General features: G+C 48.1%; 3 protein-coding genes and 1 non-coding gene across 4 annotated transcripts; 3 read left to right on the forward strand and 1 right to left on the reverse strand.

Annotated features, from left to right (window-relative positions):
- The first annotated feature begins 3,261 nt into the window (after positions 1-3,261).
- Positions 3,262-61,534, forward strand: FANCI (FA complementation group I). Its single transcript, XM_019726751.3, has 38 exons — positions 3,262-3,366; positions 4,995-5,097; positions 5,756-5,828; positions 9,874-10,004; positions 10,449-10,605; positions 10,687-10,744; positions 12,499-12,540; positions 12,882-13,005; positions 13,129-13,214; positions 14,790-14,916; positions 18,160-18,252; positions 18,875-19,011; positions 20,007-20,187; positions 21,857-21,944; positions 23,939-24,069; positions 24,543-24,613; positions 25,878-25,992; positions 28,010-28,132; positions 31,708-31,776; positions 36,702-36,803; positions 37,751-37,918; positions 37,995-38,116; positions 38,629-38,793; positions 39,792-39,971; positions 42,067-42,236; positions 42,578-42,654; positions 43,714-43,830; positions 51,663-51,714; positions 52,557-52,684; positions 52,782-52,850; positions 53,026-53,119; positions 53,424-53,611; positions 54,315-54,368; positions 54,454-54,513; positions 58,210-58,281; positions 59,565-59,660; positions 59,926-60,030; positions 60,887-61,534. Exons 1-38 carry the CDS (start codon positions 3,347-3,349, stop codon positions 60,950-60,952), a joined length of 4,014 nt encoding a protein of 1,337 aa, XP_019582310.3. The 5' UTR covers positions 3,262-3,346; the 3' UTR covers positions 60,953-61,534.
- POLG (DNA polymerase gamma, catalytic subunit) lies at positions 60,799-78,186 on the reverse strand. The gene is made up of 23 exons (XM_019726752.3): positions 78,037-78,186; positions 76,490-77,266; positions 73,576-73,771; positions 72,592-72,756; positions 72,333-72,479; positions 72,108-72,187; positions 70,709-70,891; positions 70,457-70,608; positions 70,194-70,320; positions 69,084-69,320; positions 68,048-68,165; positions 67,778-67,864; positions 67,360-67,467; positions 66,727-66,887; positions 65,947-66,000; positions 65,742-65,859; positions 65,190-65,325; positions 64,831-65,077; positions 63,455-63,577; positions 63,163-63,328; positions 62,831-63,039; positions 61,806-61,966; positions 60,799-61,284 (listed from the first exon to the last, which is right to left on the reverse strand). Exons 2-23 carry the CDS (start codon positions 77,104-77,106, stop codon positions 61,208-61,210), a joined length of 3,669 nt encoding a protein of 1,222 aa, XP_019582311.3. The 5' UTR covers positions 77,107-77,266; positions 78,037-78,186; the 3' UTR covers positions 60,799-61,207.
- On the forward strand, positions 77,105-120,393 carry LOC148756092 (uncharacterized). The gene is made up of 9 exons (XM_088789448.1): positions 77,105-77,111; positions 77,736-78,351; positions 82,699-82,766; positions 84,513-84,689; positions 85,202-85,512; positions 100,363-100,467; positions 100,732-101,236; positions 109,984-110,044; positions 119,678-120,393. The coding sequence occupies exons 1-9, from the start codon at positions 77,105-77,107 to the stop codon at positions 119,700-119,702; spliced, it is 1,875 nt and encodes a 624-aa protein (XP_088645574.1). The 3' UTR covers positions 119,703-120,393.
- TRNAR-UCG (transfer RNA arginine (anticodon UCG)) lies at positions 78,427-78,499 on the forward strand. Its single transcript has one exon. It is a non-coding gene; the product is annotated as a tRNA-Arg (tRNA).
- Positions 120,394-126,432: the final 6,039 nt, after the last annotated feature.

Raw genomic sequence — 126,432 nt, forward strand, 5'->3', positions numbered from 1 at the left:
CTGCACCTTAAAATTGCGCAGTGGTAAAGAGAATGCCCCCACTAGCATGGGCTGACCCTCAGGGCTGGAAGCCATCTCGCTCTAAAAAGCTCCAGTTCCTCCAGGAAGCATGCTCCTTCCACAAAGGAGGGTCTGCCCCGTGGCGGTGGGGGAGTTGGGGGTGCCAAAGAGTCAAGCAATGAGGAGTGGAACAATAAAATTGATGAGAATGCTTGTTCAGAGTATTTTAGAATTAAGTATGTTGAACAACATGAGGGAAAACAAACAGGTGCTTTCGATGGGAACTTGCCTTTACCTCCACACCACCAAAGAGAAAGATGGAAGTGTTTGCTCTGGACTGAATGTTTGTGTAGCCCCCTCTCCAAACTCATATGTTGAATCCCTAACCAACCGCAGGTGTGATGGTTAGGAGGTGGGGCTTAGGGAGGTAATTAGATTTAGATGAGTTCATGAGGGTGGGGCCCTTGGGATGGGATTAGGGCCCTTACAAGAAGAGGAAGAGACACCTGAGTTCTCTCTTTCCACCTGAAAACAGTGAGTGAGGCCTTGTGAGCACACAGTGAAGAGGCAGCCATCTGCAAGCCAGGAAGCGGGTCTTCACCAGAAGCCACCACGCTGGCCCGACCTCCTACTCCCAGCCTCTCAAACTCTGAGAAAATAAGTGTTTAAGCCACTTAGTCTGTTGGGTTCTGTTATGGTGTTTATAGGAGGGAAGGTGTAGACAGGGAGAGGTGAAAGACTAAGGTAAGAGAGGGGTAGGTGATGGTAAGGTCCTCACTGAGAACACCTTACTTGTGGTTGAACGCTGTCCCACTGCTACCGGGAGCTGAAGGAAAGCATCGGAGCTGATGGCTGTGAGTTTAAAGTTTTGGTGGGAAAGTTGAGGTCATCTGCTGAGAGTAAAGGAGGAGATAGAAAAACTTGAAATAACCCTCATGCAGAAAGGAAGGATAAACTTACTAGGGAAGCTTGTCTGGCAGTGTTGAATGCCCCCTTGAGATTGCTTATAATGACTTTTTCAGGGCACCCATGAACACAATCATGTGACTTCTCCAGCACCACCCAGTAGCCTAGGTATGGCTCCAACAAAGGAACATGGCCGGCTTCCTGCAGGATGGGTGGGATGTAAGGACGGACAGGGGGCAAGGGGAGAATATTGGTAGAAATGTGGTTGAAGTGTTAAAGCTTGGAATTAATGATGGAGGAGGAATGGGGGACAGTGAAGATTAGAGAGCACCAAGTAAGTGGGAGGCATTGAGCAGGCAAACTGGAGAAATGGGAAATTGATGTCTGAGTGGTGATACTGGAGGTGGCTCAGGTTGTGACCAGGAGAGTGAGTGGCTGAGGTGACATGGATGAGAAAGTCACCGAGATGCGGAGAGGAGCATCCAAGGGGCCCCACGTAAGATGAGCATTTCACCTCGGTTTTGCAACCATCTAGCGTATCAGCAGAAAAGGAGTGACGTGGAGAGATGGCCCTTCAGAGGCCCAGTTTGCTGATGGTTTATAAGCCAGAGCAGTTCAGTAGATTTACAACGGGGCCTTTTTCTCTTTTTAAAAAAATGTATTTAGTGTTAATATAAGATTTACAGAAGTTCCAAGATTAGTACAAAGAATTCCCATGTGCCCTTCACCTAGATGTTAACATTTTACCACTTTTGCTTTATCATTCTCTCTGAATATACACACGTGATTTTTTTCTAAACCATTTGAGTAAGTTGCAGACATAATCCCTCTGCAGCTAACTAAATACTTCAGGGTGTATTTCCTAAAAACAAGGACATGCTCTTAACCACAGCACAATGATCAAAATCAGAAAATGATCACTGATATAATACAATTGGATGATCTATAAACCTTAATTAAATATCGCCGAGTGTGAGGGGCCACTTTTTAAGGAAGCAGCCTGTGAGGGAGGTTTTGTGGGGGGAAGATGAGGTAACGTCATCTGTTTCCTTGGTAAGCTAAATGGTTCCTTTCAGGAATAATGTTCCAACTCAGCTGCTGTGTGTTAGCCACATGTCACAGCTCAATGTTGGGAAAGAAAGGTGGTGGAAGGAAAAAAATGCTTAAGAAATGTGCTAGGCGAGGGGCCACCCAACTAGGTGGGAGGCACCCTTTTTCTCCCACAGCCATGTTTCTTCCAGAACTCGCCAAGTAGACCCATCCCTTCCCTGGGGACTAGGAGTCAGACTCCAGACTGAATGCCCCCAATCTTAGCATTCCTTCACATGCCATCCCACGGGCACCTTACACTTGGCAAGTCCAAATCTGAAGGTCTCTTGTCACCCCCAAACCTGCACCTTTTCCTGTGCTCCTGTGTCAGACAACTGGCAGAATCACCCCTCACCACCACCACCCGAATCACTCAAGCTTGACTCTTCCTCAACTCCTGCCATATCTCCCCAAGCCAGGTTCACTCCATTTCCTAATCTCTCTCACATGTGGTCCACTCCTTTCCGCCTTTCCCCACCACCACCTTTTGGGCCGCCACCACCTGTCTCCAGAATAACTGATTGTCTCCTAAGGGATCCTGCCTTCAGTCCTCCTCACCCCCATCTTCTCTTTTGAAGAATCTCGGCAGTACTCCCCTGCCGGAGATATGGTTCTACAATGTAAGTACAATCATGTCCTTCCACTTTAGCTGTTCTCCACTGCCCGTGGTTGGACTTAAAAGCCCCTGCTTTCCCACCCCAAGCACCTTCACCTCCTGAACCAGCCAGGATTGCTCTTTGGTTGCTCCCAGGCCCTTTGCATAAGCTACTCCTTCCACCTAAAATCGACTATAGATGCTCTGGCCTTTCCTGCATTGCTCTTTGCTCTTTGTTGTTAATTTAACAAACATTTAATGAGCATTTACTGCTTTAGCAGGCTATGTGCAAATGCTGAGATTTCACACGGGGAACATAAAAACAAACAAACCCTGGGCCACTTGGGGGATACATCTGAGGGGTTACTGGCATCTCCACTGGCACAGGGAGTAGGATGCCTGCTTCTGCCTTCCCGATGCTCCCAACGCAAAAACCTGTGGGACCATCGCTTGATTCATTCCCCTCGCGCCTTGACACTTTCTCTAACAGGACACAAGAGCTTCACCAGTCGAGACATCGCTGCTAGTACAGCTAGGCCACCTTGCGCATGCTCACTCTGCGGTCCCGAATTCGAGTTCTCAGGCCGCGCCTCCCCCCGCCTGTGAGTGGGAACGTCCTAGGACTCCCGACGGTTCACCCCATGTGCTTTAATGGTACAGTCCATATCGGGCGGAAGTGAGCCGTGGGGGCGGGACCTGTTGTTCGTGGCGACGGAAGTGCGATGGCGTACGAGTGAGCGGGCTTTTTGGAAGTTTATGGTGGCGGTGAGTCTGAGGTAACCATGCAGAGGGGCTTTGCGCGCGGCCCGGGCGGTGGGACTCAGCCCCGGAGATGAGGCGATGAGGGAGCGGGTCTGTGAGGACAGGAGGGCCCCGTCCCGCGGTGCAGTTCTGGTGTTTTCCGTGGCCTGGACGGTCGATGTGCGCCGCTGTGTCCCGCTGCGTCCCTACCCCGTCCCTACCCCCGGGGGCGTGCGACACTTCAGCCCTCCTTCAAGGTGCAGCTCCTACGTCCGTCCGAGAAATGTACCTTCCCCCTAATACAGGCTTTGTCACAACCACCACACGTCACCTCCTCACCTCACTTTCTCCTTCCTTTATTCTGCACATCGATGCCAGATTCAGTTCCCTCACACGCTGTCTCAATCTTGTCAGATTTCTTTCGCTCCAACATTTTTATTTTTTGTATTTATTAGTTTCAGGGGCACAAGACAAAGCAATACTTAGACGTTTATCATTTATGTCCCTCACACTGTGTGATCCCCCCTCCCCCCATCCACTACCCCTCTGACATCGCACAGAGCCATTGCATTTCCACTGCCTCTATTCCTAATGCTGTGCTCCGCTTCCTGTAACCATATACATACACATATATACATATATATATGTAAAATTATAGTTGGCATTCATTATTGTTCAGCGTCAGGTGTACAGTGCAGAGATCAGGCATCTACATCACCCCTGAGGTGGTCTCCCTAATGAGACATGTGTCCATCGGGTACCCTACAAAATCGTTACATTATTGATTACATTTCCCAAATTGACTTTCGTATCCCTGTGGCCATCTTGTGGTTACCGACTATTTTCGCTCCAACATTTTCGTTCTTCATTAGTTGTAGAATAAGATCTAAATTCCTTAACCTGGCATTTAAAATCTTGCGCAGTTTATTCCCAGCCTTCTAGCCTTCCTGCTCACTCCTCCCCTTCTTGAAGTCTTTCCTTTAGGCAATCTACTCGTTTTCTCCCGGTACGTTTTTTCAAGTTCTCATATGAGTGCCTTTGTTTCTGATACTCTCCTTCCCCATGGGGTATAATGAACATCAGCTGGTTATGCTGACCATCTAAATTTAGTCTCTAAGTTCCAATTCAAGATTTCCTCTGCTGGGAACGCTTCTTAACATTTGAACACACATTTATTTCTTTAGCCTTGTTTACTTCTCATTTGTTTTTGTACTATTTAATTGGCACTTTGTCTTGACAGTGCCATTTTTGAATTCATTTATTTATCAACTATTACTTTATTATATGCTCACCAGAATACAAATTCTTGTGTAGATATTTATAATAATTTATGTATTTGATATACTGTTAAATGACAGTTTTGTTCTATGCAGCGTTACGGGTCGATGCTAAAAAATATGATACACTGTGGGCAAAATTATGAATCCACTTGATTAGAAGACAAGTTTCCAATAAGGAAATTGCAGGGAATTCTCAAGGTTTACTTTGTTAGGATTAGGATCGCCTCCTCCCACTAGTTAGTAGTCCTTAGCCTGTTGAGTACTCACCGTGTATGTTGTCTATAATATGTATGAAGTACTCAGTTAACAGGTCGGGAAGGCAAAAGAAATCAAACTTTTTTCTTTCTGGAAGTTTCATCAGCTCTGACATTTTTGCCTTACAGTTTTATGATACATGCAACAATGGACCAGAAAATTCTATCTCTGTCAACAGAAAAAACAGCAGACAGATTGCAGGAATTTCTTCAAACCTTGAAAGAAGATGAGGTGAGTACTAGGAAGCATGTTCTGGTAAAAGCATATGTCAAACATGATGACACATTCAAAGGACATGTTAGAAAAATTATTCTACCACTTCATCTACCCCCCCACTTTCCTTAGAAGACAAGGGTTTATTTGATAACTCACAGATGTAAAGAAATGGTGAGGAGGGAGAGAAATAGGCAATTTAAGGGCATTCGTGTACGTTATACAACTATATAACATTTAAATATTTATGTAACTATGTATATAAGCCAATTAGTATACTTTGTGATTCTTAGAACAATCCTATTTGAAAGTAATATCCAGACTATAGTTACTAATTGAGACATTGGATTTGCCTAGGGAAAAGAACATGCCTAAAAATATTTGTTGAATGAATGTATATCCCTAAGAACACAGCTCAGTACCTAAGACAGCTCAATACCTAGTGCTCAAGTACTCAGTAAATGTTTGTAGTATGAATACATTTCAGTCTTGACAGCCTAGCATCATGTTAAGGTCTACTCTGGTCTATCTAAATAAGTATGTTATTTGTTATCCCTGGAGTCTGTGGGAAGGATATGAACCTCACAGGTGACTATTTTTCATGTTGGGAGTTTAGGTCATGGGGGTGAAGAAATTGTTGTCAGAGACTTGTAGCATTTTCTTTCTTTGATTGCAGCTGGCTACTCTCCTTCAGCATCAGGCAGTAAAAGGAAAAACTGCTGGAGCATTCCTGAGAGCCATCTTCAAAGGTGATAATTAATGCTACTTCTGTTTCCCTTGGTTCATTGGTAGATTTGTTTACTTGTGGTCCATATTGCTATTTTTCTTACTGTTTGAAGCCCCACTGAGACTTTTCTGTGTTTTGGAGATTTTACAGATTCAGCTAAAGCAGTAATCTCTTGTCTTGACTTAATTTTACTGAAGGAGCTTGAAGTGGCCACCTGAGATTGTATTGTTAGTCTTGGGGCCTGTAAAGGATGCATTTGATAAAAATCGGCTTTGGTTTACTTGTGCTTTCAAAATTGTGAAGAACAGCAATATTTAGTACTTAATCTGTGCTTAACAAGCGACTAGGAATCTCTGGCGTTTAATGAAATGGGAATCTTGGGTGACTTAAATAGAGATTCTTAATTCCCAGTGGGCATATTTGTTGTTATATCTTGAACAAGGGCCAGTTTTACCTTGTTCTAGATGCAGTGGTAGAATTAAATGTGATAGAATAACATTCTACACGGCAAAAATTAACAGTGGTTTTACTCTCTTAATGGTTTATTTAACTTGGTTTACTTTTCTTCCCCCCTCAAATAAATTGGGTCTCCACTGCAAGGGTTTGAAAACACATCTTCCTATTCGTAAAAAACTTTCAAAATTGATTGAATGAGCCTTTATGGAAACTTGCTGAATGACTATTTTGTAGAAATATCAGAGAAAAGGAAATAATGAAAGACTAGAAGCAGCTGCGTAATGTACTAGTAAGTGAAAGATAGAAGAGTAATTTCTTTCTTGGACAGACAAACCTGGGAAACATTATCATGGCTTTCCCCTCTGCAACTAACCTTAAGTTCATCTTATATAGAAATACAGATTTGGAAAGCATAGTTTAAAAGTAGCATGAGTTATCAAGTACTTGTGGAAACTACTTTTTAATCATTTTAAGTCTGTTAAATTGATGATGTAAGGGACCAATAGTTAACTAAAGATGACATTTTTAAAAATTGAGATATATTCTACATACTAAAAAATTCAGCCTTGTAAAGTGTACAATTTTTTATTTTTTTGTTTTGTTCATTTATTTTTTTCTTTAGATTCCACACCATAAGTGAGATCACATGGTATTTGTTTTTCTCAGTCTGACTTATTTCACTTAGCATAATACCATCTAGGTCCATCCATGTTGTTGCAACACAGTTGTTTTTTTAAATTGAGATATAATTGACATAAAATTCACCCACTTAAAATATGCAGTTCAGTGGCTTTCAGTATATTCAGAGTTGCACAACCATCACCACAATCAATTTTAGAATATTTTTCTTACCCCTAAAAGAAACTTTGTATCCCTTAGCTGTCACCTCCCCAAAGCCCTGGTCTACTCTAGCCCTAAGAAACCACTCGTCTACTTTCTGTCTCTGTTGATTTGCCTATTCTGGATATTTCACATACATGGAATCATACAAGTCGTGGTTCTTTGTGACAGGCTTTAACTACCGTAAGTTACCAAGGTTCATCCATGTTCTAGGCTATATCAGATTTTCATCTCTTTTTATTGCCAAATAATATGCCATTGTATGCTTACATCACACTTTTCCATTCATGAGTTGATGGACATTCAGGTGGTTTCCAGTTTTTGGCAATTAGGAATAATGCTGCTATGAAATTTGTGTACCAGTTTTTGTACATTTTTGTTTCTCTTTGGTAAATATCTCAGAGTGGAATTGCTGTGTCATATGGTATCTCCATTGTTTAATTGTTTGAGGAACAGTTTTCACATTGCTACCAGCACCAAATGAGGATGCTGATTTCTCTACATCCTCAGCAATGCCTGTTACTGTCTTTTTCATTCCAGCCCTCTTAGTGGTGGGAAGTGATCTTTCTTTGTGGCTTTGATTGGCATTTCCCTGGTGGGTAATGGTGTTGAGCGTCCTTTCGTGTGCTTGCTGGCCATCTTTGGAGAAATGTCTATTCAGATCCTTTGCCCTTTTAAAAATTGGTGGTGTTTGTTATTGAGTTGCAGTAATTCTTCATATATTGTAGATACAAGTCCCTATTAGATACATGATTTGCAAAATTTTTCCCCCTATTCCGGGTTGCCTTTTCACTTTTTTGATGGTATCCTTTGAAGCACAAAGTTTTTAATTTTGATGTCCAGTTTATTTTTCTGTAGCTTGTGCTTTTGGTGTCATATCTAAGAAACCATCACTTAATCCAAAGACATGAAGATTTATACCTATATATGTTTTTCTTTTCTTTTAAGGAGGGCGCAGCTCACAGTGGCCCATGTGGGGATCGAACCGGCAACCTTGGTGTTAGTAGCACCACACTCTAACCAACTGAGCTAACTGGCCACCACATATATTATCTTTTCAAAGTTTTGTAGCCTTGGCTTTTACATTTAGATCTTTGATCCATTTTGAGTCAATTTCTGTATATGGTGTGACGCCGGAATCCAACTTTCTCCTTCCCCATTTTCAGTAGCACCCTATTGAAAATTAGCTGCCCATAATGTGAGGGTTTATTTCTTAACAGTTCTATTCCTTTGATCTGTATGTTTCTCCATTTGTCAGTACCACACCATCTTGATTAGTTTTCAGATCAGGACATGTGAGTTCTTTGTTTTTCTTTTTCTGAATTATTTTGGATATTCTGGGTTCCTTGTGTTTTCATATGATTTTTTAAATTGTCTTGTCAATTTCTGCAACAACGGAAGGTAGGGTTTTGGTAGGGATTGTATTGAATCTATATGAATTTGAAAAGTATTGCTGTCTTAATATAAATCTTCCATTACATGAACATGGTGTGTCTTTCCATTTATTTAGGTCCCTTTTCATTTCTTTCAATGACATTTTGTAGTTTTCAGAGTATAAGTTTTACACTTTTTCTATTAAATTTATTCCTAAGTGTTCTTTTTGATGCTATCGTAAATGGAATTTTTTCACTGATTGGGCAAAGCATTCCTTAAATGCCTGGAACCAGTGAGTTTCCCAGCCTTTGCTGAGGGTCCCTATGCATATCAGTGGCACCCCTTCAGTGCTCAGGCAGGTAGTTTATAACTCTTCCTTAGCCTTTCTGCTTGTGCAGAGCCTCAAGGTCAGACAGAGGTGAGAGCTTGGCGGCTTTTTAGGTCTTGCCTGGCCATACACAGAGCACAGCATTAAGTATCTGCGTGGCTCTCTAGATTCCCAGAAATGTGTCGAACGTTTCAAAACTCCCTGTGCATATATCCTCCAGGATTTTCTTTTAAGTTTTTTGGTCATCTTGTTGCTTGCCCGACTGTCAAGGCAGCTAAAATATTAATCAGTTGCAACTGATTTAGACAAATGCTCTGGGTAAACAGCTATTTGCACGATCTAAGTTAGGTCAAGTAAAGACAAGCCGTGCTAGTGAAAATGTTGAGGGAGCAGCCAAACAGGTCAAATAATGACAGTTATCTGGGAATTGCTCCATCCGTACTCTACCCTCCCCAGAGGCTGCCAGGCAGTTGGCTTTCACGATGACTGTGGGTCTGTTGGTTTTTAAAGACGACTGGGCTGGTGGAGGGCAGGGAGATGGGATGAGGGGATGTTGAAGTGCCACAAAGTTCACTGTGCTCACTGAGATTCAGCTGTTTTTCTTAAACACTCCCTGGATTGTTGGAAGCTTTTGGTTAATTTCCAGAGTTCTGAACAAGTTGGCTTTCACTGTTTTCATCAGTGTTCTTTTCGCTTTTCTGATGAAAGGCTTTTCCCAGGTCTTTATGACTCCACCATTCTTGCTGACATCTCCCAGTGATGACATTTTAAAGTGTGTTAAAGACATTTAATTTGGGTTACGGGACCCAAAAAAGGGTCCAGTAATTTTTAAATTATTGTAAAAATTAATGGCATAGGTGGTAGAAGAAAAGATGACGTTTTCAGTCACTGCCTAAATTAAATACTTTTTTAAGACTAAATATTTCTGTTTGAAACACAATTCGTCATCACTAGTTTGATTATTCCGTTTCTTTGTTAAACTACAAAGCTGTATGTTTTCCTATTTATTTGCCCTTCAGCCTTATAAGACTTTTTCCTTTTTTGTTTCTGTACACCTCTTTAAAACAAGGTTCCCCTTGCTCTGAGAATGCTGGAGCTCTTAGGAGACTTAAGACATACATTTGCTGTATTCAATTGGTGGAATCAGGGGATTTGCAGAAAGAAGTAGCATCTGAGATCATAGGATTACTGATGCTGGAGGTGAGATGGAAAACAAAAACTTTGGGGTTTGGATAGATTTGGGGGGGGGCTGTAATTTGTTGAGGGAGGGAAAACTTAAGTGTGCCAAACCTAGCATAGGTCTACTTATGAATAAAAACTACTATTAAAAGATAAAATAGTTGATGTATGGGCCATAAACCACCTCGATGCTTATAGTACATTTCTGGTATCATGGACATGTATCTCTTTGAAGAGCTAGCATATCTGAAAACGTTAGTGAACTAGTGGAGGATTCTGACCTTTGAAACCCTTTACAATTATAAGTTTGTGCCAGAGCAGAATGATTCCCCGAATCCCTTCTAGGACAAGTTCTGGGTTTCATTGCCAATTCTGTTAATTCAGCAGAAGAGTCCTATTTTTTGGAGAGAGATGTCAAATATTTAGATTTCTGCTTAATGTTTTCTTTATCCCATGAACTTTTAGGCCCACAATTTTCCAGGACCATTATTGGTTGAATTAGCCAATGAGTTTGTTGGTGCAATCAAGGAGGGCAACCTAATGAACGGAAAATCTTTAGAGTTATTACCCATTGTTCTCTCTGCCATTGTTACCGAAAAGGAGAATCTGGTTTATGGAAAAGGTAATTTTCTTCCAGTTTTAGTGGCTTTTTCTCTGTTCACTTAATCAAATTTATTTCTCAATGTGTACTTTGCATTTCCAGATGAACTGAGTGGGGAAGAATGTAAGAAGCAGTTGATTAAAACCCTGTGTTCTGTCAGGTGAGTCTTTCTCATTAATGTGTAGAACTTTCTCAGGACTACAAGTGTCAAAAGAAAGAATTCCCATTTGTTTCAGGAATTCAAGTCACTGAAGTTTAGTTCGTTTTCTTGTTTATAATGTACCACTTGTATAAAACCATTTAGTTTGCGATGAATTTTTGAGAGAATATTTACTCTATCTTTTGTTCTAGATTATACATATACTTTCTATTTACTTATTTGTTTGACTGCCCATCTTAACATAGAAATTTAGTTCACTAGCATTATTTAGAGTCCCAGGGTTCTTAAGGCTGGGAAATCACCCTGTTGCTATATCTTTTATGTTTTTATGAGGGAGTGGAATATGTAAGTGATGTTTGTATCTTTAAACCAGAAATATGAGAATTACCTTAAGGAAAACATCCAACGTACAAGAAAATTCTCATACATCAACATGTTCAACACAGAAATTTGTGACTAACTTAAGCATACAATAATAGAAACGTAAGCTATATAAGTTAAGGTAGAGGCACTGCATGAAATTTATACCCATTAAAAATAAAATGTATAAAGATATATATTGAGGGGGCCGGCCTGGTGGCTCAGATAGTTAGAGCTCCATGGTCCTAACTCCGAAGTTTGCCAGTTCTATTCCCACTTGGGCCAGTGGGCTCTCAACCACAAGGTTGCCGGTTCAACTCCTCGAGTCCCGCAAGGGATGGTGGGCTGAGCCCTTGGCAACTAACAACGGCAATTGGACCTGGAGCTGACCTGTGCCCTCCGCAGCTAAGATTGAAAGGACAACAGCTTGACTGGAAAAAAGTCTTGGAAGTACACACTGTTCCCCAATAAAGTCCTGTTCAAAAAAAAAAAAGAAAAAGACATATTGAAGATGGTATAGTCAATAAAATATAAAAGAGAATACTAAGTTATATGATACTATGCTTACACTTGAGTATATTAAAAAGAACCAGAGGGGAATACTCAAGATTATCTAAACCAGAGATGACCGCTTTTATAATTCCTTATATAAAGTCTTTTACATAAATAATTTTAAGCATGTACCAGCACATGTATATTTATTTATTCATTTTTAATTACACAGAAGTTTACTCAATACACATTGTAAAATACCTTGCATTTTTCATTTAACTCATGTCAACATATACAACTCTGCATCAGTTTTTTAATAGTTCCACAGTATTCTGTTATTTGGCTAATTTCCAATTATTAGATTTTTTTTTTTTTCCCAATAAATATTTGGTTATTTGTTTTTTTGCTATTATAAAAACTGTTGAGTGAAACACACACACACACACACACACACACACACACACACACACACCCAACTGGGTGACTTCTTATAAGCATATACATGGGCTATATTTCTAATAGTAAGTTGGGTGGGTCTGGGGTTATGTGCATTTTTAAAGTTGATAAGTATTGCCAACTTGTCTTCCCAGAAGGGTTATATCAATGCACTCTCCTTAAAACAGTGTGTGAAAAGTGTTTCCCAAATTCTCACCAGCATTGAATATCATCATACTTTGATTTTGCCAGTCTGACAGGTTACAAGCATTTATTTCATTGTTGTAAATGTCACTTCTTTGATCTTGTTTCCCTGTGGTACCTAATCAACTTGAAATGGCCCTATTTTTTTCCTCCTTACTAATTTTATAAAATAATATATAAATAAGCTAAAAGGAGATAAACTTACATATTCTTTGTCATCTTCTTTTTTTTTTTTTTTTTTTTTGGTCATTTTCTTTAACCAGATGGGATCGGCAATACGTAGTTCAATTCACCTCCATGTTCAAGTAAGCCTCATCGTTCCCTTTTCTCCTTATATTCTGCTGGGTGAAATTACCTGCTAGAAATGGAAATGTAGCAAGTTCAAACACTCTATCCCTAGTGAGCATATTGGTACCTTTGTTTTCTGTTCCAGGATTTCCTCCCAACCCCCCTTTGTTGCTTTAATTGCTTAAAGTATAATGTTATGATTTTTGTTCTGAAATGACTTTGTTTAGGTAAGGTTATTGGCCCCCTTTAAGGTTCTCTGTCCAAGAAAATTCAAAAGGGGCAGTTACAGTATTCTAATATCTCCCAAATTAGGCTCCGGCGTAGTTTGGCTCTGGCCTTTAGAATCTTTCATCCACAGGGATGTCCCTCTGACTGCAGAAGAGGCAGAATTTGTGGTGGAAAAAGTGCTGAAGATGTTCTCCAAGTTGAATCTTCAAGAAGTACCGCCTTTGGTCTATCAGCTTCTGGTTCTCGCCTCAAAGGTGTGAATAAAAAAATTTTTGAAATTTGTTTAAATTCATACTTGAGAAGCTTTTAAGCTGAAAAGATCAACTTCCTGGTCTTGCCATGTATGGGAAGAACTTACCTATTTTGTGTTTTTTCAGGGAAACAGAAAGAGGGTTTTGGAAGGAATCATTGCTTTCTTCAACAAGCTGGATAAGCAGCATAATGAGGAACAGAGTGGTAATGAGTGAGTAATGTAGTACAGGAATGAAATCATGTTTACAAATTCTTCTCATTGTGTGTTTTAGTTACTTCATTGTTATCTAACCTTTTAGTCCCTACCTTCACCTCAGCACAGAACTTCCCTAATCCTGTCCTAGCTGCTAGTAGTCAGGTTAACAGAATAGCACAAACTCAACTCTTTGATTTTCACCTTTCCAGGAAAATAGCAATAATTGTCCTGTAAGTTGCAAGTTTAAAAGCTATTGTCTATTTTGTGCCAGGGACTATTTGGCCCGGGGTCTACCAGGATGAACCAGTCAGTCAGACAAGGTCTCTGCTTTCTTAGAGCTCAAGTTTTAGTGAGAAGAAAACAGAAAATAAATACAAAAAATATTAGAGTGGAAGGTGCTATGCAGATAATTCAAATGGATGATGTGATAGTGACAGCATAACTACTTTAGATTGAGTGGCCCGGGGAGGCCTCTCAGAGAGCGTGCTATTTTAACTGGAGCCTGAGGGATACGAGCCACAACATGTAGATCAGGGGAAAGAGCATTCTAAGTTTGTACAAAGGCAGGAGATAACATGGCATGTCTGAAAGTGAGGATTTTTTTTTTTTTTTTAGGATTTTTGTTTTTAAAGCAAATATTTGTAGAATGCTTATCTGTGCCGGGTGCTATTCTACACACTCTAAATCTCACAACAACCTTGTGTTGCCTCTATTTTATGGATGCAGAAACCAAGGCTCAGAGAAATGAAAGTTGCCCACGGTTATATGGCAGTAACGTGATCGAGCTGGGATTTGAGCCCAGGCAGTTTGGCTGCAGAGTTCACGCGGTTAATCTGGTTGCAGCCTGCTGCTTCTGCTGTAGAATAACTTTTAGTTACTTGGCTTGAGCAGTTGATTAGAAGGTGGTCTTATATACGTAGGAAAACTGAAGAAAAACAGGTTTAAGGGGGAACATTTTGACCATGTTAAGTGTGAGATGTATGTTAGCATCTCATACGGAGGTGTTGAGCAGGACTGGAGATAAAGATGGGAAGGGATTAAATCCATGGGACTGGATGGGGCCCCCTGGGGAAGGCCTGAAGAGAAGAGAAAGAAACCCAAGACTGAGCTTAGAGGTCATCCCACCATTTAAAAGGATGAGGAACCAAAATAAACAAACAAAAAAGAAGAGGCCAGTGACAATGCCCCAGAAGCTAAGAGAGGAAAGTGTGTCAAGAAAGAAGTGGTTAAATCTGCTGAGGTGTTAATATGGGACTTGATTATTTTATTTTGGCAACATACTCGTAGAGGTCATGTATAATAACCCTTGCAGTAATAAATAGTCAAATGGCTTGGCGGGGAGGGAAAGGAGAGAAGAGAAGCCTAACTGAATTGGATTTAACTGGAAAGGGGTAAAGATGTGGAAATAATGACTATAGACAATTCTTTCGGGAAGTTTTATTGTAAAAAGGAGCAGAGAGTGAGGCGGTAGAATCTGTACTCACCGCCTTCCTCCAGCGATCGTAGGAGTTCAGCTTGAAATGGTCTCCTTGTTCATCTGAGCGTCTGCACTGTTGTCTCTTGCTCATACCTTTCTGTTGACTCTTTTAGGCTCTTGGATCTTGTTACCATGCCATCAGGTGAACTTCGTCATGTGGAAGGCACAGTTATTCTACACATTGTGTTTGCTATCAAATTGGACTGTGAACTAGGCAGAGAACTCCTGAAACATGTGAAGGTAGCTTCAAACTCTTAAGGCGATCCAGGTTTTCCTTATGAAGCAGGGATGTTTGAACTTGAGCTTCTTTTATTATGCCAGTTAATGAAAGGAAACAAATAGAAGTATTGCAGAATGACCCTAGGTCTAGAGGATCTCTTTTTTTACTTTGAAAGTGGAAAATAGTATGTCACCACATTCTTAAGCAAGTTCCATTTTAAAGCCATACCTTAAATGTTCTAGTGTTTAAAAAGAAAAAGCAAAAACAAAAGAAACTGAAAATTTAATCTTAACTCCATTATATTATGGGAGCTTAAACCTTGATCTCTGTTTCCCCATTTACAAATTGGAGATACTGCCTGTTTCTAGTATATTTTGGCATTTTGTGAAGCTAAGTCATTCATCATTAAATTTGTGAAGTAGTAAGATAGAAATCAGAAGTGTTTTGAACTCTTTTTAAAAAAAGTAGTATACAGATAAAGGACCTATTTTCCTTCAACATTTTATTTTGAAAATTTTAACCCACGGAAAAGTTAAAGTACTATAGCAGGATGGACACCTGTAACCCTTCACCTAGATTTACCAATTAATAAATACTTTGCCATGTTTACCGTATCTCACTTTCTCTCTCATGCACATTATTTTTTTTCTGAACCATTTAAGAGAAGTCACGCTCTTCAATCCCTAAATACTTCTGCATGTGTCTCCCAAGAGTAAGGATTAATATCTTTGGAATATTTGGAAGCATCCAGCCCAGTTGTCTTGTGTCTCACATTTTTGGATTTGTCTGTTTCCTCGTGATTAGATTCAAGTTAAACATGTTTGGCAAGAATACTTCAGAAGTAATGTTGTATGCTTGCCCTTGTAGGGGTCAGCAAACTTTCTGTAAAGGGCCAGATACTCTGTTAGGCTTTTCAGGCCTTAGGGTCTCTGTCACGGCCACTCAGCTCTACCATTGTAGCAAGAAGGCAGCTGGAGACAACTCATAAATAAATAAAGGAGAGTGGCTGTGTGCCGATGAAACTATATGGACACTGAAATTTGAGTTTTATTTAATTTTCATGTATCACAAAAATATTATTTTTGCCTTGGTATTTTCCTCCCAAGCAATTTAAAAATGTAAAAACCAGTCTTAGCTTATGAGCTGTACAAAAAACAGGCGGTGGGCTGGATTTGGCCCGCAGGCTGTAGTTTGCCAGCCACCGTTCTATGCCATTGCATCAGAAGGCTCCTAGCGGCAGGCAGTCTCGCTACTGGTAATGCTAAGTCCGTTGGTTAAAACAGTGACCATCAGTGTTCTTTTTTGCAAAGATACGTGTTTCCCTTTGTATTAGAAATCCATGGGATCATAATTTGAGATCATGAGAAAGTTCCTTTTCTCAGCAGTCTTTTCTTTCACACATGGTTTTTGTCTTCCCATCTACTGATGATTCTTGGCCTAAATCAGTAATTATACTGGGAATTGCAAAATGGTAAAATTAAAATTCTTAATTCTATCATTCCTTCTACCTATTGGTTGGCTTTCTTCGGTGAAAAGAGCCTTCCTCCTTTTTTTTTTTTTTTAAAAAAATGTCATTAGGCACCCATGAACTTTTTCTAATTCAGTGTACTCCTTATGCATTACTCAAAGTGACCCATATTTGGCCAGTTGGATCCGTGAAGTATACTCACGTGTCTTGCTGACATGACCCCTTTAGTCTTTGAACATTTTTGTGGCATAAACTATCCAAGACTCACCTTGTACTTTCCTTGCTCCATCCTGATACCAGCCATTCCCTAAGGACCCCTGGGTCCCTTTTGTAGGAAAGGATATTTAAAGACCATGATGTGGGAGCTAGACTTTAAAGCTCCTGTATCTGTTTATTCTTTTTTTATGTTTATAGTAACTGTATTGGTCTTTTCAAGGAACTAGCTTTGTTCGTTTTTTGTTGTTTTTTTATCTCTACACTGTTTTAATTTTATTGGTAGCTTTTCTGTTTTATTCATGTTTGATTTTATATTTATTCCTTTAATTTCTTGGGTATCATTTCTTTTAGGCCTCAAAGACCTGTTTTTTAAACTTTATTAAGGTACAATGTATATAACATAAAATTCACCTATTTTAAGTGTATAATTCAGTGATTTTTCCTAAGTTTATCTACTTGTACAGCCATCACCATGATCCAATTGTAAAACAGTTTGATTACTCTGTAAGGTTCTCCTGCCTGTTCAGAGTTAATCCACATTGCCAGCCACAGGCAAGCACTGATCTTCCTGTCCTATAGATTTACCTTTCCCGGACATTTCATATAAATGAAGCCAGACAGTATATAATCTTTTATGTCTGGCTTTCATTTAGCATATTGTTTTCAAGATCTATCCATGTTGTAGCATGTATCAGTATTTCATTACTTTTTAATTGTTGCATAGTTTTCCGTTGTATAGATAGAACAACTTTAGCTATTCACCAGTTGATGGACATTTGAGTTGTTTCAACTTTTTGGCTATTTTGAATAATGCTGTTTTGAACATTCACATGCAATTCTTCATGTGGGCATACATTGTCATTTCTCTTGGGTAGATCCCTACAAGTGGGCTTTCTGGGTTGTGTGATAAATTTATGTTTACATTTTCAAAAAATTACCAAACTGTTTTCCGAAGTGGCTATATCATTTTATATTCCCACCAGCATTGTGTAGCGGTTCCTGTTTGCTACATCTTAGCCAACATTTGTTATTGTCTGTCTTTTTTATTATACCTATTCTAATGGGTGGGCAACGGTATCTCATTGAGGTTTTACTTTGCAAGTCCTTAATGACTGATGATAATTGAGCATCTTTTTATGTACTCGTTAGTTGTAGTATCTTCTTTGGTGAAATGTCTGTTTTAATCTGTTGCCCATTTTTTGATTGTCTTACTGAGTTTTAAGAATTTTTTGTATATTCTGGGTCCAAGTCATTTATCATATATATAATTAGCAAATATTTTTTCCAGTCTGTGGCTTGTTTTTTCATTTTCTTAGAAGTGTCTTTGAAGTACAAAAGTTGCATTTTGATGATGTCCAATTTATTAATTTATTTTCTTAGATACAAGATCAAAAGCATAATGTATACAAGAAATCTCCTAATCCAAGGTTTTGAAGATTTTTCTGCTGTTTTCTTCTAACAGTTCTACAATTTTAACTCTGACATAGATTTCTGATCCATTTAAGAACCTTTCATTAAGTTGGCTATGATATACTTGTAAGATGTAAGGAATGACTCATTTTCTGTTTATCTGTTCTAGGCAGGACTGCAAGGAGATTTCAGTAATAATATATGTCCCTTCAGCATTGCCCTCCTGCTTTCTATAACAAGAATACAAAGATTTGAGGAACAGGTATTTATCAGTGACTTTTTGGTTCTTTCTGTAGGTAATAGGTCCTGTATAAGAACCTGTTTTCTCATTGTCCTTTCCTGAACAATTCTACCCTAATCCTGCCACCAGCAAATTGCTCTATAAGACACGTAGGCCCACATTGTTTATTACCTCCATCTCCTATCATGTGGTAAACCAGTGAAGTGGGAAAAATCCCTTAAAGTTGGTCAGGAAACATCTCATAGTCCAAGTAGCAAGAATGGGTAGTTCAGCTGGGTATTTACCAACAGTTTTATTCTGTTGTACCTTCCCAAGCAATTGTCCCTGTCCGAGTTGAAATTAACAAGAGAATAGGTTAGTTGCAAAGATGAAAAGATAAAATCCTTTGCCCTTTTTCCTCATGTGTTCCCTAATTGTGGGTAATATTAGTATTGATTTTAGCCCCTTTTCTTTTTTAAGGAAGGCCTGTCTTCAACTCTTTTAAATTCCCACTGAAAGTCATAATTTTTATATCATTCTTATCTGGTGAAACAGTTATAGGCATGCATTGTGTGGCAGCAAGTAGGAACGGTTACAGGGTTAAAAGTCTGTAGCATGAGATACCATTTTTTGCTTCATCTTCCTGTTTCTTTCATTATATTAGGTGTTTGACCTTTTAAAGAATTCAGTTGTAAAAAGTTTTAAGGATCTTCAGCTTCTCCAAGGCTCAAAGTTTCTTCAGAATCTAGTTCCTCATAGGTCTTGTGTTTCCACCATGATCCTGGACGTGGTAAAGAATAGGTGAGTTCGTGAACCATACCCCAGTAGGCTCCTAAGTTATTTCGTGTTATAAAATGCAGTGTGGTGCCATCCTTACGGTCCTCAGAGAAAACTGATGACTACAGCTATTGACTTCACGTACCAAAGTTGAATCCCTTAAAGTTGGTCAGGCAAGCTTTTCCTTTCTGAAAAATCCTTGAATCCCAAGGCCTGATTTGTTGGCCACCTTGGTAGCAAGCATGCAAAACTGAAGTCGTATCTTTGCTCTTTTCATGATATTATAACCCTTTATTGACCTGAGTCTTCACGGGCTTTTTATTTTTTAGGTGAGCAAAAAACATTCACAGTTTTATTTACTTTGTTGAAGTTTGGGGTGATGGATGGAATTGAGTTAGCAATTTAGACAATTGATTAGTAGATTTAGACATCCATTTTAAACCAAATTGAAAAGACTGGTAACCATCCCAGTTGTTATTTTAATTTCAGGATATATGTTAGCGGTTACACGTCGTCACTGTATCATGCTGTCTTTGTCTGTGGATTAAATATATTTTAAAGCTTTATCATTTCAGTCAGATCTCACTCCAGGTCTGGGAATTCTGAATTAGATTGGATTTATGTGAGGTTGGCACATAAGGCAAATTTGGGACTAGAACCGCTTTCTGTGTGGATATGCCAAGAGCAGATCTAGGTGTGGTGCGTCCCTAATCATCCAGCATGTTGCAGTCCTCTCAGGTTGCTACTCAGGCCCCAGTTCATCTACTTACAGATGCCATCTCAGGGCAGGCAGGCAGGCCTCATTGTTGCTCACTTCTTGGCATAGACGGGGGGGTAGTGGGTCTTGGAGAAGAAGGTAGAGAAAGACGCTGTGTACCGTAGGGGATGCATGAAAAGAAAAGGTTCGTGTAAAGAGTGTTGGTTATCCTGGTCGAGTTTGGGAGACATGTAACATGGCAGTGAAGGCAAAGGCGTTTTACTAAGCTTTGGTTTTTACCTCAGCTTTATTTTCTTGGCAGTGTTCACAGTTGGGACCATGTTACTCAGGGCCTCGTAGAACTTGGCTTCATTTTAATGGATTCGTATGGGCCAAAGAAGATGCCTGATGGAAACAATATTGAAACCAGCTCAGGTCTTTCTAGAACACCACAGCAGTATGCATGTAAGCTGGGAGCTAATATCCTGTTGGAAACTTTTAAGGTGAGACGTTAGTTTGGCAGCCATTTCCTAATTTTATTAAAATTCATTATAAATAGAGTATGATATTTGCCTGGGAGTTTGGGGGATGAGGAAATTTGAGTTCCAGGAATAGAGATTGGGGTAGTGATTGAAACATTACCGTTCCAATTTGATGAAATACTTACTTTCTCGTCCTTTATATGAGTTTTTCATTTATTCTAATTTCTATTCTTTCTGACCATTTCTTAGAAGTTTGAGTATAAGTTAGCTTTCTCATGATTTCCTCTTCATCCTCCAGCAGTAAATCATTTCTGTTTTTCTTTAAGGCTATTCCCTTATACAAAAAAATAATCTTTTACATCCCTGTAAGATATCAGGATTGAAGAATCATGCTTATTGGTTCATTGTTTTTGAAGAACCCAAAAATTGTTTCTTAAATTCATTTTTTAAATTCATTACCATATTATGACTGTCATTTCAATCTTAATTTCTAAAACAACTTTCAAAAATTCATTTCCTTTCAAGAAAAAAAAAAAGAAAGCTAGATCATGTCTGATGCTAAACTGTTGATTTGCCTAGTGATAGCCTAGTTGATTTGTCTAGAAGATTCTACGTCATCTTCTTGACATTCAATTGTTTAATGTAGCTACATGCCAAAAGTGTGGGCTGAAAGTGTTATGTGGAGGCTAATTTAAATGTAAATCTAGTGTTCTGATCTGGAACTATTAAGTGAATGCCCAGTAATAGCCCTTGAGAGTTGTAAGTGTGTTACATGATATAAATGACTCTTCTTATCAGTAACCTGATTAGAACATTCTTAGAATAAGAGCCTTTCATAGTTTTTAATCTTTTAAAACTAGGGAGGTTCCATTTGATTTCACACAGATGTTGGCTTTGTCAAGGCATCTGTAGAACATATAATGTACTGCTAATAATCTAATTATTAGTCTGAAGTTTGAAAGAAATTAGTCCGTAACTCAAAGTAATCAAGTTCAGATAAGAATTTTATTTAAAATTCAAGTGAAATTCAAAACAGGTCTTTTTTAGGCAACCACTGTGATTCTAGAAACTGAGGAAGGGGTTCATGAAGATGTTTAGGTTTTCACAAATTTTCATGGGCATTTATTTAAAATTTAAAATAAATATTACACATACCATGTTTCCCCGAAAAGAAGACCTAGCCAGACCATCAGCTCTAATGCGTCTTTTGGAGCCAAAATTAATATAAGACCTGGTATTGTATTATATCATATCACATCATACCATATCATGTCCAGTCTTATATTACAATAAGACAGGGTCGTACATTAATTTTTGCTCCAAAAGATGCATTAAAGCTGATGGTCTGGCTAGGTCTTATTTTCGAGGAAATATGGTAAATCAGAATGTGGATGTTGGCATGTAATGGATAACAAAGTAGAATTATTCCTGCTTGATGCTGAACCTTATATGTCACAGTGCTTTCATGTGCTCTTTTTCAGGTAAGAAACATGGTAGTTTGCTCTGCTCATTAGGCTAGAACGAGTGTGAGCCTATCTTTCCAGATGATTCACATTCTATTTGTCTTTGAAATAAACAGTCAAATTTTCCCCATATCCAGACTTCTCTTCACTCTGCTTAACACGCATTGGTGCAGTTGTAAGCCGAAAGTCACCAAGGAGCATTTTATTGGTCCTTGTGTTCTTTTTAGATCCACGAGATGATCAGGCAAGAAATTCTGGAGCGAGTCCTCAACAGAGTTGTGAGCAGAGCGTCCTCTCCTATCAGCCATTACTTAGGTACTGAACGTCGAAAGGGTGGTCAACGTTCTCAGGAATAGTTTCATTTAAGTGTCATAATGTTTGGGTCTTGGAAAAAAAAATTAACGATACAGTAGTTTAATGCGGTATCTTTTATTATGATGTCAGTAAAACGTAAGTCCATTTCTATCGTCTGCCTGTCAGGAAAGAAAGGAATGTATGACTGAGTGAAACTTCTGTCTTGCAACAACTTTCTCTCCCTGTTTTGTTTCGTACTTCTCAAACGAGTGCTGTCTTGCTAGCCCTCGGTGACCTCCCTTTCTCTTAACCCTGTACGTCTCCAGGGCTCTCTTTCCGTGTAGCTCTTTGCTTTTTAGTCCTCTGCACTGTGCATTCCAGCTGCCTGGGCTTTCCTGGTTCTCAGCTCTGTCCCTTGAACTCAGGTAGACTGCTAGACTGAGTTTCCCCGCTCTGTACTGCTGCCTAGAAACTCTGCAGCCAGTAAGATGGGCAGTTTTAAGACTCACCTCATTTATTTCCCTTTTCTCAGGGATCATTGTCCTGTACTGCTTGTCTAATGTCTGAAAGTTATTGTTTAATTTGGCCTTTTTGTTGTTGCTTAAAGTTGGAGGATAAATCTGTTCACTGTTATCCCATCATGGTGTGAAGCATAAGTCTTTTCCTCTTTTTGTACATTGTCTTACTTGTATATGTCATACTTAGTTTCATGATTTCAGTTATTTTTGTGGGCATGGCTTCCAAATCTTTGTCAAGACTACCCTCTTTCCTTAGTTCAGTGCTTTCATTTCTGCTGGATAGTTCCTTTAGTATTTTTTTCCCCCTTTTATGTCAAATGCAATACAGTTTCCTTCAAACAAATATCCCTTTTTTTTTTTTTTTATCACCACCATTTCTATGATCTGAAGCCTGGCTCTCCAAGTTCCAAAGGCTGGAATTCTTTTTTATCTTCTCGAACACACTTGGTACCTGAATTCTCTCATTCTTTTCCTCATACTGTCACTTTCCCTTCATTTTTTATTCCCCTCCTCCACACCCATAGCCTAGTTCCCAGTCTTAGAGTCTTGCATCTAGCCTACTGCCACAGCTTCCGAGCTGGTTTCCCTGCTTTCTCTTCTCTCTGCTGCGAGTCAGCCTGCATGTTGCCACCAGATGAGACTCCACTACTTGAAAATCACCAGTTCCTTCTGTGCTACATTGCTAGCTCTTTATCCTTACACGTAAAGTCCTTGACAGTTTGAACCAGCATTAACTTCAATTTATTTATTCTGAATCCTTCACCCCAACTGCACCGATTTCCCCACCTTCCTCTGAATATGTCTTACACTGAATGTGTCCTGTCTTTTACTCCTACTTTCTCTTTCACATATAGGAGGCCTTTCTGGCTGTGTGTGTTTAATATCACCCATCTTTCAGAACCTGGTTTAACATCTTTCTCCTCTTTGCTTTTCTAAAGCACCCCAACTCATAATGATCGCCTCTTCCTCTGAACTGCTATTTGGTCTCCCTTTACCATTTTCTAGGCAATAAACTATGTTGAGAATTATTAGGTGTTTGGTATTGTTTTGTTATTTACCTCTTTCATTTCTTTAAAATACATTTATTTGACTTCCAACTAAATTAAAAGTCTTGAAGGGAGAGAGGGAGATCATGTTTTATGCTCTTGTATATTCCTTATGGGACCGTATTATGCCTATACATAATGAACATTCATAAATTTTTATTGATTTAGCCTGGAAAGAGGAAGACAGTGTGTGCTACTTGTATTGGAAGTATAATGGGTTTCTTCCTTTCTTTTAGACAGGTTAATTTTTGTAGTTTATCCTATTGCAGAAGAAAGTTAAAGTTGCACTGACCATAGGAAAAATATGTAGGTTCAGTAGAAATTTATATTGCAGTATATTAAACTTGAGAAAGGAAACTTTTTATCATTTCTTTCCTCCATTTTAATTTTTCTTTTATTTGAAATATCTGTAGTTATTTCAGACAACTCATTATAGAGTTCTGTTTTTCAGACCTGTTTTCAAGTATCACCATGTGTTCACCCTTAGTTCTTCAGAGCTGTTCTTCTAAAGTCACAGAAACTTTTGACTATTTATCCTTTCTGCCCCTTCAAACTGTACAAGGGCTGCTGAAGGCAGTTCAGGTAAGTCTCCAAGGGAGCTTGTCAAGACTGACGTTGAACTTCAGTGAAAATCTGGTGTGTTTCTTCATAAATCTGTATGTCTAGGAAATCCTATTTCCCTTGATTCTGAAACATAACACTTATTAAAAGGGTGGGAGGACTGAGCTCTAGACTCTGTTTTCCAAGTTTACCCTCTGTTTCGTCGCACCAGTTCTCTTCTCCTTGACTGGTTTTTAAGTTAGTGAGGTTATTGAAAGGCTTTTAGATGTTCATTAATTGAGGACAATAGATTTAAAGGCCTTCACAACTAGTTCCAATTTAGTATTTCAAATACACTATTGTCCTTATTACTAAGTGTAACAAACATTGAAACATGTATGTGAAACATAGCTAAAGTGCCTGAGATAAGCCAAATAGTAACAGTATTGGGTGGAAATGAGCTAAGGCTGATAAACAAACTTGTTCTGCTGTTACCCACTGACTCTTTTTTTCAGCCCCTTCTCAAAGTGAGCATGTCAATGAGAGACTCTCTGATACTTGTCCTTCGGAAAGCTATGTTTGCCAGGTATGTAGTGTCCCGTGAGAGTCTGGGAAATGGTACCTTCTGGTGGTAGTTAAGTTCTCTCTGCCATCTCCTCATACAGCCTGTTCCCAGTGGGCGTGCAAATTCCCAACCCAACAGAACACTTGCATCAGACAAGGCATCGTGCTACGTGCTTTCTCATTTAGTCTTCAGAACAACCCTATGAAGAGAGCATTATTACAGTTCCCATTTGACAGAGCCAGGAAATTTAGACTTCGAGAAGATAAGTGACTTGCCAAAAATCAAGCAGTGGTTGGCAATAGAGCTAGAATTCAAGTTGTGATCTTAGGTACTTTGCTGTACCTCCCTAGAATAACCTGAAAGGTAAGGTTCCAGTGCCAGCTGGCAACAATTCTGAAGAGGAAACACCTTAATTAAGAAGAAAATAGTTAAACTTAAGTGAATCTCAGAGTTGTGGTCTATGACTAGAGAGCAAATCAATTGTTGATGGGTCTCGGTTTTTTGTTTTTTTTTGACTTAGCCAATACTGCTCTCTTCCTCTATTTCTTAATGTATAAACCAGAGATGGTAATACCATTTCCTTAAAAATATTGTGAGACAGGTGATAAGTGAAAAGCATTGGTACTTTAACTATAAGATACCCAATTGATATCTCATTGGCTCTTTTTTGATGTACTTATGGATATCCAGAGGAACGGCTAGTAAGTAGCTAATACTGTTATCCTTGTTTGAGAATTGACAGTTTTTTGTGACTCCTTACCCAGAGGCGTGTCTGACTGGCCAAGGGTGTATGTTGTAACGTCTATAACATGAATTAGTTGTTGAGCTTCAATGAGATGAGTGTACCATTTTTCTGGATGGAGGGTTTACAAGGCACCAAGTACTGCACTCCTCTGGGAAGAAGGGAAGTGCTTCTTCAGACACAGAATATCAGTAATTTCCTTTGCGATACAGTACTCACATTTGAGTTATCAGGCGCATTGTGCACCCTCTCAGTCCTCTTGTTCTCATTCCCCATGTAGACTTGTCAGGATAGAAGAAAGTATAGAGAATGTCGTGAGATTAAATAATGAATAAAACCAGCTGAATTCCTCTACTGCTAATTGCTGTCAACAGCTGATGCCTTATTTGAGTATATAAATTCAATTTATTTTGCTCTGTGCTTCACTGTTTATACATATTCCTTCTCTGTACAGAACTAGCTGGATTTTTTTTTTTGACCCAGAAGCCTGTTCCTATGAAATTCGTCGTTTTTTAACTACTTCTTTGTCTATTCCTGAGCTAGCCGGCTGGATGCCCGAAAAGCTGCAGTTGCTGGGTTTTTGCTGCTTCTGAAGAACTTCAAAGTTTTAGGCAGCTTGTCGTCCTCCCAGTGCAGTCAGCCTATCGGTGTCAGCCAGGTAAGGATTGCTCGCCCTGGCTCGTGGTACGTGCAGTGACGCAGGAGTTCTTGATGTGCAAACTCTTTTCTTTTCCTCCTATTCTGATTGTACAGAGACAGTCCTGAAACACTCACAATCATGGAGATGATGATGATGGTATCAGTTACCACTTAATGGCAGATTTGCTGTATTTTAAACTGTTATCCAGTATGGTAGCCACTGGCCTCCGTGTGTCTGTTGAACTGAACATTGGAAATGTGGCTAGTCCAAATTGAGTTGTGCTGTATGTGTAAAATACACACTGGATTTTAAAGCTATAGTATGAAATAAAAGAACGTAAAATATCTCAATAATTTTTTATTTTGATGACATTTTGAGATAATATTTTGGTTATGTTGGATTAAATAAAATATTAAAATTAATCTCACTAGTTTCTTTTTAAATTTGGCTATTAGAAAATTTTGAATTACATGGGTGACTTACATTTGTGGTTTATTGTGCTAGACACTGTGCTAAGTGCTTTACATTCATTATTTCATTTTATCTTCACAATAATTCTCTGAGGCTAAATACTCTTATTATCCCCATCTTTAATAGTTTGCTTTGCACATGAACATCTATTAAACCTGGTAATCTGAGAAAACAACTTTTTACAATAACTGGGTACTGTGGCCTTTGGAGCAATAAAATTGTCTTTATAATTTATATTACGATAATTTAAATTATATGCTATACAATTTGTGTATAATAGACATTAATATAACAGTTTCATTAGGAATCCATCATTGCTCTAGTATAACTGTACAAAAGTTTTGTCTGTAATACAAATATCAGGAACACTGGGTATCATTCGTGTATTATATTATCATCATCCCCATTTTATGGATAGAAAAACTGAGGCCAAGAGAGAACACATAACTTCCCCAAGGTGATAGAACCAGTAAAGGGTAGAACTGAGATTTGACCTCAGTCAATATTAACTACCTTGCTAAGATGCCTGTAATAAGGATTAGGAATTCTTGGTCTGTAATTGCTGAATTTGTTACGTAAATCAAACAAGGGATGTGTTCTTTCTCATGTCCGTTTCCAAACTACAAACTACCTCTGAACTTCTCAGGATTTTGTGGAAGCAAAACGAGCTAGATTCTTCTAGCTACAAAAAGCTTTTTAGGCCTTTTAAGTAAACGCAAGTATATGAGGTTTGACAGTTCGCGAATTTATCCTAGAAAAAGTGCTACATACCTCATTGCTAAATATCACTCTGGTCACCTTCGAAGTAACTCCCCTTGGGAAGCTCTGCACCAATGCCCGCGCCTAGTCCACCCTTCAGAGCAATTTTGGAACTCTTTTTCTGTAATGGCCATCAGAGCTGTCATCGTATATGTCGTCAGTATTTCCTTTATCTTTGGGTAAAGAAGGAAGTCATTGGGGGCCAGATCATGTGAGGAGGGAGGGTGTTCCAACACATTTATTTGTTTACTGGCTAAAAACTCCCTCACAGACAGTGCCCTGTGAGATGGTGCATTGTCGTGATGCAAGAGCTATGAATTGTTGGTGAAAAGTTCAGGTCGTCTAACTTTTTTATGCAGCCTTTTCAGCACTTCCAAATAGTAAACTTGGTTCACTGTTTGTCCAGTTGGTACAAATTTATAATGAATAAGCCCTCTGATATAAAAAACGGTTAGCAACATCATGACAACAAGTTTGCGAACTTAATTGTCAGACCTGGTATTGTGACTTACTGGATTTTAGTGTCATGAAATAATCTTTGTGCCTTAAACAGCTGACATTGCCTGGGAAAACCTTAAGGGATGGGGAAGAGTTCATCTTGTTAAAATGCTTGAAAATTCTCTTGTTCCAAACCAAAATAAGAGTGACACTTACCATAGCCAGGTGTTGATTCTAATGTCTGCCTCAGTCCTGGATTTTGGCCTGTGGGGAAAGCTAAGTCTAAGTTTCTTTACCAAGAACATAGGCTCATTTTACCTCCTTAATGGAAACTAATTTGGTAAGATGCGGCCTCTTTTTCTTACAGGTTCATGTCGATGTCCACAGCCATTACAATTCGGTCGCCAATGAAACGTTTTGCCTTGAGATCATGGACAGTTTGAGGAGATGTTTAGGCCAGCAGGCTGACGTTCGACTCATGCTTTACGAGGTAAATCAACGGAGTGGAAGGAATATAGTAATCCCCCAACTCATAATCTTTTTTATTTTAATACCTTTTTTTTTCTGATTATAAAAATGTAGTACACACACTCTCATTTGATGCAGTTAGAGCTGGTAGCTAAGTGATGGTTAGCCAAAGAGTTGTTTAAGTTGAGGATTCATAAAGAACAGGTGAAACACTGAAAGTGTTTTCTTTTATTGTGAAATATTTAAATGTACCATTAATTTGACAGTCTTGTTTTAAAGCCAAGTCCTTTTGAGTATGCGTCTGCCATTTGGAACTCACTGTCTCTCAAACCATCACCTTAATTTATTGCCTATAATTTCAAGTTTTTGTTTACCTAAAGTGGGATTAAAAACTTTAAGACACTTCAGTTACAGTGTTAGTACAGCAACCTTCTAGATGTGTCCAGTTTGTTCCCTAACTTTTATAATTGTCTTACCCCTATTTCATGAGAAATTGGTTTTAGAGACTTACTGTTATTTATTGTCCTTCCAAAACATTCAACTTAGTTTTTATGAAAACAACTTCTTTTTCATTTTGCGCTTTGGTATTTAGCAGCTCACAGGCTGCCTGGTTACATCGCGTAATTATAATGACAGTACAATTAGCAAAAATGAGTGGGGATGAATACAACTACTGACTTACGAGTAGCATATAATTCAGCCAGTGGGAACAAAAGTGTGCGGTCATGGATGATACACTGCCATGTGTAGCATTTAGTGTGACGTGTACCTCAGCACACGTTTCATGGATGGATGGAGAGCAGTAGATAATCTAGCAAGTCGATTAAGTGGAAGTCATTTCAAAGAGCAGCTATTATAATACCTTTATTTAACATTCTTTAAATAACATTGAGCTACAGTAGTTGCCAGGCGCTGGATTTTTCTGGCTTATTGTAGAAAATGTGGAAAGTATAGAAAAATATTTTTTAAAATATCAATCTCACCACTCATTTATGTGTATTCATGCAAAATTGGAATAAGATTTATATAACTTTTACCTCTTACATCGTAAGCACTTTCTCATTTCATTAAATGTTTTTTGACGTGATTTTTTTTAGTGCTAAATAATGCTCTATGGATATATAGTAATTAACTTTATTTTTGAATATTTATGTTGTGTCCAGTTTCCCACTGTGAACGTTGTTGTACCTGAATGTTCGATCACAATGCTAGGTTCAAGATTAGAACATATTCAAGTGTTGGCACACCCAGGCAAGCACTGAAATTTTTTTTTAATCATTACATCTTTGTTCAACATCCATTTGTGATAAAACCCCTCAGAAACTCATGGCCAACTAAAATTAGAAGGGAACGTCCTCATCCTGATAAAGGGTGTCTATAAAACCTATGTTTAATATAAAAGGTGAAAGATTGCGCTCCAGTGTGATGAGGAACAAAGAAAGGTGTTTGTTCTCAGTGCTTCTGTTCAACATTGTACTGAAGGTCCTATCTGATGCAATACGGCAAGACAAAGAAATAAAGGCATAGAGATTTGAAAGTTTGAGCTAAGGCTGCCTTGATTCACATAGTATACATAGACAATACCAAAGGATCTACAAAAAAGTGAGTTTAGGAAGGTTGTGGGATACAAGGTCAATAACCAGACAGAAATTAATTATAGTTCTAGTTACTAGCAATGAACAATTGGAAATTAGAATATTTACAGTAAATAAAACAGTAGAGATTTAAGAAAGTATGTACAAGATATGTACACTGAAGACCATTCTAAAATTTAACGTAGAATGTAAAGGACCTAGAGTGATCCAGACAATTGAAAGAGAATAAAGTTTTCCAGTGGAGTTTTGACAAAGATCCCAAGGTAATTAATTCAACGATGCTGGAACAGTGGTTCGTTGTATTGGGGGGTTCCCAAAACCACCGCCATGTTTAAAGATTTCTTTAGAAGGGCTCACCAAACTCAGCATATATTTGTTCTCATGGCTAAGATTTATTACAGTTAAAGGATACGAAGGAAAATCTGCGGCGGCAAGAGACGTGGTGAGCTCCAAGGAAAACCAGGTGCGGTCTTCTAAGAGTCCTCTCCAAATGGCCTCGCACAGGGTGCACTTCATTCCTCCAGCAAATGCGTTGTGACAGCATGTGCAAAGTTTTCTACTAGGGAAGCTGGTTAGAGATTTGGCTCCCAAGGTTTTTACTGGGCGCTGGTCACATAGGCATCTTTGCTTAGCACATACTAGAATTCCAAACTCCCAGAAGGAAAGCAGATACTTAGCATAAACCACATTGTACAAACAGTTTAGGCACAGTAAACCTCTTCTATCATTCATGGAAAGTTTTGTATCAGTGTAGGTAGCTGTTTACCAGCTAAGTCCCCAGCCACCAGCCAAGGGCCAACCGTGCAAGTAAACTTTGCTAACGCTAGCAGTCTCAGATGTCCTGTGTTTAACTCTTGTATGCACAATCATTGTCATGCAAAAAAACAATCTCTACTGTTATTTATCTCCAAATTTAAAAAATTAACTCAAAATGGATCGTAGACCTAAATCTATGAGGATATTGGTGTTTATTCATCAAAGACTGGGTGCTTCACTTTGTTTCAAGTATATGCCATATTGCCGTTTGCTTTTTAAAAAATAATACGATCCTTTTAGACCTACAGAAATACTAAATTTCGGTTGTTAAATCCAATACCCTTTTCCTTTGAGACGTCTATTTTTGTGTAAAGAGTCCATATCCTTCCAATGAATATTCACTAACATTTCCTTCTAGTTTTTTCCATGCTTTTGTGTTTTGTTTAGGTACTTAGTTCATCTGGAGTTTGTTTTGCTATAATATGTGAGGACCTAACTTTTCTCCTCAAGTTAACCAGTTGTTCAAACATTATTACCTCCTTTATGTCTACTATTTCTGTTTATATGCTATGCCTTTATTTCATCTGTAGATTTTTGTGCCACGACCGCAAGTATCTTTTATCATTATACGTGTATAAAACATAATAATGCCTTTTAGGGCTAATTTTCCTTTGTTTCTTTTTAAAAAAATATTTGGTGGGGGAGGAATCAATGTGTTTTTTCTCACAGATGAACTGTACAATCTCTTTTCCCGGTTCCAAAAAGAAAGTTCTCCCACAATTTTAATTTGAGCAGTTTTTAACCGAGACTAGAAATTTTGGATGGGGAGAGATATCATGGTCATTGACATTAGTGTGTGTAGGTCCAGAAGGCACTTCTGCAGCACTGGAAACTAAGTGTAAAGAATGTCCTACAGGGAAGTCTGTTAATGTAGGATGAGAGAAAAGAATGAGGGCCTAGGACGTCTCTGACTGTGAAGGAGCAAAGTACTCCAAAGACAGAAGTGACCTGTTGTTTAATAATTGTGAGGATTATGGTCAGTTTATTAATCCTGTTTTTGGTGATCAGAGATCTTTTTAGCTTAGGCAAATAACTTGAACTTTCTGAATTGCTCCTCTAGCAAATACTGTCTCCATCTTTTTCAAAGAACAGAATATGGTAAAGGAAGAATGTTACCTTAAAGTTATGATTGTCCAAATCACTAGTACCTCTGTTAAAGAGCTTATCTCTCTTTGATTCTTCTTAGGGGTTCTATGATGTGCTTCGAAGAAACTCGCAGCTGGCTAATTCAATCATGCACACTCTGCTCTCACAGGTAAAGAATATTTTTATGGATACAGAGAACAGATAATGGGGCATTGAGAGGCGACTAACATTTTCCAGGCTTTTCAGAATATAAAATAATTCCCAAATAGTGGCTGGTACATCATGAACATGCCTGTGATGTTGTCTTAATGTTTTATTTTGATTACTACTTACCTACCTGCCACGTTACCATCGGCAGCAGCTTTATCTGCTGGTTTTTTATTTCTAAAAGAAAAAAAAGAGATTGGAGCAAATACAGCAAAACATTGACATGTGTTAAGTCTAGGTGATAGACACATGGGTGTCTATTAGGTTATTCTGTACTTTTCAGTTTAGTGAAAGGTTTTTAAATTATGAAACATTTTAAAAGAATCAAAGATGGGAGGTATTCAGCTGAAAGACTTATGACATGTAAATAAGACCTTTTACCCTCAACACTTAGGCATTGAGCATCTATTTGAATTTTTTAAATAGCTTTATTGAGATATAATTCATGGACCATACGATTCACCCATTTAAAGTGTACAATTCGTTGGTTTTTAGTATATTCATAGAGTTGTGCAGCTATTACCACAATCAATTTTAGAACATTTTATTACCTTAGAAAGAAACTCCACAACCTTTAGCTATCACTTCCTAATTTTGTCATCTTTTTCCCCACCTTTCCAGCCCTAAGCAACCACTGTTCTATACTTTCTGTCTCTACAGATTTGCCCATTGTGGACTTTTCATATAAGTGGAGTCATATAATAGGTAGTCTTTTGTGACTAATGTCTTTGACTAGACAGTGTTTTCGAGGGTTGTTGTAGCATGTCAGTACTTCATGCCTTTTCATGGCTAAATCATATGTGGTATTTGAATCTTGTACATATATTAAGAGAGTTCAAGATGCCATTATGTACTGACAGTGATGTCAATACCTGACGTTTAGCACTTAGAGGGCCAAGCATTTAATGAAGTACTTACTATGTGTGGATGATCTCATTTAGTCCTCACACAACCCTATAAAACAAGAACGGTTACCTCCATTTCTACAGGTTTGTATTTTAAGGCTCTCAGAGGTTAAGTAATTTGCCCAAGGTCACAGAGGAAGTGGAAGAGCTAGGATTTGAACTCATTTTTTGCTGGCTCAAGAGCCCAAGTATGAAAAATCTCATGTAAAAATACTGGATTAAGAACAAGGAAAGTTCTCAACAAATGATGTTGTGAAAACTGGATATCCATGTGCAAAAAAACGAACTTGGACCTTTACCTTACACTATGTACACTAATGAATATAGATCAAAGACCTCAGCTAAGAGCTAAAATTATAAAACTCTTAGAGGAGAACATAAGGGAAAAGCTTCATGACATTGTATTTGGCAGTTCCTTGGACGCTGACCAGAGGCACCAGTAACAAAAGAAAACTGGACTTCATCGAAATTAAAAACATTTGTACATTAGAAAAATACTATCTACAGAGTAAAAAGGCAACCCACAGAATAGGAGAAAATATTTGCAAATCATATATCTGATAAGGAATTAATATCCAGATAATATAAAGAACTCTTTAACAATACAACCCAATTTAAAAATGGGCCAAGGACTAAAAGAGACATTTCTCCAAAAAAGATACACAAATAGCCAATAAACGACATGAGAAGATGCTCTGCACCACCTAGTCATTAGGGAAATGGAAATCAGAACCACAACGAGTACCACTTCATATCCATTAGGAAGGCTGTTGTCAAAATGGAAAAGAACAAGTGGTCGTGAGTATGTGCAGAAATTGGAACCCTTGTGAATTTCCGATGGGAATGTAAAATAGTGTAGGTGCTGTGGGAAAAAGTATAGCAATTCTTCAAAAAATGAAACATGGGATTATCATGTGATCAGCACTTCCACGTCGGGTATATACCGAAAAGAAGTGAAGGAAGGGATCTTGTCTTTTTAATCCATTGTGACCCCCACCCCCTTTGAAGGGACTGTTTAGTCAGTTCACATTTAATTATCATTATGGTTGGATTTAGGTCTGCTATTTTGCTATTTGTTTTAATTCATTTCTGGACTTTTTCGTGATATTTCTTTTTGTTGTACTTTTTAACTTTTGCTTTAGGGGTTACAATATGCATCTTTAATTGACTACAGTACATTCAGATAAATACTGATTTACTTCCAGTAAAATATAGGAACTTTTTACCAGTATAGCTCTATTCTCCTGCCTTTGTGGTAGTGTCATATACATTACATCTATGTTAAAATCCCAGCAAAACAGTTTTATAATTTTGCTTTAAACAGTTATATATATGTCTTTTATAGTAATTAAGATAGTAATTAAGAGAAGAAAGATATGGTATATACACACGATCCTTTAGATGTACCAACTTTTTACCATTGTTGATGCTCTTCATTTGTACCTGTGGATTCAAGTTTACTGTCTTGAGTAATTTCCATTCTGCCTGAGGAACTTCTTTCAATATTTCTGTCGTGCATGTCTGCTAGCAATGACTTCTTCAGTTTTCATCTCTCTGGATATATCTTTATTTTGCCTTCATTTTTGAAGGATAGTTTCACTGGACGTAGAATTCTTGGTTGACAGTCTTTCAGTACTTTGAAAATGTCATTCCAGTGTCTTCTGGTTTCCATTGTTTCTCAAGGGAAGTGAGCCAATTATTTTACCTTTGTTTTTTGTACTTGCCATGGCATTTTTCTTTTGCTGCTTTAAAAATTTTCTCCTTGTGTCTGGGTTTCAAGAGTATGACTAGGATGTGTACGTGTGATTCTCTTTGTGTTTCTCCTATTGGATGGAGTTCATTAAGCTTCTTGGATGTGTAAGTTGATGCCTTTCACCAAATTTGAGAAATATTCACTCATGATTGCATCAAGTATTTTTTCTGCACCTTCTCTCTTTCCCTTATGGTACTTCAGTTGTAGATACGCTGGATTTGATATGTTGGCCTGAATTTGTCCAATAGATCTCTGAGACTTAGTTCATTTTTCCTCCATATTTTTAACCTTTTTCTTAAGATTTGATATTGTCTCGTAATCTGTCTTCAAATTTACTTATTCTTTATTCTGCTACTTCACATCTTGTTTTACTCTTGGATGCATGTTAAATTTTATCAAATGCATTTTTGTATTTATTGAGATAACTATAATTTTTCTTCTTCTATCTGTTGCTGTGGTCAGTTGTATTGATCTTCTAAACCAACATTGTATTCTTGGCATAAGCCTAAATTATGATATATTACCTTTCTTGTACATTACTGGATTCAGCTTACTAATATTTCATTTAGAAGTTTTACATATATGTTTACAAGAGGGAATGGCCTATAATTTTCACTTCTCATAGTGCACTTCCGTGGTTTAGTCTGAGCTTTGTAAAATGATGGGGGAATGTTTCCCCTTTTTCTAGTTTGTGTAAAATTTGAAATTGGTAGTTAATTCCTTTATTCTTTTTTTGCCTTGTTTGGAAGTTTTATACTCTCTTTCTTTGAACTTTAAATTTTTGGCTTTTGATTTTCCAGACTAGACAAGTAGTGTAAATGCTAGCCACCACTCCATTTGGAGATTAGCTTGTGGTTAGAAATTCCCAGGTAAAGCTTTTCCCCGTCCACCTGCAGTCAAGGCTCAGTTAGGTACATATCCCTACCAGCTTTCTCCATGTTACGGTTTTACTTTTTAGGCTCATTCACGAAGGTTATCCTTTTGAGAAGTCCAGTTTGACGGGAGGTTTTCTGATACAGCCCTCCGAGGGCCCAAGGCTTTGTCTTCAGTTCCCTGAGTCCCAAGGATTGGCAGATGTGGTCAGAATTAACATGAGTCCTAGAGCTCATTTGCTCGTGTATTTGCGGGATTCATGCTTTATGACAGTCTCTAATATATTCAGACCTCTGAGAACGTCTCTTACTTTCCCATGATCTTAGTTCTCCTCTTAACAAGTGTGTATACACACACACACACACACACACACACACATTTTAATGCAATATCATTTTTATTGTTCTCTACCAGGAGGTTTCTCTAAACTCCTTGTCCATCATTTTGCTGAAAGTGGAAGTTGTCTCTTTCTCCCTCTCTCCCTCCCACCACCTTTTGCTTTGTCGTTGCTTTGTTAATTCTGCTTTGTTAAGGCTGCTGATAATTCTGCTGAAGAAGCTCCATTTGAAATGAAGATCTCAGATGTGTATAAATGATTGGAAAGTCCTATACTGTTCATCAAAAGCTTTTCATTGTGCCTTAGGCCTGAGCCTATTTAAAATTTATATCCTGTTAGCTATATTGTGTCTTTCAAAATGTAATGATCAGACCATATACATTCACACACTAACAAGAATACAAAATTGTGATTGAAGGAATAGATCAGTGCCTCCCAACTCCCAACTGCGGACCTTTAAAAATCTGCAAATTCCAAAAGCAAAAAATTAAAATAATGTCTAACATGTTTTTTGAGTTCTATTGTGTGCCACGTAGTAGTGTTTGAAGCACTTTACATGTATTGGCATATTTAATCCTTAAATAACCATATACGTGTATATTAATAGTATCTTCATGTCACAGGTGAGAAACCAAGGCATACTTTTATTGACATCATTAATAAGTGATGGTACTGGGAGTTTGGACTCAGCCATTCTGACTCTAGAGCCTGACTTCTAGCTGTCAAGCTATACTGAAAATGCTGCTTGCCTGTGCAAGTTTAGGAATTGGTGTGAGAGCTTATGATGTTCTGTAGGAGAGGTAACGGAAGTGGAACAGGAAAGAAGATCTCAATTAGTACGATGGCCAAAGCAAGGGAAAAGGATGTGAGTGAGCCAAAGCAGCACACATTTTGCTGCATTCTTCTTCAGACATTTGGAAATGTGTCTTAGAATGCCATGACAGGGGCCATTAGCTTAGCCAGTTAAAGAAGTGGAAGCATTCTTGAGCCATGGTGTCTTTTTTCCTTACCATACGCAGTTAAAACAGTACTACGAGCCACAGTCTGATGTGCTGCCTCCTCTGAAATTAGAAGCTTGTATTTCGACCAAAGGAGATCAGATCTCTCTACAAGAACCACTGGTGAGATGTTGATTCTTCCTATAAGCGTGATTTTTTTACTGTTAAGTTAAAATATAGCCAATTGATAGGGTTGAATTTCAGAAAGAGATGCCTTTCCCTGTGAACCTCTCTTGCTGCTACTCCCAGTGACTTTTCACTCATAAATTTTCCCCGCTTTTCTTTGCTTTCCTGACCCATCATCACCTTGGATCTATTGGTAAGATACCTCTGTCAGCACTTTACTAAGTCAAGACATCCCCCACTTCCCCCAAAGAGCATTTTATCTCCCATTTATGGCTCTTTGATTGTATATAAATAAATATACTTCAGAATGGGGAAGGGGGTCACCTAGTAGCAGATGAACCGAGGGGACCTGCTTCGGTAGTCTGGAGAGAGTATGTGATTTAGGCTGAGCTAGAATTAGCACTCTGTTGACCCTTCAGCAAAACTAGGACAGGTTGGTTTCCTGTTGCTGTCTACCCTCGGAAAGACAGGGAAGAGAAGATAAAACTGAAATTCCACCACCCCAAGTGACTTAGAACTCATGGCCGGGGAACTGTCCTATTCTGCCTGCATACATGGACCTGCTGAGCCATGACATGTCCTCAGCCTAGATCAGAGATGCTATGTTTGTCTCCCAGAGATTCCCCCATCTTTAGAATATCCTCTGGGACTCAGAGGAGCTAGAAAGGATTTAACTGCACAGCCTGGTTCTGATATGTGTACTGGATCAGAGAGCACATCGGAGGCTGCATTCTGAGGAGCCAGCTGCTTACAGGAAAGGTCAGAAAACAGTGCCTCTGTTAGGTCAGTTAATTTTTTCCAGTTTTGTTCATTGAAATTGACTTAACTTATGATGCTAATTAATAACTAACTTTAGCCTTATAGATAAAATGTATTTGTTGCTTATCAGCAGCTTCACGGGTTAGCACTGAACACTCACGAATAATTACTATTTCCTTCCACAGGATCATCTGCTGTGCTGTGTTCAGCACTGTTTGGCTTGGTACAAGACTAGCGTGTTGCCCCTACAGCAGGAAGAGGAGGAGGAAGAAGGGTTCTATCAAGACTTAGATGACATGATGGAGTCTATTACCAGTAGAATGATTAAGAGTGAACTAGAGGACTTTGAACTGGTAATTGCTAAGTCTCAGTTGTATTAGATATTGGAGGTTTTTAGTAGCTTGTTAATTTTGATCTTGTACCTTTTAGGATAAGTCAGCAGATTTTTCTCAGAGCACTGGTATCGGCATCAAAAATAACATCTGTGCTTTTCTTGTGATGGGAGTTTGTGAGGTTTTAATAGAATATAATTTCTCCATTGGTAATTTCAGGTAAGGCATTGCTATGATTCTACTTGGAGTTCTCTGAATACTCCATTTTGTGGGTTTTTGTTTGCTTTTTCTTTTTAACTCTAACAATATTCTAAGTACTGAACAGACTTCAGACCGTGACACTATCTCTTGGATAGATGCCTTGCCTAAGATCAGGCTATGTTCCTTCTACCAGGGGACACCCAAGTATATGCCAAGCAGGCTGATGAATGCGGTGCCTCTAGCAGGCCTTCATATTTTCAGAATTCCCCAGACCCTGAACTCAAGAACTCCTCATCTGGGTAGAGAAATTTTGATTGGTGGTAGTGTTGGACTCTCATGCTTTGTACTGACTGGCCTAACTAAGGGAGGAAAAATAACAGTGTTATGACTGGGAGTGCCATGTTCATGAAGGCTCATTCATCGATAACATTGTGTCTAAAACATGATGTCTAAAGAAGCATTTTGATTCCCTTGTTCCTGCACGTGAAAGTAAACCTTGTCCTTGGTGGTCTCTTTTTCCCTTTACACAGTAAGAATAAGTTTGAGGAGGTTCTGAGCTTATTCCTGTGTTACAAGAAACTCGCTGACATCCTTAACGAAAAAGCGGGTAAAGGCAAAACTAAAACAGCCAACAAAACACATGATAGTTTTTTGTCCATGAACTTTGTGTCTGATCTTCTCACCGCTCTTTTCAGGTAAGGTTCTAATAGAGTGCTAAGGACAGCTTCACATTGAAGATGATACTGGTGAACCTGGGTAGGCGTTCTTACCTAGTGTGGAGTCACAATTCTTACTGTATATATAGTAAGAAATAAGTAGGAGGCTTGTAATTGTCTTGACAGGAAAGCTAGACAATCCTAGATCAGCACTTTAAAGAGGTACCTTGAATTATTAAAGGAAATATTAGAGACCACGGACTAATGAATGAAAAGATAGGCATGAATTCCAGTAAGCTGTTATGAGGAAATCTTCCTAAGTAGCTTGAACATAATAACAGATAAAAAGTGAAGAAAGAGAAACCTGAATTTAAAAAAAAACAGGAAGAACAAAAAAAACTAAAGAAAACCAAGACTCACGTTTAAATTTTATCAAAGTAGAAGAACTGGGGGAGGGAGGAGAAAAATGAGGTAACACTAAAAATGATTGTAAAAGTGCAATGCAATATTGTGATTTATAAGAAATATGTATTTGGCCATTCAGATGACAGAAATATATTTCTCACATATATGTGGTTTTCATCCACAGTTCCTGACTGATATGTCCCCAAACCCTTGTAATTTCCTAAGTGTCGAGAACGATAAAGGTGTCTTTGGGAAGTACCTAAGGCTTGGGACTGGTTGCCAGGAAGACCAACCATGGGGGCTGCCTTGTAGGACTGAGCCCTTAACCTGGGGCAACTGATGCAATCTCTGTGGACTGTATCAGAAGTGAATTGAATTTTTAGACACCTTGCTGGTGTCTGAGAATGGCTTGGTGTTGTGGGGTGGAAGCCCCCTTCTTCCCCCCCTCCGCCCCCCCCACACATGGGGAAATTGGGTCAGGGAACCTAATTTAGGCAGCCGTGGCACTGCCTAGAATCTGTCATTCAGAACTTGCTGGTGCCGCTATTCTGAACAGTCCTGAGAAAGCTTAATTCCAGATTTCAATAGCGGTAGGGGAATCAGTCTCCCTCTCCCCCTCTCTCTGTCTCCAGGGACAATACCCAAAGCCACGAAGAGAGCCTTTCTGTCCTGAGGTCCAACAATGACTTTATGCGCTATGCAGTGAGCATGGCTCTGCAGAAGATACAGCAGCTAAAGAAAACAGGGCACGTGAGTGGCCCTGGTGGCCAAAACCCAGAGAAGGTCTTTCAGAACCTCTGTAACATAACTCGGTAAGTTACTCTCACCCTCAGAAACCTGTTGCACTTGCTGTGGAATCTCCACGAGAGGAATAATTAGAATAATTAAAACAAGTTTGAAATAAAAGAACAAAAAGGATCCACACTACCTGATTTCAAGTCTTACTACAGAGAGTGCCTGTCTTACACACATTTTAAGATAGGAAAAAACTAAAAATTGTCATAGTCAGTATGAATACAAGTCATATTTGACTTCTTCAGTTACAGGATGTGCTCAAAGTGGTTCCCATCAGCGTCCAGACACTTCTGATTATGGCAAACTACTGCTTGAGCAACGTTGACCGAAGTGTGTCCACTAGCATACATTTTTTTGGCACCCCCAGATAAAGTCGCTGTATTTAAGATAGTGTGGTATTGGCAGAATCAATGGAACAAAGCAGACAGTTCAGAAATAGAGCCACACAAATGTGGTTATTTGATTTTTGACAAAGGTGCCAAAGTGACTTAATGGAGAAAGAAATGTCTTTTCTACAAACGGTTTTAAAACAGTTGGGCACCCATATGCAAAAAAGGAACCTCATCCATTCCTCGTGCCATATACAAAATGATTAACTTGAAATGGATCAGATATAAATGTAAAACCAAAAATTGTAAAACATCTAGAAGAAAATGGAAAAATCTTTTCGATCTTGTTTTAGGTAAATATTTCTTAGCTATAACACCAGAAGCACAATCTATTTATTAATACATACCCAGGGATGCCAAAAAAGGGTATATAAGTGGACACTTTGGTCAACGTTTCTCTAGCAGTAGTTCACCGTAATCAGAAGTGTCTAGACGCTGATGGGAACCACTTTGAGCACCTCTTGTAATTGCACAAGTCAAATGTGACTTGTACTCATTTTTTATTATCAATATGTATTGAGTACGCATATTAAAATTTTAATAGTTTTCCTTTCTTAAAATGTGTGTACATTTTTTTGGCATCCTCTATATTTTTAAATTAACTCTGCTCTTTGAAAAACACTCAAAGAAATTAAAAGATAAGCCACAAATTTGGACAAAATATTTGCAAAAAACATCTGATGAAAGAATGGTAACCAGAGCACATAAAGAACTCTTTCACTTGTTAATAAGAAAACAAACAACCAAATTAAAAAATGGCTAAAATTTTGAACAGCTACTTTACAAAAAAGATATAGATGGTAGCACGTAAGGACAGAAAAGGATAGACAGTATAATTCATCATTAGGTAAATGCAGATTAAAATCACAATGAGATAATCACTAAGTGCCTGTTAGGTTGCCTAAAAGTAAAAGGACCAACCATATCAAAGTGTTGTCATGGATACGGAGAAGTTTGAACTCTTGTACACTGTTGATGGGAATGTGAAATGGTACAGCCACTTTGGAAAATAGTATGGCAGTTTCTTAAAAAGTTAAGCATGCCCCTACCGAGTTTCACCGAAAATAAGACCCGGTCTTATTTTAATTTTTGCTCCAAAAGACGCATTAGAGCTGATTGTCCGGCTAGGTCTTATTTTCAGGGAAACACAGTACTATATGATCTACACGTTTCCCTCTTAGGTATTTACCCAAAAGAAATGAAAGTATATATCCATATCGAGGTTTCTATATAGCAGCTTTATCCATAATAGCAAAAATTGGAAACAACCCAAATGTCCACCAACAGATGGATGGATAAATTGCAGAAAGGACAGACTATGGTATATCCATACAATGGAATAACACTTAGCAGTAACGTGGGACAAACTCCCAATAGACGCAACAAGACAGGTGACTCGAAAGCACATGCTAAGTTGACAAAGCCAGACTCAGAAGGCGACATACTGACTGATACCTTTTTTATGTGATATTTTGTAAATGGTAAAATCATAGGGACAGGAATCAGATTGGTGGTTTCTTAGAAAATCAGGGGGAGGGAACTAACTACAAAGGCGTAAAGGAACTTTTGGGGTGATGGAAACGTCTTGACTGGGGATGACTAGGTGCCCTGAGTGTATTAAAATTCATAGAAGTGTAAATCTCCAGGAAGTGAATTTTACTGCGTATAAATTGTACCTCAGTGAAGCTGACTTTCAAAATAAAATCACTTTTCCACTCTTCAGGGTTTTACTTTGGAGATACACTTCCATTCCTACTTCAGTGGAAGAAGAGTCGGGGAAGAAAGAGAAAGGAAAGAGCATCTCGCTGCTGTGTTTGGAGGGTTTGCAGAAAATCTTCGGGGCCGTGCAGCAGTTCTATCAGCCCAGGATTCCCCTGTTTCTCCAGGCGCTGGGTGGGCATTTCAGTTTTGATAAGTTGGCTCGGTCTGGGTTTCTCTTTCTTAACCAAACCTCTTGTTTCTATTTGTTAATCTGTCGAAGGACACCTGAGGGCAGTCCTAACTAAGAAGTGACATCCAGTGAATTCAGAGTTGGCATTTCCTGGATTAAACTTAACCACACATAGTGTTTGGAAAATGGAATGTAGTAAGAAATTGCAGAATGTTAGGAATGTAATTAAATGTGCCTCTCTCTACACTTCTGGCTTTCAAAAATGTTAGCTATTAAAACACACACACACAAAAAAGCATAGTAAGCCCTTTTCCAAGAAGATAGAGTTCTTTTCTTTTCCTAGACGTCCCAGATAATGAGGGAGAAGAGGTGGAAGTGACTGTCACTCAGAGAGCAGCGTTCCAGATCCGGCAGTTTCAGGTGAGAAGCACGGAAGCTGCTGTGCTTGTCTGAGGATTCTTGCAAAGGGACTGTTAGCACGTGGCAGCTGGTGAGCATGGGCCCACAGTGAGCAAGTATCGTAGGACAGGAGTGTTTTCTGGGTCATCATCCAAGCTAGAGGACAGTTCTTAGCATGGAAGGTAACGCATTTAAGAGGATCTGGGCCGGGTGTGTGTTAAGCCACCCCACCCTGCAGCATTCACTGCCTCCAGCGATCACTGTTTAAGTTGACCAGGAAGCAGCCCCTTAAGGTATGGAGTTTGTCTTTGTTTTGTGTCCATGGTGTATTATAATTTGGTTTTGTCTGTCAGATTGCAAAAAGACTGGACAGTGAAGCCTATTAGTTTCTAACCATGGGTTACAATATCTGGATCTTCTATCACAGAAGGGTTTTTTGGTTTTTTGTTTGTTTAGTTTCAGGTGTACAAAACAATATAGTGTTTAGACATTTACCCCCTCACAGAGTGATAACCCCACCACGTCTACTACCCATCTGACACTACATAGCAAAGGATTTCTTTATTTAATTGATAATTTTAAAGTTCCCACTGTGTGTCAGGGACTGTTCCAGGCTGGGGATGTACTAAGGAACAAAAGAGAGAAAACCCCTACCCTCGTGGAGCTTCCGTTGTAGTGGGGAAAAGACTGACAGATAAAATACAGAGTATTTCAGGTGGTGAGTGGACTAGAGAGAAAGGAAACAGGGAAGGTAGGTAGAGAATGCTGGGGTGGGGGCGTGGTCTGAACCTGAGGTCAGTGGATCGGCCTTGGGGAGCTGTACGTTCCCCAGAATTGGGTGCACAGACATTCCTCATGTACATTGGGAGGGGACAGGAGTCCATAGTTACTAAGAGAATGCTTGATAGTCGAAAACAGGGTAGGAAAGTAGCTATTCAAGTTTATTTTCACATTTTGTCCTCTTGGAATTTTGGTAGCTTTGACTCCTTTTTGTCTCAGCCTTAGGAATCTCTGGCTTGATGTCTCTCCTCCCTGGTAAGAACATCTGCTAATGTGTCTGTGTATACTTCCCTTTCTCAGAGGTCCTTGTTGAATTTACTTAGCAGCCAAGAGGAAGACTTTAATAGCAAAGAAGCCGTCCTACTCGTCAGTTTCCTCTCCAGCTTGTCGAAGCTGCTGGAGCCGTCCTCCCCCGAGGTAGAGTACCACTCACTCCGTCCCGCCCCGCATCCTGCATCCCGCAGAAGGCAAGCGCTATTGTAGCTTAAAGGAGTGGAGCTGAGTGTCCTCCTCAAGTCAGGCTTATTTTAAATACTAGATGTATAATTATGCTCCTGAGTTAACGTAAGGTCTATGAGACGTACCCCTTTCCTGCATAGTGTTCCTACCAGGACGTGCTGTACAGCCATACAGGGCAAGAACATACTGTTTTCGTTTGGCCGCTGTCAAGGGTCAACAGTAAGCACTATAGAAAAGTCTTGTTTATCTTTGGTGTCTTCAACCTTAACCTGTGTTTTTACTCACTCTTAGTGTTTCCTCTTCTCTTTTAAGATGAAAATACGTAAATTATTAAGATGGTAGCTGACATTTAGCAGCTGGCTTTCTCAGTAAGGTTAGCTGGTACTGACTTTGGGGGAAATTCAACAATAGATGGTTAAATCAGAAAGTGTGACTGCAGTCCCAAAGCAGAAACAACTCTGCCGAGATAGGTTGTATGTATGTGTGTATAGCATAGCATTGTGTACTCACATGAGCGTTTACACACACACAGGAACAAGAGAAGGGCCACATTTGGTGGGTCTGTCCTATTCAAGAGTAATTTCCCTGTATGGAAAATAAAGAGCATCCTCAAGTGCCTAGGGCTGTGTGTCCCTGTCACATCTACTTCCTGATCTGTGAGGAGGACAAGTTGGGGCCCTAGGGTACGAACCTCCAGTGTGAGCTTGCTTCAGAAAGAGCTCGTCTATAGAGACTATAACCTACGGGGAGTTATGGTGTTGGAGCACTGAAAAGCCTTGATTTTCCTGTCCTCCGAGTTCCGAGCAGCCCAAAGAAAGTCCCTTTTGCCAGCTACTCACTTCATCCTAGATCCAGACATTCATCCCCACTTTACTTTCAGCTTCATTCTTTTATCCACTACTTTTGATGCAAAGAACACAGGCCTAGGAAAAGAAACAGAGGACAGTCGTAGGACGTTAGAGGGAAAATAAATGGATTTGGAAAGGCTACTACATACAGAAAAAATTTTTATTTTAAAATTCACTTCCTCCCCCCAATAATTTCAAGTAGTCTCTTTTTTTTTTTTTTTTTGGTATCTTCCAAACTGAAGAAGATTTCTTTTTTTTTTAAATTAAATTTATTGGGGTGACAATTGTTAGTAAAATTACATAGATTTCAGGTGTGCAATTCTGTATTACATCATCTATAAATCCCATTGTGTGTTCATCACCCAGAGTCAGTTCTCCTTCCATCACCATATACTCGATCCCCCTTACCCTCATCTCCCACCCCCCACCCCCCACCCCCCTTACCCTCTGGCAACCACCAAACCATTGTCTGTGTCTATGAGTTTCTGTTTCTCATTTGTTTGTCTTGTTCTTTTGTTGCTTTTGGTTTATATACCACATATCAGTGAAATCACATGGTTCTCTGCTTTTTCTGTCTGACTTATTTCGCTCAGCATTACACTCTCAAGATCCATCCATGTTGTCACAAATGTTCCTATATCATCTTTTCTTACTGCCGAATAGTATTCCATTGTGTATATATACCCAAACTTCTTCATCCATTCATCTATCGAAGGACATTTTGGTTTCCATGTCTTGGCCACCGTAAACAAAGCTGCAATGAACATTGGAGCACACGTGTCTTTATCTCTAAATGTTTTCAGATTTTTTGGGTAGATACCCAGGAGAGGGATTTCTGGGTCATATGGCAATTCTATTCGTAATTTTTTGAGGAACCTCCACACTGCCTTCCATAACGGCTGCACCAGTCTGCATTCCCACCAAGAGTGTATGAGGGTTCCTTTTTCTCCACAGCCTCTCCAACATTTGTTACTATTTGTCTTGTTGATGATCGCCATTCTGACTGGGGTGAGGTGATATCTCATTGTGGTTTTGATTTGCATTTCTCTGATGATTAGTGATGTTGAGCATTTTTTCATATGTCTATTTGCCATTTGTATGTCCTCTTTGGAGAAATGTCTCTTCAAGTCCTCTGCCCATTTTTCAGTTGGGTTGTTTGTTTTTTTGTTGTTGAGTTGCATGAGTTCCTTGTATATTCTGGATACTAGCCCCTTATCAGAGGCACTGTTTGCAAAAATCTTCTCCCATTCAGTTGGTTGCCTCTTTATTTTGTCAATGGTTTCTTTTGCTGTGCAGAAGCTTTTAAGTTTCATATAGTCCCATTCGTTTATTTTAGCTTTTACTTCCATTGCCTTTGGAGTCAAATTCATAAAATGCTCTTTGAACCCAAGGTCCATAAGTTTAGTACCTATGTTTTCTTCTATGCAGTTTATTGTGTCAGGTCTTATGCTTAAGTCTTTGATCCATTTTGAATTAACTTTGGTACTTGGTGACAAATAGCAGTCCAGTTTCTTTCTTTTGCACGTGGCTATCCAATTCTCCCAACACCATTTATTGAAGAGGCTGTCTTTGCTCCATTGTATGTTTTTAGCTTCTTTGTCAAAAATTATCTGTCCATATTTATGTGGTTTTATTTCTGGGTTCTCAATTCTATTCCATTGGTCTATGTGTCTGTTTTTCTGCCAATACCATGCTGTTTTGATTATTGTGGCCCTGTAGTACAAGCTAAAGTCAGGAAGTGTGATACCTCCATTATAGTTCTTTTTTCTTAAGATTGCTTTGGCTATTCGGGGTCTTTTGTGGTTCCAAACAAATCTGATGATTTTTTGTTCTATTTCTTTAAAATATGCCGTTGGGATTTTGATGGGGATTGCATTGAATCTGTATATTGCTTTGGGTAATATGGCCATTTTAACTATGTTGATTCTTCCAATCCATGAGCACGGAATGTCTTTCCATTTCTTTGTGTCTTCTTCAATTTCTTTCAAAAAAGTCTTATAGTTTTCAGCATATAGGTCTTTCACATCCTTGGTTAAGTTTATTCCTAGGTATTTTATTCTTTTTGTTGCAATTGCAAAAGGAATTGTTTTTTGTATTTCTTTTTCTGAGATTTCATTGTTAGTATATAGGAAGGCAATGGACTTTTGTGCGTTGATTTTGTAGCCAGCAACTTTACTGTATTCGTTGATTGTTTCTAATAGCTTTTTGGTGGAGTCTTTAGGGTTTTCTATATATAGCATCATGTCATCTGCAAAGAGTGATAATTTAACTTCTTCATTCCCAATTTGGATGCCTTTTATTTCTTTCTCTTGCCTGATTGCTCTGGCAAGGACTTCCAACACTATGTTGAAAAGCAAAGGTGGTAGGGGACATCCCTGTCGTGTTCCTGAACGTAGAGCAAAGGGCTTCAGTTTTTCACCATTAATTATGAGATTAGCAGAGGGCTTGTCATATATGGCCTTTATTATGTTACGGTATTTTCCTTCTATACCTATTTTATTAAGTGTTTTAATCATAAATGGATGTTGTATCTTGTCAAATGCTTTTTCTGCATCAATTGATATAATCATATTATTTTTGTCCTTTATTTTGTTTATATGATGTATCACATTGATGGATTTGCGTATGTTGAACCATCCTTGTGCCCCGGGGATGAACCCCACTTGGTCGTGATGAATAATCTTTTTAATGCATTGTTGTATTCGATTTGCTAGAATTTTATTTAGGATTTTTGCATCGGTATTCATCAGAGATATTGGTCTGTAGTTTTCTTTTTTTGTGCTGTCCTTACCAGGTTTTGGTATCAGGGTAATGTTGGCCTCATAAAATGAGTTGGGGAGTACTGTTTCTTCTTCAATTTTTTGGAAGAGTTTGTGCAGAATTGGTATTAGATCCTCTTTGAAGGTTTGGTAGAATTCACTAGTGAAGCCATCTGGTCCCGGACTTTTGCTTTTGGGAAGGTTTTGGATGACTGATTCAATTTCGTTACTGGTGATCGGTCTGTTTAGATTTTCCAGTTCTTCATGGTTCAGCCTTGGAAGGCTATATGTTTCTAAGAACTTACCCATTTCTTCTAGGTTGTTGAATTTGGTGGCATATAGTCCTTCATAGTATTCTTGGATGATCCTTTGTATTTCTGTGGTGTCCGTGATAACTTCCCCTTTTACGTTTCTGATTTTGTTAATCAGTGTCTTCTCTCTTTTTATCTTAGTAAGTCTAGCCAAGGGTTTGTCAGTTTTGTTAATCTTCTCAAAGAACCAGCTCTTTGTCACATTAATTTTTTCTATTGTCTTTTTGTTCTCTATTTCACTTATTTCTGCTCTAATTTTTGTTATTTCCTTTCTTCTGCTGACCTTGGGTTTCACTTGTTCTTTTTCTAGTTCTTTAAGGTGTAACATGAGGTTATTTATTTGGGAGTTTTCTTGTTTCTTGAGATAGGCCTGTAATTAGATAAATTTCCCTCTTAAAACTGCTTTCGCTGCATCCCAAAAATTTTGGTAGGATGTATTTTCATTGTCATTTGTTTCTATGTATCTTTTGATCTCTCCTCTAATTTCTTCTTTGACCCAGTCCTCCTTTAAAAGTATGTTGTTTAGTCTCCATGTATTTGTGTTTTTTCCCGCTTTCTTTTTACAATTGATATCCAATTTCAAAGCCTTGTGATCAGAGAATATGCATGGTATGATTTCAATCTTTTTAAATTTGTTGAGACTGATTTTATGTCCCAATATATGGTCTATCCTTGAGAATGTTCCATGTACACTAGAAAAGAATGTATAGTCTGATGTTCTAGGATGAAGTGTTCTATAAATGTCAATTATGTCCATTTCATCTAATGTGTCATTTAGGGCTACTATTTCGTTATTTATTTTCTGTTTGGATGATCTATCCATAGCTGTCAATGATGTATTTAAGTCCCCTAGTATAATTGTGTTTTGGTCAATTTCTCCCTTTAGTTCTTTTAGTAGTTGCTTGGTGTATTTCGGTGCTCCCTGATTGGGGGCATAAACATTGATGACTGTTATGTCTTCTTGTTGTACAGTCCCCTTCACCATTATGAAATGTCCATCTTTGTCTCTTGTTATCTTTTTCACCTTGAAGTCTGTTTCATCTGATATCATTATGGCTACACCTGATTTTCTCGGGGCACCATTTGCTTGGAGTGTCAATTTCCACCCTTTCACTTTGAGTCTATGCTTGTCCTTGTAGCTGAGATGTGTCTCTTGGAGACTGCATATGGTTGGGTTTAGTTTTTTGATCCAATCTGCTACTCTGTGCCTTTTTATTGGTGAGTTCAGTCCATTTACATTTAGGGTGATTATTGATATGTGAGGATTTCCTGTCATTCTATCTTTAGTTTTCTGGTAAGGCTGTGTCTCCATTGTTTCTTTGCCTTTTTGTTGTTGTCTATTATTTCTGTGTGGTGGTATTCTATGATGTTTCCCTCTGTTTCTTCTTTTATTTCAGTATATATTTCAGTTCTGGATTTTTTTTTGAGTGGTTACCCTTAAGTTTATGTAAAAGTAAGTTTGATATTTAGAGTATTCCATTATCTTCAGCACGCTTACTTTCTCCATTCCCATATTCCGGTTCAGGCCTTTACTCTCCCCCTTTTTGAGTTTTGGTTGCCACAAATTGTCCCTGTGGATGGTGGTCGAATAGCCTTCTTTAGTATTTCTTGTAGTGCAGGTCGTGTATTAGAAAATTCCCTCAGCTTCTGTATGTCTGGAAAGGTCTTTATTCCTCCTTCATATCTGAAGGATATCTTTGCTGGATATATTATTCTTGGCTCATGATTTCTCTCTTTCAATAGTTTGAATATTTGGTTCCACTCCCTCCTGGCTTGTAGAGTTTCTGCTGAAAAATCTGATGATAATCTAATGGGCTTTCCTTTGTAAGTTACCGTCTTCTTTTCCCTGGCTGCCTTGAGGATTCTTTCTTTGTCGTTGATTTTAGACAGCTTCAATACAATGTGCCTTGGAGAAGGTCTGTTGGGATTGAGGTAACTAGGTGTTCTGTTTGCTTCTTGGATTCGAGGGTCCAGTTCTGTCCACAAATTTGGGAAGTTCTCATCGACAATTTGTTTGAATATATTCTCTGTTCCCTTCTCTCTTTCTTCTCCTTCTGGTATGCCCATTATTCTTATATTGCTCTTTCTGATGGAGTCTGAAAGTTCTTGTAGAGTTCTTTCATTTCTTTTAAGTCTCAAGTCTCTTTCTTCTTCTATCTGTGTCATTTCCAGGTTTCTATCTTCGATGTCACTGATTCTTTCCTCCATCTGGTCAACTCTACTACCTAAGCTGGTTATTTCATTCTTAATTTCTTCTATTGAGTTCTTAATCTCCAGAAATTCTATTTGGTTCTTTTTTAAAATTTCAATCTCTTTCGTGAAATGCTCATGCTGTTCTTTAATTGAGTTTCTGAGTTCATTTAACTGCCTATCTGTGTTTTCTTGTATCTCGTTGAGTTTTTTCAGAACTGCAGTCTTGAATTCTCTGTCATTTAAGTCACATATTTCTGTATCTTTAAGTGCCTTTTCTGGAGATTTTTCACTTTCTTTCTGAGCTATCTTGTTGCCTTGGTTATTCATGGCGATTACTGGTTTACTATTTCTCTTCCTAGACAGCTACAGGAGTGACTTCTGCAACAAGTTGATAGGAAGAGGTCTTTCTTTTGTTTTCCAGTACTTGTTGGTAGAATGTTTTACTTTTTCTTCGACTGCAGGCTTTTTTTTTTTTCCTCTCTCACAAGGTAGTGCTATGTTTTCTCTGCACTATTCCAGCTTCTCACACACTGGGGGGATTCCCTGGGAGACGGGCTTCTCCTCTGTTAATAGTTCATCTAGGTCACAGGGCGCAGTGTCCCGGTGGGTATGTGGAGAGCTTTTGATGTTCCAAAGCTCTTCCAGCTCCTGATTCAAGTAGTCTCTTTTTTATTTTTTATTTTTAATTTTGAAGAGGTAATAAAATCCTATGTTTTGAAAACCAGGGATTATAAAACAATTTACAGTAAATGATATGTTTCCTATCCCTTGTCCTCCACCTGTTCAATTCTTCCCCAAATAAGTAAATACCTTTTTTTTAGTTTCCTATATATCCTTCAAGAGGGTCTTTACTCCTAGAGTAGCAAAGGTGAATATAGTTTCTTTCTCCTGACCCTGCCCCTCTTTACACAAATGCTTGTTCCGCATCCTGTTGGTTACATTCCACACTGTATCTGGAGACCTTTTTATATCAGTTCAGAGAGCTTTCAGAATTAGGCTCTGAATTTACCTTTGCCAACAAGAGGTCAAAAACAGAATTCTTACTGGTTGTTTCGCACTTAGGTATCATAGTGTTTTAGGACCTTGTGGCTGAAAGCCTGTTCCAGAGAACTGCTGGAGCAGAAAGCTTGTGTGCGTCTGGCATCACAACCTGCTATCCCAAGAACACAGCCTCCTCTCCCCACCTAAGAAAACTCTGTCTGGTTTTTGCCTCTTTGCTTTTTCTTTTCTCTCCACCCCGCAACTCCCTGCTAACCTCCTCTGGCCTCTTGGCTCCTAAAAGCTAATTGTATCGTTATGGCCAGGATCTTGCTCTCCTACACACCTCTCCTAGCTAAATCTCCTTAAAGATGTCTCAAGTGTGGAGTGTGGGATATGGGAAGGAACACAGGAGCCCCCAACCATGGTTTTGGGTAGGGGAAGCTCGGGTAAGAGCCCACGCCCCGGGACATTTGTCCTTTAAGGAGGCCATGGACTTTGAGAATCAAGTCGTATGCGATATTCTGAGAAAAGTTTCAGTAATCCGCAGAACTTTGGACTTGTTTTTTATGCTATTCCAGTCGATTGCCACTTCAGATCCAGGCACGTGTTTTGGCATGTGATTAGATTTGGGAGGGTATAGGGTTCTTCTAGATCTGTCTCTTTAATATCTGTTTCTTTAATATCTGAATGATCTCTAGTTTGTGCAGATGTTATCCTGGACATCTAAGATTTGCAAGGAAAACAGCCGGGGTAAGTTTCCTGCCATGTTTTCTTTTAGGCTTCATATAAACTCATCACCAAATACCATTTAGAAAAGGTGTTCCCCATTCACACGTTCAGCAGAGTGCCAAAATGAGAAAGATGCACAGTGCCAGTTCCAGGTATTGGTAAGAATGCAGAGCAGTCGGGCCTGCCATTCACGGCTGGTGGAGGCACAAGTTGGTATAACCACTGTGTTTGGCAATACTTAACTACTAAAATGAAATCTATGCTTATGGTCCAGCAGTTCCACTCCCGACAGAAATAGCTGGAAGAATTGGCACAGCAACACTATTTTATAAGCACAGCAAACCCAAATGTTCCTCAGCAGTAGACGGGATAAAGGAATGGTGATGCATACACACCAAGGGGTACTGCACAGCAGTGACAACAAGCAAACTACACCATCACGACCTGGAGGAATCTCACAAACATGTTGAACAAAATAAGCCAGATGCAAAAAAAGTACTCACTATATTGTTCCATGGAGATCAAGTTCAAAATCAGACAAAACTAGATGTGAAGTTGGAAATCAGGATAGCAGTTTTCTTGGTGGGTCGAGTGGGGCGGAGGGTTTCTGGGGTGCTGGTGATTCTGTTCCCTGATTGGGGTACTAGTCACACAGTGCTGGTACTGACTGATTGACAATGCAAAACGTCTCCCTTTGGATGTATAGAGAAAAGTGCACCTTTGTGGGTGAGCTACTTGGTTGTAGCGTGTGTAGCAATGGGATGTTGTGCCTGGGACGTGACAAGCTACGCGTCCTGGTTAGGCGTCCCCTGTGCCTGAAGGACTGACTGGGTTATAACTTTTACTTTTCCTTCCTTCTCTAGAGGATGCCTCATTTTGCAAGGGCTTGATGAATTTGCTCTTCAGCCTCCATGTGTTGTATAAGAGTCCTGTCATCCTCCTGCGTGACTTGTCCCAGGATATCCATGGGCATCTTGGAGACATAGATGAGGTACTGTAGCAAGCCTTCAGTACAACGCCTTGAGTGGGGATAGATAGAGGTCGGGAACCGCCTTGCTGCCATTACAGCTCACCTCTTTCCCGCCCAGGATGTAGAGATGGAAGAAACAAACCACTTTGCAATGGTGAATTTGAGAACAGCTGCCCCTACTGTCTGTGTAAGTGTTGATCCCCGAGCTTGGGAAGTCGCCTTGTCATTCCTTCCATTTTAGTTCATGTGAAAATTATAGTGGCTCATGCCCTGAGGCCTGGAAGCCACCTGCAGGTGGCCGTGGTTATCATTACACCCGCAGCTATGTGCAGTGAGCCATGCCAGACATTCTTTTCTTTCAGTTACTTGTTCTGAGTCAGGCTGAGAAGGTCTTAGAAGAAGTGGACTGGCTAATCACCAAGCGTAAGGGACAAGTGAGCCAAGAAACCATATCAGGTACGATGTGTTCAAGGTCCCCAAAACTGTGATGAGAGCAAAGCCAACCCAAATCCAAAGTGGACTCCTGCATAGAAGTGGAGGCCCTGAGCTCCGTTTGTTTGAGGTGGATTTCCGGTGTGATGAAAGTAGACAGTAGTGTGGCTATGGCAGCGTGGTTATTCATTCTGCATGACGAATTACGTGCTCATTTTCCTTATAGACATAGTTAATGGTGCAGAATTGATTTCGAGATTTCTTTCCCTTTAACTACTAGAAAATAAGGCCAGTTAGGTTTGAATGTGCCTATTTCGTTTCCCTTCAGAAGAGGCCTCTTCACAGGCAACTCTTGCAAACCATCCCATTGAGAAAGCCATCATCATGGAACTGGGAACCCTGCTTACATTTTTCCATGAGCTGGTGCAGACAGCCCTGCCATCAGGCAGCTGTGTGGACACCTTGTTAAAGGACCTTTGCAAGATGTATACCACTCTTACAGCACTTGTCAGATATGTGAGTATCTGAGAGATGGTCAGGATTACCGCCACCGTTCTGCCCCAGCCAGCAGGGGCGGCCAAGGCTGTGGAGTGCCTCTGCACAGGGCTTTGCCCCCATCTTTGCAAGTCATCGTACTCTGCCGTGGGTTTTAAGTTAATGCTTCTTAGTATCTGTTAACGAGAAACTTGCCATGCACTTGAATATTTTGGTCCTCAGCAGACATTCAGAGGGTGATAGGAACTAGGTAAGTCAGTTGTGAGTCTAGTGGTGATTCAATTAAATACCTAGGCATAGAAAACTCAAGAAAGATGGTAGACGACCCCACAGCATACTCATAGATAGTGCAGCTATCTCTGAGAAGGTGCCCCTCTGGCTACATGGTGTAGCTTCTGTAGTGGAAACACTAACAGCCTCTTCTCTTTATGGGCATTTTTTTAAAGGAAAAACAGCAGTTACTGTTTTTCTAGATGCAGGGACTGTCAGCCTGAAAGGTTTTTAAAGCAATGAGCTGAACAAGTCAAACAGAAACCCTTTCTTGCCTGTTGTCTGGGAAGCTTAGGCGCTTCCAGGAGGGAGATAAGGAAGCCTTGTATGTAGGCTTCTCTGTGAATACGGTAGCTTTTCTTTTCCCTCTCCAGTCAGAGCAGAGTCACTGAGTCACTGTAGTTTCATGGCATTTGTATAGGATGATATGCTAAATCTAGGAATCTCTTGTTAGTATCTCCAGGTGTATCAGAGCTCCAGAGGAATTCCAAAAATTATGGAGAAGCTGGTGAGTCGAGAATGCCTTTCTTAGGAAGGGGGGCGGACATTTTATTTTTACACTTACATTGGTTTTTCCTCCTCCTTTGCTACAGGTGAAGCTGTCAGGTTCTCATCTGACACCCCTGTGCTATTCTTTCATTTCGTACATACAGGTAAGTGATTCAGAGTCAGTACCAAAACAGAGCCTCAAGTAAGAAATGACTTACGTTCTCAGGGGCTGTTTGGCCACCTGAGCTGAGTATATACAAAGTTTCTTCCCTATTTGCCATAAGCCAAAGGTGCCCATTTGAGACTAAGCCAAGGCTTGAAGTCTTTGCGTCAAGGAAATCTTCAATGACACACACAAAGAGCTTGATCTAATTTGGTGAGAGAAACATCTGATATGCTCGCATTTAGAGCGGAGAAAGAACAAGCATGCTTGGGCTCAGTGACTTGGTTTATTGCTGGGTGGGCACCTTTTGGGAATGGGAGTAACGCAGCGAGCACGTGAGGGAAGGCCGCGATCAGGGGTAGTGTGTGTGAGAGCAGCAACACTTTCGAGGAGGTCAAAGGAATATGCGCTGCTTCAGCCAGCTGGCCAGACCCCTTTTCTTCTCCCTCTAATAAAATCATGGGCTCTTTCAGGATGTGGAGAAATTTTAAATGTCATCTGGTCTCAAATACCATCAAATTCTTGCAGTACTTGAGTCCCCTTTACTGTTGGCCCAAACCAGCCTTTAGTAACCTCGGCATTGACCATTGGGGCCAGATAATTCCTTGTTGTGGGGCTGTCCTGTGCATTTTAGGGTATTCAGCAGCATCCCTGGCCTCTACCTACCAGACCAGTAGCAGCCCCCCAGTAGTGACCACTAGGAGTATCTCTAGAAATTGTTGGGTGTCCTTAAGGAGCAAATTTGCTCCAGATGGGAACCACTGGCTTAAACACATGAAGTGACAGGGGACCTGTCTCCCAAGGCCACTTAGTCTTTGCAGTTAGAGTATTACAAGGTAGTTACTGATCTTTGAAGAATGGAAGAGAATGCCCACTAATGGGTCAGTGCCAGCCGAGATTTTAGAAGCAGTGCAGGGCCACGGACTGTGAGCGTGAGCGTGATGCCCACCGGTTTTCTGCATCTGCACCGTGCGCAGGCACAGCCCCCTCCTATCAGTAAGGCGCCTCACTGTGTACTAAGGGCACCCCCGCCCCTCCCCTGGAGAGTCAGTGACCAAGTGGCCTGTCACCTGGGTTTAGCCAAAGGAGTTCTCAGTGAGCTGATAGTTGAGGTTCTCTATCACCTTGCCTTGCCTTTGTGCCAGCTTTGTGATCCGGGTCAGGGCTGGATCATCCACTTTCTGTCTGGGCAGACCTTCTACAGCCTGTTCTCATCAAGCTGTTACTTGTGGGCCTCGCTAAGTTTCCACATGGATGCCATTCCGTCAGATCTGTTGTCTGTATATAGGATATACGCCTCTATTCTTTTTTTTTTAATGTTATTGGGGAATACTGGGGAACAGTGTATTTCTCCAGGGCCAATCAACTCCAAGTTGTGGAGGGCATAGCGCAATTCCAAGTCCAGTCGCCGTTTTCAATCTTTAGTTGCAGGGAGCGCAGCCCACCATCCCATGCGGGAATTGAACCGGCAACCTTGTTGAGAGCTCGCGCTCTAACCAGCTGAGCCAGCCGGCCGCCCACCCCTCCATTCTTAAATTCAGTTTTTGAGTTCCCCGTCCCCGGGTCTTCATGATGCCTATAAAGGGCCACTTTTCCCAGAGTATGCTGTATAGCCTGAGATAGTCCTCAAAGATAGAGTCTGTGAGAAATACTTACACACATTTATCATCATTAATATGTTAAGCATATTAACATTGCTGACAGAACTGAGAAATGTTCACTAGTTTTCAAAACTATTCATTAACTTGTTTTTAATAACAAGTATTACTATTTGGCAGAAGAGCGTTTCACAGAGTACTACTTGGGAAACACTGCTTAAGACCATTTTCATTTTATTAGAACAAATATTTAGAGAACCCTTACCCGGTTCTCCACACGTCTTGCCTGCTGTTAAGCTCTTTCCATACACCACCTCACTCATCCTCACTACACTGTGACTGGTGGTTATCCCCATGTAAGTGATGAGAGAAGACAGTTAAGTGCCGAGAACAGCTAGCTAGTTAAGAGGTAGAGCTGAGACTTGAACCCAGGTAGTTTGACTACGCAACAGGGGTCAGCAGACTTTCTCTGGAAAGGGCTAGATAGTAAATGTTTTGGGTTTTACAGGCCGTACATTCAGGTCTGCCATTGTAGCATAAAAGCCACAGGCAGTATACAAGCGGTGAGCCGGATTTGGCCTGTGGGCTGTAGCTTGCCAACCCCTGCTCTAGAATCATACTTGGTACTCACTGACGTTTAAAATGTTGGAGGGTTTGGGGCTTTTTGTGTTCCTGACCCCATTCTCAAGCATTTTTCTTCTGCGAATCGCCAGGCACCTCCTAGACTGTTATTATTTTTTCTACATTACACAAAACCCAGGTTATGTATTCCCTGGGTATTCCCCCTTTCCCATCTATATTTGACCTAAAGCCTTTCTTGACAAGCCAACTGATCCACAAGCAAATGTTTTTGTCTGACCTTCTGAGATGTACTTAATGGAATTAACTCCCAGCTCTTACCTAGAAATCAGGATTGCATTTGCCACATCTTTCAGAGAACTCTTTATGCTCTCATATATAGCCCCTTCTTGTTTTCCATAGTCTTGGATTTCAATGGGAAGAAAGCAGTGAAAGTCATGGATCCAGAAGCCTTAGCGTGCTGCTCAGAAGTGCACTTCTGTAAAAGATGCTTCTCTCCCGTCCTGTGGCTCCACAGGAATGGGCAGTGCATGGGGTTGGTGTAGGGACTTTCAAGAGGATCCCATCTTAGACACAACCTCTAAGAAGATGGCTCACTTCCCACTTGGTCATGAGTTCTATCTGGGGCTACTTTCCTGCCCCTCCCTTTAAAAAGGGGGTTTCATCTGCTACCATCACCATCCTCTACCCTGCCTTCCAGGGCTAAAAATAGATTTCTTCACATCAGCCCCTCTGGAATCCTTACCATTTCTTATTTTCCAGAACATGCCATGTGGAGCAAGCCTCCTGCCTCTCACATGGCTCCAGTGGTATAACTTCTTTCCGTTTTCAGGTCTCTGTTTTAATTCTCCTACTTGTCCATGGAACATGGGAAGTTCCAGTCCTAGAAGGCATAGAACTCCCCACTTATAGTAAAGGTTCCTATGTGTGTGTACCTCACACTTGGCTCTCCAGACTCTTCTGCCTCATCAGAATCCTGTACTTCTCGGTTCCCTTTCTTTATTAGTCCTTACTTTCTCCAGGAGTTCTTTATTCTACAACATAGGGAAGGAAGGAAGTGTTCTATGACTTTTAAACCCTTCCCAAGCATGTAACCACATGGCTGATAAGACATATCTGGAGCCTGCAGACCCCAGAAACAGCCTCTCCAGCTTCTCCTTTATGGAACCTTTAGCCAGCTGCCCAGTAGGGAAATACTGATCCCTACGACCGCCTTGAAGTCCATTTTAACCATCCTTTTGCACCTTACCGGTCCCTTGGCAGGCGTGGCACAGTAACATTCGGTCCTGTCCTCACCTCCATGTGCTAGTTCCAAGAGCAAGATTGTAACCCTCATAGCAATAGAAAACAGGATGAGAAGCATCGCAGAACGTTTCCTGTCTCCTAGCATCTGTTGTGGCATAGTCTCTACCCAGACGTGGGCCCCTTAAGAGTCCCCAGACCTGGCTGTAATCACCTTCCTAGATTACCACTAGCCTGCTCAAGGCTTCAGGAATAAAATAAATTGTTTGTTTCTCTAGAACAAGACACAGAGCCTAAAACATACTGGAGGAAAGAAAGCGAAGAAAACTGCTGCCGTTGCCACGGCCATGGTAAGCCGCTGACAGCTCATGACTGCGGCTGCTGGGGAACCTTGACAACATTGAAGGAAGCCAGTCACAAAAATGGTGCAGAATAGGCAAATCTAAAACAGAAAGTAGCTTAGTGGTTGCCTAGAGCTGGGATCGGATTGGAAAGGCTGGGAGAAGTGTCTACTAAAATGGGTATAGGATTTTTGGGGTTTTTGCGGGCATGAAAATGTTCCCAAATTTCTAAGTTGTGATGGTTGCACAAGTCTGAATATACTGGAAAAAAAAAAAAAAAGGAATTTTACAATGTAAAGGGATAAACTGTATGGTTTGTGAATTATCTCTCAGCAAAGCTGGGGTAAAAGTATGTGTGTATTTGCTTCTCGGCTCATGGATTTTAAGAGACATCTTTTTCCTCTGAACCAAAAACCATATGCTTTACTCAGGAAGCACCAGAAAATCTGGAGCTCTTTTTAAAAAAATAGAAATAGCTTAGGTTACCCACTGGGGATTGTTTTAGGCAAAGTTAGTAAGTGCAGAAGGTGCTCCCCCAAGTGTGTAAGAGCTGGTGAGGGTGCAGAGAAGTGCACAAAGGTGAGAATCAGTACGACCTCAAGGGGGCATCGTGGCAGTAATGGCTGAATTTTAGGATGTCTGTACACACACTTTAATGTAGTAATTCCGCTTTTAGGATGTCGTCACGAATAGAGGACTGGCTCAATGGGTTATGCATTTATACTGTAAGGTACTGTGCAGGCATGAAAAAAATATAAATCTCAATGCTCAGATATAGAATTATCTCCAAGGTATTTTTTAAAAAGGTGAGAACAATGTCCTCATTCATGGGTTTTCTTAAATACAGAAATATATCTACATGCATAAGAAAGAAGTCGTTGGAAGGATCTACAAATTATAATTCAAACCAGGGGAGAGATGATATACTCCCAGTAGTGAAAATTCATGTGCAGACTAGGAAGTGGAAATAGAGCTGCAGAGTAGGCTCACTGTTTAAAAAATATCAAGTCAGAGAGGCACCCAGATTTCTACGAATGGCCCTTCACTCAGCCAGTCTCTAGGGAACAAGTACTTCGGAATTTTAAATGGAGGGGTTCAGTGCAATCTCTATTGGCATTTTAAGTCCTTTGACAAGATGGAACTGCCAAACAACTTAGATTACTGGTACCTACGTAAAAGGGCATTCGATTGAAAGACACACCAGCTTTGCTCCAAAGCCATGAGTAGCTTTAGAGGAAAACTTCAGAAACCCTTGAACCTGAAATTTAGGTCTTCCCTTCTTTGCCCTATAGGCCAGAGTTCTTCGGGAAACGAAGGCAATCCCAAATCTCATCTTTGCCATTGAACAGTACGAAAAGTTTCTCATCCGCCTTTCCAAGAGGTCCAAGGTAAACAGTTTCTTATTTTCTACCATTCCATTTACCCCGTGGGACCCGGCAAACTGAAGCAGCCCGACCGCAGTGGGAGGGAAGAACTACATCCTGTTGTTTCTGATCTGATGGCCGGAATCCAAGCATCGTGTAGGAAACGGAGCCACGGTGTTGCTTGCTTTAGGAACTGAAGGGTTTGTCAGAGGCACAGCAGAAACAGTTCAGGCTGTCCCAGGACGGACCTACACTGAAGCGTGTGCCCATGCTTACAATCTTGTCACAGGTGAACCTCATGCAGCACATGAAGCTCAGCACCTCGCGGGACTTCAAGATCAAAGGAAACATCCTGGACATGGTTCTCCAAGAGGAGGAGGAGGAAAACGAAGAGGTTGGTGTCTGCGTGTAATGGGTTTTGCTTCTAGCCTATCTGGGAGCAGCCACAGATCAGTAGAGGGGCTACAACCACAGACAGAATGGGCTAAAAGATGGTCAGGCAAAGATGAAACTAAGAATTCTCAGAGCTTTGTATACTGAACCACACACCAAGGCATCCAGACTTGTGTACATGTTGGGTACAGATGTCCAGAAAGGGTGTGTTCACAAAAAAAAGGTCTTACTGTGGGTGACCCACTGAAAAATGACTGACTAGCCCCAGCATTCTGGCTCAGAAACCAGTTTATTTCCTCCTCTACTATTCCAAGTAGCGTCACTCTGATGAGTGCAGGTTAGGCCCGCCTCTTGTCCTCCTTTCCCCCTCTGGTCTGCCCGCCCCCTTTAACTTACCCCCCCAGTTACAGTAGCACATCCTGAGCCCTACAGCATCTGTGACGCAGAATCCAGGGTTTCGTCGTCTTTTGGGCCCCTCAAGCAGAACGGGAAGCTTACATAAAACACCCTGATTTCTGGCTTCTCAACACTTTTGCAACTATTCTTCAGACTGTCACACCCAGCACAGTGCACCTGGCCCTGTCCGCTGCTTGGCATTGGAGGTCAGCATGTCGATGCTCCTTCACTGTCATCTTGTCCCATGCATCTCCCCAGGCATAACAAACAGCCAAAGGGAAAGGCTTACACTGACTACTCGGGGGCCTCCCCTCTTCCTGCACTTAAGTGCCTCCTGGGAGAGGGAAAGGGGAGAAAGCATGGCTACACAGGCTTTGATGAGAAGATAAAGGATTTTTGTTTATTTCCACTGCCTCTGAGCAGGTTTATCACATTAGAGCATTATTTATTTCCTCTTTTAGGACGCTGCGTCAGAGCACGAGGGACAGAACGAAGAGCCAGCCAAGAAGAAAAAGAAAAAACAATGAAATGCCTGAGTTAATGTCAACTTTGGGGCTTCTGCTTTCTTTTGACCCAACACGCACAGCAGCCCCTTGTCCTACAGCCTGCACCAAGGTTGGCATCTTGGTTCTGAACCCACTGAACTCAACTGCACCTTCAGTTACAGGCGATCGTTCTCGAAAGGTCCTGCTACTAACAAAAGCACAGCTGAAAGCCTGAGTTGGGGGCCTGTGCTACCCGCTGAAGCTCCACAGGAGCAAATACAGAGCCGCCAGGCACAGCTACAGTCCCTGCTGGCTTCGCTTTTCCAAGGAGCCTTTGGTGAGTTCGATTATCTGGTAAATATCCAGCGCTTCACCTGAAAGAGAATGCAAATTGGTTAGCTTTCTCAAGAAGCGTACCTCGGAGCCCTGAAATGAGAAAGGGAGCTTAAGGTCAAAAAGGAAGATGGGAAGGTGAGAATAATTGCTATGTTACATTTGGAGGGTCCATTTTTTTTGTGTGTGTGTTTGTCATACGCTTTCTGGTTTACTTGTTTGGCATTCAAAGCACTTTTTCCCCCCACCAAAGAATGCACTTTGACTTTACACAATAAATGTTTAAATTTTTCTGGTGTGGTTGAAGAGGGAAAGGAACAGGTGGAAGAAACCAAGAGTTTCAAATATTCCTTCACTTCCTATGAGCAGTTTCTAGAAACACACCCTTTGTGATTTCAACATCACGTTCACTTTGAACCCGGGCACGTATAAACAAACAGCCTAGTACACAAGTTAGAGAAAGGATTTCTTATCCTCTGGGGCCCCACACTTCCTGTTGTCCAAGACCATGCCCCAGGCCACCTTGCATCCGATGCCTAGAGAACAGAGGTGTTATACTCACCCTGGGGAATCCCGTATCTCCTTTCCATCCCAGTTGGGTTGGAAGGGGTTTTACAATCCATGGTCACTTCCTTCCTGAGGCACTGGTCAATATCGACTGCGCTGAAAAAGGCGACTGACTGGGGCAAGTCATTGAGATCCAGCTTGTAGGCGAACATACACCTGAAAGTGACCCAGTCTCCTCTCAGTCATGCCCCGGCTGTGACAAAGGCCCATGACCCCAGGAGAAATGACCTGTGTCCCTTAGAGCAAAGCACTGCACCAAGAAAGCTGAAGCACCAGCACTGCCTTCCCTCCATCCTAACACGTCCCACTGAGATACTGAAATGCAGGACGCACTCAGCACACCTTTTGTGCCAGCGTGGTACATACGCACTGATGTAAATTCTGCTTTCAATTGTTGGACTATACGAAGACTTTCTGTTAGCTTTGTGGAGCATAACCCACCAGAGAAATAATGAGGGGGTGGTGGGGACAGCAGTGAGTATTGTAAACATTCATTATTTATCCATCAGTCAGGAGAGAGCATGTTCCCGACTGGTTCTAAGTGGCAGATCAACATGGAACTGGTAACATTTCATTCAACCACATAAATCAAATTTTACTATGAGAAAATATAACCCAATATATAAAACATGAATTATTTTCAAACACAATTGATTTTCCTCAATGTTTTCTGTTAGTAGTCAGAACAAACTTTTGGCACTTAAAACATTTACAGAAAAAAAATCTCAATTTTCTATCAATTGAGGAAAGCCTTCTGTCATTTAATTTTCAAAACAGAAAGGTGTGTTTCTAGGGCAGCGCAATCGCGAACCACTGTTTGGAACAAGGGCCTGACCTAGCTCCTCACCATTTCGTCATCCGGTGTCAATATGACACCTTCAGACCCAAGAAATTGTTTTTAAAAAGTTGAGGCTAGTTCCCCTCAGGCTTCAACACTCTGGTAAAAGCTGAAACATCATTTCTGGGGAGACGAAAACTCCCAGGCCCAAAGCCCTGCCCAGGCGCAGAGGCCCGTCCCACCTGGTCAGCAGGTTGGCAATCTGCAGGGCCAGCGCCGCGCGGTAGCGGTCCTCCTCACGCACCAGGTAGCGGACCTCGTCGTGGATGCTGATGCAGAAGCGCCCATCGATGGCGAACTCCTCAAACAGCCACTTCATGGCCACCAGCATGAGGTGCAGGTAGTCCACGGCGGAGCTCTGCACCACCCAGTTCACCCGGCTGGTCATGAACTGGGGAGGGAAGGTGGCACCGGTGACCAATTCTGCCACACCCACCGCTTCACTTCAGGCCGGAGGTAGCACAGGAGTCCACCCTCCCTGCGGCCCTCCCCATGCCCCAGGGGTGCAGAATACCTCCCCCTGGACCGCCGAGGGCTCCAGGGCTCGGCTGATGCGGCAGCCCAGCACCGGGGTACATGGTGTGTCAGACGTGGCAATGCTCTCCAGCTTATTGAACATTTCTGACTCTGTGCCCCCCATCCACGCGCGTTCTGCAACCACCTGCCACTTCCTGCGGGACCTGGGGGACCAGGAACAGAGGGCAAGCTTTGTCTTTCAGTATCTCAGAGCCAAAAACAAAGCATCCCAGCTCTCCTGGGGCCAGCCTGGACCCTCCCTCCATCCGTATCACTCCAAAGGTTCTCACTTTCTAGAAGCTTCTCTCTGGATCTTGCGAAGATCCTGCAGGGAAACCCAGCCGTCCTCAGTCTTCTCCACAGGGAGGTGCAACTGCCTCACCAGCCACTCGCCTTCATCCGTCAGCCGATACCTGGGGGCAGTGTCACCACCATCATCCCCATGTGAGTGCCGCCTCTGTGCCAAGTCCTGGGCTAGGAGTGTTCACATGCCACCATACTCCATTTCCACAATGACCCGAGGTCCTGCCTAATCCCTCCAGGCTCTTCTGCAGAGGGTAAGTGACTTGCTAGGGTAACACAGCCAGGAGTAGGTAGAGCCCAGACAGGAATCCAGGAGTGGGCTACGCCATGGCCCAATAAAGGACAGACGCCAACAAGAGCCATCACTGTCACGATTGTCCTAATGCTTTAGACACTGAACTGCCAAATGACCAGCAGGGGCTGGGTGCTAATTCCGTACGCAGCAAGGGCTACTGACCCAGACTGGGTGGGGGGTTGGGGACAGAATGGGCTGTTACTCGAAGCGGAGGGCATTTGGAGAAGCAGAAGACAACATACAGCCAGGCCTGGCTGGCCCTTCTGAAGTCCCCACTGCAACCTCAGCCATCATCAGGCTTGTCCCCTCATAGCTCTAGAGCCACATCACTCACCTGCTCAAAGCTGTGCCAGAGCTTCCCCTCCACCTGTGCCCTCAGTCCACACTCCTCTCTGAGGCCTTCAAAGTTCTCCACAACTAAGGTCCCACGTCCTTTGCCTCCACTACCCTGCCTCTGCCAGCCCATGCTCCCCACGGCGCAGGCTGCACCAACCCCAGCTCATCCTGTGGCACTTACCTAGCATTTAGTCCTTCAGAGGAGGTCAGCTAATTAAATGTGGACACTTCTCCCCCAAGGAAGTTAGACATGTACCTCTCCTCCCTCACACTTGCTGCAGGAGCCCTCCTAGGAGCCTGCTTAGGCCCCGGGAGCACAACGGGGCATTTTCAGGAAACACACTCCTATGTCAACATCAGTTTAGGGTTTCCAGTTTTCCACAGCGCCCTCCTGTCAACTGCTGTCTATCGCCAGCCCACTTCACTCACCCTGGTTCCCGGGAGGCACGTGAGTTTGCAACCCCACATTCCTGTTCATTCTGCAGGACTAGGGCTGTTGCCTTGCTACCACTCAGTGACAACAAAAGTGCAACTTTAACCCTGTGAGGAAACCTGCTCAAGGCGGAGTATTAAGCAAAGTATTAAGCAAATGTCGTAATCCTAGGACGAACCATCTTGGAGCTAGGTCACAGGTCTGAGGAAGAGGGGCCAGGCACCGGCACAGGTAACGGGGCAGCAAAGGTAGTAAAGCAAGCCTGCGGCCCTGGGGGAAACGACAGGGGGGACGCTCACCTGCGAAGGCCCTTGGTGACGGCGTACATCTGCTGGGCCTTCTCAGCTGCCTCCTGGTGCGTGAGCCGGTGGTTGAACTGCATGAGCAGGCGCTCCGCGAAGGGCTGCCCCGCCCCGTAGATGCGGCCGTAGTTGAAGATTTTGGCGTGCTCCCGGCTGATGCCCACTGTGGCCGCTGTCTTACTGTGCAGGTCCGTGCCCCTGCTCTTCCGGCCCTGGAGGGTCATCCACCCGAAGGCCGTGCAGCCTGGGGCAGGCAGGAGTGAGGCAGGAGGCTCAGAAACCCTCTGCCCCAACCTCGAAGGCCGGGTCTCAGGGCTCGGGCTGCCTGCACCCCGCGCAGCCCGGTGCCCACTCACCATGCATGCCAGCAAAGTGGGCATCTCCAAGCACCGCTGCGATCCACAGCTCCTGTGAGTCCACGTCAGCGCCCACGAGCACGTACCCGGGCGGGGCCTGCACCATGGCCTTCAGCTCGCTGCCTACTCGGTCGGGCTGCAGGAAGAGTGAGGTCAGGCCCTGCCTACGCACCGCAGTGACACTCCTCGCACCCCACTCCTGGAGCCAGACTTGACGACGCTGGGGCCTTTTCTGAGAAGGTGACTTTCGGGAGAGACGATGGCGCTACCCCAAACTCCACAGTCCCAGGGACGGCCGCCGACAGAAACAAGGCTGACAGGTAAAGAATCCCTGCTCTTTGCCTGGCCCCATAGCCCAACAGCTGTGGCTGTCATGCCTTGTCAACACCTGGCCAGGAGGGGTGCCCAGACATGTTTGCTGAAAACATGAGTTGTGAGGCTGGACCTGAAGGTGAGTCCTGCCTGACCCAGAGCTTAGGTTCCTTTACGTGCTCCTGTTTCTAGAGACACAGGAGAGGAAGGGTGGGGGCCGCTGCTGCAGAGGACACATACCCGGGCATTGCTAGCAGTGAGCCATGTGGGCTCCACGGCCCGGCGGGTGATGGTGCCAGCGGTCACCACCTGAGGCAGGATGGCCCCATAGCGGCCTTCCTCATCGTAATGTGGGTGCCTGGGGAGAGGGGGAGAACACGAGCCTCAGCCCTAGGACCCACCCCACTCAGATCTTCTGTCCCCACAACCACTTGGCAGGTCATACCTGGTCACAGCACGGGGCAGAGCCGACCTGGGCAGCCACACCACCATCTGGGAGCTGTGGGGACAGACTGAGGTTCAGCACAACCAGAGGAGCAGAATCTACCCCCTTCCCAACAGGGCCCTCAGTGCCCAGCTTTGGGGGCCGCTGTGTCCCCTCCTTGCCCAGCCTCCACCTCCTTCCCACTGACTTGACTCAGGATGGACCCTGGTGCAGCCACCTGGGGCCCTAGAATCTACCAGGCAGGAGCCTATGCCATCTGGGAACTGGCCGGCCGTCAGGGCAGCTTCTGTCCTCCCAGAGTCCCCGTGAGGTGTCCAGTAGCATCCTGCCACCACGGCCTGACCCACACTCAGGGCAAGCTGCAGGCCACCGCAGCGCTCTTCTCACAAGACTGCTGCTGGCAGCCACCGCCACCTTGGAACTAGCCTTCTACATGAAGCCCTTTGCCATTCCCAGCTAAAGGGGGTGGCCAGCTCCCCGTCACGCACACCCCATGGCTCCAGCAGTTAACACTCAGGGGTCCTTGTAGAGCTGGGAGGGGCCGTGAAGGTCCGACAGTGCCACTCTTTCTACACAAACAGGGACACCGAAGCTGGAGGGCATGGGACTTGCCCGCAGCCACAGGGCACCAGGACTACACGTGGCAGGTAGGCTGTTCTAACACTCAGCACAGGCGGCGGCGGGGGCCCTGGGTGGGAGGCAGGGGCAGGGAGCCCAGGGATGCAGAAACCTGGCCAGGGGCACAGGCAGGCACGTCTCTGCCCTCCCATGCTGTCCCACCTGATACGTTTGTGGGCATTCCTCCAAAAAGAAATCATTTTGTTGATTTCCAAGGCACGAGGCCCACTGGCACCTCCTGGGCCAGCCTGCAGGGTGCCATCCTCCATCTTGGGCAAGAAGTCCTTGGCAAAGGGGCTGCCCACATTGCAGCTGTTACCATCCTGGAGAGGGCAAAGGAAACGGGCTGGAGGCAGGTGGCAGCCCCCTGGCAGGGGAACCGGTGCCTGTGCACTTGGGCTCTGCCCAGCATGGAGTGCAGAACCTTGAGCCGTCGGGAGCAGATCCCTCCCTGATTGCAACAGGCACACACAGGCACGTACCCAGGTGCCGTCAGAGACACACACGAACCTGGCTCCCCTCACAATAACCTGTCACGTTGCAGATGCACTGCCAGACACTGGGCACGCTGGCATCTTTGTCAGTTAATTCCACTACCATGCCCTTTCCTACCCAATTTTCAGAAGAAAAACCAAGCCTCAGAGAGCTGGTGCTATTGGCCTTGAGATTACACTCTGCCCCACTACTACCGTCCTTCCTGCGAAGATGGTGGCCTCCTGTCTGAGTCACTCGGAGGCCTGCTGTGGGCTCCGAGCAGTGAGGACAGCACACAGCACAGCACGAATCAGGACCCACCTTGTGTGGCAGCTTGAAGAACCAGCAGCCAGGGATGTCCACATCGTTGTAAGGTCCATTGCCATGGTGATAGGCGGGCTGGCTGGCTGGCGGGCCACCAGCACCAGTCTGTGGGGGCCACACACCTACATGAGGCCCTGCTCCTGCACCTGCATTCAGTGCGGGCCATGCGGTAGCAGGGTGCGGAAAGGGCCTGAAACGCTGAGCAGGTAAGCTGGGAAGTGACAGGATGGCCACCAGCTCTCAGGCTTCCTTCCTCCTTGGCCTCCCAACCAGTATGGGGCCACAAAGGCCAGGCAGCGTCTCCCAACCCCCCAGGACCTTGAGAACTCTGGTGGGGGAAGAGGTACCTGGGCACAAGAAGAGGGCTGGGCCGCCCAGTGCCCCCTCAGAGAACCCGAGCACGCGCCCCACTCACCAGAGCTGGGGGTTGACCTGGAACTGCTGCGTGCAAATTCTCCATCTTGACCTCAGCCTCCACCTCGAAGCAGCCCAGTTCTTCCACCTGGATGGGCCCAGGTACCCAGGGAGTGAAGCAGGAGGCTGAGTCGGCCTGAATCCACCAGCCCCTCCCTGTGGCACGCAGACAGCCCAGGGTGATGCCACACCCCGTGCCCCACGCCCCCCTTCCCTGCGGGGGGACAGAGAGCCCTCCCCAGAGCTCAGGCTGGTGTTCGCCCATGCTCACCGTCTGCCACACGCTGCTCTCGGTGAGCAGGAACTCCTCGGCCAGGCCCGCCTCCTGAAGCTCCGGCTGCTGCTTCCCCTGCTCAAGACAGTGCCTCCTGTACAGGGACTCGATGGCTCTGGGCAGAGGAGAGCAGCAGCGCCCTCTGATTATGGGTGCCAGCTGCGGGCCAGGCAGCCACAACTCCCTTGTTTAGTCCTCAGAATCGGTTCTGAGGCAGAAGTGGGCAGCGCTCTCCCTGGTTTTTAGACAGTGAATGACAAATAATCGAAAATGACATAGCACCTTGGTGGCAGGCTGGGGTTCGAGGCCTGGTCTGACTCAAATCGAAGCTCCTCTTGTGCGACAGAACTGCCACCTCCCCAAGAAAAGCTCTTGGAGCACAGCGATGGGAAGTCAGACTGGCTCCTGCCAGCTCATCCAGCCATCAGCTCAAAGGAGCAAGGCAGGCCGACCCCAGCCCTTGTTCAAAAGCCCCGCATGGGAGCAGGCTGCCCCGTAGAGCCAGGACTCTTGATTCTGGGCCACTTCCAGTGCTATGGCTTCTCCCCTACACCTGCCTGTCAATAGCTCGGGGTTTGTGATCTCAAATCACCTGACCTCCCTAGGCCTTTGTTTTGTCAACTCAGTCATGGGGATCACCGTACTCTCATGGGCAGCTTGGGAACAAACCAGGGCAGCCCCGAACAAGACTTATTATCCCCAATTATAATTAGTGCTCCATACATTACATGCAAATAAAGAAAAGCCCGTCTCCCCTGCCACTTTGGACAGCCCTCCCACTGCATATTCCTGTGAAGGCAGCTGTGCCGCTGGGCCCAAGAGTAGGACCTTAGTCCTGCTGCTACCGAGCGCTACGCCCTCAGCCCCCCACAGGCCTCTCAAGCCCACAGGGAAAGGGCAGCCATGGAAAGGAAGAACTAGGGCCCAGACTCTGACCTAAGTTCTTCCCACTACCCTGAGCTGGGCTTGGTTTCTCTTACAAGAGGAAGGGCTCCTCAGACACCCACCCCTTTTCCCCGAGCCTGAGCCTCACCTGTAGGGGCAGGCCACCCCCGTCGATGCGAGGCTGGTGCCCACCGGCACCTGAGCCAGGTTGTCCCGCCGCCCGGGCACCAGGTACCCCCAGCCGTGCCGCTCTGAGAAGTGCAGAGGGAAGCCGTCCCAGGTGAGCGCCATGAGCTTAGGCGTGAGTCGCATCTGTAGGCTGAGGAGGCTGGGGCCTGGGGTCCATGCAGGGTCATCTAGCCGGGGACAGAGCTTCCGGTACCACCTGCGCCCCGCCCCCAAGAAGAGAAGAGTGTCGCAGTGGGAGGGTGAGGACAGCGTGGGACTGCAAGGAAGGCCCTCTCCCCCTTGCCGTGCTGCACCCGCCCCCTACGGCCCTGAAGACTTTCTTCTGGTGACCTCAGCCTGCAGTCACCACCCTCTCCCTCTGGGATGTGGCCAGGACCCCCACAGAGTCCCCGAGAATAATTCAAAGCTCTCGAAAGATCCTCCATCAGCCCCCCGGACTGGTCAGAAGCCAGGGCCCACAGGCATGGCCCAGGCTGGGTTCCTTCACAAGCTCCAGTTCGTGCAGGGTAACCGGGTAGAGGAACAAGTACATCGCCTCTCCCCGCTGTTCTAGTGACACTCCAGGCCTTCAGAGCTACGTCTCTCACATCCTATTCACCAGGGCTGACCCGAGGGGGAGGCCAGTGAGGCACCCAGGGCCCAAAACTGAAGAAGACCCGATTCTCAGCATCATGCAAATGCAAAGCTGGCACCCTGCTGTTCCCCCTGGCTGCCCCTGTTTTCCCAGCTCTGCCACTCTCTGCCTCAACACTGATCCCTCTTCCGTGTGGTCCCGAGTATAAACACCAGCTGCACTGGCTGGTCTGCATGCCTGGCTCCTCCTGGGCTGCAGCAGCTCCTGGCAAGGAGCTGTGTTCCCATGTGTAGCCCTAGTAGCTGCCATGAGCCAGCAAACCGCAGGTGCCCAGTGTACCTGTCCTGAATGAGTCCAGGGAGCCAGGGTGGGAGCAGGAACACGAGACAATAGAACGAATGGCAGCACACCACTCCTTGTGCTGGGGCCCAGGGCAGGGGTGTCCTGGGACAGGGTGAAGACGGCCTCTGGGTATGTTAGGGGGACACGGCTCACCCAGGGTGTCCAGGAAGGTGCTGGGGCCGCTTGGGCAGGAGCTCTGTGGTCCCCTTCAGCTGCTCCAAGCAGGCACGTGTCAAGGCATCTCGTTGAGACTCCTCCTCCTCACTGGGGGGGCCGGCGTCTGCACAGGGTCAGGAGGACAATCAGAACCAGGGGAAGGTCCCTCAGAAAGACCTGCCCAGCCTCCTTATCTCCAGAAGGCCGGAGCAGCTTTCCCAGGGCCCATCCCTGGCCCACTTCCCGCCCATGTTCCCCACCTTCCTGGTCCTCGGGATCCCCAGGGGCCCCAGCCCCCTCGATGGGCAAGTTGCTGGTGGCGGCCGGCTCCTTCCTCTTCACCTTTGCCTTCTTCTGCTTAAACTCTTGCAAGTCCCACTCCAGGTCCCAGAGCCAGGGGTCTTCTTTGTACCTGCAGAGCCAGTCCAGCAGAGCAGGGCTGAGGCCAAGCCGAAAGCCAGGACTGTCTGCCCGTCCCCGGCCTGGACCCTGCCTGCCCGCGGCCTGGCTACCTCTCCCCGGAGAGCAGCTGGCAGGCGTCATTGGCCAGGTCCATCAGCGACTTCTTCATCTCCCGCTGGAGCTCCTCATAGGTGTTCTGCGCCTCCTCCAGGTAACGTTCCCAGTTCTGGTTGACAGGCAGGTAGGAGACACCCATCTCCAGCATGCCGGCCAGGGTCACTGGGTGGGGACACCTTGGGGACAAACACCAGGGTTTTGGCCCAATCTCTGAGCCAGTTGGGCAAGCCTCAACACAACCACCCACACAGCATAGCTCTAAAGTCAGAGAGTCAGAGTCAAACCCCAGCTTTCCCACTTCCCAGCCATGAGACCCTGGGTAAGTTACTTCACGTCTCTGAGACTCAGTTCCTTCATCTGTAAAATGGAAATACACTCATGTGCTGCTTACCAATGGGGATATGCAGAAATGCATCATTATGGAGAAATGCATCGTTAGGCGATTTTGTCACTGTGTGGACATCAGAGGGCACTCACACAAACTAGATGGTGTAGGCTGCCACACACCTGGGCTATACATACAGTATAGCCAAATGTTCCAGGCTACAATCCTAGGTAGCATGTTCCTGAACAGTCTAGGGAAATGTAACACCATGGCACGTATTTGGGTATCTATACATACCTAAACATAGAAAAGACACAGTAAAAACATGGTATAAAAGATAAAGTGTGTGTGTGTGTATGCGTGACATGGTACTATGTATAGAAAACCCTAAAGATTCAACCAAAAAACTATTAGAACTGGTAAATGAATAAAGTAGCAGAATACAAAATTTATATTCAGAAATCAGTTGCATTTTTATACACCAATAACAAATTATCAGAGAAACTAAGAAAATCCCATTTACAATTGCATCCAAAGGGGGGGAATCACCTAGGAATAAAGGAAGTAAAAGACCTGTACTCAGAACACTGTTAGACAACTCACAACTGGGGTAGTCAAGTACATGGGGGTATTTCACAGATGAGAACATTGAGGCTCAGGGAAACCAAGTAACTTGCCCAAGGTCAAATGAGTTTGGACACCACAGCCAAGATTCAAAAATGGGGTCTAGCTGACGCCTCTGACCCCGTCCTATGTCCGACTCACTAGCAGACACAACCAGGATGACGTAAAGCCCTCGGCTCCGGATCTGGGTAGAGTGGGTGCTTCAGAAACTGGGACATGCACGTGAAGCCCCAGCACAGCCCTCGCCTTCCCGCCAACGCCTCTGTAGAAACCCAGTGTCCAGGGCCCAAGTGGCCACCACTGGACAGAGTGGCTCCACTCTTACAGCCCAGAAAGGCTAGGACCCCCAGCCCGAGAAAGACCCAGCACCACCTGATGGCAGTGGGCCCAAGTACTAGGAACCCACTGACCCCCAGGGGTTCCCACAGACCGCCCCCCCTCACCTCTCCAAGAAGAGTGGTAGCTGCTGCTGGAAAACCTCGTAGGTGGCCCACACATCCTGGGAACAGTACTGCATCAGGTCCTGGCACAGGAAACAGGAAGGTGCTGGGTGGGCAGCCACACCACTGCCTCCGCGGGTCTCCGGTCAGGTCTGGCAGCTGTCATCCCCGGGGTCACCTGGAGGTCTGCCACAGCCTCTCTCCCAGAGCCCGTCTCCAGCACCATACCTGGAAGTTCTCACGGATGTCCTTTATGCTCCCCTTGACAAACAGTTCTCGAGGCTCCTTCTCTAAGGGAGGCCCCCCCACATAGAGGCTGTGCACGTCTGCTAAGTTATTGACACTGCTGATGTCCAGCCAGTCCCAGGATGAGATCTGAGGGGCCAGAGCAAGGCACGTGGCACATCAGCTTGGCCTCAGGCCAGACAGGCAGGCTGGGGAAGGCGTCCCAAGCACCCTGCCCCAGCCCCCCGCAGTGTGCTCTCACCGCTGGGCCGTTGGTTTTGCTCTGGACCTTCTGGCCTCGCTGTGTGGGGTGCCGGGCCTTGTGCTTGCCCTGCTTGGCTGCCATCCACAGACTGCGCTGGAAGCTGCTTAACCCTGAGATGGCCATGTGCATGCTCATGGTGTCCAGGAAGCGCATGCGCGAGCCCTGAGGACGGGAGGCACGCGGGCTGAGGGGCCGGCCCCTCCCACAGCCTCCCCTCCCATCACACAGCCTCCTAACAGTAAACAGAGTTAGCTTCATGCTGGCTCATGCTTGTCCCTGGATCTGGGAGGAGCCTGCCCTCCCCAATTCTAGGCACCCTTGAAGGTGCAGACGTGGCTCAATCCCAACACACCGGTCCTTCCCAGAGTCCAGCAACAGCTCTAAGGAGCACCGTGGGGACAGAGCAGCCAAAACAAGGCCTTCGAGCTATCAGGCTCACACCCGCCCTGCCACTCACAACCTCTGTGGCCCTGGGTAAGTCAACAAGGCTGTGTGAGCCTCAGCTATAAGCTAAGGCTGCTCTCACCTGCACTGCCTCTCTCCTAGGGCTGTAGTGAGAACACAGTGATAAAGCACTTTCCATAAAATTACCAATTTCCACAACTATCCACCCGGCGTTTGATGTGTGCATTGGTCAGACCCTCCGAACAATCCTATGAGGTAGCTTCTGCTATCTCCTTCTTTTTACAAATAAGGAAACTGAGGCTCAGGGATGTCCAAGAGCTCACACTGCAGGATGGGAGCCCAGGCTGCGTGGCCCAGAGCCTCCAAAGACCCATGCGAATGCCACAGAGAAGGGCCATTGGTCCTGTGACAACTCAGGTTCTGTAGCAGGCAGGTTGTGGGGGCAGAACAGCTGGGCCCAGGGCCTGAGGCAGGGCTGGCCCCCAAGGAGCCCCACGGCAATGCCTGCCCTCGCCACTGAGGTCAGGGCTCCTAGCCCACCTGTGCCAGACCTAGAGTTGGCCCCAGGAATCTTACCTGGATCAAGTACTGCTCCCTGATATGGGCCCGGTCAAAGGAAACATTGTGCCCCACCACTAACTGCTCTTGCCAGTCTCGCTGGGTGGGGCCACTGGCACTGGCAGGGACCTCCAGGGGAATAAGGTCAGCCGGCGATAGCTGGCTGGTCCAAGAGTAACGCTCTTCCACCAGCCGCCGGCTGCACCAGGAATACCTGAGGGAAGCGAGAGGCAGGTAGGTTCAGCATTGCGGCGTGACACTTCTCCACAATACTCACTGCACACTTGCCACCAGGTGCCAGGTCCTGCACTAGCAGCTGGGGACACGAGTGAAACCAATGTGTGCACCTAACCCTCACACAGCTAGAGGTCCTGGGGGGCAATGTGGGGGTATGTATTGTGGGGAGGGGCCCATTACAAAAGTTTCTTTCTCCTTTTTGACTTCCACAGATGAAAATGGAGCTAAGTGCCACAGTATTGAGTGTCCCACATTCAGCCTGGGCCGTCAAGGTGTCTGTTAGTTCTTCGTGTGCGTGGAATCTGTGCTTGGCTCTGAGGTGTTCTGTAAATACCATCAACCCCTCATGTCTATAAACACAAAACAACTAGTGCTCAACGTGCTAGTAAAAAAGAGACAATTATAATAGAACCCAAAGTGGAGATTTTTTTTTAAATTGAGAAGTGGCAAAAAAAAAAAAAAGACAAATGCTACACTCAGATACAGGAGGAATCATCTGATGGCTGGAAAGATTCTGAAGGACAGAGCAATCACACACCTCGGAGGTGCTGTGCCTCTCGAGCACCCACCTCAGTGAGAGACCAGGGTAAAGTGCCAGCATGGAGGGCATGTCGCCATTGGCAAGGGGTGGGGGTAGGACAGCTGGGGTGAGTGCTGCCTGGTGAGGGCCTGAAACTGATTCAGAAAAGGCTCGAGTTTGCTCAAGATTCATAAGGCCAAGCGTGGGGAAATGGTCGCTGAGGAAAAGCCTGTTGTGAACCAGATTATGCCAAAGGGTCAAGGCCATCAAGCATCAAAGTGAGTGATGAGGCCACATGTGTGGCCACCACAGCTGCAAAGGAGCTCCCTGCAACCATTATGCAGAGGAGGAAGGGTTATCTGCCAACAGTTTCAACACACAGAAAAGGGGGTGGGTAGTGGGAGGGGGGCAGCAAAAAGAGGTTCCTAGTTTTAAACCTGGTAAAATCTAACTCCCAGTCCAAATGGTGGGACTGTATCTCCAGCTGATACCTCCTCCCCTTCCAATTTAGCAGGTCAAAGCCCTTAAAAACACAAAAGAAAAGGTTGAAAACGTGAAACATTTGAGGCTATGGTGATGCCAGGAACGTTAGTTGCAATAAAAAGCCATAATGGTGTCAAGATCCAGGTCTGCAGCTGTGCACGAGCCATCTAATTATAAATTTGTGTTAAAAAGAAAAGAAAAAGCCAAAACACAAACACCTCTGGTAAATTTAAGATGAGTCAGAACCAATGCCATTAATACTAACTACACTTTCCCTATGAATTTTAGGTAAGTGCTGACAGCCTAGTTAATGCCCAGTCGTCTGATGACCAAAGCCCTTACCAGCAGCCTTTGCGAAACCACCCTATAGGCTGTCCAAGCAGCTTTCCTCTCCCTCTGGAAATTGTGAGCTGGTCAGGTACCTGACATTACGCAGCCACATGGTAGGGACATGCCCAGGTTAAAAGTGGACTGCTCTGAGGGCCCCATCAGGCACAGGCATAGGCTCCCAGGAGGAAGGTCCCATGCCCCTGCCGCCAGGCAAACTGAGCAATCCCCCCAGTTCCCTGGCAAGAATGGAATGAGAATGAGACGAGGATGGAAAGGACAGGGAGTCAGAGGTGAAAAGTTAGGAGAGGAAGACAGAGGAAGAGAAAAGAGACTTCGGGGAAATTGGCCAAAAGTGACCAAGGGATCAAAAAACAAGTCCTTCTCAATGGTTTCCTAATTTTCTTTCAGCCACCACAGCCTACTTTACCTTCTCAAATGATGGACGGTATTCCCTCTATTTTGACCACTGAACTATATAGTAAGTACTGAGATTCTCATCTTCACTGTAACTAAATAAATGTGGGGTGATCTAGTTTTGCTCTTTTCAGCCATGAATGCCTACCTTATCTATTTAGCCATGTTTTCACCAGTTTCAACTGCATATTTAACATTTCGCAGCTTTCTTTACAAAGATGTAGCTTCCAATAGGAATAAAGAAACTGCCAACTTTTTTGCTGGCCATGCCTGAAAGCATTAAGGTTGTAAATAGTATTTTAATCCTGGAATGAAGAATAAAAAGGGGAGAAACAGTACCGCCATCATTGTTTGGAAAAGCAACTTGGGTAGCACTTAGAAGTTTACTTGAAAAGAGGGAGGTTGGATATACCTTTTGGGGACCAAAATGCCTGCTTGGGAGGCTGAGGGAAGGAAGCAGCGTTTCTCAATTGGGAGTGGTCAGGGGGATGCTACCTCCAGGGGGCAATTTGGAAATGGGGGGTGGGGGGGGTCTGGCATTTAAGGAAGCAGCAGGAATGCTAAATGTCTTATACTGCCTGGGACAGTCCCCGCAAGGGGAGATTTCTCCTGCCCCAAAACCAGAAACACCGTTCAAATATCTTAGACTAACTTCTCAGGAAGCTACTAGGTGAGGGGGTAAAGGCACCAAATCAAGGTGATCGCAAGTGGTCTCTTGGTCAGTCTCAAATATACACTCTACTGTGAATCTCATACAGCCCCTCTCACCACCTGATACCTGCTTGGATGTTTGTGTACTGCCTGTATCTTCCTTCCCTGAAAGCTGGGTCACCTCCGAATCAGCAGTCGCTAGAAAAGCACCCGCCCAGCACATAGCGGGAGCTCAGAAAATGTTCACTGAACCAAACTAGTAAGCTGGGTCCTGGACGGACCCCAACCCCTACTTACCAGGCCAAGGGGGATATGGCCACCGCCAGCGTGGGGCAAGTTCCCTCTGCCAAGCACACCTCCACGTCGAACACCAGGGCCCGCTCCTCGGGGATGGCCACGGGTACGGCCTCCCCCGCGGGGCCGTACCGGGTCCAGCCCTCCGCCCAGGACCAGCTCGGGGGCCGGGGGGGCAGCTGGGCCTGCAAAAGCGAGTTGGCCGCCTCCAGGTAAGGCAGGCTCTGCTTCTGGGCCAGGAGGCGGAAGTGCTGGTCCAGGTTGCCCCCGTAGAGGGGCGGAAGGCGCAGCTCCACGTCGGGCAAGGGAACGGCCGGCTGCCCCCAGAGCCCGTGCTTCTGCAGGTGCTCGACGCTGCGGCGTACCGCGGCCTCGCCGGGCATCTCCCCGCCGGGCCCGAAGATTTGCTCGTGAAGGCCTCTCGAGAGCATCTGGATGTGCAGTGGGTTGTGCCGCAACTGGCCGCCCTCCGAGGATGGCACTTGCGGCTGCGGCGACTGCAGCTGCCCGTCGCTGGGGACGGTGACGGAGTCGGAGCTGGAGACCCAGCGTCCCGGAGCTGGAACCGGCCCTAGCCCGACGGTGGCGCCGGCCACTTTCTTCCAGAGCAGGCGACTCATGGTTGGTGCAGGGAGCCCCCCGCTGGGATTCAGGACACCTGGCTTTGGGCTCCAGCTTGACTGCTTTTACTGGCTGAAAAACGTGGGGAGAGACACGTCCTGCCTCTGCTTTCCTGTCAGTGAAATGGGCCTGACCATGCCTGCTTTCCACCTACAAATCCTAAAGGAGAGAGATGATTTTGTGTTACTACATTCGTTATCACCTGTTACATTAGAAGCCATCATTCCTTGAGCACTTACTGCGTCCCAGGCAACGTGCCAGGCGCTTTTAGGTACATTTTCTCAGTTAAGCCTTAAACGACCTGGAGAAATACCAATATCCCCGCTGAGTAAATAAAGGTTCACGTAGGTCCATCAGTGAACTTGGGGAAGGTGAAGGCTGGTTAAAAGCCCAGATTCTGGAGTGGGACAACGCAGGTTTGAATCCCCGCTCTGTCTCTTAGGAGCTGCGTGACCTTGGGCAAGCACCTTAGGCCCCAAATTCCTACTCTGTAAAATGGGGTTAAAGAGTCTACATGTCACACAGAACTGCTGTTTGGATGACAAGGGCGAATATATCGCGCGGCCCAACCCTCAGCCAGCGCTGGGCAAACGGTGACTGGCCCTGATCGCGACCGTCACGGCCCCAGGGCCTAACGCCGAGAGGTGCCAGCACCCGGATTCGAACCCTCAGGGTGGGCCCGTCAACCCCCAGGGCCCACTCCCACGTTCGGGCCGCGGCCCACAGGGCCGAGGGGAGCCTGCAGGGGGCGTAGGGGGCGGCCCTGATGCTCCGGGCCCACGACCGCCCGCCAGTGCCCGGCGGCAGCGCCGCGGTGCGCCCTGGGACGAGCCTACTCCCCGCTCGGGACCTCGCTCCCAGGCTGGAGAGGGAGGGGCTGCGCCGCAGCTCAAAGACCCGGCCTCCCCGGCGCCGAACCCGCCGGAAACCTCGGTCCGCTTAGTGGCTGCGGGTCCGCGGCTCCCGATCCCAGACCACCGATGCGGCGTCTCCCTCCGCGCGGCCTACGCAGCCTCGGGGTGGCGTGTGGCCTCCAACCGATCAGCTCGCCTCGCTGGCAGCTGCAACTTCCCGTCTGCGCTGCGCTCGGTCCCGCGGCTTACCCGAGAGGCAGGCGGGGAGACTCCGGGCGCGACCAATAGGAGGGCCGCAAGTGGACCGGTCCGCACGGAGGGGAGAACAGGGATTTCCGTGTGGCCCTCCCTGTGGAACCAAGCTCCAACCCTCCCCAACGCAAGAAACAGGTGGGTTGGTCCCAGGCACGCCGGTGGGCGGTAAAAAGACTTTTTAGTTCGTCTAAAGGACAGGGACCGTCAGGCGGCCGCGTGGCCTAATGGATAAGGCGTCTGACTTCGGATCAGAAGATTGCAGGTTCGAGTCCTGCCGCGGTCGTAGGAAGTCATGAGTTACTTTTTTGGTTTGTCTCCTCTTAGGAACGAAGTGCTCAGACCTTTGGAAATAATGTGCCGATTGCGCCACCCCACATGGAAGCCACAGAACGCCGGGATCTGCGAAAGTAACGGCTCCCACACACTGTGCTCAGCATGTCCCTGTGAAGTGCTCGCCTACGTGTCTCGGGGGCGGGCGGCACATTTCTAAAATGTACCAGTCGCGCGCCCCACGTGTTTGGAGGAGAGTGAAGAGGCTGAGCATCCTATGCGGAAATCCCAATTTAAAACAACTGATACACAGGAATGGCAGGAGTTCACAGCTGAAGAGAATCCTCGTCCCTCGCCAGCCCGATGCGGCCTGTCCTCATCCCGGGCAATTCTGATCGGTGAAAACGCTGCCTTTTGTTGAACTCGAATCTGCCCACTGGTAGTAACCCCCTGCCCAAGCGCGTCCTGCTCCCTCCGTCCTGGGGAGAAGCCAGAGTGTGCTTTCCATTCTTTGTGGTCTCTGCACCTACCTCCTGTTGTTCCAGGTGCCTCAACAGCTGGGCCCTCGGCGCCCCGTGGTTGATAAACTCTGAAGTACCAGGCGGAATGAGGCCCAGGGGAACCACCAGAGCCTGAACACCCAGCTGCGCGGATGAGGAAAGCGAGGCCAAGAGAAATTTGAGACCGACCTGAGGTTACATACATAGCTGATTAGGGACAAAATTCAGGCGTCACTGAAAGTCAGGCCCCACCTTCCAGCAGGTGGGTGTGCCAGGACACTATGCACTGACTTGAGAAACTGGACTTCGGTATTTTTCAGAAGTAGGCTGTAGAAATAGAGAAACACACCCCTCCTCCAGCCCATCCCTCTTGCCGCCCTCAGATGCAGAAGGAAGCCCCCCCACCTCCCAACCCGGGCTTCTGAAGGCAGCGCAGTAGCACTGCGCCTTGATAGTCTCCCATGGCTAATTCAATCAATGGATGGCAGGGGGAGCGGAGGATGCCGGAGATACAAACATGGTCACTTAGACCTATCTGGTCTTTTAGATGGAGGAGGAGGTCATAACAGACATATCTGGGTGGAGGTTTCATGGAGGAGGTGACATTCACTCAGAATCTTAAAGATCCTGAAGAGAGAGTGTTCCAGGCAGAGGAGGCAGGGAGTGCAAGAGCCTGGACTTTGGGGAAGTAGAAGACTCTGGATGTCAGGTTCAGAGAGAGAGCAACACAGGTCACATCACAGGGGGAGCTTGAATGCTTCTGAAGAACTTGGGCTTTTCTCCTGAGAGTGGAAGCACCCCACGGAAGGATTTTAAGCAAGGAGGGGACATGATCAGACTGGTGTTTTAGAAGGGTCCTGGCCCAGAAGTGTGGAGAACATATTGGAGAGGGCTCAGTTCTAAAGTGGAGCCCCAGTTAGGCAACCTGTAAATCATTCAGGTGAGAGGGGAGACGGGGTGCGTCGCACACATCTGTGGCTCAATGCTGGCTCCAGCAATCCCTAGTTGTGTGACTTTCAGCAAGTTACTTAGCCTCTCTCACTTTTGCCCCCAGAGGTGCCCAATATATAGTAGGAACTCAGCACATGTTTGTTGAATGAATGTCAACAACCCATCAAGACGTATGATCAGCTCAAAAGCAGAACACTAATGCTTGGGTCAGCAGATATGCTCCTGCCACTGGAGGTGTGAGCCTGGGGGAAATTTCGACTCTGCAAATCTCAGGCCTTGTCTGCACATCCTGTCATTTCCTCTTGCCCATCTCTCACTCATCCTTAAACCTAATAAGAAGGGGCTTTGACTGCTACATTTTCTGAGGTCCTCCAGGGATGAGAGAGACCCTGGCTTAAAGGGAAGCTACTGACACGAGGAGGGAGAAGCTGGGAACCGACTGGCAATGCCATGGGAACGAGGAGCACAACTTGCCTGGCTGCAAGAAACCTGGAGAAGGTCCTGAGCCTGCCCCATCCACCTCAGTCTACATGGGACCTTCCCGAAGGAGCCAAAGGTAGCAGAGGCCCCAGTCGGGTGGAAGAGAAGGTAAGATTTAGGCCTGGAGTCTGGCTGCCTCACTCGCTGGTGTTCCCCCGACTGTGAGTGCCCGTTAACTGACCGGTAGGAGGGCCCCACACTTGAGCGGGCGCTCTGCGTACAGGTTGAGAGGCAGAGAGGAGCCCGGAGGAGGAAGAGCCTAGCTCTCGTTAGGCCATTACATCTCAGTCCCCTCTATCCAGACCGCAAATTATCAGGTCCGGAGTCATTCCCGCCCCGCCGGAGGCAGCCTAAGCCTTGTGTGCGCCTGCACCTCCGAGAAATCACCGCCAGAGGGCGCTGTTGGACAGCGCGGGGAGAGGCGCGCGGGGGCAGGGGATCCGCGAGGTCAGGACGGTCCACGGTAGCACTCGGGACGGGCGGAGAGGATGGAAGGAGGAACACGTGGGGGTGGGAGACCCACAGGAGCTCCTGTGTCCTGCAGAAGCCTTGGCAGACCAGCCAGGTGTTTGTGGGTTTTTTTTGGGGGGAGAGGTGCGGGCTTCTACCTCTCCAGCTTCAGGTCTGGAACCTGGTGGGAAAGGGGTGGAAGGGTGGCATTGCGCGAGCTCCAGCACAGAAGCCAGGAGACGCCGGTCTGGCTTCCTCCACTACTCGTCTAGGCCGCCGTGGGTTCTGCGAAGTCTCTGCGCCCTGTTGCCCCGCGGTCCTGGCCTGGGGGTCCGAGTCGTGAGGCTTGGGGGCAAGGGCCGGGAAGGCCGCTCACCCGCCCTCCCCCCCGCCGGCCTGCATGGCCTACCATCCAGCGCTCTTCTGTGCCCTGAGCCCTTATCCACAGCCTTTCTCTAACGAGGACCCCAGCCCCGCGAACAGACTCATCCACAGCTCTCCCCTGAAGTCAGCTCCCAGGACGGGCGTGGCGGATTCTCTAACTGGAAGGGACGGACTGGACCAGAGGTCCGAGTGACCTCTAGGCCTGGCCTTTATATTCGCCCTGGATTCAGTGACCCCATAATCCCAGAGTAGGAGGGACAGGATGGGGCAGCACAAAGAGAACTTTCCAGAGCCCTGAAAAGATACCCCAACAGCAGCTGACCCTTTCCTGGACATTCGTTCTGAGTGTGCTTAGCCTCTGTAGGGGTTCAGAAAAAGTCACCCAAGATGTGCTTCTGTGGCATGTAGATTAGCTTGAGCTAAAAGGCAACCGAGACCCCGTGGGCTCAAGAGAAACTTCTGCCCTCCCTTAACTACCTAAAAGAATGTAAATTAGAGGCCTTGCCCATAATAGGAGTCACCACCAGAAATAACTTTGTGACCTGTCTGTAGAGCAGGGCAAATTTCTAGTTACTGAACATGCGAATGGCCTTCCTCCCCGCTGAAGCTCCAAGATGCCTTAGCTCATCCTTAGCTCAGAATGTCACCTATACCTCAGTTTCCCTTTCTGTCTCTGAACCTCTCATGTAGGGTTCCTATGTGAATACATGCAATTAATTTTGGTCATTTTTCTCTTGTTAATCTGTCTCATGTAGATTGAATTATTAGACCAGCTGGAAGAATCTTGAGGGTAGAGGAAAGTTTCTTCCTCTCCACACCCTCTCGATGTTCTTTTGTGGATTCAAGCTTTACGCTCAGTCTCTCCTAGGCCTTCCATGGGCCCAGAGAGCATTTGCCTCCCTACTAGACCTGAAGGACACTCTCTGGGGCGCTCTGCAGGGCAGGGCACTGGCACACAAGGTTGGAGCCAATCCCCAGGGTACTGAAAAGCTGAGTTCCCTGGGGGGTTCCCCCCCCACTCTGCATCTCCTTGGGTCCTGAGGCAGGACAGGGTGAGGCCGTGGGAGGAGGGGCAACCCTGGCACCAACCCTGGCACCTTATGAGTCTGGAAGCCACACCTGGGGCCAGGGCACCGTTTGTCCTTTTCCCAGTGAGCTGGGGAAGTCACCATGCTGGGGAGACTGGCCTTTGAGGACAACATGGGGGCAGGTTAGGCTCAGGATAGGACTGCGCTCCCTGCTGTGCATCCCCCAAACTGGGCAGCCTCCTTGCATGTCCTTCACTCAAGAGAGCTTTGAGCCAAGTGGAAGCTGGGGGGTCTGGACCTGGTAGAAAAAGAGGAAGGGGAAAACACAGGCTGTGGGAGCACAGCTGGGAGCCTGGAGAAGGAGGAGGGGGTGTGATGATGGCTGTTCTTCCACCTCCATTTCTTTGGTCTCGCTACAGCCTCCTCAAAAGCTGCCAGTGGGTCCAAGAGTCCAGTGGCCAACAACAGGGTGTCAGCAGGCTCTTGGGTGAGGGTGTGCAGAGTGGGACAGAGATGGCAAGAATCATACTAGGCCTGCACCCACGCGTGCCCAGTCCCTCCAGACAGGGTGAGACCCAGATAAGCTCCACTCAGACCTGCGGGGTCCTGTGACTCCACCTGGGCATCCAAAAAAGGCAGCTGAGGATGAAAGGGGCCACTGGTACCCGGGTTTGGCGGGCGCCTCAATGGGCTGCAGGGGCCAGTGGCAGCCTAATGGATTCAGACCCACCCGGCAGAGGCGCACCCGCCCTCACGTCCAAGCTCTCAATAGCGGACAATGCAGTCCCGGGGTGACCTGAACAAAGAATTTGGAAGTAGTTAAACTGCAGAACACGTTCTGGGCCTGGGTGCCTCCTTTCAAAAAGAGCGCAGGGAGAAGAAAAGAAAGCACTAGGGGGTGGAGGGGGTGAGAGAATGCCCAGGGGAAAAGTTGGTAGGTCGCCCTAGTTGCCGCCAGCTACCAGACGCCAGGAATTCAATAGGAAATGGGGGGAGGGGGAGAGTGGCCCAAGTCTGCCTGACCGTAGTGAGAAGCTGAGAAAGTTCTCCCGGAGATGGCTGGGGTTCCCCAGCAGGGTCCAGCGTTTGCCTTGTTGCAGGGACCTCTCTCCCCTCTCTCAAGGCTTCCACTCTGGGCCAGGCTCAGGAATTGGGCTGCCAGGGAGTGTAGGACAAGCTTCTCCTGGGCTTTGGAGGCTAGAATGGGGCCAGTGGGTGGAGAGGAGGAGGGAGCGCCTGGACCCTGCCCTGGTTCCCCAGCGGAGATTCTAAATGCCCTCTCCCTCTCCCTCTCCCTCTCCCTCTCCCTCTCCCTCTCCCTCTCCCTCTCCCTCTCCCTCTCCCTCTCCCCCTGTGTAACCCTCTATTGCACTGGGTCTCTCTGGGGCTCCTCCAGCAGGATCTCTCTGGACAAGTCTCCCTCTCTGATCCCTTTCTCAGAAATTGTTTTTGTTTTACTTTCCCCATCCAATTCAGAAAGAATGGGTGCCCCCCCCCTCGCCCCACTTCACACAACCAGCAATCCACACTCTTCTACTGAGAATATTCTGTTTTTCTTTTAAAGTCAGTCCTCTAGGTATAGAAATCAAGGCCAATCATTATTTTTCGGAACTTTCTGATTTTTTTCACAATGAGCACAGTCCAAAATGGGGGAAGGGCAAGACATTTAAAAAAATCAGTCAGTTACACTGATGTCAAACTAATTTAGAAAGGGAGAAACCAGAGAGATTATGGAGACCAAAAGTGTAAATAAAATGACAGGGAAAAATGATCAGGAAATGCGTTGGTGGGGGTGGGGGGGGAGACAAATCCTATTTTCCTCTTCTAGCCCTTTTTCCCCAAGTTGTTTGGGAAACAAGTAGGCAAGAAAAAAAGTGCGGTGGCGGCCACTGCTTCTGAGAGGCGATGCCTCTGGAATCGAAGAGAGCGCACCTGGCTAGGGTGTTCCATCCTGTGGGAGGCGCTCGGTTTGCAAGGAGTTAACAGCGTTGCTCGTGAACTTGGCCTGTCTGGCTGGCTCTTGATGGATAGTGAGACCCGCTGACAAGTTCAGTCGGAGGGAGGTCCCCTTCTGTGGCGGCGGGAAAAACACTGGCGGAGGGGACCCAGGGCAAGCGGCGGGGCACAGGGGGCAGACGGTGGTTCAGCGTGGCGGGACCACCGACACGGCACGGTGCTCTGCCTGCCCTCTCCGCTCCCACCTGCCCTTGACCGTTTGCCTCCTCCCCTGGAGCTTTCCGGCATCAAAGTTTCCCGGCGCTCTGCACTGTGTCCCAGGACCCCCTACCGGCCCCTGAGCGCAACGCGGAGCGCCGGGGAGCGGGGTGTCCAGAGCCAGCCTCTCTGAGGCCAAGTTCAGCATTTGGACAGCGGCTCAGGGTGCCGTTGGCCCAGCGTGTGGAGTTTGCGGGTGCACAGCCCAGGGCGGGTGGGGTGGGAGCGGCAATGGGCCTTGGAGAAGGAGGACCCAGCCTGAAGGGCACCCTAGGCTCCACACGGGGCACGTTTCCCAGAGCTAAAATATCCCTTCGGAGCTCTTATGTGGGCCGAGACCGGCCAATCCAGCGTGGATCTCCTCAGCCTAACCAACACTTGCGCAGGGGAAAGAGAAAATGCCTCCTTTCACCTCAGAGAGTAGACACCCGTCCCGTGAGCTATTCATTCTCCCCAAAGCCCCGGATCCCTGAGCTTAGAGCTACCAGCGAGGCTTCCAACCCGCTGCGCTGCTCGCCACCACCTCCCAGGTTGTTGGTGGCTCTGGACGAGCCTGGCGGCGCAGGGGAATGAAAGGCTTGAATGGCGCCGCGACTCCCCGGGAAAAGCAGGGAGCCAAGCGGGAGGAGGCAGGAAGCGCGGGGCGCGGGGCTGGGTGCCCCTCACAGCTTGCCTCCGCCCCCTCCATTCCGCACTGGTCGGGGTGAGGGGATGGGGGCGGGGAGGGGGGAGCCGTGCTGACGTCACTGCGGGCCGTGCCCGCCCGAGGAGGCGGCGCTGGGAGCCGCTCAGAGACCCGAGAAGCCACGCACTGCCAGGAGCCCCCGCACCGCTGCCACGGTGCCCGCCTCCCGCGGCTATCGCTGTGCGTCCGCCTGGGCAGGGATGCCTGGGGAGCGCCAGAGCCGGGCGTCAGCCCGGGAACGCGCCAGATGGGGGGCAGCGGAGCTGCTGTCCCCGCCGCCGCCGCCGCCGCCCCACCCCCGCCGCTGCCTCGCGGGGCCCCGGCCCCCTTCCCGGTCAGTAAGTGCTGCTGCCTGCTGTGCCTCAGAGAGGCTGGGGAGCGGGTGCTAGGGTGCGAGCGCGGTAGCCTCGGCTAGGGCAGCATTAGGGAGCTGGTCTGGACTGGGAGAGGGGGCTGGGGCATCCCTGCTCGGGCTTCCCCTCGGCCCGGCGGGGTGAGGGGTGCGCTCTGAAGGTGGGTGGAAGGCGGGGCTCAGTTTCTGGGACCCGACCCATCTCCCCAACAAATTGTCAAGGCCAAGGTCAAGGGTCGTGGGGTAGTGGAAAGCGCCCAGAGGCGAGGACTTCGGATGTGTAGCAAGGGGAGGGGCGCGGAGCCCGATGAAGTTGTGGGACTGCAGACAGGTTTAGCAGAAAGGAGAGACTGTTTCTGAAGTGAGGTTCTGCGAGTTCTCCGACTGCCCCCTTCCTTGCCTCTGCCCCTAGCGCCCCTCTTCCTTCTCGTCCCTTCCCCCACACAAAAAAATCGCAGAAAGTGGCTTCCTGGAAAAATATTTTAAGAAATAATGCAACACACGAACCCACTCTAGACAAGATTTATGGCACGCTTTTCCGCCTCTGTAATGGGAAGTTGCTGGGAAATCTTTTCTGTTTTGCTCCCTGCTCTGTGCCCCAGAATAGGCCTCTTGGATCTGTTTGAGGGTGTCTCTGCAACCTCCTCCGGTGCAGGCTCCACAGAGCCTGGGAAGAATAAGGGCAGCAGTGGAGGCTGAGGCTGTGGTGAGGGGCTTCTCTGAGAGATGGCTGGGGACGGGATTGAAGCTGCCCTCCAGCTAAGCTAAGGAGGGAGGTGGCAGAAGCTTGGAGAGACTCTGAGGTCAGATCAAGGGAACAATGCATGCATCCAGAAATACAGCCTTTGTGACTGGGGGTCAATTGAGGTGCTGGGGATGAAAGGGGGCCCACTTTTACCCCCCCCCATATCCTGGAGGAGGTGGATTCTTCAGCTACCGAGAGGGAGAGGATGGAGTTTGAGGGTCTTGTTTTCAATAAAGGCACAGAGGTTAGGCTGGGTGTACACTGAGGGGGGGTTCACGCAAGTTTCCTCTGAAGGAGACTTCATTAGTAACACCAGCTGCTGGAGACCCCAGGGGAGGGGTGCTGCTCTGCCCAGCCTGGTTCCTCCCCAGAACCCACAACCTGAATGCTAAGCCTCAGCTTCTGAGGAAAGGGAGGCCAGATGTGGGATCCAGAGAGGGCATTACAGCCCACATGTACATGGAGGTGGGTATGGAGGTCCTGGGGACCCTGGGTGCAGGAAGCTGGGTCCATCTGAGCTAGTCCAGTGCTGGATTTGAAGACTCCAGACAATAGGAAGATCAGCTTAATAAAAGCTTGGGCCTGAGGAAGGAACAAGGAAGGGAGAGAACAGTGGGGAAAGGGCACCCTGGACTTGGCCTAGGTTAGGACTGGAGATCTGTCTCAGTTAAGGCCCAGAGAGGCTCAGGAAAGGAGTGGCAGTCCAGGCTGAATGTTAGGTCTGGACTGGAGCTTGGGGAGGCCTCGGTCGGTCCCAGGCTCCAAGGCTCTGGATCAGGGCAAGTCTTGTCTCAGGATACTGGGTGCTTGCACGGCGCTGTTGGCTAAGTCAGAACTGCCCACTCTCCTTCAATTTAACCCCTGAACTCAGTGTGTCCTGAAATGGGTGGGGGGGCACAGATCCAGCTGTCACAACCCTTGCACTGAATTGTATAACCACCAACAGGAAATAGGAACTTGGGCCCAAGCCAGCTTGGAGCCCTGGCAGCTGAGGTTGCCAATGGGTACAAGAGCCCTTGTGTACACCTGTGTGCACGGGCAAGGTACCTGCCACCTGCCTTAGGTCGGCTACAAAATGTGTGTTTAGGCCAAGTATGTGTGTGGGGGGGGGTTCAGGTTGTGTGAATCTGAAGGGACACAGGGCCCATGTGTGGCTACAGCAAGCCTAGGCATTTCTGTAGAAACAGGGATGGGGGTCCAAGAGACTGTATGTCCTTGGGGGGAGGTTTTCTTTGACTATGAAAAATGGAGTGGTGGGGGGGTTCCTCTTGAGGAGACACCTGCCTCTGGGGCGCTCTCTTGGGCTCCTGTTCTTTTTCACTGGTAGCTGCTGGTGCCCCTGGAGCTCAGGTTTGGGAGACTGGGAAAGAAGCCGAGGAAGTCCGGGGCAAATGAAGCAGCGGTAGAGAGGCCTGGAGGGCAGCCCTCAGCACCATGGCCAGGGCCTGGGCGCCACCATTGGCGCTTCGGTCTCCGAGCGCAGCACTCAGCCAGACCCAGTACCTGCTTTCCCCGTGATCTTAGGGCCTCCGCTGGGGCCTGTAGGCCAAGGCCAGGGGCTTGCATGAGATGAAGACATAGGACCCAGATGCAGTCCAACATGCAGATGAGAGGGTGATGGGGGGGCAGGGCTGGAATTGGCCTGCCCAGCAGCCCACCACCCTCAGCTGGACATGCCCAGCAGACACATACACCTCTGCCCGGCCTCAATCGGAACCACTTCCTGGGCCCCTGTCTAAAGCTGTGTGTGGAGCCGAGCCACTAGCCTCCAGAGACTGCAGCCAGTCCTGACCCAGAAGGGCAGCCTCCTTCCCACAGACTACACCCTCAAAGCCAGCTCTCACCATGGCCTCCTTCCTGCCGGGTGATGCAGGCGCAGGTAGAGGGGTCGCTGATTCCAGCACAATCCCACTCAAGCAGGGCGTGGGAGCCTCACCTGCTCCCCAACAAGGGACTCAGTTTCCCAAAAAGGGTAGCAAAGATGTGGCCCTGATGGCAGTGGCCACCCCCATCTGCACTGAATCCAAATCAGGCTTTGAATTCTTTCTCTCAGAGCCTGCCACCTGCCCTCAGCTTGCCAGTGGGGCCTCCGGCGCCGCTGTGTTACCGTGAGCCTTGCTGAGGAGCCATTTTGTGCAGCGTCCTGCTCAAATCACCCTCCGAGGGGCTCCTTCCTGCTCTCTCTTCCCCCTCGCTCCCACTCTTCCCTCCATCTCTCGCAGGTGAACCGTGCTTCTCCGCCTCTTCCCGCCTCCGCAGCCCCACCCTTCCCATCCAGGGTGGCCCAGTAGGACTAGGGATGTGGAGGCCGCCCCCACATACACCAAGAAGGGGAGACAGTGCAGTTCCTGGGAGCTGCAGGAGGAAGGGAAGCCAGGGGCGCCTCCCAATTATGGCAATCCTTTGGAATTAACTATCTCGGGCCCAAATTCAGGTGGTTCCTTCTCCAGGGCTGTTACCAGCCTCTCCCTGTTTCTTTACTGTTGCTGTTCTGTCTGGCTCTTGTTCACCTTCTGGAAAAAGGGATATGTATGCAAAATGGGATTTGGAGGGAGACATGTAAATGCCAGGCCTGGTCTGGCACAAGCTTGCTGGGATGGGAGTAGGACACAGGCCGCCTTGCATTTAGGGTCAAGATGAAAATACGATAAAGCTAGTGGGGCAACAGGCACTTAAGAAAATCGGAAACTTGACAAAATGGTGATGTGTCATCTTTAGGGGAGAAAGAGATACTTAGAAAAATTGTGAAATCCTTTCCAAAACATCCTGTTTCCCTCTTTGGAACCCATCCTGTGGGTGCTTGCCTGGCAGAGAGCGGCTCAGCGCCCCAGGCCCCACTAAAATGGACCCACATGGGTGTCTCTGCCCAACCTCTTGGTGCTCTGCGCAGACCGCAGCAGCAGGAATCCGGGTGCAGAAAGAAAGCCCATGTATTGGCCGCTGAAAGCTGGGAATCCACCTGCCTGTTGTGTTGTGGAATGAATCTCTCCCAGCTCTTGGACTGAAATTTTTTTCAGGAGGCATTTGGGAGCAAAGATCTCACATTTTTCCTTTGTAATCCTTTGCCTCCCAGAGATGGCTGGCGGGGAAAGGTGAGTCTCAGCGCCCAAGGCTGGAGGGTAGCCACAGCATCAAAGACGAAGGGGATGATGGCTGGGGTGAACAAGAAGAGCTCATGGGCCACTCACCTCTGGAAGGTCGCAATGAGGCCTCCAGGTCTGCTGTCAGGCTCAGTTACAGTGATTCTGAGGGGATCCAGCGTGGCAGCCCCTTTCCCTTGTTGAGCCACTTGTGGTGAGAGGATCGGGTGTGTGCTGAGAGCCCTAGAAGGAGGCTGAGGCACAGGTCTGTGCTTTCATTTTTCAGTGGAACATGAATTTTACCAGTAGCCTAGTTCGGGCCTAGGACATCTCCAAGGGGCCAGGCACAATCGGTTGTAGGTTCCTAGATGATCTTAGAGAAAGGAAGGACCCTTTCTCTAAGCCAGGGCTCAACCCGAGTATAGCAAGGCTAGGAACCTCTGCGCGCCAGGGAGTATAGGTAGGACGCTGACCCGCGCACACCAGGACACTTAATTCCTCCCTCTACTCCAAGTCTCCGCGCATGGGCTGGGTCTACTGCAAGGTGCTGGGCATGAGAGAGGAAAAGGGAAGTTAAAGATGAAACGGCTCTCGGACGCCCAAATGCGCACTCGGTCGCCCCGGAGAGACCTTCACCACGCCCCACCACACGCATCCCCAAACCTCGTCACCGGAGCTCCCTAACTCTGATGGTCCGCGGTGACAGCCGGGCTTCCTAGGGCTTGGGGGAAGGCAGAGGAGTTTCGAGGAAAGGCCAGACGGTGCGCACGCAGGCGCACGGCCCCTACGCTTTTGAGGGCAGAGGGGCATTGCCCTGCCCTCCGGGAGGGGAAGCCGTGAACGCCGAGGCCATTGTAAGGCTGGGTGGTGCGGAGCGCGGGAAGGGGGCTGGGATTTGAATGGGAGCTTGTGATTGGTTGATCCCTGGACTGACGTCACTTCCCCGCGGGGCGATTAGCCTGCGAGAGGAGGGCTGGCGGGCCAGTGCGCTGGGGGCGGCCGGGGCGCCCGGGGCTGCCGGAGCGCTTAGCGCGGGCGCCCTTAGTAGCCGGGGGATGCCGTCAGGGCGGGCAGCCGGCGTCGGTGCCCAGGCGCACAGAACGGGGAGCCGGGTGGAACGGGCTGAGGGCGTTGGAGGGAGGGAAGGAGGGAACTGGGCGGGGGCTGCCGGCCTTGGTAGTGGGAGTCAGTGTGTCTGTGTGTCTGTCGGTCCCCTCTGGCTTTCCACGTGCGCCCGGGGCTCCGGGAGCGGCGCCCGCTCCGGTCCGCGCCCGGCGGGCAGTGGCACGTGGGGCCCACCGCGCGGCAGCGGCGGTGGCGAAGGGAGGCCCGTTTCTCTCTTTGGTTATCTAGCTGTATGAGTGCCACAGAGCCGTCATAAAGCTAGATAACCGAAAGTAGAAATGACTCTCACAACTTCTGAGTGCGAGCGCCCGCCCCGCCTGCCGCCCCGGCCCGCACGAGCCAGAGGAGCCCAGAGGAGTTCAGTGCCGGCCCAGCGGACTCTAGCCCGGCGGAGCGGCCGCGCCCGAACCAGGTACCTGACCTCGGCTCTCTCCGGGACACTTTCTGTCCCCTGGAGGAACTTGCCAGCTGTTCCCCTACTCCTCCTCTTTCCCCACCTCCACCACATCCCCCATCGTCGAAACAGGAACCCCAAAGTGGAGCGGGGCCGGGAGAACGGAGGGGGGTGGGGTTGCAGAGGGGTCGCTGGCGGGGAAGGCGCCAGCCTTAGCCTTCACCCCATAAATCAGGCTGGAACAATCCTCTCCCGGAGCCTCGGACGGGGATTTTGGGATGCAAATGCGTTGGGAGAGAGACAGCGGCCGGTAGGGGGTGGGGGTGAGGGGGAGTGAAGGGTGGGCAGGGGGCTGCCCCGCCGCTAACAATGCGGCCTTTATCGAATTATTCGACGAGTCAGCCCTGAGCGCCATTAGCATACGGCTTGGGGGTTGCCGGAGCTTCGCCCCTCAGTGAGGTCAAGTTCTTGATAATTTGATCACTTTTCACGGGCTCTGGCAGCTGCCTTTGTGTGCAGTTGGGGGGTCTGTGTGCAGCGTGAAGCAAAGCAGAACTGGCGAGGAGTGAGCTCAATGGCTAGGGGCCGCGGTGGGGGCCTCCCTCCCCGACGGGCCGGCCCTGCCCTGCATACAAACCAAGCGCCGGCGAGTGGGCGGGAGGGACCGAGCCCAACCCCGAGCCACCTCTGCGCCAGCCCTGGACCGCCACTCCCGCCCGCGCCTCCCCAAGTTCCCCGAGTGGTTATGGTGCAGGCAAGCTCCCGGCAGCCCCTCCTCCTCCCCCCCCCCAAGTCCCAACATAAGATGTATTACAATGTCTAGCAAATAAAAAAGCAATTGGGGGAAATCTGCATTCCGTTTCCATGGCAACCCAATGCAGCACACCAGGCTACTCAGGCTCCCAGCCCCTCTTAGCTGGGCTTGGGGAGTGGGGAGCATCCTACATGGGCATCTGGGCCCCACACAGCACAGAGCGCAGGGGTCCCTCTTGAGGTCTTTATCTGCCTCCAGGTCATTCTCCTCCCTAACACCTCCACTTGTACTGAAGCTCAGGGCTCCAGTAAGCTTAGGAAACCGTGTGGGCTCCCAGGCAAGAGTGGCTGTAGACCCAGCCCTGGATCCTGCCATGCCTCAGGGAAGAAAGGATCCAATGTGGGTTCAGAGCCCCTGATGATTGTGGGGGGCTTTCTAGGTATGTGGGTGTGTGAGTGCTATGACAGGCAGGCTGGAAGGGACTTGAGCCAACAACCAGACACAATTCCCTATCCCTTTCATCCCCTTTCCCTTTTATACAGGAAGAAACAGATCGGGAGGCCTGAAGTGACTCCCAGGGTCACACAGCTCAGAGGCGCAGAGCTGGGCCCAGTTAGTGATAAGGTCCATAATTACCAGTCTCTACCCAGGACCTGCCCTGTCCCTTGTAATAATAGTCTTTTTCCATTTTCATTCCTTTAAACCTTGTTTTGGCCTTTGCTTAACAAAATTATTTTGAAAATAGGTTATATGTGTAAAAAGCTAAAATCCAAACAGTACAAAAGGGAAATCTGTTGTCCCTGGGCATAGGAACTGCCAGGCTGAGCTGAATGGTGGAGGGACACTTTTCACTGTATCACCTTTAGAATTTTGAACCATGTGGATGTGGTAGTTATTGAAAAGAAAATTTAAATGAGAAGAAAACAAAAGACCAGGCAGGGAAAGTCAATTGCCGCTCTCTGTCCCCAGTTCTCCCCAAAGAAAATCACCAGGTAGGTTTTCATGGATCCCCATGTGTGGTGTACCCCCATTTTTAAAGGCCAGGCTTCCCTTTTCCTGGCAAGAGGCTGTCAAAGAGTGACTAGCACTAGCGTGTTTCAGGACCCACCGGGCAGGCCTTGGACAGCACCCCTTGGATGGCCCCTCCCTTCCTGGCGCACCTGGGAGCCTGTGTGCAGATCGTGACCTCATTTCGGAGGAAACCGGAGCAGCTCTTCCCACCCCCTCTCCCTGTGCTCCTGCCTCCCTTCCTAGCCAGCTGGCCCTGGGCCTTGGGCTGCCATCTTCCCTTCCCACCCTCCCTATCCCTTTGCTATTTTACAAGAAGTAGTCCTACTAGTAGCCCTAGTTTTTGCAGCCTTACAGCTGTGTCTGCACATTTCAAATGGGTTTTGTGGGTTGTGTTTTTTTTAAAAAACACCAGAATCCCAAACCTCCTCCGTAGTCCTGAAATCTGGGTCCGGGGGAGGAGGAGTCTGAACCTGGGAGAAGGTGGTTTTCTTTCCGCTTTCTACGAAAATCCGTTGATGGAAACCTCCTGTCTTGGAAAGGATAGCGGTGGCAGGGCTTCAGAAGACAGTGCTAGAATCCTAATCTCCTGGACCCCAACCCACACCCACCAGAAACGGCCCTGGGAGAGAGGCCAACCTGCCGGATATTGGCCTTGGGATATAAATGCCTGCCCTTTAAAGAAACAGGTTCAAATACCCTCTGGACACTTGAAGCATGAGGCACAGACTCAAATGGATGCCCCCATCACCCTCCTCCGGCTTGCCTGGTGGAGGAGCGGGCTGCGCCTTAGGCCTTCTCAGCCCTGCTTCCCGTGCTCCAGGCAGGCCTTCCCCCGACCTCCTCTACCACTCACTCCTCCATGTTTGGGCTTCACTTTTGCGGCAAGTTTACACTACTCCCCAACCCCCAACCCAAAACGGCTTTTGGGAGCCCGAGGGCACAATTGAAGCTGCAGTTTGGAAGTCAGAATTGGTTGAGATCTCGAAGGTGCTCTTCAGCCAACTCCTTTCATTCGACATCTAGAAATAGCGAGCTCAGTAAGGCCCAGTGGTTCGCCAAAGGTTGCCCCGCAAGCCACTGGCGGGGAGGGATCAGCGCATCCCCCGTGATGAGAGAGGCGGCAAAGGCTTCCTTCTCACTGGTCCATGAACTCCCAGCCCTGAACGACTGTTGGACCAGGTAGGCCTCTGCCCCAGGGAATGAAAAACTGGCCCCACGGACGCCGCTCAAAATCAGACTGCAGCGCGGTCAGACCTGATCCAGGCTGCTGAGGGAGCAGTCCGCGGCCGCGGCCTGACCTCCGGGAAATGGGACGAGAGCGCGGAGGGAGCGAGGCCGGGAGGCCTCCCAGGGCCAGCGGCGACGCTGAAAAGCATGAAGGGTCGGAATTAGGCTCTCATTTAGCGAGCGTTACTAATCCGAAGTTACAGCGCTAATTCCCTGATCCGGCCGCTCCCACACGCAGCGCCTGGGATTAGAGGCGCGGCTGCCTCCCAGCCCTGCGCTCACACCCCAATCGCGCCTGCCCCGCGCCCTCGGGGCTGCGGGCTCGATAATCCGCTGTGCTGCGCTTGCCAGGCCCGAAAGTGTCGCGGGGCGGTCCGGGACAGGCAGGGAGGGGTGAGCCCTGAGCCCCTGGACAGCCCCAGCGGGATGGATGCGCTTTCCAAAGCCCGGGCGACACCCGCGCGGTACAGAAAACCGCCCAGATTTCTCCAACCCGGGTATACGCACCCACAGCTGCAGGCCGCGGCGCCATTTTAATAGCCCTCGTTCCCCCCCTCGGTATCTCGCACGCTTGTGTGTCGGAGTGTCGCTGTCCCCATCCCGCCCTGACTTTTGCCCCCCTCCGTCAGCCTGGATAGAGTGACCAATCAGCGCTGGTCTAGGGTGGGATGCGCGTCACCATGGCGACTGCTAGGACGAATTGGCAGTGCGGCCCATCACATAGGGCTAGTCTTCACTCCGCCTAGACGGGTGTGAAGGGGAGGTGAGCACGGGTGGGGGTTGGAGGAACGTGTGGCACCTCATCCCTACGCCCAACCCCATTCTGCCTGGGGTCCGTTCAGCTTGGGTCAGGCAAGGGAGAATGGGTGGTGCCCCCAGGGCCTTGTACAGACCCGGGTTTCTCCTGCAGGTGCTTTCAGCTGTTCCACTCCCCGAGGTCAGGCTCCCCTCCGTCTTTCTCCTCTTGGCCCAAAGGTCCATCTTGGTCTCTCTCTCACCCTCTTCTCTCTTTCTCTTCCTAAGAGACGGTGTTCGGGGTCTCTCAGAGGTTCCCCCAAATGGCCTTGCTGTAAGTGCTGTGATTTGGGGCAAGTCATTTACCCTCTGAGTCTTACTGTTCCCTTCCCCAGGATGACCTGGTGGGCAGGCTGAGCGTGGAAAGCGCGAGGGCGCAGCTCTATCGATGTCCGAGCTACTTCTCCCTTAGCAGGGAGGGCAGCACTATTGAGGGCAGAACTTGGGGGTGTCCTTTCTGTCTGGGGAAGCCAAGTTTGGGTGTCTCATGGCTTCCTAGAGCCAGCTTTTCATTTCTACTCCAGACCGCTGGGAATTGAGGTGGAGAGGATTTTTAAAAATAGAGGCAGGGTGGGGGCTGTGGCTGGAACAAAACCTTGGTCAGTGGCCCTGAGAATGGGCCACTGCAGCTCCTATAGACCTTGCTTCCAGGCCGGTCCGGCTTAAGCGCCGCTTTAAGTGGTTCGGGCATTCACTGGCCCGCCCCTCACCGCAATTGAGCCACAGGGGTTTGAAAAGGGGGCCAGAGCCTCAATGACAGGACCTTGGGCCAGGCTAATTGGTTTTGGTTCAAGGGGATACTGGATTTGTGAAAAGCTACAAACTGCCTTTCCCACACCAGAGGCACGCCATGGCTTTAAGGAGAAGGGTTCCAGGATATTGGGGCGAGGTGAGAAATCTGGGAGCCAGGTTCTTCCAGCCAATGATCCTGCTCCAGCAGCCAAGACATTCCTCTGCTTGGAGGGTGGGAGTTGGTATACGGCACTTCAGCGGGGGTAGGCAGGTTCTGCTCACCCTCTCGCACACACATTGGCTATGCGAAGAAAAGGGCCTCCTCCTCTGAGCCTCCGGCGCATCTGAGTTGTGGAGAGGCCTTGCTTTTCCCCACGGCAATCATCCAGGCAGAGAAACCAGCAATTGCTAAATTAATCGTTCTTGACCCCAGAGCTGGACCAAACCTGGGCTTTTAGACTCTGGGAAAATCCTGGGCTCCATCCTGATGCGGGCTGTGCGGCTGGTCTCAAGATAACCCACTTCTGTCTCTTGAAATGTCCCCAAGCCACCCTGGGCATGGGCAAACAATGTCGAGATGAGAAACAGAGGGCCTTGTGGTAATTAAAAAAGAAAAGCGTCAACTATTTCTTTATATTAAAAAATTAAGCACTAATTTGTATTATGACTTAACTCTGTCATTAGTGTAGATAATATTGATGTAAATGCTTTGGCGCATGTATCTTCAGGTGTACAGATACTTATGTGTTTGAACCAAAGGAGTGCACATTTGTATTTATAATATACCCATTCTCGTGTATAGTGTATGGTCTATATACTGGTTCCTCTACTTACATGACTGTCAGTTAAGGATGGCAACAGGGTTGGGTGGGAGCTATAAAAACAAAAAGTCCCATTTAAAATGATGTTGCATGGATATGAGACCTGTTTTTCATGGTTCATTGTGTGTCGAAAGGAGCACACTACGTAATGACCGGCTAAAGAAACCCCCTACGCTTTCTGTTATCTTCCAAATTTTCACCCTGTTTGCCCACTTGAGGCATATGATAAGTAGGAGAAAGGTACTTTGAAGAGATCTAGAACTCCATGTATCACATTTTCCATTTTCATTTCAAGTTTTAATTGCCCGGGGCCTAATTTCTTTGGGCCTCTGCTGATTTGCACATTTGAGATTCATGTGTAAATATGCATGTGGCATGTGTGCGCGTCTGGGCCTCCTTATCACAAAGTGCGCTCTCTTGGTGTTTAAATACACACAGTCCACGTCGACCGACACACCATTATGGGCTTGCATATTTGCCTCTTCTCTAGAATCGGGTTAATTTTCCCTTTGCTACTCCTCAAACCCCAGGTAAGTTCTCCTCCCCCGCCCCCACAAAAAAAATTGCAAACCCTATCACAGACCAGTGGTCTCAGCCCACTTCTCCAGCAGGCAGCTCTCCAGGCGGGGTGCTGGAGTGAAGGTTCCTATTAGGCAGACTTCATTAATATTACCAAATATACCCCAGCACGTTTGCTCATCTACTATGAAGTATTATCATCAATAATTAAAATTAAACTGCACTTGTCAAAATAAATGAACAAAGTAGAGTTAGTGGTATCTTTGCCTTGATTTGCTTGCCTTGGGTTTGCTTACTCACTAAGTGAAGAAAAGAAGAAAGAGAGAGGGAGAGAGGCGAGGAAAGAACAGGCTGCTCTGGGAAGGGGAGCGGTGTTGAGAGAAAGCAGGGAGACAGAGGAAAACCCCTGTCACTGCCCTTGGGTTTCCAGTCATTAGGGCACTCTGGGAGGCTGGAATGCAGTCTCCAACGTCAGCTCATGATGAATATTGAGGTGTGGATGTGGAAGGAGGGGTTTCTTTGTTTACTGAGGAATGGACATGGGAATGCGGGAGCAGGTCGCCTTTGGGGATTAAGGAGTGGGCTTTGTTTTTATGAAGGGTCTTACTTCTTTTCTGAAGTTTTCTGCAGCTAATTGATTCAATTCAGACATTCCTCCTCCCTACCGGGCCAGCCAAGGCCGCGTATTTGTGAGATGTGCACAGCCCCGTTTCCCCATCTGCTCTGGCCCCTTTCTCCACTGTGACCCTTGAAAAGGGTGTGAACCTTCACATCAAGGAGATCATAGGCCATGGGGAAATCAGCCAGGGGCCGGGCGAGACCTTTGTATGTATATGTGTCTGAGAGACAGCACATACATACACACCTGCATATCTTATATATCTCATCAGAAATATAACATCTGGAAACATCATGGATGTAGAGTTCTATGGGTTGTTACAAATGCATTTACACCAATGTAACCAGCACTCAAGAGAAACAGCATTCCTCACTTCAGAAACTTCCCTCCTGCCTCTGTCAATCTTTGCCCACCGCCCTTCTGATGTTTCTTACCGTGGATGAGTTTGACCTATGTGGCGTTTCGTATATGTGGAATGTACACCAGGACTTTTTTTTTTTTAAAGGGAACACTGTCCTCAGAGACCTGGCTGAGCAAGTGTCCAGGAGATTTTGTGTTTATGGTCATACTGGACTTGTGTTAAACACTTTCCCTGGGATGGACCCCGAAGTCAGACCTGTAATTAGATTGGGGACAAGGGGCTGGTTTGTCTGGTCTTCTGCCAGGACAGCCCTTTTCTCACCCCAGGTCTGTTAATGAGTGGGGGACAGGTGAGCCTCACACATACATTCCAACTTGCCCCCCTTCAGCAGCAACCAGGAGCTGGTGGAGAGCTATTCATGGAAGGTGCCAGCTTTGTGCTAATTAGAAGTTCCTTTCAGCTTCCATCTGCCCAGGCACACCAGCCCCTCACTGGTCAGCCTCCCCCGCGCCCCCTCCCCCATTAGCTTGCAACCTAGTTATTGTTCCCCCCATGAACTGGGGGGTGCTATGAGTGGAGCTGCTCTTCTCTGTCTCTGGCCAAACCCCGTTTCTTTGTGTGTTGCAGGAATATCCAGAGTGGCATTTCTTGAGCCTTCTCTGTCTTTTTAAGGTGGAGATGGACTGCAAGGCGGAAAGGGGGTTTGGGTGCCTCGGCCATCCTCCTGACTAGGCTGGACCATCAACTTGGGGTTATTTTGAAAAGGACCTCTCTCTCTCTCTGCCCTCTGGAAAGTGTGGCTTCAGACTCTATCCCCTCCATTACCCCCAGTCCTGGTGCCTCTCGATCTGTTGTATCCACCCCATCTCAACCCTCAGCTGCCATCTTTGCCTGGGGTATGGGGTGTTGCCTGGGCGCTCTTCGGAAAAAACCCAAACTTTTAAAATTCACTTTGGTTTTCATTTCTTTCACCTTAGGCCCAGTGGACATCGTTTTTCTGGTTGTTGTTGTTTTATGGAGGTTGTCTCTCATAAAGGTTTCATTAAAAAAAAACCACTAATGTCATAGTAACATCATTTAAAGAAAAAGCGCCTCTCGGTTTGGAGGTTGGGGGAGTTCGTGCTTCCTTCCTGATTATCAGTTGGGGTGAAATCTCTTGCAGGGAACCAGAGAGGGGGCATCTCCTCGCAATGCTCCTCTTTTTAACTCCTGTGTCCCCTCAGGTCTCCATTGGGGTTGTGTGTAAAAATATCGTGCCCTCCCTGCCCTGTCATCTCATTTTCTCCTGCCTGAATTATCCTGATCTTAATACAGGTCACCCACTTCTTTGCCTGTGTAGACTGGGATTTTAAAAATCAGGACTGGCTTTTTGGCCAGCGTGAGGCTTTGCCAGTTTTCCCCAAGGTTCTGGACCCAGGCTAAAGAGGGGTGGAAGTGCCTCTGACGTGTCCAAGGGCCACAGAAATGCCCCATCACTGGTTTTGGGTAGAAGAGGAGGACCCGCTCGCCTCTGTAGCCTTTTCTGCCCTTAGGGGTGACAATTCCTGAGTTAAGGCGCTAGTGGAAGACCTAGTACTGCGCTGGACTGGGTTAATATACCAGAAATGCAAGTTCCAGAAGGGCAGTGACTGGGGGGAGGGTGTTTTTTGGCATGCTTTGGCCGTTACACCTCAGTATATCCTTAACAAGTCCCATCACCTCTCTGGGCTTCTGTTTCTCTATGAAAGGGGGACGGTAGTACCTGCACCGCCAGGGGTCACATGAGACTTAACTGAAATGCACAAATAAAGTGCCTGGCACACATGGGTGCTGAGTAAATGACAGCTCTTTCTCCAGGCTGGGACTGGGTACACATGGATGTCTGGATCTGAAATTCTCGCTTCCACTTGCTGGAGGAGACAGTGAAAGCACCAGCATATGTCTGGAGTCTCAGGGTGGAACTGACCAGTGTTTATGCCCCGTAGGCCCCCAAACTGTGAGGCGAACCAAGACTCCAAGGAACACCCCAGTGTTTGTTTTGGGGGGATGTTGGAACTCATGTAAAGTTCCAAGCGTGGCTGGCTGAAGGGGAGGACATATAAGTAAGTGTCTTTAGAGACTTGCAGAGAACAGGGTAGGGATTGACTTGGGCAGCCAAGAGGGGTTTGCCAGGAGGCCCCCGTTGGCTTGGGGTTTGGGATTTCTAATAGTTGTTTCTGGAAAATGGCCTGCGGTCCCTGCTGGAGCAGGTTCGGAGCCTCAGGACTCAAGGGCAGCGCTATGGTGATGGGGGAGTGGTGTGGGGAAGCAGGGTCGTCCCGGGGCGGTCGCTCCCTCCGCGATGTCTGAGCTCTGGTCGCATCCCGGTGTTCCACCGCACGGGTCGCGGTTTCCCGAGCTCCAGCTCCCAGCGAGCAGGGGTCGCTCTGGAGGAAGGCCTCCAGCGGCTGCCTTGCGGGGGGCTGCATGCCTGGCCTGCTGGCGGGTAAGGAGCCCCGAGCCGGGACGGAACTCCCCTTAACCACTACCACAGCGGACCTCCCTCCTGTGTCCTGGGCTGTGGTCCTGACCTGAAGGACGCCTGTGTCCCCACCCCTACCTTCGAGCAGACCGAGGTGCGCAGCCGGGCCGGGGGGTGGGGGGCGCCTGATGTCTCCCTCTGTTTTACAGCGACTCCCTCCTCCGCGCCATTCCGCCTACGCTCGTTGTCCCCTTTTAGCCGCACGAACTCGCTGTCGACACCGGCTCTCTCGTCGGAGGGAGCGTGGGAGAAAGGTGAGTGACCCGGGAAGCCGTCTGCCTTCACCCCAACTTTGCCCTGAGTGTGTCAGAGAACATGCTCGCGGGCCGGCGCGTCGGAAGTTGGGCGATTCCAGAATCAGGTCGGCGGAGCGGCTGTTTTTCCCTGAGTAGCCGCGAAGGCGATTCCCTTGTCCCTAGCCCGGATCCAATGTCACCCCCACCCCGGCCCCCCACGTCTTGTGAAACGGCACTAACTACACTTACTGGTTCGTTGTGCTTTGTGATTCAGTCCCGCAGAGCTGGCGCACCGCATGGCGTGTTGCACACAGTAGGCGCCAAGTAAACGGCGGCTCTAAAGCTTCTGGCCTCCGAAGCGGCTTCTGGGACACCAGGCCCTGGCGATCGGCATTGTGTGGAGTCCGAGGTGCGGTGGCCTTGCCCCTCCAGCGGGGATGGCGCGCTGCCTCCCGCCTGCCCAGGCTCCGGTCCTCGAAGGGCTCGGGCCCGCACGCCCGCTCTCCGGGCTGCAGAAAACGGAGTCACCGGCCAGGACTCGGGCGCAGCGGGGGTGTGAGCATCCGCACAGCCCGCGTCCTCTGTAAGCATTCACACTCACGGGCCGGGGCGCAGCCGGGGAGGGCGCCGCGGGCCGGAGGCCATTTTGAGAGCGCGGCGCAAGATGGACGCGTGGGCACGAGGACGGTGGCGCCCCCCGAGCACCGCGGTCCCCAGGAGCCGAGCGTGCGTCCGGAGCGCCGACCGGATCGTGTCTCTGCCGCCGGGCGCCGGGGCAGGCCCTCAGGTAGTCATGACCCCGGGAGGCCGCGGCGAGCACCGGTGTCCCCCTTGCCACCTCCCGCCCGGACCCTCCGTCGCGGCTGCCGACGCGCCAGGGCGCGGTGGGCACTCCTGGCCGTGTGCGGGACGCCTGCTGCGGAGAGAGGCGTCGGCGGGAGCCTGCCTCGCTCGGCCGCCCGCCCCGACCTGGGGCGCAGACGGCATTCCCGCGGCCCGTGTGGGGCAGCCGCCTGGAGCAGCGGGCCCGGCGGAGCGGTGCCATTACTTTGGAGTCTGGGACCCTTGCGCTTTCGCCCTTTCATTCTGTCCCAGGAATGTCAGGCGCGTGGCTGACATCCGCTTTTTCTTGAAACCGCGAGGCCCGAGGGCTGAGCAGGCCGAGGCCACCTTTCCCGGGGCTGGGTGTGGACTGGAGCGGAAGGAGAGAGGAGGCCAAGGAGCCGAGGCCCCGCCGTCGGTACCAGGGTCTGGCGAGGGCTCCTGCGTCCCCTGCGCGGTTGGGGCTGAGGACGCACCGGGAGGCCCCAGTCCTCCTGGGCTGCGGTCAGTTGTGGCGGAAGCGGGCGCGGCTGACACTCGAGCCGCCACTTTGAGCTCGACCCCTCCAGGCCTCGCCCAAGCGTCAGAGCTATGGCTCCTCTGCGTCCCCCCTTCCACCTGGGTGAATAAGCGCAGTCGCCGTGGTCCTGACTGTTCCAAGTTGACCCACCGCTGCCCTGAGGCAGGCCCCACACATGTGCATTTGTACAGAGTGACCAGGGAACTCCAGGGACGTGCCTTTGTGTTTATTGAGTTGTGCTTTGTACCTGGCCTGGTGCTAAGCACCTCCGCTTCACGGGTGGGGTGATGATACCCTCTTTGTGAGTCTGGCCATTGCTGCCATGTGGCAGAGACAGGCTGTGGACTCAGGGCTGTTGGCCCCAACGCCTGAGTTCTGAGCCGCACACTCTCCTCCCAGGCGTGCATACACACAGACACCCGCATTCCTCACCTTTGTGAGCTCATCTGTCAAGCCAAGCCAAGCCTGTGCTGAATCCAAGCTCGCATCTCCACACAGCCCTCCCTCACGTGTGAGGGCCCCTCCTGTCCCTCCCCCCCAGCCTGCTAGCCTAACGCCCTGGCCTAACATAAATGTTATGATTCGATATTGTTATTGTGAGCCTCCTGGCAGCCAAGACAAAGAAGAAAATATGACGGTTTATAACCTTGTTCAAAAAAAAGCTCATCGAGATTTTTTTTTTAAGTTATTGGGGTGACAGTTGTTAGTAAAATTACATAGATTTCAGGTGTACAATTCTGTATTGCATCATCTATAAATCCCACTGTGTGATCACCACCCAGAGTCAGTTCTCCTTCCATCACCATATATTTGATCCCCCAAGATTTTTTGAGAGATGAGCATTTCCTTGTCTGTAAGATTTATAGAAAACTTAAAGCTCAGTGATTATGTAGGTCAACTTCTCGTGTCACAGATGAGCAACCAGGCACAGAGAGGTTAAGGATTCCCCCCCCAAGATCGTCAAGTTAGCTAGTGGAGCAGGGACTGGAACCCAGGGCTCCTAATTCCCATCCTCTTCCCAGTAGGCTTCCGTGGGCGTTTCAACAGGGAAATGCTTTCGTTGTGTTTAGTGACCCTTCTGTCCCCCACTGGAAACTGCAGACCTGTGTGCTGCCTTGTTCCTTTCTTTGCCCTCTGTTCTTAGTGCTGGGCCGGTCTCATTGTGTGTTTCTGTAAATATTTGATACACTGAGTGAGAGGTTCTCAAAGGCTAACCCTCTGGACTAGGAGATGGGGGTGGTGATGGAGGGAGAGGTTCTGCCTTCGGTTCTCCGCAGGGATTTGTGTTTTGAATGTTGCATTCCTTAGCCCATGCATTCCTCAGACCTTTCTCTTTTAGCAAATGATGTGAGCGGGCCAGTATATTTCCCCTTTTGGCAGTGGTCTGGCTCCTAACTGCCCCGTCACCTTGTTCAACCTCATGGGAGGGGTCTTGTCTTTCTCAAGGAACCATGTTGTCATGAGAACTGCAAGTCCCTTTATGGTAACTGAGGAGGGTTTCCTGATGGCACCAGCACAGTCGCCATGACACCTGGCGCACCCATTCTTTTGTCCTCTTTGGGTGGAGAGGCAGCCTTTCTGTGCCTGCCCAGGTTTGGTTGCTGTGGCTTAAGGACAAATCACAGAATGTGGCTCATCAGACCCCAGAACTTATACAGATTAGTAAATTTCCATGGCTCCCAAGAGGTGACCTTGGGACCCCTGGCATGTTTACTGTAGGTACTGAATACATTGAGTTAGACCAGCTCCTCTAGAAATTTGTACCGGAAAGTTGTTGCCCTGGGTGCAGGGACGGGGCTGGCTTCTTGGAGAGGAGCCCCTCATGGGCAGAAAGGCTCCAACAGATGCTGGCCAAATCCTGCCCGTTGTCATTGGGCAGGCTGTGCCCCCGCAAAGCAGGGTGGAGAGGTGAGGGCAGTTTACAGCTAAAGCCCCAGCTGTGGAAGAAAAACAGGGTTCAGCTCCCCAGATTAGTTACTGTCTACAAGGATTAAAGGCCCCAAATAATGGCTGGCCTCTCCCCTCCTCCGTGCCAAGGGAAGACATGTAAATACAGCCGCACGCCAGCTTAGGCGGGAGATGTGTATAAATCGAATTTAGCAAATCAGATCATGGTTTAAATGCACTATTTAAAGCAGTCCTGCAGTGAAGCCTTTTACAAAGGGAATAATCATTTTGTGATGCTAATCATCGGCCTCCAATTTATCTCCTTTGTAAGTTCAGATGTTGGTGCACGGGGCGTTCTGAAATTGGGGCGCTCTTGTGCAGGGCTCGGCGATGGCTGTCTGCCTTCCTTTTCTGACCTCTCATTTTAAATGGGTGCATGTCCTCGTGCTCACTGGGGGCCTCAGGATGCTTGTCACTTGGCCTGGTAGTTCTCGTCCATCCCACTCATCATTTTATAATCTGATAGAGCGCGCCATTCAGCTGCTCCTGGCTCCTTTTCGGAGATTTGTGCCCTTCCTGGGGGGAGATAGAAGCCCTGCTGTTCTCAGGGTATTAGACCCAGTTCCCTCTCTGATCTGAACCTTCTTTTGTGTCCCTGAGCTCCTGGTACTGATTACAAAGAAGATCTCAGAGTCGACTAGACACACAGCAGCCCCTGAATTTAGTAGGCGCCCACTTGCTGAATAGGCCGTGTTCAAAATATTCTCCCCATTCACAGCCAAATAACTGAGGCCTGGATGTTGAAGTGACTTTTCCCACAAGTTGAAATCGGGACTCAAAGGAGAACCTGTCTCCTAATTGCTATAAAAGTGTTTTATACACTGAGCTGTAGTGCCTTTCTTTGCAGAGAGAATATACGCAGAGACCATCTGGGTGGGATAGAAAGAATGAAGGGAAAGAGATGGATCCGAGTGGAATAAAGGGAGTGGGCAGGAAGCTGGGGGGCCGCGAGGAGCCTGACCTTGCTTAGCTCACAGGCCCTGATATAGTGTCTTTGTCACTACTGGCGCTCCTCGGTAATTATGACTGTGTTGGCATGACGACTCCGAGTCAGAAGACTAGAAGCGCCGGGTAAATGCACTTGTTCTTGCCTTCTAAAGCAGAGAGGAGCTTTTGTGGGGAGTTCCTCCAGGGAGACGTGGTAGAAAATTCACTGGGCCCAGCGCTGGAGCGTGGGGAGTTACAACCCAGAGGAGCCAGGTGGCCCTGACCAGGGGTGGCACACGCAGAGGTCCTCAGCCAGACTTGCCTCCGATGCAGGGCTCTCCCAGAACCTCCCTCCTGTTCCTTTCTGTTGGTCTTTGTTCCAGAGCTTGTAATGTCAAGTAGATCCATTTCTACGCCTCTCCAGGTTGTCTGTTTCAAATGGGTTTATGTTGCTGTCCCCCTGAATTTGATGTATCATAAAATTATCTGTTTCTTAGGCCGCAAGTGTTTATTGGGAGGCTGAAAGGAAAGGCTGATGGGCCCAGCTGTCGGGATGGAGTTTGGGGCTGCCATTTTGATCCTTAGATACTCGGGCCACGTCTGCATCTGAAAATGGGGGAGGTTGTTGGAGTCAGGAGTTGTGCTTTCCAGTATGCGAACCACTACTGATCGCGTGAAATGTGGTCAGTGTGACGTGCTGAAATGACGATCCTGGGTTAAATAAAATGTCTGATTAAAATTAGTTCTACCTGTTTTTTTCTTGCTTTTTAAATGTAGCTTCTAGAAAATTTTGAGTTTTCTAGAAGTTCATGTTTTCATTGGTCCAGACTAGAGAATCAAGACTTCTGCCAGCCCCAAAGCTCAGTAACAAATTAAATCCTGGTCTACGCATGGAAGGTCTCCAGCCACAGAGAGCTCTGTGCATAGAGGGCCATGGGAAAGCCAGAGAAACGCTCAGACCTCACGGGGCTTTTAGAGCTACCTAGTACAGACCCTTAAGTGGGGGTTACCTCTCAGTCCTTCGAGGTAGAAGACCTGGATCTACAGGCAGCGTCATGTTTTTCAGCGTTTAGGGTGGGGGACGAGAACCAGTGGGCAGCCCCAGAAGGTGGAGGTTTAGCAATGTCCCGCAGAGTTTGTGTGGACACAGATGTAGGTTGCCCCTGCGGTGGAACACCTCGCCACCCACCCTTGCCCGTCCTCACAGTGATTTCATAGTCTGCCAGATGTGTAGCACGCACAGGGCATGGGAAGGCAGCTGTGCATCCCTGGTGGATGCCAACCCCAGTTTAAGCAGGTTTCCTTTGGCCCGAGGGCATCTCGTTGCCCTCTCCCAGCTTCCCCTCCTCCCTCCGCCTCTGCTGCTCTCTGCCAGCTGAAGCTTCTGGGATGCGCCGTGGCTCAGAGCCAGCATCTTCTTGGAGAGGCCTCCTGCCCTGGCTCCCTGCCAGGCTGTGGGTCTTCAGAGAGACTTGCTGGGGAGGTGCTGGGCTCAGCCTGCTGTCAGAGGGCAGAAGGGCCTTCTCACCTCCGAGGGCTCCTGGCCGTGCGTCCATCCTTGCTTCCAGCGCCCTGCCCCTCTCAGAAGCTCCAGTTTCCTGCCCTGGAGACCCTGGAGTGGGTTAAAGGCCACCCAGCTCCAGTAAGCCTTGAGTTTATGAAAAGGAGACTCTTCACATGAGCCTGGGAGGTGAGAATCGGCAGCCAGGAAATCATCATGAGTCATGATCGTGGTGACAGAAACCATTGATGGAGCACGTACGCTGTGCCAAGTTCTGTGCTAATGCTTTGCATGCTTAACTTTAACGCCCATCTTGGAAGGAGCAGAAAGAGTCATAAAGGTCGTCTAGGGTCTGCCCTTCTTTTCGAAGCCAAATGCCATTGGGGTGACTGCATGGGGTACACTTCAGAAGCTACAGCCTTGGGGTAGGTGCACATCTGAGTGCCCTGTGGGCCCTCATCGTGCAGTCAGCCTGGGCTTTGGGCAGCAGCGTGAGCTCGTTGGGGTTGCTGGGGGATGGCTGTAGTGTCTCTCGCTTCAGGGCTGGCGATGTCCTTGGAGCACGCAGGGAGGAGGGCTCAGCACTGGGCCCCTGGGAGCTTTGGTGGGGTGTGAGGTGCGGGGCAGGGGTGAGAAGCATCCCACCCGGTCCCACACTCTGTCCTAATTGTCAGTGGGATCCATAGCCTGGCTGTCCCTCAGTCTGCCATGGAGCCCAGGGCGAGGCTGGAGCCTCTGCTCTCTGCAGTGTGACGTCCCCTGAGGTAGCACTCAGCCTTCTGGAGCAGGGACATCCTCTGCCCAGTCTTGTCGGGTCCTGAAGCAGAAACTCAGACCTTTTCCCTGTCACCCAGTTTGGTGGCACAGGAGGACAGGAGACGTGAATGAGGGAGGAAAGGGAGGAAGGTCTCATGCTGACAGCCACCCCTTCTCTTTGGGCCTGCAGCTTCCTTTACCCCATTTTTAGTTGTTTCTAGTCTGCTCTTCTCTCTTTTGCTGTTGGGTCGCTGGCTTCAAGCCCACAGTGGTGTGTGAGGCAGTGTGTGTGGCTCAGGGTGTCAGGGGTCTGCCTGACCTAGTTCAGACCCCTCAGGCACACTGTTTCACCTCTCTCTCTGAGCCAGTTTTCTCATCTGTAAAAGTGGGGACAGTAATACTTACCTTGTGGCACTCAAGATGTGTCAGTTTGCTCCCCACATCTGCTGCTCTAGAATGTGTGTGTGTGTCTGTGTGTGTGTGTGTGTGTCTGTGTGTGTGTGTGCTGGGGGAGGGGAGGGCTGGGGGAACATGAGCCAGCAGGGCTTTATAGTGGGTGACCATCTCACTGGTGGGCCACACACTTGTGTAATGTGTGACGGCACAGGGAAGATGGCGAGCGAGGGGCCAGGCTCAGCTCTCTGCCCATCACTCTGCAGTAAGTCGTGGCATTTACTGGTCATGCATGAGCTCCAAGCTCCACGATGAAGAGAACCCCAGGAGAACCCCTGACCTGCTCCCTGTCCCCTTGGAGCAGAAACCAGCCCAAGGAGGCAGCATTCAAGGGGTAGATCGTTTGACTCCGGTGGTGGGAGTTAAGAGAGGACGAATCTGTTTGGGGTGGAGTTGGCAGGGAAGGCTCCCTGTACCCACACAGCACTCCCTGAGCAGAGGTTCAGAGCCCTGCAGGACTGGGCTGAGGTCTGAGTCCGGAGAGCACATGAGATGCGGAGGCGGAGAACAAGACGGGTGCAGCGCAGCCTAAGGGAGGGAACTGGTCTCGTCACCAAGTGCAGGCTGGGTGTGGGGGGCTGCTGGGCCAGCCTGAGCCAGGCTGGCACACCCCGCTGAGCCTCTCACCTCTGAGGGCTCTCGGCCTGGACGTCAGCCACTCCAGGTCTGTCCCAGGACCCACATCCCAGTTTGCACGTGCGGACCTCAGGAATTGGAAGTCTTCCTGTGCCCGACTGTGCTTTTTCCTATCGCATTCATTTCTTCATTCAACATTTACTGACCACATACCACGTGTCATGCTCTGGGGAAGGCCTTGGGGATACAGAGAAGAAAATCACAGTCCCTCACCCAGCACTGTAAGCTTCTGTAATGTGGAGTTCCCTCTATCCATCCAGGACAGGAAGGCCAGGCCGGGGAGTGGGCACTGGGGTCGGACAGGTCTCACCCCCGTGCAGCTTCCTGGCTCCCCTGCCCCTCTTCATGCCCAAGAGCCTGGCAGAGAAGTCAGAGACCATTTTGTGCTTTGCCCATTTCGCTGCCATTTTGCCTGGACTAGAACTTTAATTTTCCAGATCCCGTTGGTTCTGTATTGAGCTGTGACATCTCAACCGTCCTTTCTTCCTTTCAAGAACAAGTTTGATCTTAGGAATCAGCACAGCAGTAACTATCGAGATTTGCATGAGGCGTTGGTAGGGAACACCTTGAATGCAATCCAATAATAAATTACGTCTGGATGAATTTATGGACAGAAGGGCTCCCCTCCTTCAAAGAAATCAGGTGCTGTTTGGGGCCTTGAGGTTCTGCTCAGACTGGGTCGTGAGTGCAGTGGTTGGCAGGGGAGCCTGCATATGAGTTGGCAACAGTGGGCATCCAGCTGCCTCCTCTCAATACACCCAGAGTTTGGAAGCGTCGTCTTGTAGGTGGTCATTTGGGGGGCTGACCCCAAATGAGTCCACTTGCCCTACAGCCCCAGCTGCGGCTGTGTCATTCTCCCACTTGCGTCCCAGAAGCGAGAAAGCCAAACAGATTTCATCTCATTTCTTATTACTACCTTGGTGGTTTTCTTACTGAGGTCGATGGGTATGTGTGTACGTTTAGAAGGATGAAACCTTAGAAGTCACATGGCACTTGTGGTTAAAGGACAGTTGACCCTTGACACAGCATGGGGATTAGGGGTACCAAACTCCTGTGCAGTCAAAAATCTGCCTATAACTTTTGACTCCCCCAAACTTAACCACTAATAGCCTATTGTTGACCGGAAGCCTTCCCAATAACATAGTTGATTAGTACATATTTTGTATGTTATATGTATTATATATTGCATTTTTACAATAAAGTCAGCTAAAGGAGGAGAAAATACATTTACAGTACTGTAGTTTTATTGAAAAAACGTGCGTACAAGTAAACGTATAAGTGCTGCTCGAGGGTGACCTGTACCTGTCAAAGTTGTAGGAGGGACCATGCTGCTTCCACCTGCATGGAAGGTGGTTCCAGATCTTTGAATGGAGCCCCAGCTCCTTGGCAACTAGGAGACTCTCAGGGGAAGTGTCCTCCCCTCCGCTTCTGTGTGGACCGGTCCCCCCGCTGCTAGTGGGCAAAATAAGCGTATGTGCCGGAGGCTTTCCTCTGTGGACAAGTAAGAAGGGAGCAGTCAGTGAGACGCGAGCAGTGCTGGCCTCTGCTTCCGAGACCTTTCACCTCGCCTTCCCTGGGAGACCCCGGAGAGGATGGCGAGAGTGGCTTCCCCGAAAGATGCAGTGTGCTCCGCACAGTGTGACAGGGAACAGTGGGACAAATGGACATCCAGATGCCGGCAAGCAGTGGGCCTTCCCGACGCTGGGTGGCCGCTGCACCCTTCTGCCTTCCCTTGCACGGCTTTTAGTCTGAATGCATGTCATGTGCACAGAGGCCAGCCTGGGGTTTACGTGTGGTGGCCCATTGACAGCACATGCTGTAGTCACGAAGCTGCGGGGTGGACGTTTCCTCCAGGATGAAGTGAGTGCAGACTCCACGCTAGCCCCTGCCACTCCCACCCAGGAGAAGCCCGGAGCGTGGCTGTCCAGTGTCCCAGTCTCTTCTCCTCTCATGTTCCTTCTGTTCCTTCCAGGACACGCTCCAGAGTCAGAAGACAGAAAGGAGAAGCGGGGCTCTCGTGGAGGAGTGTCAAGGTGGGTCCGGGCCTGACACAGGCCACCGCATGTGTATGTGCTGTCACAGCTGCCCCGACCTCTGCACCCCGTGGTCACGTGGCTGTAGACGATGGTCCCAGCTAGACTGGGGTCTCAGATTACTGTTACTTTTTCCTTCTTCGGGGAAAAATAATCCAGTTTGGGGGAGGAAATTTTTAAAAAAGGGAAAATACCCCTGGTGGTTCTTGGCGCCAACTGCCTGTTAGGTTGCCCCACATGAAATTTTCCTTTTTGGAGAAACAGTCAAATGCTGGTCATTTCAAATAGTCCCCCCCAATCAATATATTTCCGTGCCCTGGGCTGGTGGAGAGGGAGCCACCCCTTCTCTGTCCCCAGAAGCACATTTTACAGTGTCTCTGAGGTTTTAGTCACTATGTTCCTCTTCAGCCTACGTACCCTTCGCAGAATTATTTTAAACGCAGGAAGAAATCACCCCAACCTGTGGATTCTGCGGAAAGGGGCAGCTACCCCAGCAGGGCTCCACTTGCCCCCAGCTTCGAGGCATGTCTTGAAATGCAGGACAGTGAAGATGGCCTTTAAACCCCTTTTCTTTCAGTATTAAAATAAATAAATAAGTTCTCCAGGGCCGTTCAGACCACCCTGACCAAGAGCTGAGACCAGTTCCAAACTTTTCTGTCCCTGGAGGTATTGGCTCCCATCTGGATGCCTGAAATAGTATTTCACTCCCTCTCCTGGGAGCCCGAGGGAGGAGGCCGTACGTTTGGGGAGCTGCTTGCAGCCCCTCCATAACCTCCCAGCCACCCTGGTGCTGGGCGACGGACGGCAGTGTGGGCTTTTCACTGAATGCACTCGCAGTCCTGCATTCATTACACCACGTCAGTGTACGTGTCTGGGGCTGCCTTGGGTGTGTGTGTTTCTTTTTGTGTCTGCGTGTCAGTGGCAGGCTGTGTGTATCTGTTTACATGGGCCTGTCTGGGCGCACTCAGTGCCACAGGGAGCTGCCCGGTGTTGGTAGGAGAGAGGGCATTTCATAGCCTCAGATCTCCCCCTCAGGGCTTTCGGGCAATGTGTGTGTGTGTGTGTGTGTGTGTGTGTGTGTGTGTGTGTGTGTGTGTATCTGTGTATATTTTACATATACATAGATTAGGTTGGTGCAAAAGTAATTGCGGTTTAAAAGGTGAAAAATAATTGCCAAAACCGTAATTACTTTTGCACCAACCTACTATATATATTTTTATGCTGCTCACTGTGTGTGGCGACAGGCGAGGGACTGACCAGGTGTGGTGTGAGCAGCTGCGGCCGGCGTTAACCTCATCTGCCCTGAGCTCACAGACTTGCCTTCCTGCCTGCCCCGTCTGTGGGGAGCCTGTCCCTTCGCAGCGCACCGTCTTCTCTCTAATTTATTAGCTGGGAAGGAGGAGAAAATGAAACTTTGCCTGAAGACAATGGCTGAGACAGCAGGTCCCACCCCGCAGAGCCGCCAGCACCTCTCCCCCCAGCCCTGTCTCCTCCTTTTCAGTCAGTATATCACGCTGCTCCGTCTGAAGTAAGAAAAAAAGGAACCCCCACACCCATCTCTAAAAGCCATGTCTGCCCAGGGACCTGCAGGGGTAGCTCTAGACTGTTGACGGTGGGAGAGGACGGGGGAATGTTTGAGCCCGAGTTTGTATCTGCTGGCCCAGGCCTTCATCCACGCTGGGCCCCCCACCTCTGAGTCCTGGGGCTTTTCCCCCCTATCCCAGCAGCTGGGGGAGGCTAAGGGGGCCCAAGGCAGCTGCAGGGCTGTGTTAGTAAACACTTTCCTGGGTCCCCATTTTCGTCACCCCCCCACCCTTCTCCACTCCCGATGCCCCGTTACACCCCCCACCCAGCATCCCCTTTTCTGTGGCCTGCACAATGAGCTCATTGTCCCGGGTGTGATTTGAATAAGGGATCGGCGGGCCTGTTCCCAGCATTGTCCGAGGGGCTGGGAAAAACCCCAGCGCAGGCAGGAGGACCAGACCAGACAGAGACAGATGCCTAAATTAGCAACAAAGCTTTGTGCACGTCCCCCCGTCCCCCGGACAAGGGCTCGCCTTGTTTGCGTGGACTCGAGGGTGTGGAGCTGGCCGGCTGCTCGCATGTCTCCCCATGTTAATTAGTTTTGCATGCATGTCTGAGAAGGTGCCAGGGGAGATGTGTTTGCCTTTCCCGGGAGGGGGACCTGTTTGTGGCCATGCAGTGGAGCCAGCCTGGGCCTACCTGGGGAGCCAGGCTCTGAGCCTGAGTGGGAATCTCGCCCCCCTATCTTGATCTTCTGTCTCTCTGCCCTTTGGGGGGCTTGGCTTTGCTCCCTGGGGCCCCTCCACTCCTACCCCACCACATCTGAAAGTTGGTTAGCTCTGACTACAGGGAACTCACTGGCTCCCACCCAGACCAAGACCAGTGCCTGTCCATCTGGCAGTCTGTCTCTCTCGACACAGGGTCCCCCGGGACCGACTAGCAGAAGCGGCCAGTCTGAGCTCTCTCTCCTCCGTCCCTGAGCCAGATGGCCAGTCTGCTTATCGCATTACGGCCTCCCCTGGCCCCAGACCCCTGCCGCCCACAGTTGGACCAGGATCTTGTTTGGGATCTGATGGAGAAGCCCCCTTTTAGGCCCTCGCGGAGGCCTGGCCCTGAACAGGGAAAGGGTCTGGTAGACAGGACACAAGGCATGTCCTTGCCACTGGCTTGCTGTGTGGCCTTGGGCAGGCCATGCCGCCGCTGCCCCCTGAACCTCAGTTATTCTCCCTGACAAAGTGAGAGTTGAACTTCAGGAATCTCTTGGTTCCTTCTAGCTCAGAAAGTCTGTGATGGTGGTGACATTTCAAACGTGTATAGATTTAGCGCCTACTGACTGAGCATAGTGACAGGAATGGGACAAGTGAATTCTGCCCAGGGGTGGCGGTGGTGGGGGTGTTGTAGGAAGTTGTTTCATCGCTGTTCACAGCGGAGTGTTGGCCTCCGTTTTGAGAATGGCTAGAAGATCAGGGGCGGGCAGACCCTCTTCCTTTCTTCCCGGGTCCTCACAGAACCCCCGTTGGCAGCCGAAGCCTTTCTCCCTGCACCCCTACCCTGCAGTGGTGGCAGGCAGGCCCTGTCCAGAAGAAGGGAGCTTGGCAGTGGCAGCAAAGCAGAAGCTGGAGTGAGAGCAGCTGCTGGCCTGGTCCTGGGTGTACCCTGGTCGCCCCCTGCAGGCCCTGGCATGGGGGACAGGGCTGAGAAGGGGAATGGATGCCTGCCTAGCTGGGCCTCCAGGTGACTTCCTGGGTCGTGCTTTCAGAGTTTCCAGCTCTCTACGGCCCCTCACAATAACTCCGGGAGGTGAGGAGGGGCTGCAGGAGCATGGAGCACAGCCCCTCTTACACAGGTTCAGGGTCTCGGCATTCAGTGAGCAGGGGGTCTGGCTCCCAGGCCGTTCCCTGGACTCCACCATTCAGCCCCCTGGCCCCGGGTCTCCTCACAGCTTCCGGGGAATTCAAAGTCCAAGCCTGGGACACTCACAGTCCCAAATGCCCTGGACCAACATCTCCTGTCCTTCCCACTGGGCCTTTATCGTGGCTGGATCTATCCTGTGTCATTTCTTACAGATCTGGCGACGCCACCCGGCCAGAAGGCAACCTTGTCCTGTGTTTGTGTCCTAAATGATTTGGGTTGCCTGTGGTGCAGGAAATACTGGGGCCTTAGGGTAAGGCTTTGAATGCCCGAATCCCTTCTCTTGCCCCTTCCTTGTCAGCCTACCCCATCTCTGGTGCTGTATGACTGTGCCTGGCCAGAGGGTCCCCCAGGGAGCCTCTGGGATCACGTTCGGAGGGTGCCATCCAGGCAGGGAGGCCCTGGGCCTTACCCCAGTGCCCACTTTCGTCCCCTCACATGTCTACTCTGGCCAGCCCCCATTCCCAGTACTCACTCCTTCCATCCTGGCTGCCTCTGCCCTCTCCACCTCTCTCTGCCATTCCCCTTGTGTGTCTGGGGGCCTCTTTTCCTACCCCTTTGCCTGTCCTCCGGCGGCCCCTCCCGCCAGCCGTGTGTGTGGAGGGGAAGTCCGAAGTTCAGTGAGGCAGAGTATAGAGCTGAGAGCTCAGGGCAGGAGCTGCTCAGTAGTGCTGAGGGGACAGAGACAGGGCGGCAGGGCCTGGGGACAGCTGCCCACTGCCCTCCCCGCCCCTCTGCACCCCCCCTCCCTCCTGGCTTTAGCTGCCTCAGCTGTAACCCTGAGCTCCTTAATCTGGTGATCAGCGTGGTGTTGGGGGCATGCTGGCAGGGGCTTTAGGAGGTGACAGGGGAGCTGGGGAGTCGCACTCCACTAACAGAGCATCACGCAAAGCCAGGGAATCACATTCTAAGCGTGCTCCCCCTCCCGAGGCTGCACCCTGCACAGCGTGGGTGGTGCCCAGTGGCGGGCTGGGGCACAGGCCCTGCAAGCAGCTGTCATCACCTGGCTCTTTGTTCCTCAGGAGGCAAGTTCTCGGTGGGAAGGCTCTCCAGCTCTTTCTGCGTGGCTAAGGTTTTATTGTTTGGTAGCTGCCGCCACCCTTACCCCAGCCCCCAACTCCTCTGGCTCCCTCGCCCAGTCAGAAGAAGTTGGCTATAAGTTGTAGGCATTCCTTCCTCTGTCAGCCAGGAAATGCTGGTTGGGGGTGGGGATTTGTTCTAGAACTAAGCAAATGTGCTGAGCAGTATGCCTCCCCTGCTTAGACTGGGCAGCCCCGAGAGAACCCAGGGAGTTAGGAAACTGAGGCAGGCATGCTGAGCCCAAGCCCAGGTGTTTGGAGGCTTCTGGCCGCAGGTTGGGGGTGGCCCAGGCCTGGGTCCGTGGCTGGAGAGGAGAGACGGAGCAGGAGACGCTGCAGGCAGACGCCCAGATGAGAGCTCTGCTTCTGGCCTCACCATGCAGTAGACCCCTCGTGTCCCGGAGCCTGTACACCCTCATCCGTGACATGGGAAGAACAATCCTTCCCCGTGGAATTGCTGTGAGGAGCGTGAAGCTGTGGGAAACATTAGGTAGGATCGTTTCCCTCCGCCTTTGCCGTAGGTCAGGACCAGGTATGGAGTTGAGCTTCTCCAGGTCAGTTCATACAGCTGTGGCTTGGGAGAAAGGAAAGCAGTGATACACAGAATATTAAGCATGGGCACCGGCCACTCAGAATGACAGCTGGCCCAAGCCATCAGCCCAGGGAGGAGGGCACAGCTGAGCTGAAATAAGTTCATTTGTCTTTGTGTCTTTCTGCCCCATCACGGGTCTGTTCATCAGCAAGCACACCGACCTCCCTCGAGGGCAGTTCCTGACGGGGGTCGCAGGAGGCAGGAACCCTGGCTCTTCTTTGCATTCTGAGCAGGTCAGCTCAGCCTGGCATGGGGCACCACCTGGCAGAAGCCCCAGCAGCAGAGGGCAATGAGCTGAGGTCCTTCCCAGCTCCAGGCCGCCATGACTGCAGCGCTGCCACCAGGCTGTGTGGGATAAGCTCCTCCTGGGGCTCTCACCCTCCCCACGTGCCCTGGAGTTGCCCTTCCTTCCTGTCCCTTCTTTTCAAAAGCATGTGGTTGAGGATGAGGGCCTGTCCCCCTTCTGACCCCCCTCCCCATGCCTCTGTTTCCTCATCAGCCAGAGGCGGTCGTGTTTCCTACTGTCCGGCTGTGGTGGTGTTGGGGGGGGCGCGGTGAGAGCCAGGCTCTGTCATCCGGGAAGCCTTCAGCCTCAAGGCAGCATCTGCCCCCAGCCCCAGGCTCCCCGAGCCACCCCGGGACACACGTGTGCTTTGTTAACAGTGGCTTCTTTTACCTGCCCTTCTCTTTGCCTTGTTGGGTGAAATCCCTGCCTCTGAGGGCCCAAGGTGACCTGGTAAGGTGACAAGGGCATAGGAAGACGCAGCCTCACCTTGCTGGTAGACAGAGACTTGGACTCCAGCCCACTTCCCGCTACACGGTTCCAGGCAAACCCTTCCCGTCCTGGACCTGGAAAAGGAGCACTGGGTAGGATGGCCTCTAAGGTCCCTTATAGCGCTGACATTTTATAACCTGGAAGTGCTTCCTGTTTTTCCCTTCTGTTGTCTGCCAGTAACCCCCGGCCCCAGCCCGCTGGCTCACAGGAAAGCCAACCAGCTTTGTCCCCTTCAAGCTGCCCTAGGAGGCAGGGAGATACCTTCAACCATAGGCGACAAAAATGAAAACCCAGCTCCCTGCTGGCAAGTGACGTGAGGCTGAGCGGTGCTCTGCCGTGGAGCAAGACTTGGTTCAGAGAGCACAAGTCTTAGCTGAGTTCACGTCCAGCCTCTGATCTGGAGCTTTCTCTGTTCCCACTTGCTCTAATGTTTGCCCTGATGGCACTGTGACCGCCGGGTGGTCCCCCAGGGTACATGTGCAGTGCTCTTGGGACTTGCTCAGTCCTGCTTCCCTGGGCCCGGGAAGCTCTGAGCCCCGAGAAACAATCACTGGGGGGAAATGCTACTTCTTGGTGCCTGGTCCCTCTCCCAGCACCCCAGCCAGGTGGCTCTGCCACCTGAACAGCTAAGACAGTTGCAGGCCATGGAGTCAGGTGGACATGGGCTCAGGTCCTTGTATGACCAATGTGACCTTGGGCCAGCCCTTAACCTCTCTGACCCTCTGTTTCCTTATTTCTAAAATGAGGACAACCACACCTGTCTCATAAAGTTGCAGTGAAATACCTTGAAATTATACGGTCACTCTCTTTTACCTCCTAGTCGCCCCTGAACGCAGAGGCTCCAAAGGCCACAGATAAGAGCGGTTGTCTTTCCCCGCCTCTTACCTTTGAGTTTCAGGCCTGGGGAGGTTCTGAGACAACCTCTGGCAAGCTCCTCCGCTCCAGCCCACTGCTCTCCCTCCCCAGGGAGCAGAAATACCTACTTTCAGCCCTAATAATACCTGAATGAGATTTATAGGACACCTTCCTCCCCAGAGTGCAACGCTCCTTCTCACATCTTATTGCTTCATGCTGTCCCGTGAAGTGTGATGGGACAGCCTCTTTTCAGCTTCTCTGAAAATGGAGACAGACAGGACCTGTGTGTCTGGTCAAGGTGACAGGATTAGAATACAGAGCCGGGCCACCACAGGACACCCGGCAGGCAGGGAGGACACAGGGTCACTGCCCTGAGGCTGCAGCAGTCGGGCGGGATAGGGGAGGAGCAGCTGGGCAGAGGGCAAGGTGCAAGCTCTGCTCCCATTCCTGCCCATCTGGGACTTGGCAAGGGAGCTGGGGACACATGTCCCAACCTCTCCCACAGGGGCCTTTGCCTCTGGCCACCATTTCTCCCCTCGTCGCACCCTGTACTTGTTCTGGGTCCGAGGTGCTCTGGCCAGGCCTCTGGAAAAGGGAACTCTTTGCTCTCCCCTGCCTTCCCGGAGGGTGGGGGCAGCACATCGGGAGGCACCGGGCTTCAGCTTTCTAGGAGTTAACGACTCCCTCTCCGCAGCTGTCCTCCCCTTGGTGCTCCTCTTCCTCCCTCCTCCTGCTCACAGCAGGCAGGGCCTGGACGCGGGAGCCATGCTGCTGTGCTGTTGCCAGGGGAGCCGGGAGGCAGATCTGAGCTATGCAGGGAAAAGGCCCAGCCTGTCAAAGTGTGTGAGATGAACCGCCGCCGTCCCCGTGCAGCTGGGCTCAGACGTGTCTCGGCTCTTGTTCTGTGCCTGAGAATGGCGAAGCCCAGTGAGGTTCAAGGGCAAACTCACCATTCATTAGTCAGGGGTTCTTGACGTCCCCTCTCACCCAGGCCTGGGTTCCCCCCTTCCTCTTTCTCTCCCTCTAGTGACACATTCCTGGGTGCCTTTGGTGAGGATTGCATACCTTCCTCCTCCTAACCAACCCCCTCTCTCCAGAGGCCCCTGAATAAACTCGCCCCAAGGAGACCAGGCAGGACAGAGACAATGGCCACAGGAAACCATTCAGGCGGGACTTCGGCCATGCTGGCCCGCCCTCCACTCTCAGTGCCCCTGGAGGCCCCACTCCCCTCTGATTCAGGGCACCCCTGGGCCACCAGCCTGCATAGGAGGAAACCATTGTGTGGGCACCACCCTCAGGGTAACAGGCCAGCCCAGTACTGTTCTCAGCAGGCTCTCCGGATGTCTCTCCATGACCTGTGTCTCACCTGGCCGGCCAGACTGGTGCCTTCCTCTACCATCGTGTGTATTGTAAGACACTCAAACACTGTTGGTTGGAGAGTGTAACTTGCATAATATTTTCTGGAATGTGGTAACATCAAATGTAAAAGGGACACATACTTGGTCACAAATTGCACTGCTAGGCATTTACTCCATGGTTACATATGTAAAGGTTCCCAAAGGCGTATGTATAAGGACATCCGTCAGAGCATTTCTTTTTAAGAAGGTAAAGAAAGGAAGTGAACCTTTGGCCATTCAGACGGTGGAAAACTATGCAGCTGCAAAAATGAATGTGATGGGTCTCAAAGCTGTTGTGGAAGGTGGGCCAGTATATATTGTTGGGTGAATAGAATCACAAGCAGAACAGGAAATAGAGTACGATCTTCTTGGTGTGTGTTTAACAGCCAGTCCTGAGTATACTTATATCTGAACTATTGCTGGGAATACATATTGGAAGGCTCTGGGGAGGGGGGCATGGATGGTGCCCCCTTTTTCTGTACTGTTATATTTTCTTTCCGTGCTCATGGAATACTTTTATTGAAAAATTTAAAGAGGCTATTTAATATAACAGGCTTAACTTCTATTAACCATCTTGGGCTAGGAGCTCCAAGACGATGGTGGGGACGCTGCAGGGAAACACGTCCCAGAAACCCTGCCACAGTCCATTTTCTGCCTGATAGTCACATCTCATCCTCATGGCTGCAGTCGGTAATTAAAAGTCTACCACTGCCTGGGTCTTCTTAGGTGGGTATCAGTATTCCAGTTTCACCGATGCTGAAGAGTAGTTGATTGGTCGTCCGAGCTCCACAGCAGCGAGGGGCCTGGGGGGCCCCCCTCTTTCACTACTGGTAGAGTAGACATTGCCCCTCCACCTTCAGGAGCTGTCAGTTTTGGGGAGGGGCCTTTGGAAGACCCAGCAGCGCCCCCGCTGTGTTGTGCTGGTCTGTGGGCCTTGGTGAGCAGGGTCACTGTGCTGGGTGCCTGAGGAGCTTGAGCAGCAGGAGGAGCGGATGGGGCTGCAAAAGGCCCTATTTGCATAAGCAGTGTGTGTCCTGAAAGACATCGCCATTCTGAATGATGAGCCCCAGCCCCTCCCCTGTCTGCTTCACCCTCGAAATAGTACGTGGTCTGGCAAGTGTCTCTGAGGGGGTTATGCTGGAATACAGGAGTGGGGGAGGGAAAGGCGTGTGTGTGGCCCACCTGGATCCAGCAGCCACCCAGAAGGGCCTGGGAAATCTGATGGGGAGAGCTACAATCACCCCAAATCGGCTGTGGGGCCTACAGAGAGGGGAGAGAAGCATTAAGAATGACCACATGGGGAGGGCTTCCAGGCCAGGAGGACGATGCTTTATAACTTTATGGGCTGTGGGTCCATTGGTATAACCATTTTACAGATGAGGAAACTGAGGCCCACAGAAGTTACATTACAGGTCCCATGTCACACAGCTTATAAGTGCCAGAACTGAGATTCGAAACCAACTCTTTTTGACTGTAAAGTTTGTACTCCTCACCCCGTAGAGATCCTGTTTGGCTTGGCCACTGAGGTCCCCACAGCTGCAACCTCTCCTCACCAACCCCATACACAGAGACATCAACCCCTCCTCTGCAAGGCCACTGCCTCCTGCAGTGGAGTAGTGACCTGGGCTGGGCAGTGGAGGAGGACGACAGTCTCCTACGACCCTGGCCTTTGTCTGGTTAGTGTTGCCTCTTCTCCAGGCTTGTCCAGACAGGCTTCCTGGGGGAGGGCGGGGGCGTGGTGGCCCCCGAGGCAAGGATGCAGCCCAAACCTCAGTGAGCACTGAAGAGCGGGGGCTGGGTCTTCACCTGGTAAGTGGTGGGAGTGGGCAGGGTCTGAGGGCCTGTGAGATGGTACCGCCTCCCGGTCCCCTGGCTGCTGGTGATCTGTACCCCTGCAGACTTTGCTGCTTATTTGGGGTCCTTGCCTGACGGGGCCTAGCAGAAGACGAGGACACTCTTGGCCGGCCCCATTGCTTCCCAGAGGCTGGCCTGATAGGAGGCTCAGGAACAGCTGAAGCTGTGGAAACAGAAGTGGAAGAGCAGAGATGTCACCCAGGCAACTTGAATTACTGGACTCTTCCAAGATCCGTGGGTCCCCCTGGACAGTGCTGAGGGAGGGCGAGGGCAAGTTCTGGGAAAGAGGCTACTTCCTATCCTGTGAAGCCCCTGCCCTTCTCTCCCCAACCCACAACAAATAAAGTTTCTTTGCAAAGCCATCCATGGCTCTTGTCAGTTTTTCTGGGAAGACATGGGTGAGGAAAGTAAGACTCAGCCATTAGCAAAGAGAATTCATGGTGTGTTGGGTATGGTGGGGACCCTTGCATGGATGGGAAGGGTAGAGGAAGACGCCTCCCAAGGCCTTGGAAAGTCTGTCTGCCTGACCTGGGCTAGGGTCCTTTGGGTTAAGAGGATGAAGGTCATTGGCTGGCCCAACGGCTACCTGTAGCCATGAGGGTGGGAATCACAGGTATAGTGATTGCCCTCAAGAGAGGGGCTCTGGAGGTTCTCAATTGTGAGGCAGCCCCTAAGCTCCTCCTGAAGCTCCATCGTGTCTTCTCATTTCATCCTCACAATGACCTCATAAACCTTAATCCCATTTTACAGACTAGGAATGGAGGCTCAGGAAGGCTAAGAACTATGCAAAGCCACACAGCTGAGAAGCAGTGGAGCTGGACTCCGGCTTTCATCTCTGTGACTCAAATGGGATGCCGGGAGTCTCCTGAAAGCCCCTGACAAGTTTTTCCACACATGTGCAAAGTCACAGCATTGGTTCTCATGAGGCCCTTGGATCCCAGATTAATAATAACTTTCTGGTGCCACACTGTTGTAAGTGCTTGTTCATGCCCTATATCATGGTTTAATCCTGAGACATCGCTACACATAACTGGGCACTATCTATTCCTAATTAACCAATAGAGAGAGTGAGTCCGGGTAAGCTGACCAAGGTGGGCCGTGGGTGTGGGTGCAGCCAGGATGCCAGCGTAGGCACGCCTGTCCAGATACCAGTCACCCAACCACTACTCGCTATGCCCCCCCACCAGCCTGGCGCCCAACCGGCCTCGCCCTGCCCCACGACCCCAGCGAAATATCCCTCACACCTGCCCAACGGCAGCCAGGCCACGTTTTGCCCCGGGAGGCGCGGCAGGGTTTGCACCACCCACCGGCAGGCGGCGCTGTCCGGGGCGCCCGGCTGCCCCCCCCCACCGCGGGCCGCACTCCTCCTGGCAGCGGGCTCGGGCCCCAGAGCTGCAGGAGGAGCCAGGACCCCGGCGGGAGGGAGAGGACTGAGGGGCTCGCGGCACAAAGAGCTTTTTATTTAAATTTGTTTAGAGTTTCGCGAATTTGCATGAAAAATGTGTGAGAAAAGCCAGCTCGGGTGACCTCATCCGCACCTGCCATTAACGTTCAATTAGCGGCTGAATAGCGGCTGCGGACGCGACGTGAAGAGAATCCGGCCGAACCCGCGCAGCTCCGGCTGCGGGCCGGGCCCAGAGTGGGGCTGGGGGCGCAGGGCCCCGGCCTACTCCTCCGGGCCGGGGTCCCAGCGGCCCTGTCCACACCCCGACTCTATGAGAGACGCGGGCACCCGAGAACCCTGGAGCCTAAGACAGTTTGGGGCGCACCAGGGGCCCCTGGGGATGCCCGGCTCCCAACCCGCGCAGAGAAGGGCGGGCCCGCCCCCTCCCTGGAACTGGCGGTGGACGGCTGAACCCCGTCCCGACTCTGATGGGTTCCCTCGCCACCTTCGGGACAAAGTGTCAAGTACAAGTTCAAGTTCAGGGCCATGCCCCGGGACGGGGGGCCACGGAGCCTTCCCTGGCCGCCTTTGTTCTTCAAGATAATTGCTCCCAATTCCCCTCCGGGCGGGACCCTGCAGGCTCCCCCGCCCCACAGGAGCCGCTTCCTCCCGTCCGCGCGGCGCCTGGCCCCCGGCCCCGGCGCCCCGCTCGGGGCCACCGAAGGGCCTGGGGGCTCGGGGAGGCGCAATTCGAGTCCGTGGGAGCGTCCCCAGCCCCGCAGTCCCAGCAGCAATCCCAGCTTGGTCGGACGGATGCTCGCGCCGAGGTAAGAACCCTTGGCGGACTTCGCCCGCACCCCTTGTGCCCCGCCCCCCTGTCCGGACCGTGCGACCTGAGAACCAGGGCGGAGGGGGGGGGTGCTGCAAAGCAGCTGGGAAGCTGGGCAGCCCTGCCGGGCCTCCGGGGGGCGCGCTGCTGCTCCAGGCCTGGGGAGGGCTGCACGGAGGGCGAGGGCGCTAAGCGAGCGGCCGGCGAGGTCTCCCGCCTTTCCCAAGGGCGTCTAGCTCACCCAGCTCTCGTCGATTAGCCACTTGGTCTCCACTTCTGCGTCGCTAGTTCTGGCTCTTCCTCACCTCCTCTCAGATTCTGTCTAGAGGGCCCCCAGGTAAGCATCTAGCCCCCAGGCCCTGAGGCTCCTCCTGGAGAGCTGGAGGCGTGCGTGTGGCTCAGCTCTAAGGAGAATCAGCTGTGGGCATCCCTCCCCACCCCTATCTCCAGCACCTCAATAAGAGTCCTGGGACAAATGGTGGTGGGTGGGGTGGGGTGGAGTGCGCTGTGATTTACTGTCAGTGCAGGGGGCCATAAGGGATCCTTGTTGGGGCTGGTAGGACCTCTTGCTGTTTCTGCGTGCCTCCTTCCTGGATTGTCTGTGGGGACAGGTGTTAGCTGGTACCTCACTCAGCCAGCACACTGCCAAGCTGAAAGGAGCACAGAGGACTTCTGCTGAGGGGCCCCAACCTTGTCCCCCCATTCCTGCCTTTCACTCTCAGATGCTCACTCTGAGGTCCTTGGTGTACTTGTGCTTTACACACAGTTCTAACATCCATGGTGTCTGGTTTTTAAATTCACAGCAAATTAGAAGTAGCATATTTAAAAGGGGGAGGTGGCGCTTTTCCTGAAGCCACCACGCTCCCCTTCTGTGTCCTTCCTCTCCTCTTCTCTATGTCCCAAATTTCTCATTTCTGGGATTTTATTTATGATGAAGTTTCTGCCTTCAAGAGTACACTCCTTCCCATCTCCACTTGGCCAAACTTTAGCAAGTGTCTCCTCCTCCAGGAGGTCTGCCCAGATTCTCTATCTCTCTCTCCTCCTCTCTCTCTCTCCCTCTCTCCTTTCCCTCCCTCCCTCCCTCTCTCCTCCCTCCCTCCCTCCCTCCCTCCGTCCCTCCCTCCCTTTCTCCGTCCCTCCCTCCCTCCCTCCCTTTCCCTTCAGCTGCACTCCCAAGCTGAAATGACTCAGTAGACAATGAATGAAATAGTTTTTGTATGAATTAATAAAAAAATCAAGCACATACATTTTTAAAACATTGAAGGTTGAGTTTAAAAAAAAAAATTGGCTCAAACTGAGCTAACATCTCCCAGGGGCTCCTCCCTTTCATACAAGGTCTCTCACATTCACGAGCAAGAACCAGCAGGAAAAGACTGGTTCCATGTACTCTGTTAAAAAGAAAGGAGAAAAAGCCTATGCAAATTGCTTTCATTTTAAAGAAGAAAGAGCAGAAGGGAGTCCCTCAGCTTCTCTAAGGCTTCCTCTTGATCTGACTGGGTCCTCTGAGGGCCTGAGCTTTCAGGCAACGCATCAAACCTTGGGTCCTCCTGCAAGGCTCCAGCGGGGGGCCCCCAGGAAGTTGGCTAAAAATGGAGACTGTGACCTACCTAGTGTGTGTCTTTCTGCTAGAGATGATTCATCACTGACACACTGATGTCAGAAGAGCCTGGGAAGATGTTTATATCTTTTTTAAAAAGGGAAACTGAAACCATTTTTTTCTGCAAAACCATCTGCAAAGGATGCTCTAGACCCTTCCCGTTCCTCGTGGGAAGATTCTCCCTGGGTTATTCTGACATCTTGGACAAACCACTATTTTTCGTCCCAATAGCCAGGGTTCCCAACTCATGGGAGGTAGAACGAGGAAATTTAAGGCAGCAGTTTGCAAAAGGCAGTGTAAATACTACTCTGTAATATACTGACAGAGTGAAAATTTATTATTAATATAGATTAACTCCCAACTAAAGGAGAGTAGATCTTGTTATTAGCCCTCGTTTACAGAAGAAATAGGTGTGAAGGGGTTAAGTAAGTTGCCTTCAGTGTCACAGCTAGAAAGAGGTTCAGTGGGCTTTGAACTTGGGAGGCTGGTTTAGACTCAATGTCCTTGACTCTACTACCAACATTCTAGCTTTGTTCCTAAGCTAGTCGCTGAAAATGCGTCCCAAATCACATGTTACATGGATTCTCTTGCTTTCCTTATCACACAGAGACAGAAGGAGGTAGAGGGTGGGGGTGAAGAGCCCAGCCTTTGGAGTCTTGCGTTGAAACCATGTGACTCTCTGCCTTACAAACCACGTGACTTTCGCCAAATCTCCATGTCCTCGTCTATAAAATGGGCTTGTAAATCGAGCTCAGGGGCTTGTGGTGAAGATACAATAAGATGTTGGGCTTGGCCCAGTGCCTGAGACATTGTATCCATGAGTGAAAGCCATTATTATTTTTCCAGTAACCACCTTTAATGACAATGTGAATGTCACTTTGCATTTTCAAAAAAACAACAGCCCTCCCCCTCAGAAAAGAAAAAACTGACACAGTTGGTCTCCACATGCTGTAACCAAGCATCTGAGGGGGTGCCTGGATCGTGGAAGAACAGCAGCTCTGTTCTGTAGACAGATAACCCAAATATATTCAATACAGATTCTTGAAACTTTGTGCTTCCTCGAGCCTAACCACTTAGAGATATGTGTGTGTGTGTCATGGGGTGGGGGCCGTTGGAAGAAGGACCCTGCAGATAATTGAGAGAATTAGAGGCTGAGACAGAAGATTATTAAGGAGAAAAATCTGAGCTGTGTTCTTTTTTTCCCTCTTAGCTATAAAATCTGACCACTATGTCTTCATGAGGAAAATAAATGAAGACGAGACCCCGTCACAGAAGCAGACTGGTGAGTGAACACTTTTTCCTCCTTTCATTGAGTTAATAGTTACCTGGAGTGTTTGTTCTGTGCCAGGCGTCACGTTTTAGGCACTGGGGATCCAGCAGAGAACAAAACAGAAAAACTCCTGGCCTCGGGGAGCTGACATGTGTGTGTGTGGCATCTGTGGGTAAAATTGAGGGGAGAGAGAGAGAGAGACTGACTCAACTTCCTTCCATATCAGAAAATAAGTAAAGGACTGAGGCAAAGAGATTCCTCAGGCAACGTGTTCATGCTTGGGGTGCTGGGATCCAGGGAAGGCTGAATCCTAGCAGCGGTGTAAGGATAGAAACAGCGGCAACAGTGGAAGAAATCAAGAGGTCTGGGAAGGGGTGAGTTGCTTCCAGGGGTCTGGGCAACTCAGGAACAGGTAACCTGCGCCAGACGTGCTTCTCAGTGCTTTGCATGGATTAGCTCAGTTAATCCCCACCAGGGCTCTGGGAGATAAGTACCATTAATCATCTCTGTTTCAGAGATAAGGAAATTGAGGCACAGAGAGACTGAGTAAAGTGGCCCAGGGCCACATGGCTGGTAAATCTGGCTCGCGTATAACCCAGGCAGCCTGGCTCCAGGGTCCGAGCGCCTAACTCCACTAGTAAACTGCTCATCAAAGGACGACATGTCAGAAAGAAATGTGCACATTTCCAGTGGTGCGACCATGTGTTCCCAAGTGTCCTCAGACGTCTGCAGGAGTTTCCTCGCGCTGCACTCCTCACACTGCTTGGAGCCTCAAGTTAGACATGTTAGGAGTTTTCTTTACAACCTTCCTCCTTGGGCAGATGAGAAAACCAAAGATGGGAGGGACTTGCTCCAGCGTCATTGTCCAACTTTATCTTGACAGAGCTCAGCCCACTCACTGCCATGTTGGGGCTGCATGTTAAGGTCTTGGGGTGCACAGCTGCTTCCCTTACTTGAGACCCTTCATGGGTCCTGCGTCAGAGAAACCCCAGTCCTTCATCACGAACCCAGAGAGTGGGTGGGAAATGATCAGGGCAGGAGTTCCCCTGGAAGGTCCCACCTCGCGGGCTGCCTTTGTCCTACTCCATGGAGGGGCTTGCAGCAGTGGAGAGGAAACTGGGGTGCGGTGGGGGGCCAATACACCAAGCCCAACGGGTCAGGGAGTCTGTCTTCTAGCCCGGTGCCTTCTGGTCAGACTGAATTTTGATAGTGCCCACTTTCCTTCTGTCACTGGACTGAGGAAGAGGATGGTGCCAGGTTAATGAGATACTCCTCGCTTTTCCAGAAGGTTGAGATTCTATCACCAAGCCACTGAAATACC

This window comes from Rhinolophus sinicus, chromosome 13 (assembly GCF_057876585.1).
Source record: "Rhinolophus sinicus isolate RSI-liver-muscle chromosome 13, RSI-T2T, whole genome shotgun sequence".
Taxonomy (NCBI): Eukaryota; Metazoa; Chordata; class Mammalia; order Chiroptera; family Rhinolophidae; genus Rhinolophus; species Rhinolophus sinicus.

Excerpts from the sequence above, each read along its gene's own strand:
- FANCI (XM_019726751.3), top strand. The coding sequence starts at position 3,347 with ATGGTGGCGGTGAGTCTGAG. Across the intron at positions 10,606-10,686 it reads GAATCTGGTTTATGGAAAAG|ATGAACTGAGTGGGGAAGAA; the intron begins GTAATTTTCTTC and ends TTGCATTTCCAG. Across the intron at positions 20,188-21,856 it reads TCCTGTTGGAAACTTTTAAG|ATCCACGAGATGATCAGGCA; the intron begins GTGAGACGTTAG and ends TGTTCTTTTTAG.
- LOC148756092 (XM_088789448.1), top strand. Across the intron at positions 78,352-82,698 it reads CTCCCCAACGCAAGAAACAG|CCTCCTCAAAAGCTGCCAGT; the intron begins GTGGGTTGGTCC and ends GTCTCGCTACAG. Across the intron at positions 84,690-85,201 it reads CCAGCGTGTGGAGTTTGCGG|GGGATGGGGGCGGGGAGGGG; the intron begins GTGCACAGCCCA and ends GGTCGGGGTGAG.
- POLG (XM_019726752.3), bottom strand. The coding sequence starts at position 77,106 with ATGAGTCGCCTGCTCTGGAAGAAAGTGGCCGGCGCCACCGTCGGGCTA. Across the intron at positions 66,001-66,726 it reads AATGCCCACAAACGTATCAG|CTCCCAGATGGTGGTGTGGC; the intron begins GTGGGACAGCAT and ends CTGTCCCCACAG. Across the intron at positions 63,578-64,830 it reads GTCACCAAGGGCCTTCGCAG|GTATCGGCTGACGGATGAAG; the intron begins GTGAGCGTCCCC and ends CACTGCCCCCAG.